The sequence below is a fragment of the Manis pentadactyla genome, chromosome 19 (assembly GCF_030020395.1).
Source record: "Manis pentadactyla isolate mManPen7 chromosome 19, mManPen7.hap1, whole genome shotgun sequence".
In the NCBI taxonomy this organism is placed as follows: domain Eukaryota; kingdom Metazoa; phylum Chordata; class Mammalia; order Pholidota; family Manidae; genus Manis; species Manis pentadactyla.
In genome coordinates, this window is record NC_080037.1 from 22,195,185 (window position 1) to 22,339,363 (window position 144,179).

Consider the following 144,179-nt stretch of genomic DNA (forward strand, 5'->3'; position numbering starts at 1 on the left):
GACAATAAATAAATAAAATCAAGAAGAATAAAACAGTAGAAAGAACCAATGAAAGCAAGAGGTGGTTCTTTGAGAAAATTAAAAAAGTAGATAAAATAGATAAACCCCTACCCAGACTCATCAAGAAAAGAAGAGAGTCTGCACACATGAACAGAATCAGAAACGAGTAAGGAAAAATCACTACAGATACCACAGAAATACAAAGAATTATGAGAGAATACTATAAAAATTACATGCTAAAAAACCAGAAACTGTAGAAGAAATGGACATCTTTCTAGAAAAATACAATCTTCCAAGGATGACTCAGGAAGAAACAAAAATCTGAATAGACCAATTAACAGCAAGGAAATTGAATTGTTGATAAAAAACAACCTAAGAACAAAATACCTGGTCTAGATGGTTTCAATGCTGAATTTTGTCAAACATTTAGTGAAGACCAATACCCAACCTCCTTAAAGTTTTCCAAAAAGTAGAAGAGAAGGGAATACTCCCAAACTCATTCTATGAGGCCAACATCACTCTAATACCAAAACCTGGCAAGAACACCACAAAAAAGAAAATTACAGATGAATATCCCTGATGAACATATAGCATAAATACTCCCCAAAACATTAGCAAACCAAATTCAAAAATACTTCAGAAACATCATCCATTATGATCAAGTAGGATTTATTCCAGGGATGCAAGAATAAGAATGGTACAACATTCGAAAATCCATCAACATCATTCACCACATCAACAAAAAGAAGGACAAAAACCACATATCATCTCCATAGATGCTGAAAAGGCATTGGACAAAATTCAACATCCATTCATGATAAAAACTCTCAATAAAATGGGTATAGAGGGAAAGTACCTCAACATAGTAAAGGCCGTATATGACAAACTCACAGCCAACATCATATGTAACAGAGAGAAGCTGAAAGCTTTTCCTTTAAGATCAGGATCAAGACAAGGGTGCTCACTCTCCCCACTTTTATTTAACATAGTTCTGGATGTCCTATCCATGGCAATCAGACAACACAAAGAAATAAAGGCATCCAGATTGGCAAGGAAGAAATTACACTGTCCCTGTTTGCAAATGACATAATATTGTACATAAAAAATCCTAAACAATCCACTCCAAAACTACTAGGTCTAATATCTGAAGTCAGTAAAGCTGAAGGATATAAAATTAATACACAGAAATCTGTTTTGTTCCTATAAACTACTGATTAACTAGTAGAAAGAGAAATCAGGAAAATAATTCCATTCACAATTGCATCAAAAAGAATAAAATAGCTAGGAATAAACCTAACCAGGGAAGTGAATGGCCTATACTCTGAGAACTACAAGACACTCATGAGAGAAATTAAAGACACCAATAAACAGAAACACATCCCATGCCCATTGATAGGAAGAATTAATATTGTCAAAATGGCCAACCTGCCTAAGGCAATCTACAGATTCAATAGAATCCAATAACTATCAAAATACCAAAAGCATTCTTCAATGAACTAGAGCAAATAGTTCTAAAATTCATATGGAACCACAAATGACCCTGAATAGCCAAAGCAATCCTGAGAAGGAAGAATAAAGCTGGGGGCATTATGCTCCCTGACTTCAATCTCTACTACAAAGCCATGGTAATCAAAATAATTTGGTATTGGCACAAGAACAGGCCCATAGACTAATGGAACAGACTATAGAGCCCAGATATAAACCCAAGCATATATGGTCAATTAATATATGATAAAGGAGCCATGGACATACAATGGGGAAATGGCAGCCTCTTCAACAACTGGTGTTGGCAAACTGGACAGCTACATGCAAGAGAATGAAACTCGATTATTCTTTAACCCTATACACAAAAGTAATCTCAAAATGGATCCAAGACCTGAATGTAAGTCATTAAACCATACAACTCTTAGAGGAAAACATAGGCAAAAATCTCTTGAATATAAACATGAACAACTTTTTCCTGAACGCATCACCTTGGTCAAGGGAAACAAAATAAAAAACGAACCAATGGGATTACATCATTCTACAAAACTTCTGTACAGCAAAGGACACCATCAGCAGAACAAAAAGGCATCCTACAGTATGGGAGAATATATTTGTAAATGACATATTCAACAAGGGGTTATCATCCAAAGTATATAAAGAACTTACACACCTCCACACCCTAAAAGCAAATAACCCTATTAAAAAATGGGTGGAGGATCTGAACAGACAGTTCTCCAAAGAAGAAATTCAGATGGCCAACAGGCACATAATAAGATGCTCCACATCACTAATTATCAGGGAAATGCAAATTAAAACCACAATGGGATATCGCCTCGCAGCATTAAGGATGGCCATCATAGAAAAGACTAAGAATAAAAAATGCTGGTGAGGATGCAGAGAAAGGGGAACCCTCCTGCACTGCTGGTATGAATGTAAACTAGTTCAACCATTGTGGAAGCACTATGGAGGTTCCTCAAAAAACTAAAAATAGAAATACCATTTGACCCAGGAATTCCAGTCCTTGGAATTTACCCAAAGAATACAACTTCTCCAATTCAAAAAGATATATGCACCCCTGTGTTTACCACAGCACTTTTTACAATAGCCAAGATATGGAAGCAACCTAAGTGTCCATCAGTAGATGAATGGATAAAGAAGAGGTGGTACATATCCACAAAGGAATACTATTTACCCATAAAAAGAAAAGAAATCCTACCATTTACAACAACATGGATGAAGCTAGAGGGTATTATGCTCAGTGAAATTAGTCAGGCAGAGAAAGACAAGTACCAAATGATTTCTCTCATCTGTGGAGCATAACAATGAAACAAAACTGAAGGAACAAAACAGCAACAGACTCACAGCCTCCAAGAAGGGACTAGTGGTTACCAAAGGGGAGGTTCGTGGATGGGTGGGTATGGAGGGAGAAGGGGATTGAGGGGTATCATGATTGGCACACATGGTGTGGAGGGATCATGCAGAAGATAGTGTAGCATAAAAAGGCAAATAGTGACCATGTGGCTTCTTAGTATACTGAAGGGCAGTGACTGCAATAGGGTATGGGAGGGACACTGTAATATGGGTGAATGTAATGTTGTGGGTAGTTGGATACTATGCAAATCACCACACCCAGTTCAGGTTGAAAGTTAACAAAATGGAATTTTTATTAGCCCTGGTAACTGCTCCTGAGAACAATTCTCTCAGAGCAGCCACGAGCTCTGTTATGCGTAGGTTTATAAAGCCTAAAACTGCATCCTGGTTGGCCTGGTTCTCATCCGTATTGGCTCCAGTTTAGATCTGTTTTTCAGTGCTTTAGAGAGTGGACATCCTGTGGGACTAGAACTCAAGATGAACAAGGGCAGGTGGGTTCTGTGAAGCAGTTACACAGAAGCTAAAATAGTGTAGTTAGGGTTGTTTTTCTCAAGAAGTTGGTGTGGCCTCCAGGATATGACGACCTAGTTAACAGCTTTACTCAATCTTGCCTTTGCACTTTTTAGCTTTTCTTGTTCAATTTGATTTCTTTGCTACCACAGTAGTAATCACTTTGTTTTTCATGTGAAACCTTCATAAGAGTGTATATCAATAATACTTTAATAAAAAAAATGTCAGATGTGCACCGAGTCTATTCATTTGTGTGATTATTTTATTTAAAGTGACAAATCCTTTACAGAGCTACTGTGATACTTGATAAGCATCTTGAAAAAACTTATTTTTGCCACTAAACTGTGTTTTAGGTTCATGTCTCATTTCTTGTCTATTTGGACCCATTTAAGAGAATATTCTTCCTTAAGGGGAATAGCTGTATTTCTGAAAATTATCCTGTATTAAATATCATGTTTTAGAATCAGATGAAAGTTTTATATCACTTGTGCATCTTTGTCGGTGTTTTCAATTTCTACCAACTACCAGGGTTGAGCTTAGGTTTGCACACTCGAAGTTCTATCCCTAAGGTCCCATAGAGTATATCATATATTACATGGAAATGTTCCTCCTCAACACTTTCACTGCGATTGATTTGAAATTCAAAAAAAACAATTTATTTCTAATTCTGCCTTAAATATTTCAATGAGTTCCATGAAAATATTTGTAGCCTAGGGCCATTTATAGGCCTGTTAACCTGATTAATGAGTTATTAAAATGTGTGTAATGACTAGACAGGACTTTCAAAAAAAACATCATTTATATGTGTTGAGCACACAATGTTTGGTTTTAGTTTCATACAATAAAGAGAAAGTTCTCCAGTTATAATCTCCTCCACAGCCACACCCAGCTCCTGAAACACATTCTAAGAAACTAAGAATGTCTCTCTTCCTTACCCACACAATGCTCTTTGATTCCCCTAAAACCGTTTATAATCTTATGTAGATCAATGATTTAGTAGTCATGGTAGTTAAAAGTTCATTATAATTAAATGAGCATCAGATAATATCTCTACAGAATAATAGGTACATATTTGCAGTATAATTAACTATATTTTCCTTAAGTTTACACATACATGTACATATATACATATACATATATACATATTTATTAAGTGCATAATTTTCCATTATATATCTTTTGGATAGAAAATGATGAACCCACTTTTCAAAAATTGTACAAAAATGTTATTAGAAATGCAGGAGGTTTATAATCATCTACTTAATTGATAAAGAAAGAACATTTCCTGTCCATTCTGGCAAATCTTCCCTCGGGGCAATCAGTTCCTGTGAGTGGACGGCTCTGCCTGACTGCTCGTCACCTGAATAAACGCTCTCATTACGGAAGTCTCACTGTCCAGTCCACCTGTTATTCATTAGAGCCTGTAGAGTAATCACCACAACACACTGTGCGACGGCCATTCCTTTGTCATCTGTGTGGGAGTTCCTGGAGTAAATGATGGGGGCACAAGTTATCACCCTCTTGTCCTCTCGCGCCTCGTGCTTTGGCTAACTCTTACCAATACAGACTTCTGAAATGTGCCTTTGTACTTGACATACTGTTTGGGAATGGGGTCCACTTTTTCTCTGTATCTAATCTGTTTTAAATTTAAAAGTTTTAAGATGTTTCAGTTTAAATTTTGAGATTTATGTAAGAAATCTGGACTTAAGATATGATGAGGAATATATATTTTAATTTTTTGCTCAATGCATTCAATAAACATTTCTTTTTATTCACCTAAAATGTGCCATGCACTCTTTGAGATCACTGTGACCATCAGGGAATTCATCTGACTTAATGGTGGAGGAAAAAGTAGGAGGCAATTATGACTCTGATGCTTGAAATGTACTGACAGTGTTGATACCACTGAGGAAAACAGCTTGTTTGGGGGGGTGAAACAAAGAAACTATGTTCAGTTTTGAGGTTTATCTTGAAATGGCGTAAGGTCACATATGTGGAAATGAACCGTAAGTAAATAATGAGTGGTAGTTATATGTATTTGTGGCTCATCACATAACATATGGAAGTACTCACATTTATTATTTTCCATATCCCAAACATCATTCACATCTCTTAACCTCTATTAAATATTTTAATGTTCACCAAAATCCTGTAGGGTTTTATTGTCATTTCAATTTTCCAGGTGTGGTGATTAAGGCACAAATTGTGCCAATTCCTCACATTTACAAAGTTAATGTATGTTGGACTAGATTTAAACTTAGAAAGTCCAGTTCCATGGTCCACAATTTTACCTAAACCTACACATAAACTCTTTAGCAAGAACAAGATGCTTTAGAATTCTATTCTTTATAGTTTAATTTTCTTGGAATAAACTACTGGAGCAGTTGTTTTCATAAATATTTTTAGTATTTGACTTCTGCTTAAAATCTTTTTCAAAACTAATAATTATATGGCAGAAAAATATCTGGATTGCAGAGTATTTTAGAATGAAGGCTTTGGGTATTTTGTTTGAGTTTCAAAGGAAACAGACCCAGGTTGCTTATCTATGGATGTTTTGATTTCTGGTGAAATATCCACCTAACCATATAACTGTTGGGCTTATCAGTGGACCAGGGGTTCATGCTGATCATGGCTGCCAAGCTATAGATGAGTGGTAGGGTAAAATAAGAACTGGACTGGTTATTTGAAAAAATACCCAAAAGTAAGAAATAGAGTTATTGAAGCTACTTAAATATTGAAACTACTCAGTTGTAGTACATAGCTAGTGGGTGGTCTAGCCAGGTCGTTTTTATGTCCACCTTTTTCATGGATGTCTCCATGTTAGCAGGGGTACACAGTACAGAAATAGATCTTGGAAGGCTAGGTAGCATAGTGTAATGTTAACCTCAAGATAACTAACCTACCAGGTCTAGGGTGTAGACTGTGCTAATTAGTGTTCTCTGCTTGGGAATTGTATTCTAGAAAGTTTAGCTTCAGACCAGCTGGTTTCTTGAATGGAAGAGAGGTAAATTCGTAAGATGTTCACAACCACTTTTCAACATGCATTGATGCTGGAGAGATCAATTTACAGCAAGAGAAAAAAAGTAATAAATATAATAAAAAGTATAAGCAAGAAATAAAAAACAAGTCATTCTTGGGTTTTTATTTTTCATTAATTTCTATCACTATCAGAATATCCACCTTAGCCGCACTGTTTCTTTCCCTTACATTATGTACACACACCTCTATACTTATATTCTTTTCTTTTTTTGAAAAACTTAGAATTGATTTCTGTTACTTCAAATGAAGATGCCCAACTCTTACATCAATACTGTTAGGAAGCAACAAGCTGTTCAAGATTGGATATATCAGAAATAAACCTTGAAATGTGTATTTTGAAGCTGTCAGAAAGGTCAAACTCCTATATTCTTTGGGAAATAATAAACAAAGCAGAACTATAAAGAGTAACATTTATGTAAAACATTTATAGAAATTAAAATTCTAAAAGAACTAGAGTCTATCCTGAAGTTAGTAAACATTGAATTATTAAAATTAAATTCTTCTCCTATGGGTTGAAAATCTCCTGAAACTGCATCCATTCTCTGTAGCAGGCAAGGGAATACATGATGGAATAACTCCTGTTAGCCAACAATCACTAAGCAGAATCTGAAAAAGTGTAAGCCAAGGGTTGGAGAGATGTCTTTTACACGTTGTTTTATATGCACACTGAGATATTATAGGACTAACATGCATTTGAAGCAAAGTAAAGGAGATTGATAGAAAATATCTGCTATTTTGACCCTTACCTGATAATATCTGAGACCATGATATAATGTCAGATTATTATCCATGGCCTCAAATTGTCAAATGGATTAGTATCTGTGATTGATGTTGGAGTGAATTTGTGAAATCAATCGAAAAATCTTAAATTGGGGTTTAGTGAATGGCAGAAACTTTGGGGTACAATTTTGACTTTGTATTAAAAAGAAGTTGTAAAACAATTGCAAAAACAATACAAAAGTTGCAATTAAATTTTTTTAAATAAAGGAAATTTGAATCCATTGATCAATTTATGTGTATGTGTGTTTGTGTGTATTATGTATATATGTAGGCATGCATATTGCTTGGAATAGTGACTCACAACAGTATTCCAATGGTCACAAATTTCAAAGAATCTATCTAGCAAAGAAGGGATACTGTTGAGTTGTAAGTAAAATATACTTGTAAGCAGAACCCTGATACTTAGTGAAACCAAAATGATAAATAGCCAATTTTCTTGGTATGATGAGAAGCTCAATTTGATTAGTCCAAGACTTACTTGGGTGGTTTTGAGAAAAAGGATGATGTCTGGATAATGAGCTGCTTGTTCCATTAACCAGGATAATTTTGCTTGAATAATTTTGCTTCTCAAAATGAGAGGGTAGAGAAGTCTGGAAGTTCTACATACGAAAAAATTTTGGCCCAGCTCCCAAACTCGACCTGCATTTGGTTGAGTAATTCCTGAAATACCCATCCGCTGAATGCCACAAGAATAATCATAATTAAGCAAATGGAAGGGAAAGTTCTCCAAAGAAGAGAGCAGCTATACCAATTTGCACCCATTTGGAGATTTCAATTTAGATTTAGACACTTAAGTGAGAAGGATTAGAGGCAAGTGCTAAGCTATGGATCACTTTCCCTTAGCTGAAACGTTAATTTCTGAAGCTGTTACTGTGTGTCACAGAAAACATCTCTTTCTTTTAGTTATGTAAGCATTTCTGAAGACTTCCCCTACCCAAGAGGAGCTCTGAAGAACACAGTGTTTCCTACACTGAATATTTTAGAGGTGGAGTAAAAGATATGGAAAGTGGGGCTATCACCAGGAATAGAAGAGTGAAGGAATTAGACTGATATACAGACCTACACATTTACTCCTGGGATGCTAGAGAGAGCATCCTTCATGCGTGTTATAGCTGATTCCAGTGTGAAAACCACTATGAGGGAAGAGTTTGAAGGATGTAATCAGATATTACAGCTAAATATGTTATTTCTCTAACATTCATTTTATCAAATAATTTGTGTATCACAGTGTTTGCTAAGACTAAGGCAAAAATTTTACTAGGAGACTGGAAAATAAGGTGTGGAAAAAAGTGAACTTAAGCAGGAAAAAAAAAACTGTTATTGCATGTATATCTGTACTGTCATTGCAGATTTTTACTTTAGGGATATAATTATGCTTTTGCTGTAACAATGCATATTAGATATCTAGATAGAAAAGAAAAAGTCCAGGAAAAATTTACATGTAAGAGACATAAGGAAAGAAAAGCAATACATCAAATAAATAAAATGATGGGAACTTTCCTTAGCTTTGGCTCTGAATGCCACTGAAATCAGTTAGGCTGTTGAAGGCCAATATTCTGCAGTAGAAAATAACTGAATGATGTGTGAGAAGATAGTAAAGAAGGGGAACTGTGGTGAGAGAGTTACAAGTATGAGTCACAGGGAGCCTAGTTTATGTGAATATTTAGCACTATACTTACCGCAAACAGCTAGAACCCTTGAGAATTTTGTTCTAATTAGAAAAATGATCAAAGCAGATTTGCAGAAGCTGGTGTCATACTAAGTCTCCACACCAGCTCTGCTTCACTCTCACACTGTACAGAAGATGAAAAAGCACAAGCAGAGGCCACAGTTTGGAAGAAAGGATGCTGACTGATCTTGGCTTTGGATTTCTTGAGGGGCTCTATGATCTGTGGGTGATGGAACCCAGCCTGTGTGATTGGCCATCGTGGCCAGGTGATGCTGATAGCACTTCATGACGCATCTGCATGTACCAAAATGTCATGTTCTGTTATTCTTTGATAATATTGAAATGACTCTGAATGATGAAATAAATGATCAGTTAAAGAAGAAATGTATGTTTCCAAAATGTAATTCATTCATGCATTGTGCCAGCAATACATTAGTAATAAATAGTGATCTTCATTTTAAATGGTAATCAGCCTTATTTTTAATTCATAAGGAAATAGATCATTCATTTATGTTCACTATATTATCAGGGCTTACAGGTCTACAAACATATTTGAGAGTATATAAAGGTTATTTAATGCGTGTGAGTAATTAAAAATAAAAAAGAATATAAAATCAAGGAAAATAATGTAAAGAAAAATTTTAGGTTGAAAAATGAGACCAAAAAAATAAATATGGAGAGAATAGTTAACTATATGCTATGTGAAAGTGAAGAATAAAAATTAAAATGTGTCCAAGAGCAGCTTTGAGAAAGGCACATAATTTCTATTGAGGAAAAGATTTGAAGAGACTCACATGAAAAGAAGAAATAAATCATGTCACTATTTCTTTTGTTTTCAAAACACTTTCTTCTTCAATCATTTTGGTTAATTCAAGATCACACTTAAAAAATTTTTCTTTTGTAGAAACATAAACCCCCTTGAAGTCAGTCTAAATATTTAGCTTGATCTATTCAAATGGATGATTTTGGTGATTTTTCTCAGGAAGTAGAAATGGATTTACTATACATTTCTATACAAAATTCACGTATTTTGTTTGAATTTTAATAGAAAAAGAAAGAGGTTTTAAAATTTTATGTAGAAATATAAAATCAGTATTGGAGAGATAATACTCAATATAATTTTATAAGTAACTTCAATTATAATTAAGATCTTGATTAAATCCATATTAAATTATTAATAGTCATCTTCAACAAGAAATTTCACATTTTCTAGCAATGACGGTAGTGATTTTTTCCAAAAGAAACTGGATCTAAAAGTATTTTCAATTTTATTTTGTAATGAGGAGGTATAAATTAGCTATATAGTAAAATTCTTCACAATATAATTATTTTTTCATAATAATATACAATGTTTCAGATTTTAGAACTATCTTTGTTTTTGTGGTAAAGAATAAGGCTGATTTAGTAATATCTTTCTGGATTTTCTGTAGAAGAAAATGAAAAGCATTATTGAATCAAAATTGTTTTTCAAAACTACTTTTTCCCACAAATAATGGGATTAAATCTTTGAAAACGACTTTACCTAAAATCACAACTATTCCAAAAATGTGAACTTAAAATATGATTGTTTGTTTAAGATTCTATGTTCTCCTGAATATAGGTAATCAAACTCATAAAATATTAATGTATGGTAGGATATTCAGATTCCAAAGTTCTGAATATTTCATAGAATCATTTATGAAATTCCCACATTTACATGAATAGAATGTGATCAAATTAATTTGATAATCTAGTTAAAATGTGATTGATGAAATGGTAATATGATGTGAAATTAGCATTTTCATACTGGTAATATTTTATATCAGTCATTATCCAATCTCCATACTTAATAACATTAAATTTTTGAAGTCTGAATTTTGGATCTGGATTGGAGTTCAGGTCATCTTTTAATATGGCACACAGGGAACAGACATCTTTTTAAAATATCACATAATATTTGAAGAAATGAAGGATAAGCCCTGGGATAGTAGTACGGCACCAAGAATACAGCAAATGGTCCGGTAACATCTTCCTGTGTTGACAGATAGTAGCTGTACTGTGCTAGTTGGGGTGAGGATTTAGTAATATGGGGAACTGTTGAACCGCTGTGTTGTATACTTGAAACTAATGTAAGACTATATATCAATTAAACCAAAGAAAACCAAACGTTCAGGAAAAAATAATGAAATGGACAAACTTTCACAGCCAAGAGGAGCTACAAAAAACATGACAAATATAATGTGGTATCCTTGATGGGTTCCTATAACAGAAAACATATTATTAAAATTAAGGAAATATGAGTAAAGTAATGGGGCTTTTGTTAATAATAATATACCAACATTGTTCATTTGTGAAAACACACCATACTAAAGTAAGATGTTAATAACTGGAAATATATGGAAACTCTACTATTCTTGCAACTTTTCCATAAGTTGAAATCTATTCTAAAAAGGATTTACTAAAAAATGTTTCCTAAAAAATAAAAATGTAATGGGCAGGTTAAGTAGAAGAACTACATAGTATAGCCCTAACTGAAGGATAATTAGCTAAAATATAACTAATAATTAATAATGAATCTGAAGACAGATCTAGGAGTTTTATAGCAAAGAGATTGAAAAATTGAAAACATTATATTGGTGGGTATAATTAACATTTTCTGAAATAATTTTTAACTAACTCATTCTTTCAATAAATTTTAATGTTTTCTGGATTTTTTCATAGGCGTAAAGGATATAAATTTGAAAAAGAAAATTCTCACTTCTACAAGTTCACTTTAAAAATTGTGATAGTAGAATATAAATAATACATTTCATAAGATATTTAATAGAAATAATAATACATATTTATGTGAAAGATTTGAACTAAAACATTAAAGAAAACACATTTGAAAATTTCCCATTTGAACTAATGGCCTTAATACATATAAGTGCCAAATCTTCTTATAGAGATCATTCATTTTTTAATAGATATATTGTCTTTGTCTTGTAACTTATTTTATAAAATGATTCTAATAGCTTGATTAACTTAATACAGTTCATTTTCAGATGTGAATAATTTATAGCTATGTCACCAACTGGGCAGAGTTCATTAAATTCTATTGATCTTGTGGTATAATTGTATATGTAATGATTAATACATGAAGTTCAATTATCAGTTTTTAAACAAAGAACACTGCCATACATGTATTTCATAATTAAGAGACTGCTTTAGTACTTGTGTAGATTTAAGTGATGAAAATAACCAGGTAATTGAGAAAAAGCTATTATTAGAAGCTGTTCAGTAATAAAAAGTTGATAATTCAATGAATGATGGTTGCCAACTATATTCTTATTTCTGTTTTGCTTCCAGAACAGAAAATTTTTGCCAAGCTGATCTAAGTTTGTGCTGATTAATTTGATAAAATGCTGTATTTGGAATCAGTTCCACAATATATTGTAAGAAAGAGAAACACAATCCTGCGGATTATTTATCCAAATGGAAACAATTAACACGGTCATGTAGATCACCTAACATATGGTGCTACCTAGTGAGAAATCATTTCTTTTTTCATATCTATTTCATTTATATGGATGTGTGCTTGGAAAAGAGAGAACAATGGGGAATTTGAAGATAAGCATTTCCCATAACAAAAAGGAATATGTTTTTTACTATTATGAAGAAAATTTTTATCAAGTAAACCATTGGTAATAAATTGTATAATATCCTAACAATTTTTTTGTTGTTCTTTTTGTATTTTCACATTCTAACTTTAAATTACTTAATGTAAGGCTGAAAAGTTATACTTATTTAGTATCTTTACAACTTAAGAAAAAAATGTCTTTCATGAAGTAAGTGATCAATAACAATCTGAGTGAATGAAGAAAATAGCAAAGGAAGAATGAATAAATATATGAATGTCATGCAAATGATGTATTTTAGCTTAAGTGAATAAATTGTAATAGGTTTAGAAACATGGAATGATTTATTCCACAAAGTAATTATCTTTCAAAATAAATTGAATATGAAAAAAAATATTTCAAACCTGAAACAATAACAACAATAATAGCTAACATTTATTGAATGCTTTCTATGTCCCACTTACTCTTCTAAAGACCATACACAATCAGATTTAATTCTGGGTATGAATCTGTATGTAAAATTCTAATTTAATTTTGACTTACGCTATTATTATAATTTGTAGGTTCTCCATACACACAACTACGTTTGTATATATCTTTCACTTCTAAGAGAATTTAGTTACTCTAATAATGATGTGTCACTATAGCCATCTAATACTCTGTCTCCTTCTTTGTTATTTTAGTGTATATTGTGAAAATATCAAAACAGAAAGAACAGCTACCATCTGCCAGGTATGCTTACCAAAAAAACATTTACTTTAAGCTGAAAGATTTAGATATACAAAATGTTTTGCTTTAGATATTAAGATACTGGTAAGCTCTTCTTGTATTTCTCTTTGTGTGTGTTAAAGTCAATACATAAGTGAAACTAAGATACACAGAGTTTTCCTACTTGAAAGATTTTCAAAGTAGTCTTCCATCTATTGGAACAGTTGTATGTTTGACCTGAAATCATTCAGAGCAATTTATTTTATTATGTAGACATTTCTTTCAGTTTGACCAGGACACTTTGTTCTTTGTTCGACACATTACTCTCCCAAGCCTTTCTTTCCAAAGTGATAGAACTGAGTAATTCTCTGTGTAGAGGGTCTGTATTGAAGGTGTCTTGTGCTTCTATAACTTTGGTTCAGCTCGTGAAAGGTAAAGCTAGTTTTAGTCTGTTTTGGAAATATTCTTTACAGAATATTGTTTCATCTCTTCTCCATTTACACTGAAAAAGTAAGCATGTGCCATAAAAGCATTCACTGTTCAGAAAGTAAATATGTAGTGGTGTAAAATTACAAAGAAAATGTTTACATCTGTACTGGACAGAATGATCTTTCAGAAAAAAGTACTGTATTTTCTGGTAATTCCAATTTTCCTCCCCTTTCTATTTATAAGACAAAATAGTTGTATGAAAAATATGCAATCTCCTACATTTGATGAAATGACTTAGGGGAATAATGCTAGAGGATATGTAGGGTGTGTGTGTGTTTGTGTATGTGTGTATGTGTGTGTGTTTGTATAATAAAAAAGAGCTGGGAGTGACACTCTTAAGAATGCTGATTACAATGCAATGTATGTGGAACTTCCATGCTTGTTTAGCTGTTTTGAGATACAACTTTAGGTCCTATTACATCTCATGTAATAAGATGCCTAAGAAGAAAAAATTCTGAGTCCAAGAGGAAACATCATCTACTTCTCAACAGTTATATTTATGCTGATGAAGGCTTATTAGGTTTTAAGGCCATTCTATCTTAGAATAAGAGAATGGATCTTGCTTCCATTTGTAAGTATCTGGCATAAATAAATACTTTATGTAATTGAACTTTATGAATGGAAAATGGAAAATGGAAATTGTCTGACATTAATTATTTAAGGAAATCCAAAATCTACTTACAATTTCTATGTATGTATATATGTATGTATGTGCCTGAATCTCTATCTGCATCTAAATAAACATTTAACCCTGTCTTTCTGCCTATTTATCTATCTCTACAACTTTTATATTGTAAAATCAAGTGGAAATTCTCTTAATCTTTTATCATTATAGTTAGATAAATGCATTTAATTGCCCTGGAAGATCCTGAAATAATTACATATCCAAATAAATGAAACTTAACCAGAGTGAAACTCAAAATTTTTGGTCAATGTTCTTTAATTATCAAATATCTACTACATGTTGGTAATTCTGTGTTTTAATGCTTTAGTTTTGATTAATATATTGAATGGATCTGTTAATCCATCAAAATGGCATTTGCTGAGCCTGATGAAGTAATATATCATTCCATTCATCCTTTGTCCCCTAGACAAATGTTCTTCCACTATGATTTTGAGTACACTGAAGATGGTTTTAAATATGATTTTTCAATAAAATAAATAAAGAAGTAATAGCACTGGGTACAGCATAGATCTTACCATCTCATTCAGCTTTTCTTCTCTTTGGTTTATTCAGCTTTTGTGGATTAAGGCTACCTCATGGGAATAGAAGCCTTAGGTTATATAAATAAATATCCACACAGGTTATGAAATTTAATTTGCTTTAGTGATTCCATCTTATGATATTTTCAGAAAGGAAGTTATGCTAACATGCGTTATTATTAGTTATAAATAATAACTAGCATAATGTTTAGCATATATTAGGATGACAAATCAGAATCTGTCAAGATGTACAAATACATCAGGCAATTTTTTAGTGATACTGAATAAAAATGCAGAGGCCTATATATGTTTTACAGGTGTTTTACATCTTTTTAAAAGATGCCTTATTTTGTTAGATGTTTCCTTAAATGCCAGTATTTGTTTTTGAGTTTTAAATTTCATCAATGTATACATCAAATAGAAGTGAGAGCTCCTGATTTTGTGACACAAGCCTCTGATCTCATCCTCCTTTATCATGTACATTCCTGGGGTTAGAAGACGCCTTGCAGAGCCAGCCCCCATATGTCTCTGTCTGTCTCTAAGAGAGACATACTGTATATTGCAGGAGTTTTAAATGACTACAGATTCCACTGTACATAAATACACACACATACATGCACAATTACAACCTCTCATATGTTTACACACTCACCAGGTAATCACATTAACTGTTTTACTTGTCCTTTCATTCTTTCAACCCTTCTCTCACTGTTGCATCATATTCTGTTCTTTTCCTTTAATAAGGGGCTAGATAATGTAGAATCTCAAGTCATTTTCCCAGTGGAAATGAACTTGTGACTGTCTTGCAATTTTCCAGGTAACTTTGGTTCTTATATTTTAAATTAAATTTAAAAGAGAATTTAGTTGGACACTTAACATACTCAAGGGATAGATTAAGTATAAATCTAATGTAACTTAATCGTCAAGCTTTCTAATGTTCAGGGCTTCCTTCCAAGACCCTGTGAATGGCCCTTAAAAAGTGTTCATATAGTCATATGTTTTTGTAAAATTTACAAAAGTAAGGCATTGTCATCTCAATCCATTATCTCTTTCCACTGTGAATTTCCTTCCTCACAATTTCCTTCCCATGGGTGAAGTTGAATTGGCCTTGAACATTTGGGAGAAGCTGCCAACAAAATTTGAGTTTACATTTATTTGGGTGAGATGCATATATTTATGCACGTGCGTGCTTTGCATTCTCCTTCACACGTGCAGTTGAGTTGCTACTTCTCCTAGTGTAGAATCTGCTTTGGGGAATATTTTAATTTCCCATGATTTGGCTCCTATTGATGCATAATAAACATAGAAGTGCTTTTGTTTCAGGAAAAGAGAGAGATAGATTGAGCGAAGATGGGGGTGGAGGGAGAACATAAAGAACAATTGAAACAAAACAAGCACCTGTGTTCCATTTTTTGATGAGTACTGTGGTAGCCATGAGGATGTGCCCCTTAGATTTCTAGTTGCAGGAGGTGTGATTGACTGAAGCGTTAGACGGTTGCGCTTTGAAATCCACACCACCATTTGAGCTGAAGCCTCACTTTCCCCAGACTGCTCCCAGCCAATGACTGAGTGTGACAGGGATATCAAGACATTTGTAGAAGACGCAGAACCATTCCGATAAGCAGCTTTGGCTTTGTGATTCCCTGGACAGCCTTGTGGAACTTTCTCTGCAACTACCATGCAGTCTAAGAGGCTCCTATCCCATCTTCCTCTCTTCTCCAGTTGGGATTGACTTGTATAATTGTCTGACACTAACCCTATTTTTTTCCTCACAAGTATTTCCATAATAACTTTCTTGCACATTTATCCTGACTTGGCATCTGCTTCTTAGAGCACCTGGGCCAAAACAGGGATCATATAAAATATAACTTAACAGAATGTTTTTAGTTTGAGGGCACCAACCTAGAGCAATATCACAAAAACATTAGGATGTCTAAAATAGCTCCTATAAAAATTAATTTTGTAGAAATTTATAGCACTTTTTCTAAGTTTGACAGTAGCCTTAGTATTTATGTTATCAATACAGTGTGATAATACTGAAAGAAATTTTTCTGAACATTTATAAATAAAAATAAACTGTGATCTACAATGCTAGAAGAAGAAAGTAGATCAGGTTTCTATTTTCCCTTTATAAAATCATTATCATGTGATATCATTTAAGGGATGTAGGTCCAAATTTTATTTATGTGTGGGGGTATATGACAAAGTCACGTCAGACATTCAATTAATAAAATTATTATATTGCTTTACTGTTTTTTTATTGTGGTATTTATTAGCTTTTACAATTTTGCAAGAATTATACTTTTCTGTTTCTAAAAAGTTTTATTAAAGCTAATATTTTATTCTTAAGTTTGTGTTCTGTTTCTCAAAAGGATCCCTCAAATTACGTAATTTTCAGATGCCACAATACTTGAGTATGTCCACCCCACCCCCTTCTGAACTGGGAAGGGGAAAAGAAAGTCCAAGGCAAGGGAAAATCACATCTTTAACTAATTATTGCCTTCCCCTAAATTAGATGGGTCTCTGCTTCACTTTGAGGAAGAATGGAAGGGAAGGGAAATGTTTCTGCTATTGTTTTTAATATGTGTTTAGTGGTCATGAGCAAGAGATCCTTTTTGTTGAAGTTCATGTCAATTTATTTCATCATGGAAAAATGTTTTACTTGGTTACTCAGGATGTAGTATTATATCTGAATTTCATCACTGTTCATATATACTCTTCTTTCTTAGCATTCTTATATTTTTATTCACAGATTTATTTAAGATAGTTATGAATTATAATAATCCTTTCCTAAATAAAATGCAGTGTGACATTGAAAAGTAACATTTTCCCAAAGACATGTCATAGTTTCATTAACATTTTGTTTGATGAGATTATTCATGTAGGTTGACTACTTTCATCTACATTTTGTAATGCTCACTGTGTCTTTACTTTGACTTTCTCCTTTTTTTCCCCCACATTTTCTCCATGAGTCCCTATTTGATTTTTTCCTTACTCTATTTACTTTTAAACAGTTCTCCCTCTGTTGCTCTTCCTATCTTATCTGTTCCTTTTGCTTCATTATTGATTTCTATGTCTATCATCTGAATCTATTTTCCTGTGAACTTGAGAATTCTCAGTATTCAAATCAAATCCTTAAAGTAGCATTTTATGCTAAGTCCACTTCTTTTATTATCATATTTCCATTTGGGAAATCTATACATGTTACCCTCTCACCTTAAATTCCTTATTGCTTAATGCCTCTACAATATGTCTATTCATATGCACAGGAGAGTGTTAGACAACTGTTCTCTGGTATTTATATCTATCTTTATCTGTCTTCTTTTATTTCTTCCATATAGAGGAAATGTAATTAACATTTTTGACCTGTTACTAACATTTTCCTTTATTTCCTCTTTTAGCTAAAGATATCAGCCTTTTCATCATTCTCAATGGAAGTCTAACCCCAATGCCAGAGAAAGGCAGTGTTTTCAACTTGACAATATTAAGAGGAACTATGTGAAAAGAGAGACAATGAAAGGCCGACAACCGATACTGGTCAAATGGAACACTCTTACAAGAACTGAACTCTGCCTACTTAGATGTCTTTTTTTTTAATTTTTTCAGCAGATCTTAAATAGTAGTTCTTTGTAACCATCACCTAAATAGTGCCATGATGTTTTTGCTTTGGCCACGGGAAAGAAACAAGTCTGACAAAATAAATATGAATGTATATTTTGCAAAGAGAACAAAACTGACTTGCAGCCTGAGTTTTTTGAAATGCTTTTTCTATTGATCAGTGGTTTTCAGTTGTCACCATGCAAAACTGTCATAAAATCCACTACAATACCCTTAAAACATACTGTCATATAAGTTTGTATTTTTAATATTAACACCTAAACACATTTACAGGGTCATTTATATACACTATTAAACAAGATGTTACACTAAGCTACAGAAATACAGTTAATGAAACAGGATTTATATTCTCCAGAAGAAAAGAAAATAAAAAACAGAAGAGAAAATTAGATTTGCAATTAAATATTTAATTTTTTGGTGCTATTGTAAATGGTATTGCTTTTTAAGTTTTGAATGCAAGTATTCATTGTTAACATATAGAAATACATTGATTTTGTATGTTGACTGCATCCCGCAATCTTGATAAACTCATTTGTTAAATCTAGGAAAATTTTTACATAACATTTTTAGAATTTCCTACATAAACTATTATGCTATCTGTGAATAGAGATACTTTTATTTCTCTTCCCCATTATATATATATATATATGTGTGTTCTTAATTTGTCTTGTTGAACTGGTCGGACTTCCAGAACTACACTAGAAGGAGTAACCAGAGCGAGTATCTTCGCCTTGTTCTCAGTCATACAGGAAATCACCTAGTTTTTTTATGTCAGTGTGGTGTTACGTAGCTGTTGTTTATTAGGTTAAGAAGGATCTCTTTTACCCTAGTTATCTTTCTGAAAAAGGGACCTTCTTTACTGTTGGGTAATGTTCTTCTCTACCCATGATTATATTCTTTCAATCTGTTTTTTCTTTTTGTGATATTGATTCAGCTATTCTTTCTTTGGTTGGTGTTTACATGTGATCTCTTTCTCCCTCCTTTTCCTACTAATCCATCAATATCTTTGTGTTTAAAGTCATTTTCTTATACATAGTATATTGCTGAGTCTTTTTTTTATTCCAATATCATAACTATTAACTGTTGTGTTGAGAACATTGGTATTCAATGTGATTATTAAGATTTGATTAAAATCTACTGTCTTGCTAGCTATTTCTAATTTTTTTCAATCTACATTTTCACCCCTTTTCAGCTTTTCCTTGTGTTCAGTGAATATTTTTAAATGAAAATATTTTATCTCCTCTATTGAATTATATTTGTAGTACTCAAAAAATGTTTTAATGCTTTCCTTCAGATTAAAAATATGCATATATTCTTAATCAGATTACCCTCAAATAACATTATATAATTTCACTTGTGGTAAAAGATTTCTGCAACATTATATCCTCAATTCCTCTGTCTCATCTATTCCAAAGTTCTTATTTTCTATTTTCACTTGTTGTATAGTATGAACACAAATACATTGTAGTTTATAGATTCTGTTATTTTTAGAGCAACTAAAAAATAACAAAAATATTATTATTTTTACATTCAATTATTCTCTTTCAAGAACTCTTCATTTCTTTGTATGGATCCAATTTTCAGTAAGATAAATCAGATTGTTCTCAGAACAACTTCTATAGTGTTTATGGCACTGTATTCCCATGAATTTTATTTTCTAAGAATGTTCTTATCGCTACATCATTTTTGAAAGATATTTTTATTAAGTAAAGTATACTTTGGCAGGTTTTTCTTTACCTGTGTTTTGTTGCTGTTCTTTTAAATGTCTGTTACCACTTTCAAGTCTCAATCCATTATCTTTGGCTTGTATGCTTTCCAAAGAGAAATTGGCCTAATTTTTGTTGCTGTTCCTCTTTGTATGTTTCTTCCTTTTTCAGTGTCACCACAAATATCTCTTTTTTTTGTTTTGTTTTCAGTAGTTTGAATGTAATTTACCTCGATGTGTGTTTATGTTTATCTTGCATGATGTTTTATCTCTGTACTGTGGCATCTTGTTGCTGATTTTGGAATATTATAGGCCATAATTACTTTTGCTAATTCTTTCTCTCTTTTCATTCAGCAATTGCCATAATGCATTTGCTAGAATGTCCGCTGTTATTCCACTGCTCTCAGATGTTCTATTCCTGTGAGGAACTTAAGCTACTACAAAATTACAAGGAATAGAGGCTTCGCGCATCTCAGATATGAAGTTTAAGTGTAGAGGTGTGAGTAAAATTGCATTATTTCTGGAATCTCTTGCTTGGCTTTAGTGCATCTCCATATCAATAGGTAATTAAATGGATGAGTGAGGGCTTATCTGGACAAGAGAGGTTGGGTTGAGCTCTCTCTTCTGCTTCAGTCGGGTGGAGAGAGATGCGGGACGACTGCTTGTAAGAAATAAATGGGTTTCTCCCACTTTATTTCTCCCTTTGACTGATTTTGGTTTCAAAGGTATTTTGCTCTGGGATTTTCACCGTGGAGTTCAAGGGGATTCCAAAAAACCACCTTTATTTTCAATAATTTTCTGTAATAAATAAAAATACTCACCAAAAGCTATTATATACACAGTTACAGTGTATTACAGAGAAAGAATGCAGATTAAAATCATCCAAGGAAAGAAGCAAATAAGTATCATATATGGAACTTCTCCGTGAGCTGGGAAATGTTACTTTCCTGAAATCAATGTATGACAATCGGCACAGAGTACTGCTGACCAGGGAAGCTCCCTGAGTACCAGTACGCAGAATTTGTATCTGGGCTCCATTACATAAGCAGGACTAATTGATTGATCATCCACATCATTGATCTCAGTCTCCAGATCACTAATACTGTGTAATCCATAGTCTTTAGGCAAATAAAGACAGGACATCTGGCAGGACCTTCCAAGGACCTAGAGACTATCTCTGAGAAGCTAAGGGCAAAGGCTAGACTGCTCTTTAGAAAAGGTTACATTCCTTACTATACAATTCGGTTTGCTTCTTGTTGTTTTCCTCTTCTTTCTTTTTCTTTCTTTCTGTCTTTATTCTTCCTTCCTTCCTTCCTTCCTTCCTTCCTTCCTTCCTTTTTTCAGTTTCAAAATGGGTATTTCTATTAACTTCTCTTCAAATTCACTATTTTTTTCTCTAGGCTTTGTCAAGTCCACTATATATCTTTGAGGCATTCTCCAACTCTGTTATTGGGTTTTTCATTTCTAGCATTCTCTCTGATTGTTTAGGTGCCAATATCTGCTGAACTTGTTCATCTGATCTTGCAGCCTATCAGACCTTTAACACATCTCATAGTTATTTTGTGTCATTTATCACTTCTAACATCTATGTTTACCTGAGCACTGTTTTCTTCATCTCTTTTTAGTGTATTATTTTTCTTTTATATGTCTCATTATTATTTGTTGAGTGTATTTATTTAGGACAGTAGATGATGAGGTACATAACGTTTATGCAAGAAATAGGCATGTTTTCCTTTCTGTTATTAGTTTAGTGCAAAGGTTCTCATTTGTCTAGTTAGAAGTTGGACTAAGTTTGAGGTTTACTATTGCCTGACAGTATCACAGCCTCTGAATTTCATTAGAGATACTTTTTGTTTAGAGTGGAATTTTTGTTTACCTCCAATTTGATTTTGAATTTTAGGCCTTCCCTTTGTGCTGTAAATCAGGGAGGGCTTCTTGAACCCTTTTTTTCTTGTCCTTCTACCAGAACTGTTCTGCTTTAATTTGCTATATGAATTTTCCTACTTTGGCCTGGGAGGTTAATGTTGGAAAGGTATGTTTTCTACTGTTCTAATTAATCCTTCATTTTAGGCATACACTCTTATCTCTGAGTCTGGAGTGTGCAGATATTTCAGTCCCTCTGTCACTCCCCTGGCTCTAGTTATAGGCTACTTAATCCTGCCTCTTTCCCAAGACTAGAGGTTATTTTCTTCCTGTTCCTTTGTTGAGCTGCACGTGGTTTCTGCTTTTTACCTCCAGTTCTCACACCACCACAATAATCTTCAGAGAACTCTTTCTGACCTTTTCTGTAAGTGTCCAAAGTGGATTATGGAAAAACAGCATGCAAGAGCATGGGAATATCTCTAATTCACCTGCCTTCCCTCCCAACCAGGGTTGTCCACTATTTTTCCACCTAAAACTTGGCCATCTCCAATTTGCCAACTATTTTAGCTATATACCTCTTATTGGTGCCCAACAGCTTCTACCTCAGAAGAACATATTGATTGCTTTATGGATTCCACTATCTGATTCGTCTGATGAAAAGTAATAAACTTACAGTCAGTCAGGATCATTTTCATTGAAAGAGCAGAAACAACACTCCTTGTAGCTCTTTATGTCCTGGAGTAGAACTCAGAGCAGAAATAATCTCTTAAACTATTAAAAATTGATATTGTGATCTAAAAATAGATGCAGAAAACTTAGCTAACATAAATAAAGGAACTACTTTCCCTGGTAAGAACAAGATAATATTTCTCATCATATCATACAGTCCTTTTTTGTCCCTGATATGAGTTTTGGAGACAGCACAGAAAGCAAAGATATACCAGGACACAAGGCTGGAACAAAGGCACATCCTGTTTGTGTTGGAAGATGTGCATGAGTCTCTTCTAGGGACTCAGGTACAAATTTTATCAATGCATGACAACAAGGTAAAAAAATGCGTTTTGCAAACAACTTGCCCAGTTTGGGGCAAAATAGAAGAGTAAGCCATGGTTTTCTTGTTGATTATTTTAGCCAAAAAGATTAATTTTAACATATTGATAGAAAAGTTGTTTGATTTCATTAGCTCTAAAAGAGTGAGGGAGGGAATTCAGTCATTACTAGGATTGGGTCTTACAGAGAAGTAAACACCAGCAGAGGCCATGGTCCCCTCGTGTGTGCACTGCTGAAAGCAGATATATGCAGTCAAACCATAGGCTAGGAAGAGTTCCATCAGGTTTCTGGGTTGCTATACCCTTACTGGAATAAGACATCAGATTAGCCTGGACTTTATTAGGTTCATCTACCATTTTCTCTTACTATCTTGACTTCTTATTCTAGACTCAATTTTGTGCCCTCAGAGTTAGGGTTCTATTGTAGTCTTCTTCTGGACAACTAATTTAAAGTTGATCTCAATATAGAAGCCATTTCTGAAAACTGTAAGAAACAAGACTTTAGAAATAAAATATCACTTAAGGAAAATCTGGTTCTACAAATTCAAATTAAATTTGATCAGGTTGAAAATTTATCTAAGAGAAAGATCCATTTCACAAGTGTGTGACTGATACAATTTTACGAACAAAACTGAAGGAGAAACACAAGCCTGAGGGATTCGTATGACAATAATCTGTAGCTGCTTTTGTCCTCAAGGAGATGAAATGAAAACAGGAGACTGTCCTCTTAATGAGAAGATTTTGAATCAAGGTCATACTTCCATGTGGAGGAAAAACATTTTTAAAACAGAGACATATTGTACTTCCCTGTTCCCTAACCACCATCCAGCACAGAATTGTGCCTCCTGATCCACTGTTGTTTCTCTGACCCAGAAGGAAATCTCCAGAAACTATATCACTCAGAATCTCTTGGTTTCTGATTTTCAGCTTTCTTTGACTGATGGGAGCCACTGGTGGGACATTAGGGGACAGTAGTGTGGCTATGCATCCCCCAAGTCTGTCCTGCTTGGTTGTCAATCTAGCAGTGGCGGTGTTTTTCCCCAGCCACAGCATCTTTTAGATGGTTTCCTGTGACCTCTCCAGACTCCACTGGGTTTCAGTAACTTCTAAATAGGATCCCCTACTTTTTCCATCAGGCTGAAGCTATGACTGCTTTCCATTGTTGCTTGCCCGAAGATGCCTTTGTTGGTTAACCTTACCTATACTTCTGAAAATAACCCTTTCTTTAAATTCCCATCAGTGAAACATTTTTGAGCATGCTTCTGATTTCTTCTAGGACCTGGACTGATACAATCATCAAATGTCAGAGCCTGAATCTGAACCCAAGCTGTGTGGATCAAGAGTTTGTTCTTTTAACAGTAGACTATGAAAGAAGAGGTAATAGCATTGTCACTTTAACTCGAGGCCCTTTTGACTCAGTGTCTAATTTATTTGCCTGAATTTTTTGTCTTTTTACTGTATCAGTTCGTTTCTCAGAGAATACCTCCTACTTACTATATTTTTTTAAATGTAAGTACCACTTGAGACCGCAGTTCTGTCTTTTCATCTCCTCCCTGAACTCTGCATCTGTGTTATGACCACAGCCAGCCCACTCTGGTGATGGGAGCGCTCCTTTCACATTCCTTTAAATGTAAGAATAAATTCCCTTGGAGGATAAATGAGAAAGGATGTCCTATTATACACCAGGTAACACCATTGTATATTCCCTGGAAGTAGCAACTGAGAGTTTTTAACCAGTAGGCGACAGTATCATGAAAAGCCTTCACAGTCATCTTTAAACAACATTTATTCTTTATCTAGCAGGTGTATTTTTAGCTCTCCACTCATAACTCAGAAATAGGAGTTACATTTCTACTTTAGAATTCCCAGTAGTAAATTTTAGCACACTAAACTTTCTCTGACACCTCTGATTTTTATGTCACTATTATTTTTATAGCCTGGATTTGAAGAGACTGGTAAGTCTAAGGGACTTTGGCCTCTCATGCCATAACATATGTTTAAAGAGATAACTTGTTCTTAAAAAATATAAATTATTTTAAGTGTAAGAGGACATTTATCATATGAACTATGCCAAAATTTTAAAACTTTAAAACCACATTAAAAATATAAATTTGCCATACATACACACACACACACACACACACACACACACATATATATATATATATCTATATATATATATATATATAACAGTTTTCTTCAAAATTAGCAAAATAACCAACCAATATAGTAAAGTTAAAAAAAGTATGTTTAGTATTTGAAATTATTGTAAATGGGCAAGTTTGAAGGTTAGATATTACTAAATGCTATTAATTCCATGAGACTAGGAGTAGGTGGATCATGTCTTAACCTTCACATCTACTACTGGCGGGTGAAAATATTAGATAACAAGAGGAGAGAAAGGTATATTACAAGTTCATTAATATCTGTTCCAATATTCTTGTCTAATTTAGCTTTCAAGACAAGGCCCTTTTTTACTTTGTCTTCAGTGCTGCCCCAGATGATCTCTGTTGCCCAGGTTTTGTGGTATGCCCACTTTGAGAAGGATGGCAGGGCCTTGAGAGGGCCTTTCAACATATAACCATTATTTTATTTCCCTTTTCAAAACCAGTCATGTCACTCAATTCTAAATGCAATCTGACAGATGCCTTAAGCTCCGACCATTCAGATTATTCTAGCACAGGGCATGTGCTAACAAGGAGTGGCTCCAGGTCTTATAAGAGAGATGAAAAGTTCTCCTCTTAATATATTCATTTAAACTGATACAGAACATTAAAAAAACAAATGTTACAGAGGAAACATTGGGTCATCCTTTAAATTGCAACAAAAGTGTTCCAATAAGCATGTCCCCATTGAAAAAAACAGTCCAGTTAAATTGGGGTTGGGCTCAGAAGTTTGCATTCTTGACATAGTGTAGTTTTAGTTGTTTCTGTTACATAATTTAGTTTATTGACAATAATTTGGGGAGTATTTTGAATTAGAGCTTAGTTTGAATAATTTCATATTGTTTTCTATGTTTTTTTTTGGAAATACAATTTTATATTTGCTTCAAAACCCAACTGAATTTGGATTAAATACAGTTTCTCCATAATTTAGACTATCTCATTTCATAAACATATTTCCCAATATTATTGACTGGAATTGGAAAATCTAAGGCACTTCTGGTTTTTATTTTTCCAGGCTAAAGATGGAGTAATCACAGAAACTACTTGTGGTTGCAAAATAGCACTTAACCATTATTGAGAAGTAAGATGTATTTATTTATCTTCCATTAAGCTGAATTTAAGCTCAGGAATTTTTTTTTTTCTCTGACGCACACCAAGTCTTACAATCATACACACAAAATAAACGTAACTGGAGTTTTGCGTGTGTGTGTGTATATGTGTGTGTGTGTGTGTGTGTGTGTGTGTGTGTGTGTGTGTGTGAAAGAGAAAAGGAGAAAGAGAGAAGGATGGGATTGAGAGAGAGAAGTTGATTCCTCAGGAAATGGTGGAAATAGTATGAAATGGTGGATCAAAATTGAGTGAACAATGGTTTCAGAAATCTCATCATATAACAAGAAAAAGAGGGTGTGCATAGCAGATAAAGAAGCTATGACATGCCATTGTCTCTATTATTTTAATATAGCACCTGTGAATAAAATGATTTGCCTGTGATTCATAAAAATAATTTTGTCCAAACGCAAATCACATTTAATGTAAAGTTTTATGATGCACAAAACAGGAAGCATTTTTAATAATAATCTCATAGGGGAAAAAAGATGGTGACATGAGAAGTGAGGCAGAAACCTCCTCCCAAAACACATATAACATGAAAATACAGCAAATACAACTAATCCTGAAAGAGTGACCTGAAGACTGCAGAACAGAGTGCCTACATTTGGAGAAAAAAGATGTCACAGCAAAAGGGTAAAGTAGCAAAGCCATGGTCAGGAGGGACCTGGGACCTCCTTCCACCCAAGTCCACAAGTGGGAGGAAGAGAAAGAGAGCTAGGAGAGAGTAGAAGCCCAGGACTGCTAAACACCCACCTCTGGAATCTGCTGCAGGAGCACAAACCAACACTGCATGGTGCTCTGGAGATTAGTAGGGTTGGAAATCAAAGACAGGCAGAACACTTGGAGAACCTGAGATTCCAGCCATTTGCAGAGAACAGGTACTCACATCTGGCCCCCCTAGGACAAAAGAAAGGTGGTCACTTTAAAAGATTTCCCAACAGTGAGAACAGTGCTAAAGGGGCCAAGATTACACAGAGCTTGCTGCTCAAGAGAAGGGACAGGTGGGCAAAATCATTCCAGCACACTCAGCCCAGTAGGTTGGGAACTCTCAGGAGCTTCAGATGCTTCAAACCCCTGGCTGGCAATGCAGCTCCAAGGTCCCCCACTGTGACAAGCAGTCTGCCACTGCTTGCTCCTGGCAGGCACCAGTTCTTTACACCAGCTGCCCCACTATCATGCCAGGCCAACTGGAGCATGGTACTGCCTATGGCAGCCACAGGGCCAAAGCACAGAGGCTCTTCCCTGCATGCTTGGCCCACTGGACCTGGAAGTGGAGGCAGATGCTGCAGGTGGGAAGAAAGGAGAGAGCTCTTTCCTCCTGATCACCTGCAACCCTCACCATTGCTCCAGGCAGTCAGCATCTCCAGAGACCAGAGCTTCTGGCACTAGAACTTCTGGGCACTTGAGAGCACCACGTATACAAAGTTATTATTCCATAGGAATCACTAAAAAATAAAATGGCAAAATTCTGTCCAAACAAAATACAGGAAAAGACACAAGAAAGATGGTAGTGAAACTGACATCACTGACCTACTTGATAAAGATTTCAAAATAAAAATTATAAACAATTTCATTGGGTACAGAAAAATATTCCGGATATCAAGGAAGACTACAAGAAAGATAGAAACTTTGAAAATGCAGTATCTGAAATGACACATACACAGAAGGGATTTAAAAGTTGATAGGATGAGGTACAGGAGAGGGTAAATGAAATAGAAATTAGAGAACAGGAAAACAAAGAAGCTGAGTCACAGAGAGTAAAAAGGATCTCTAGTAATGGGAGAATAATGAGAACTGTGCAAACAGTCCAAATGGAACAATATTCACATTATAGGGGCACAAGAAGAAGAAAAGATAGACAAAATAATAGAAAGTGTCTTTGAGGAAATAATTGCTGAAAACTTCCCCAATATAGGGAAGGAAATAGTCTCTTAACATGGAAGTGCAAAGATCTCCCAACACAAGAAACCCTAAGAGGGCAACACCAAGACATAAAATAATCAAAATGGAAAAGATCAAGAACAAGGAAAGAGTATTGAAAGCAGCCAGAGAGAGAAAAAAAATCACTTATAAAGGAAGCATCATCAGGCTATCAGCAGACTTCTCAGCAGACACCTTAGAGTCCAGAAGGGAGTGGCATGATATATTTAATGCAATGAAATAGAAGGGTCTCCAACCAAGAAAACTCTACCTGGTGAGATTATCACCTAAATTTGAAGTAGGGATTAAACAATAGGCAAAAGTTGAGAGAATTTACCTTCCACAAACCATCTGTACAGTGTATTTTAAAGGGACTGCTCTAGATGGAAGTGCTCCTAAGGCTAAATAGCTGTCACCAGAGAAAAAAAACCACAGAAAGGAAGTAGACCAATTAATTAAGTAAATGCAAAATTAAATCAATCACAAATTTTGTCAAGGGATACACAAAGAGTAAAGACTGTAACACCAAATATATAAAGAGTAGAAGAGGAATAAGAAGAAGGGGGTGGTAGAACCTTTAGATTTTGTTTGAAATAGCATAATAAGTGAGTTAACATAGACTGTTAGATAGTAAGGAAACTGCCCTTGAACCATTGGTAACACTGAATCTAAATTCTACAATGGCAATAAGTACATATCTATAATCACCCTAAGTATAAATGGACTAAATGCACCAATCAAAAGACATAGAGTCGAAGAATGGATAAAAACACAAGACCCATCTATAGGCTGCCTGCAAGAGACTCACTTCAAACCCAAAGACATACACAAACTAAAAGTGAAGGGAAGGAAAAAGATATTTCATGAAACTAACAGGGTAGAAAAAGCAGGAGCAGGATTACTTATCAGACAAAATAGATTTCAAAACAAAGAACATAACAACAGACAAAGAAGGACATTACATAATGATAAAGGGATCAGTCCAACAAGAGGATATAACCATTATAAATATCTATGCACCCAACACAGGATCACCTACATATGTGAAATTATACTAACAGAATTAAAAGGGGAAATAGATTGCAATGCATTCATTCCAGGAGACTTCAATACACTACCTACTCCAATGGACAGATCGACCAGACAGAAAATAAGTAAAAGACAGAGGCACTGAACAACACATTAGAACAGATGGACCTAACGGACATCTACAGAGCACTCCATCCAGAGCAGTGGGATATGTTGCTCTTCAGCAACAAGAAGGCGGGGGGACAAACAGGACCAGCCTGTTATCCCCGGGGCTGAGCGAGAGGACAAGTGTCGGCAGCTTGGATACCCTCCCCTGAGATCCGGGGAAAAACAAAACCACACCAAGCTGGGAGATGTGTCAGCCTCAAGGGCACAGCAAAACTCAGCTTTATTCCATCAGAGGCTTAGTTATATAGGGGAAGATAAGGAAGTAACGGAAACCAATGGGAATTGATTATCTCGTCTGTCACTAGGGTCTTAGGCAGGTTTTAGGTTAGGTGGGGAGGTGGAGTTTGGGCTAAAACCGCGCATGGGGGAAGCTAGTTAGGCTACGAATGCGGAAGTAATGAGGGAGGGTGGAAACCTTCAGCTTGCGGCCGCCTCCTAGTCACAAGCCCAAAAGAGGCAAAAGGTCCCAACCATTCCCCCTTTTTGTTTTATAAATGCTCTGGGATGTCCTGGCAGGCAAGGCCCCTGTCTTAGGTTGTTCCCCTCTGAAGATCTTACCCATCACTGGGTACCTTGCAGCTCTTCGGTTGTCCCAAGCTTACTCATCCTCCATGGCCTGTCTTAGGTTTTCTCCACCTTGGAGATCTTACCCGTCATGGGTGCGCGGGAAGATAGTTAGGGGGAATTAATTGACACAGCCTCATCATAAGGTTCACAGCGATTGTAGGGGTCACTGTCTTCCATGGCAACTCTCTGGTAATGTACCTGCATGCACATCAACTGAATTGATTCAATTCTTTTTTGGACAAACTGGATAATTTTGTTAATAATGCAGGGCCCAAAAGTGAAAAGTAGGAGCAAAAGAAGGATAGGACCAAGGAAGGGCAGAATATAGGGCAACCACCCATGTAACTCAGTCCAAAGAAAATTGGCTTGTAATTCTTTTCAGCATCTCTCGAGGTCTTCTTGAAGTTGCTTGACCTTATTTTGGACTATGCCTGAGCGGTTCTTATAAAAGCAGCACTCTTCCTGTAAAAAGAGACATAAGCCTCCCTTTTCAGCTGTGAGGAGATCAAGCCCCCTACGGTTCTGTAGGACTACTGTCGTGAGGGAATCCAATTGTGCTTGGAGGTCAAGAATTGTGCTGGCTACAGCTTGTATATCATCGACCATCTGTTGAGAAAGGGCTTTATAATAATTCAGAGAGGTCCCCAATCCTGCTGCCCCAGTGGCAGCTCCGGTGGCCACCCCAAGGCCTAAAAGCAGGGGGATAACCTGAATGGCCCTTTTGATCTACCTCCGATGTGGTCTAAAGCAGGAACAGGGAGGCTCTGATTATTAGGAACCACTCCAATGTCAGGGAAAATTACAGCTGGAGCACAAAGCCCCGTCCAGTCTGTAGGGAGATAGCCAAACGCGTCTTCCCCACAAATGAAGACTGTTCCATTAGGGGGACAGAGAAAGGTATTGTTCACAGTAATATTTTGTCGGCAAAAAGAATAGTGGATTTGACCTACATCTATCCTACTAGTATTATCAGTACGGGGGTCAGCTTTGAAGCATGGGCCTTTAGGGAAAAGAGGGTCTAGATAGACTCTAGAACTTGGGGGTAACAGCTGGCACTGGGGCTCAGCCTGTGACAGGTTAACAAGGAGAGCATTGGTTTGTAATGGTCCCGGCCTCAAGCACAGCCAGCAATCCTTAGCTAAATTGGGATTGGTTCTATTGAGTAAGGTGAAAGCAGCCTGTATGATTGACTGTGTTTCAGGATCAAGAAGCAACTCCCCCCTGATCTCCGGAAGGCTAAGAGGGTTGTAAATCAGGGGATTTTGGTCTTCAATCAGCCTGTCTACCAGTTTTTTAATTTTGGTACTGTCGAGCCTGATCTTGGACTCCGCCCCCATCAGAGGCACCTATAGGGGCAAATTTATTCCAGCAGACATTCTCTCCCCTATTCTTTTGACAGTCAGCATATTCATCCTTGCCTTTTATCAGAGTTGTGTACCAGTATGTTTTGTTCCGGTGAGTGCAGGGGATAACCTCCTGATGGCATTGAGCATGAACGGAGGCAAGAAAAGTGGTACAAGGACACTCAGAGGAGGATTTCCCTTGGGCAGGTGAAGATATTTTGGGGCCTGGCCAACAATGGTGAGAGAGAACTCTCCCAGGGCATCCATTTTCTGTCTCTTGCATAGGTGTAACTGCCCGTTGCCCATTAGGGCAGGTTTTGGTAGACGTATAACAGTGTGCGGGGGGAGGGGCCTTGGAGTGAGCGTAGGCTGTGCAGGGGTCTCCGATGGTTTTTCGTAGTATGGCTCTTGCTTGACCGGGATCTTCAAATCCTGTCCTAGCTAATGGGAAAATTATTGCTATTAACAGGAAGACCAGCATCATTGGGTTCATTGCAGACCCTGAAAGAGAGAAAGAAGAGAGATATCCTCAGGAGGCGGGGGGCCTTCTGGGTCATCATTGACATCAGTGAACACCCCCTCCTCAGGGGGGTAATACTTCAGATCACTTGCAGGGACCCAGATCGGCCTTTTTTCATTGGTCGGAAAGACACAGCGAATCTCCTTCCAGCTATAATGAGGGGGTCTGGGCCTCTCCATTTTCCAGTAAGGGGGTCCTTCCATCGGACTCTAACCATTCGATAAGGAACGGTTGTCCAGTGCTTTTGGAAGGGCAAGAAGTGTTCACCTTTAGCAAAATTCAAAATATTTAGAGTAAATAATGCCATCTTTAGTTGATCATTTGGGGGAGTGTTCCCCCTTTTTGTTTTATTAATTGACATTTGAGGATATGATTGTGTTTTTCTACGATTGCTTGTCTTTTAGGGTTATAAGGAATTCCAGTGGCATGAGAGATTTGCCATTTACTAAAGAATTCAGTAAAAGACCTACTGATAAAGCAGGGACCATTATCGGTTTTTATTTGGTCTGGCAAGCCAAGGATGGCAAAGCACTGGAGAAAATGGCTTATGGCATGTTTGGATTTTTCTCCCATAAGGGCTGTGGCCCAACAAGCATGGGAGAAGGTATCAACTGTTAGAAATATGTATTTAAGTTTCCTGAAAGGGACAAAATGTGTGACATCAGTCTGCCAAAGGTTATTGGGCCTCAGGCCTCGAGGGTTCACTCCACCCTTTTGAAGCAGAGGAACCTGTAGAAAGGGCTGGCATGATTTACATGTTCTAATGATCTTTTTTTAAGTCTCTGATGGGGACTTGAGGGAACCGATGGTGTAGTCCCCTCCAAATAGCATGTGTAAGTTGATGAAAAGAGGTGGCCTCCTGTACCTTGTAGGCTGAAGCTAGTCGGTCTGCAAGAGCATTGCCCCTCGACAAAAAGCTTGGCAAGTCTTGATGTCCCCTTAAATGTTGTACAAAAAGGGGAACTAGTCTCTGTTTTAACAAATTGCGAGCTTGAATCATCAAAGGAGTGATGGGATTATTGTCAAGTCTGATGTGTGGGCCCACAAGGTTGGGCAGTAGATTGACAAAGTAAAGGCTATCAGAAAACAGATTAAGAGGGCCTTGGATCTCAGATAGAGTTAAAACAACAGCATAAAGCTCTATAAACTGGGCAGAGCCCTGTACCTCATGAAAGAGGGTCACGGCTGGAGGGCACTCACTTGTGCCTGGGGGGAACATTACCATAGAGGCTCCCCACTTACCCCCATCGGTAAAAACAGAGGGGAAAGAGGGGTATGCCTCAGAGATGAACATGTTAGGCAGCTGCCACGCCAATTGGCCAAAAGAACTCATCCACTTATAGGGACCATAGTGACAGTCTACTATCCCCAGAAAGCCCTCCATGGCTACTGCCAATCTGGAATTATTTCTCTGTAGCCACGAGAAATCACTGACCTGAAAAGGGATGATCAAAGAGTGGGGTTCACTTCCAAAAAGATGGACAGAAAGACCTTGTCCCTTGACAATGCAGTCGGCCATTTGATCCACCATAGAGTACACCCGGGGTGCTCCTCCCACATATAGATGTATCCAATGTACGGGATCCCCCTTCTGAGCGAAAAGGGCAGTGAGGAGGGTCTCTCCCGCCATAATATAGAGGATCATTGGCAAGTTTGGATCATATCTTTTTAAAGCAGCGTTATCAATGGCATGTTGAACTTTTGTCAATGTCTCTCTATGTATACGGGTTCAAGTCACTGTTGAAGCTAGATCAAGGCCTTTTAATAGATTGAAAAGAGGGATAAGATAAGCTGTGGTTATAGGAATCCAGGGCCTCATCCAGTTGATTTCTCCCAGCAATTTCTGGAGCTGTGGTAGCGTATATGTGTCCTGAATATATAACTGGGGCTTAACAGGGGAGACAACATCTAATGTTAAAATAGTCCCCAAAATTTTAAAAGGGGCTATCTGTTGAACTTTATCTTGGGCAATTTGAAAGTTGTAGTTTTTTGAGCAGAGAAAGGCACCTTTTAAAGAGGTCATCTAATTTGCGGGAACAAGATAATATCATCCATATATATGTAAAAAAGTATGTCAGATTCCTCTCAGCTTGTTGCTGGCATTCCTCTTTATACAAAGCACACCACTTAATATAGAGGGGGCCAGGGAGAACCGCCCTGGCAAGAGCCCTCCAATCTGGGGCAGTGCATGGATGGTGAGCAAGTCCCTGGAGGATGGTCTCAGTCCAAGGACCATTGGGGCTGTCCTCAAGAATGGCCTTCTTTAATTCCTTAAGGTCACCTGGCTCCCAAGGGTACCAGGGGGCAGGGCGGTTACCTCTGGGATTAACATTGACCGGAAATAGCTGACATGGCCCTGGGTTAGGTTGTGGGTGGAACAATGGATTCGCTTGGGGTTGGCAGCCAATGGGAGAGCATGAGTCCTTATATGGGAAAGGAGCTGGAACCTCCGCCCATTGGCAGCCAATAGGAGAGCATGAGTCCTTATATGGGAGAGGAGCCAAAACCCCTGCTCGTTGGTATGGAGGAGGGTGGACTGATGATGATTTGAAAGGGTTAGAAGAGGAACTAGTACCAGGAAGTGGTGGGTACAAAGGAACCATGGATTTGGGAGGCCAGGGGGCGGCATCAAAAGGGTCGAGGGTGCCATTGCCACGATTCTCATCTGGCTCTTTATGGCTTTCTTGTCCTGCCGGCATGAACTCAGCCTGAGGAAGAGGATCAGAATCTCCCCTGGAAGGGGCTCCCGACCCGGTGGTTTCCCTGTCTATTAAGTTCTTGGCAGCTGGCTTCAATGGTCTAGGAGGGAAACAACTCTTAAGGGCTGCTAAAGTGGGGAAGATCCCCAGAGGGGGGATATCACTCCGATTAACTTGGGCTTTGCGTACTAGTTGCTCCACCCTGTCCCAAGTTTCCCAGTCAAACAAATTACTTGCAGGCAGTCATGGGGCGACCTTAACTAAGGTCTCCCAGGTTTTGGTAGCTTGGTTGTCAGAGAGCTCTAGGCCTCTACTTCGGAGGAGGACTCTAAGGGATTCAAGAGAGGGATCAGGCTTGGAAGAAGAATGTCCCGTATTTTATGGAATTACACTTACCTCTAGTCCAATTAGCTCATCAGCGAAGTTCCTCGTTCTTCACATGGGGCACCAGTTGCTCTCCAGCAACAAGAAGGCGGGGGGACAAGCAGGACCAGCCTGTTATCCCCGGGACTGAGCGAGAGGGCAAGTGTCGGTGGCTTGGACACCCTCCCTGAGATCCAGGGAAAAACAAAACCACACCAAGCTGGGAGATGTGTCAGCCTCAAGGGCACAGCAAAACTCAGCTTTATTCCATCAGAGGCTTAGTTATATAGGGGAAGATAAGGAAGTAACAGAAACCAATGGGAATTGATTATCACATCTGTCACTAGGGTCTTAGGCAGGTTTCAGGTTAGGTGGGGAGGCGGAATTTGGGCTAAAACTGCGTGCGCGGGAAGCTACTTAGGCTACAAATGTGGAAGTAAAGAGGATGGAAACCTCCAGCCTGCAGCCGCCTCATGGTCAGAAGCCTAAAAGAGGCAAAAGGTCCCAACAGGGATATACATTCTTCTCAAGTACACATGGAACATTTTCCAGAATATATCACATACAAGACTACAGAAAGAGCCTTGTAAATTCAGAAGGATTGAAATTGTACCAACCAGCTTCTCAGACCACAAAGGTGTGAAATTAGAAATAAATTATGCAAAGAAAAAAAAAGCCCACAAACACACAGACACTTAACAACATGTTCTTAAATAGTCAATGGATCAATGATGAAATTAAAACAGAGATAATCAATATATGGAGACAAATGAAAATAATAACAACATCGCAAAAATCTGTGGGATGCAATGAAGGCCGTGCTATAAGGGTAGTATACTGCAATACAGGCCTACCCCAGAAAAGAAGAACAATCCTAAATTAACAGTCTTAACTCATAATTAATGAAACTAGAAAAGAAGAACAAGAGAGGCCCAAAGTCAGTAGAAGGAGGGACATAGTAAAGATCAGAGGAGAAATAAATAAAATTGGAAAAATAAAACAATAGAAAGAATACATGAAACTAGGAGCTGGTTCTTCAAGAAAATAAACAAAATAGATAAACCCCTAGCCAGACTTACCAGAATTACTATTGTCAGAATGGATATTCTGCCTAAAGCAATCTAAAGATTCAATGCAATCCCTTTCAAAATACTAACAACATCCTTCAACGATCTGGAACAAATAGTTTTAAAATTCAGATGGAACCACAAAAGACCCCGAATAACCAAACCAATCTGGAGAAGGAAGAACAAAGCTGGAGAGGTGATACTCCCCAACTTCAAGCTCTACTACAAAGCCACAGTAATCAAGACAAGCTGGTACTGGTGCAAGAACAGACCCATAGATAGATGGAGAACCCACATAGAAACCCACCAATATATGGCCAATTAATATAGATAAAGGAGCTATGGATATACAATGGGGGAGAGATAGCCTGTTTAACAAATGGTGTTGGCAAAACTGAACAGCTACCTGTAAGAGAATGAAATGGGATTGCTGTTTAACTCCATACACAAAAGTAAAGCTGAAATGGATCAAAGACCTGAGTTAAGTAGTAGAAGTAAATAAACTCATAGAAGAAAACATAGGCAACAATTTCTTGAATATAAACGTGAGCAACTTTTTCCTGAACACATCTCTTTGGGCAAGGGAAACAAAAGCAAAAATGAACAAATGAGACTACATTAAACCAAAAAGCTTCTGTACAGCAAAGGACACCATCAGCAGAACAAAAAGGCATCCTACAGTATGGGAGAATATATTCATAAATGACTTATGTAATGATGCATTAATATCCAAAATATATAAAGAACAGACATGCCTTAAAATCCAAAAGATAAATAACCTGATTAAAAAATGGGCAGAGGATTTAAACAAACACTTCTCCAAAGAAGAAATTCAGATGGTTAATAGGCACATACAAATATGCTCAACATCGCTAATCATCCAGGAAATGCAAATTAAAACCACAGTGATATATTAACTCACACCAGTTAAGACAGCCAATATCCAAAAGACAAAAGACAAGGAACAGCAAATGCCGGCGAGGATGCGGAGAAAGGGGAACCCTCCTACACTGTTGGTAGGAATGTACATTAGTTCAACTATTGTGGAAAGTAATATGGAGATTCCTCAAAAAACTAAAGATAGAAATACCATTTGACCCAGTATTTCTACTCTTAAGGATTTACCAGAAGAAAACAAGATCACAGATTCAAAAAGACATATGCAACCTATGTTTTCATAGCACTGTTTACAATAGCCAAGCTACGGAAGCAACCTAAGTGTCCATTAATAGAGAAATGGATAAAGAAGAGGTGGTACATACACACAATGGAATACTATTCAGCCATAAGAAAGAAACAAATCTTACCATTTGCAACAACATGGATGGAGCTAGAGGGTGTTATGCTCAGTGAAATAAGCCAGGAGAAGAAAGACAAGTACCAAAATGATTTCACTCATTTGTTGACTTTAATAACAAAGCAAAAATGAAGGAACAAAATAGCAGCAGACTCACAGACTCCAAGAAGGGACAGGTGGTTATCAAAGGGAAAGGGTTAGGTAGTGTGGGTGAGGAGGGAGGGAGAAAGGGATTGAGGGGTACTATATAGGTAGGTCATGGGGAAGGCATTACAGCACCTAGAAGTCAAGTGATGTTGTTATAGCACCTTACTTTGCTAATGAACAGTGACTGCAATGAAGTTGGGGATGACTTGATAATATGGGTGAATGTTGAAACCACAATGTTACTCATGTGAAACCTTCATAGAATTGTATATCACTGTATCTTAATTTAAAAATTACATTTTCATAGTACTTGAGAATGTTATGAGATTGTTGAAAGATGCTTGATGCTACTTGTATAATAAGATTTTCAGCTTCTTCTTCTTAAGTATATTTTGACTCTTTTTTATGCTTGGAGTCACTGGCTTTGAAATATGCCTATAAAATAAACTGCATTAATTAAAAATAATAATAATGATAATCTCAAAGGTTGTATTAAAACTATTTTCAACTATAAACCTTGACTATTTTAAGTACTTGTGTATTTTTTCTTCATAGCAGATGTATTGCTACTATAAGTTTTAAGGACAGCATATTTATCAAACTGCAAACTGGTATACTATGATATATACTGTGAAATTAATTGCTGATTGAGATATTTATAAACAACTGCAACTTATTAGTACTTTTTAATAATGTTTCACACTATAAAAAATGTACCATATATTGTTATGCATTCATCACAGCTACTTTGTTAGCTATTCAAAATAGAGAGGCAGTCTTTAAGAAGTTTACTGAGTGCTGTCATGGTCTCACAGCTCTGAGAAGATTAGACCATAGGCCTGGTCTTTATCACCTGATTAAATGGCCCTTGATACTATCTCACACAGAATGACTAAACATATATACTTAGTAATAGTATCACTAAGAAGATACCATTCAGAGTTTTGCAACATGAGAGAATTTATTGGCTAAAACCAAATTCAATAAATCTATATGGGAAAATGAATATTTTCAGGTAAAAATTATCATCATAATTCATTCAAAAAAGATTTATTAAGCAATTACGATGTGTTAGGTACCATTGTAGGTAATAAAAATACTATAGAAACAAATCAGATACACAGATCTCTGCTTTATAGTGTTTATAGCTAGCAGAAGAAACAGACACAAGAAAAATTAACATCTATTTATGGAGGATAGCGGTAAGTGATAAAAACTAATAATAATAATAATAAAGCAAACAGGGGGAAGCTGAACTAAAACCAATAATGTCCAGGATGTTACTAAAAGGTGTATTTTGAGTAAAAACTTTTAGCAGTTGCTACCTACAGAGATAACTGGTGAGTCAGTTTACCTGGAGAAAAGAACCAGAAGGAGCTATGCATTAAGACCCTTACTGAACGGCACTGGTTATGTCATTGAGAGGACTTGCTAGGGAAATCTGAAATCCTTAAGCCAGGCCAGCAGGAAGGGCAGTTGGAATTCCTTCTGCCTTTGGATTGTCTCACTCTGTTCTTAAGGTCTTTCAACTTGTTGAATTAGGTCCACTCAGATCATCTAGAATAACCTCTATTACTTAAAGACAGCTGATTATGAACTTTAATCACATCTACTAAATACATTCAGAGCATCTACCAGGGTTGTATTTTACTGACTAACGAGGCACTGTAGCCTCACTGACCCTCAGACTGGGGGTAGAAAGTTCCAGGCAGAGGGACAAGTCAGTGACAAGGTCCTAAAGGAGCATGCCCACCACATTTCCAGAATAGCAAGAGGCCCAACGTGTCTTGTGTGGAATGAAACAGAACTGCGGGAGATGAAGTCAGAGGGATAACTAGCAGCTGGGTGCCTGTTAGGTCTTGTGAGTTGAGCTTTTACTCTTGGGGAGATGGGCGGACATTGCAGGGTGTTGAGCATAATGGATATGCTCTGAGTTATATTTTATATCATCCCTTTGGTTACTCTGTTCTGTTCAGATTAGTCTAAAAGGAGCAAGGACAAAAGCAAACAGAGGTTAGACAATAATCCACAGTGGTTGAGAATAGCGTGGAGTTTTCAAATTATATGTTGAAAACAAGAACCATGAACATTTGCTTATGGGCTGGATGAGGAATAAGAGAAAAGTGCTTACAATATTCTGGCTAGAGCAATGGGAAGAATAGAGTTGACATTAACTGACAAGGGCTTTATGGAAAAAATATCAATAGTCTGCTTTGTTTTTGTTGCATTTCATATGTCTATTAGATATCCAAAATGAGATACTAAATTGGTGGTATGGAGTTAAAATTATGGATTCAAATTGAGATTTTTCATCTCATAGGTGGTACATCTTTTGACTTCTGATTTATTGTTAAAGATTTACACACAAGCAGTAATTTGAAATGTTGTATAATATATGAAGAAACAACAACAACAAAACATTCATAAGCCAGACTCAGACTCAGTAATGAATAATATTACATTTTTGGCATGCTTCCTTCCAAATTTTTTCTTCTTAATTATGTGAAATCACAGGATATATGAATTTTCTAACATTAATTAATTCCAAATTACATGTAAACATTTTTTTGATGAGTGCATAATATTCTGTTCCATATAATACATCCTCAGATAATGTTTTTCATTTATCTTTTTCTTCACTCTATGTTATAAATATTGCAGCAATGATCATCTTTGCATATTGTTTTACTCATAATTATATATTATCAAAAAGGCTGTCATATAAATTTAACCACAATTTTCACATACTCACTAACTGGCAGAAAAGTTTGAAAATATATTTTATGCTATTGTTTACCTGAAATGCTACTTCATATATAAAGATAAATACTTTAAAGAGTGCGTTAAGTAATAAAAGCCCAGAGAACAGAAATGATGTGCTGTAAATGAAAAGAAATAAACACTTTTCAGAAAACTTAACCAATCTGAGATGATTAAAATAGCCTGTTTACTGCTGCCAAAAAACAGAGTTATCTGTGTAATTTAGATGACCTACTTCCCAGAAGAAAGTGAAAAAGTCTGCTTAAATATGTGTGTCACCTAAGATAAGGAAAATGATGTTTAGAAACTTTTTAGCTTCCTATTTTATGAGAAGAAAAGTTCTCAGACATCCTCAAACTTATTCATACAAGACTTACATCAAAGGGGTACTTCTCAACACACGAATTTCTGAGCTTTAACTTACCAAAGATTCTTCTACCCTTAGTGAGCAATTTCTACTTTTGCAAAATGGCAGAAAATGTCACATTTGACAACTACTCACAGAAATCAGTTTCACTCAAAAAAGGCTATTTGTAAAAGAAATTCATACACACACTAAGTCCTGCTGAAATCTAAAATGAGATTGAAAACACACCTTCTCAAGTGGCTCTAGACCTTTTCACACTATTGCCCTTTTTCTAGATCATTAGTGTTCTGGTTTTGCTGAATAGTTTTCCTTACTCTCCTAGCCGCTGGTTACTGCCACTTTGATCCTTGCATTAAACTATCTTGCATTAAACTATCTAATCTGTAATGAGTCAGCTCAACTTAGTAGTTTATCTAGGGAATTCTTTTTTTTTCTCAAAATTAAAATTAATATTTTAGATCCTTATTAGTATAATGGCATTGGTGTTCTCTCATTAACCAGTGGAACTGCTTCAATGAGATTATTGCTAAATGAGCAGTGGATGAGCAAAGGATTGCTTCTAAAATAATTTGTTACCTACAGTCCACTGATATAAAAAGAGAGTCTTTCTTTGTAGATATTAATAGTACTAAATGAAAACAAATGCAAAATTTATTAATATTTAATTACACATAGAAATATACACATTGAAACTACAGCCTGGAAAGCTAGCTTACTGTAAGTATAACTAAAGTTGAAAATCAAACTCATACATTTAAATAAGCAGTCAGTTTAAATAGATATAAATTCGCTAGTAAAATTTTATTCTCAAGTAATAGTTATGTTAGATGCTACAGAAGTTGATCTCATTCATTGATGATATATCTGGCTTAAAATGAGAAAGATTCCTATCAAAATAAAAAAAATGCTATTCCTCAAAAACAGAGAGCATTCAAGATGTTTTATAGTAAATATTTCTATTTCATAGAGTTTGTGAAATGAGAGGAACCAGGAACACAAATGAAATACATTAAACAATAAAAACTTCTGAAGCTAATAAAAAAAAATGAGAAAGCTTCCAAAGTTGTAATTCAGTTAAATGTGTGTGCAAACAGTCTCAAAAAATAAGCTGAAATTGAACTAATTTTCAAAAGCTAAATCAATTGTTAAAACAGGAAAAAATAAGTACAATTACCCCAGCAACCAAGGTGGGCATACAGACTGATTGATACTTTCTTGGGCTTGGAAGATAGTCATGCATTAATTATTAGTGTATTTCAATTCCTCCAGCGGTTTACTCTATAGGATCCATACATTTATGGGACAAAACAATAATGTTATGTTTTTAGAAAAAATAGTCTTCTCAAAATGAAAACATTTAATTTAGTTACTAAAATAGGCTTGCCCCCTTTCTAGAGGCCAAATTTTCAACAGAAGAGACTCTAGAGTTTGTTAACAATGCTATGAAAAGCAAAGCAAGAAATAATTTTAATGAGAAAGAGAGCACATGCTAGAAAAAAGAGTACAGAAGAGTTGAGAATCTTTCAGTTTTTGAATCTCAATGAGTTGCTTACCTCAGCTGGTCAATTTTTCATCATCTGGAAATGAGAGAATTGGACTCAATACTTTCTAGGTCACTTTCCAGCATTTAGGTTTGGTAGTTCCATGAAAACTGTGATGCTCTGTCACTCAAACATTCAACAGTAATGGACTGAGATAGGAAAGCTGTGATGGAGATTGAAGAGGTGGGGATAAGCCCAGGAGCTGTGTCTTAACCGGGAATCTGTGCTTATTCACCAGGCTATGCTTGGGCTTGAGGGAGATAGTATGGCACCCGTTACACAAATATAAGTATTAACAGAGCACTCCATCATCTTTGGAATGTGGAGACATATTTTTATTGCTTTCAAGTGTGTTGCAACTACTCTTCCAGGGTTATTTAGCCATTCAGGATTGTAGCCCTTGAGAAGAAAGTTAAAAGTAGAAATGAGGAACCAAGCCAGGTAAAGATGAACAGAACAATTATAGTTCAAACACTGATTCAGGTGATTGTTAACCATAAAGTCTTGAGCAAATTACTTTCCCTTTTCAGACCTCAGTATGCTCACCCATAAAGTGAGTATAGTAAGATCTATGTTAAAGTGGTGCTGTGAAACTCATGAGAGAGAATGTATGTGAGAACATCTAGCATAAGTCTTACATATGGATGTTTCTTAAATTTTACTGAATTCTCAGCTTCTTTCTCAGTCTCACCACCTTGTCCATTTCTCATAGATGTCTGTAAAATGTAGTCCATAAATATCTCTCATATTTCCCCTTCTCATTCATTTCCACTGCCAATAGTTGAACATGAGCCTTCATCATCTATTTTATGAACTGAAGAAATGAACCCCAACATTTTGCCTTCTGTCTTTCTCTCTTGTGATATAGTCTCAATTCTGCAGTCAAAATTACCTCTCTAAACTGAATACATGATCATTACTCTCCTCTGCTTAAAAATTTTAGCTTAGGAAATAAATACCAATTCTCCCTTTTCAACCCTTTCTTCTCTCTTTAAATGAACTTTCACATAATTCACCTATGAGTCAAGTTCATCATCTTTAGCTGTGTTAGAATTTTTTATATTCGGTCTCTGATTTTCTTTCCAACATCCATATTGCTACTTAGCTTCCACACACTCCACCCAACCTGCACTTTATGAGTACCCTCTAGTCTTTTGTATAAACATTTGTCTACATCTGCCATTATTTCTGCTGTTTCCTCTGTAGTTCAATCCTTGTAATCTTCAAGATTATGTCTCCATTGTTGAGCCTTTGCTGAAACTCCAAGGAAAATTATATGCTTTATAAAAAGTGCTTAGATTACATTGCAATTTTTGATTTACATTTTCCTCTCCCAGAGGTTTCAGAGCTTCTGAGTCTAAGGGCAATTTGGTATGCCTCTTTATACTCTCAAACTCTCCTTGTGACCATTACTGCATTGTGTATTGTTAGGTTTGAAACTATTTTTTTAAATGATGTATTAATTATATGAAAATTTTTATTGATATAATTTCCTTATAATTTAAGAATTTGATTGGTAGGCTGCAAGGACGTTTTGCTTGCTTTTGCTTTTTCAAGTTAGGACTTTTAAGAGCCTCATGGAGGAGAGGCTAAGGCATTTCAAGTCTGATCAAGGAATTAGGCATCAGTTTTACGAGTTCAGGAAAGGCTATATACTAGAGAATTTGCAAAAGCATAGAATAATGTTTGTTTACCTTTACTAAACAAAACAATATAAAAAGCAAAACCAAAACATCTACAAACCTCACTAAAACCACCAGCCCCGACAGCTAAGACCTTATGATTCTGTTCCCTTCAGGCCTCCCCACTAGGTACTCAATGCTCCAGTATGGCTTTTACAATAAACTCATTTTACAGCAATAAATAATCCCTACATTTGTAAAAGCAAGACATTTCCTTCATCATTCTACACAGTGGAATGCTTTTACTATCTCAAATATCTCCTTTTCTTGCCTTCTCTGACATTAAGTTTCCCTGTATTTCTTTGCACCTCTCTGACCAATGCTTCAAAATTCTTTGCTGACTCCCCTTTGATGTGATTGCCTGAATAAGGGCTCAAACATGGCCCTTTTTTTCTTATTGATCTAAAGTGATTCTCAGTTCACACCTTTACTTATAATCTACAAGTAGATGATTGACAAATTCATATATTTTTCTATGATTTATTTTCTAAGTTATATTCTAGAATATTCTAGGATATCTTTTGTATATCTAAAAAATAGCATTTTTAAAAGGTGAATTATTGGTTTCTTCTCTCAAATCTCTCTCTCTATTACCTAACCTAATCCTCCACATCTTATTACTGGCATCACTACCTACTGTTTGCCAGAAGTGAAAAGTTATTTATGTTTCCCCTTTACCTCATCTTGCTTCCTTCAAAATTAAATAATGTTGATTCTAAATTGTATATTCTCTCTACCTTAACAGTTAATACTGGCATTTGCCATAGTAAGAGATTCTAACTAGATCCCAGAATTTCAATCTTTATCATTTTCCACAGAAGCCAGAGTGACAATCTTAAATAAATACCACTTAAATGTATCTCTAAGTGCTTAAACATCTTCAGAGAATTTCCATTTAATTAAGAATAAAACCAAAATGTCTTGCTGTAGTCTACAAGGTCCTCAAGGATCTTACACTTCCTCGGACTTTCTGAGGAACCTTTCCTTCCACTTTCTGTGGTCTCAGTTGTTTCCCCTTCCCTACCCTTAGTCACCTTTGAACTTTTCCTTGCTTCAGGGACTTCGCACACAGTCTTGCTTCCCCACAGTTGATACTCCACAGTTTCATCTGTTTAGAAGAAAAGGAGTTGGATTTTCTAACCCCAAACCTGTCAGTGTTTGGCTACAGCCACTCTGGAGGAATACAGGTGGGTAAAAAATTCCCAAGCACTTCTGGCTTTTCATACACAGGCAGTTCCAGTGCTCAAGGGCATTCGCGTGAAGAAACCTACTAAGTGCAAGCTCTTAGCCACAAGGCCCTCAGAGCCTGGTGGAGGAGCTCGGACCTGGGGGAATGGTCCAAGGGGACGGAGGTTAGGGAAGAGGGCACCAACAAGGTCAACTGTACCAATGTCCTATTAAAATAATAACTTTTCATTGTTTCCTATAACACCCACTGTTAACTGTAGGATGTAGTTTAATACGTGACAGATCTGAATTAGAAGTGCGTTTTAAAATACTGCACTAAGAGAAAAAAATAATACTTAACCTACACAAAGTCAAGTCAAAATGTCCTATATTATACATAATTTAGACCAAGCATTTTATTTGTACATGAGAATTGTAATGCGAATGAAAGTGTAATGAGACTGAGATGTACATAATTTACATATCTGAAGACCAAATTCTGTCAGTGAAGTGCCTGGATATTGTGCAACATGGATTAATTTATACAACTGCCAGAAAATCATTGGAGACACAGTTAATTTGTAGAGGATATATGTGTCACTTCTAACAAGACCATTTAGAATATTCTCTGAGGCACTCCAAGTTAACGAGGATACTTTATGTTGGTGTTGTTTTGAGAAATTATTCTGGACACCATAACAGGAGGCTTATCTGCATTTTAATAAAATGATGTCTTTTAGGGAAAAAAATAAACATTTTAAACATTTTTATTTATAAACATACTGAATATGCTAATTAGGTCTTTTCTAAAAAATGTAACATTAAAGCAGTTTGAAGTCCCAATCCATGATCTTCAGGAATAGCAGATGAATTATTAAAAAATCATTAAGTAATTTATTTATCCAACAAGTAATTAATAAATGCTAGCTGTGTGTTAGGCAATGTACTAGGTCTTGGAAACACGGAGATTAACAAGTATATTCTGTCCTCATGGGATTCACAGTTCTTGTGTCTTATCCCATTCTGTATTTACCATCGCAGTGAAATATGCAATCAAACGACTGGTAGGCACTGGTTTTATAGACAGCCATATGCTGAATTACTTAGAAAATTTCCCTTGAAGTTTTTTACAAAATACATTCACGTTGCTTTTTAATGCTAGGTTTCAGCATTTTATTCCAGTAAGGTACATTATGTCACATTCAGGCAGGAATTCATCATTTTAAAGAAAATATTATTAGAAAAAGGACTTCTTACACTGGGAACCGTAATTTTTATCACAATTGTCAATCTTCCCAATGTGTGAAACATTTATCTATAGTAGCAATAATGGAGGAATTGTTTAACCAAGGAATTTATAATAGAGTGAAGAGATGTAAAAATTTATAATGTAAGAATATAAGGTGTAAGAATGTTAAAAGTGATGAGATATCATAAAATGAAGAAAAAAAGTTATTTACTATAGAATTTATTTTAGTGCATGGAAATTGGCCCCACTATGTGAAACAAATTAGAAAAAACATAAATATAAAGAAAAAAGGTGAAATAAATGATGAAAATTTATCACCAGAGGAAAATAAGCTTAGACTTCTGTTGAAAGATCGTTTTATACGTCTCTCTATATGTGCATCTATTTTTTTCCAGAAAAAATGGGATTATACTATGTCCATAGTTTACTAGAATGTAGTTTTAATTAGAAACATAATGTGAAAATACTGTTTTCTTTAAATGTAGTCTACATAACTATTTTCAAAGGCAGTCTATGATTCCATTTCAGGAGAAAATAGTAATCTTTACAGGCAGTTAGCCCTATTGAGTTCTAAAGGATTTTTGTATATTTAGGTCATATAACATATTGCCAAAATTCTCTGTAGAAAGTTCATTATCACTGACCTCGTCTCAGTATTACTGACTAAGAGTTATTTCCTCACATTCTGCTAGTTCTATGTTTCATTAATATTTTCAATCTTAGCTTTATGTGTATGAGTATGTATTTTTGAATTACTTATAACTTTAACTTGGGCATCTTCCTGTTCCTTATTGATCTTTATGACATGTTATTAAGAGTGTTGACAATCAAATATGCTCCAGATAATGTGCTTTTGGACATCATTTGTATTGTATATGCCAAACAATTTTAATATATAACTGAAATTATCAATTTTATTGTTTTTTAGTTTATGCTTTCACTGTTATTCTCAGAAGATCATTTACTAGCTCAAGATTATGTAAACATTAATCTATATATTTTTATTAAACTATATGATTTTATAGTTCATATTTTTGTATAATCATGTGTATCAACATCTTTTACAAAAATATACATTCTTTCTACTCAATGAAATAATTTATTGTACCTGCATCACAGTGCTTTGAAGATGGTAGCTTACCTGTTTTACATAAAGTGGATTAATTTTTCCCCTTTATACAAATTACAAATTTTGTAAATCTCCTTAAATACATTCATTTTATGGATTAAGTTTAACATAATTTCATTAAGTACCCAGAAAATACCATGGGGGTTTTGATTGAGATTAAACTACATTTATAGAATAGAAATACTGACTCCTTTAAAAGGGACATGGCATAAATAGCCATCACTAGAGTTTTAGAGCTTTCTTTACATGTTTAATAAGCATTTCTTTAACGTTTATGCAAAAAACTATACATTTAGTGATGCTCTTCAGAGTGGATGAGGTCTTCTTTTTATTTTTCTACCTGGACATTCTTTGAATATGTGAAATTTTATTTTTAAAACTTGCAATTAATTATTTTATTCTATTCACCTATTATATTCTTTGCTCACTTTCCAGATATTTTTGTGTTTTGTTTATTTTAAATAAATAATTACATGGTCTACAAATAGGGTTAGTTAGTTATTTTCTTTCTGATATGCACCTCTCTCATCCCTTTGCATTATTTATTTCAGGCTTAATAATTTATTTAAAAATGTTAAATAGCAATTATATTAATAAACATTTTAATAGTTATCCTGATTTAAGGGAAATACTTCAATCATTTCACCATTAATTAATGTGATTTCTGTTAATTTCAGATTATTATGCAATTAACTAAAGCATGATTAAATATACAGTTAACTATAAGTACTACAACTAGGGTTCTGATATAGATTTTCAGTTTTCTATTTTAAGTAACAGCAAACATAGCTAACATTTATTGAACACTTATTATGTTATAGGTATAGTCATGAACACTTACATACATTTATATTTAATATTCACAATAAAGTTTTTAAATAGATAAAACATACACTAAAAGACATGGGAGCTGGGATTTGAATTCACGGTTCAGAGTCCTTCTTATAAAAGTGATATGCTAAGTGTTAGTGTGTAGAGTAACTAATTCATCTGTAGTTAAGTGGAAGAACCTCCCCCAGGTTTTGACCAATATTCCTAAAGAGGGCATTAATGGGAAAGTGAATTCAATTTCAGATGTGCCAATTTGAACATCTCTGGGATATGGATGTTGTGGATAAAGGTAAGTTTTCAACCAGAATTCCTGCCTGGCCTTGACAGTGACATGGACATAAGGGCCTGTTTGTACATCAGTGTGATGTTTACCCACCAGAGCCACAGATCCACCACAGGATTGCCAGTCAGGAGTAAGAAGTGGAGAGTAGCCATTCTCTCTTCCCCTCAATTCCTGATATCTGATTGGTCAGCTGCCTGCCAGTCACCAGGGACCCACCCACGGAGTGACTCCTGGAAGAGGGGTGGAGAAGAGCAGGGGTAGGAGAGAGAGCACGGCAGGAAAGACAGACTGAGCCACAAGAAATAAACCTTTAATTCCCAGCCTACCTGTTCCCTTGCCTTCCTTTGGTCTCATCAGATTCATAGAGAACTTGCCCTGGGTGGGAAACAACCTTCCTTCTGGAGCCAGAGATGTGAAGAATTCTAGTGAACAATGATATATATTGATTTGATGGTCAGGAGAAATATCCCAGATGTATTAGGGCTCAGTCAGTTTAGCTGGGCGGGCATTTCCCATGTTGAGTCATGCTGCAGTTTGACCCAGCTTATAGGTCTGCTGGCCTGCAGGGAACATGGAGGCAAATACTGAGGAAACAAGCAACGTCTTACAAGGCACCTGTTTTGTTTGAATATTTTTCAGGCTTCAAGGAAGACAGAGGGATTTTTATTCAACAAATGAGGAAAGTACTGAAGGCTGAACCACTTTTTCAAGCACAGAAACTTCAAGGAAATCTGCACCTTCAAAATTCTCATGTGGATACTTCAATCCTAAGTGTCAAAGCGTCCCTCATTCCTCACATGTTCCATGATTTTGATGAGGAATGACAGCCTTCTCCAAAGTTCACCATTCTTACAATTCAGTGTACTGTACTTTTCAGCTTTATCTGTCCTCCAGCTTTAGGAAGAGAGTCACTTACCACCCTTGAAATTTGGGGTACTTAAAGAGTTGTTTTTAAACTCCAACAGTCAAAGCTTTTTATTAAAGGCTATGGTTTCTTTTGAAACACATTTCTTGCAAAAATTTTTGAAGCTATTAATATTTATTTTGGGTCAGTTCCATGTGTCAATAACTGCTTTGATGACATACCTCTCTACAACTTTATTTTTCTGCTCTCTTAAGCCTATACTTCTTTTTCTCAATTTAAAAACAACTACCTTTCGACTGTCTAGAACAATAGAGGGGTACAGCTACACCCTTAATCTTAACATTGACAAGAGAGATTTTACTGTGCCTTTATTGATCCAAGTCTTTTTTAAACCCCATTTCTTACTGTTGGAATCTAGCAGTACTCTGCTTTTACAACTCTGTAAGGTCACTTTCATTTCTGCCTTGGAACTCAGCCAACTTTTCTTCTGTCAACTCTTTCTTGTAATAATGTGGTAAGAACAAGTGTTCTAAATCAGCACATTCTATGATACACACACACACACATATACATACATATATATTATATATGTAAACACTTCTTCAACTGGAGCTACAAATTTAGCAGGCAGAACTTTGCCTTCAGACTTATCATAGGGTGTGCTTTAATAAATGACTTGCTGTGGCAGACACAAGATTACCATTTGTCCAGCTCCAGATATCTATCCTTAGTAAACATTACCGGTTACGAAGCCAATACCACAGATATTAGGGCTGGTTTTTTTTCTACTTTTTAGTAATCGCCCATTGCAGGTACTGTAGTTGTTTTTCTGTATTTGTTATAATAAAATAGGCTATGCTATGTTAGCATTAAATCCCAAATTATGAGCAGCTTAATAAGATAATACTTTATAAGATAATGCTCATGGAGTTATCTATCATCTGAAACTGTGAAATTTGGTACACAACTTCTCTGAGAATGTTGTGGCAGAGAAAGAGGAGGCATACTTGGTCCATTAATCAGAATTAGTCAGATTGCATCAGGCTAAACTTGAAGTTCTGAGAGAAAAGAGAACATAAACATTTGGTGAGAGTTACCTATCTATACCTCATCTCTTTCTTTCTCTTCTCTCTCTCTGTTTTTTTTTTTTTTTTAGTGTCCTGTGATTAGCAACAGTTCAAAGAAAGAGAATAAAGTTTTCAGAAAAGTCCAAATGTTTTCCTTTCCCAGTGCACAGTCTCTTAGGTAAATTCTAGTAACTCTTCTTGGAGTTAAGCTGAAAAGGAGATACACAATATACAATTTTAGGAGTGTCATAGAGTCTTTACTTAGGAATCTGGGCTCCCTCTATTTTCGAGGTCTCTGGGAATGAAAAAAAGCTTATATTGGGGCCTTGTTGATAGGCTCAGAATCTTCACTATGATTATACAGTGCAAGGTTCTGTTTATAAGACATAGATATAGGTTTAGATGCAAATACCATTGACCCTTGACCAACACAGGTTTGAAGTGTATGGAACAATTTATATATGGATTTCTTTCAATAAATTTACTGCAAAACTTTTTGGAAATCTGCAATAATTTGAAAAAATATTTTATTTTCTCTAGCTTACTTTATTGTGAGAATATAGTATATAATACATATAGCATACAAAATATGTGTCAATCAACTATTTATGGTATCCATATGGCTTCCAGTTAACAGTAGGCTATTAATATTTAATATCTGGGGGAGTCAAAAGTTATAGGAGGATTTCTGATGGGGCAGGAGTTGATTCCTCTAACCCTTTCACTTTTCAGGGGTCAACTGTATTAGAGTTTCGGTAAGCTGTTAATCTATTTAAAATGAAGGTCAATCGCAGTCAACATGAGAGCATTGAAAGGTCTTCAAACAAGAGAAAGTTAACTTACACAAACTGAAGGGAGATGCTTCTGCTTGCCAAAGACTACGTTCTTATTATCAATCTTTTTCTCAATTATTCACCTAATTTTTATATAAGTGATTGGATAATGATAATTCAATTTAGATTATAATCTGAATATAATCTACATACACATAATATTTTAATTTACAGGATCAAAATGTGCATCACATATTTTGTTATATCAGGTTTATAAGGTAATAATAGATAAAAACTAGTCTCAAATTCCCATGATTAAAGGTATATTTCCTAGAACCATTTTTGGTAAGAAAATATTGCACAATTAGTTTAGAGTTAGAGAAGAGAAACCATTCTATGTATTTCCTTCAGAAAGGAATACAATAGAGGGAATGACGCACTTACTAAATTTCTGGAGGGGCTGAAAGAGCAGAAGTTGGATAAGGCTGCCAGTAGACCTTTAAGTAATAGGACAGAAATCTACATGCAAGATACGAGGAAGTTGCCTTTGACACTCAGAATTTAGAAAGCTGCAGAAAACATCTACTGCAGTCACAGCTGCTGCATGATCCTAAAACTGCTTCCTAGCAGAGGAAAATGGAGTCTGGCTGGCCTCTGCCAATACCATGTTTGCCAAAAAAACCTTGCCTGTATTGCTGCCACTGCCAGAGGCAGAAACTCATCTTGCTTCTTCTGTTTAAATTCATGTAAATACATCTTACTGACAAACTGTAAGTAACATCCAAAACCCAAGAGGTAACATAGAATGGAATAAATCCAGATTGCAAGTAAGCACCAAACTGCAAAGTGTCAACATATTTTAGAGAAGTCAATGAGTCTGAGGATTTGTTTGTATGCTATGGATTTAGTACCTAGGCCATTGGTGACACCAGCCAGAGCAATTTCAGCGGATGGATGAGTGGAAAAACCAAGGTGCAGCAGAAAGCTGGAGATCAGAGAGGACTCAGTGACAAGAGATGATCATTTCAAGAGACTGTGATGACATGAATGACAGAAGATATTTAATAGTTCAAATGGGGCATGAAATTTAGTTAAATACTTTTTTGCCCCTCCCCCCTACTTTGTTTATCCTTATTTTTTACCTTCCCTTCTCTATCCAAAAGATAGGAAGCGCATTTGAAAACATTTATTATGAGGTAAAAAAGCTAGTGAGCTAGTGGGAAAAGAGAGATGTTCAAGATTATCTGGAGGGAAGAAAGAATTCATAGAGCATTTTTTCTGAGGAATTTAGAAGTTAAAAATTTAACAGTGAAGTTAGAAGAGAAAACTTAACTTTTGCTTTTTTTTAACTAGTACTGTTAGTCTCTCACCTCTTGTTTTTTTCTGTAAGTATTGCTTACATTATCTTGAGCCCTGTAAGCAGGAAGAATCCTGGATCACTCTGCCTTTAGGCAGTACACAACTCTTTTCAGGTTGAGTTTCCTAAAAAAAAATCATGATTGTGTAGAATTCAGTGTATTATGCGAGAGTCCTGTGTTTAATTATTTATCATCCCACTTGTTTCCATTCCTTCTGTCACATGGATCTCTCCAATACTGATGATTTTCATTTGCATTTTTTAAATTGTTTTCCTATTTTGTGTCTACTCTTCCTACAGATTGGAATAATATTCTAGTTCTAGGCAATTGTTACTATGAAGGTCATAATATTTCATAAATATAATACTTTATTTCAAATAATACCTAGATTCTAATCCCTTTATTTTAGCTTTTTCTTGTCGATTCCCTGCACCTACTAAAAACTGATGAATTCGAGAATTTAGAAGTTTGATTTTATATCTAAAACAGTATCTGAAACCAGTCTTTCTCTTAACCTTCTAAAAAAACTTTAAGTAGCAGTATAGCTACCAGAAATGGTTTGTTTTCTAATATATTTTTTATGAACTCTGTATTTTTATTTCTACATAAAAGTTTTACAGTGTCGTGATTCTCAGAAATGTATTTGTGGCTATAATTTCCTAAAAATCTCAGTTTGAAGGTATGAAAGGCCATCTGGGTAGTGTCAAAGACTTTTTGTCTGCATGTGTAACTACCTCTGTGATCCCAAGTATATAATTTAATTTCTCCAGAATTCAGTTTTCCGGTGTTTAAATGAAAATAATATATACTTGATCTTCCTTAAAGGTAAGTTATCAGTGTGGGCATTAAAATGAGTTTGTGATCTCATTCTCTAGACAAAACTCACTGTCATTTCTACCCATGTAAAAGAAAATTAAACCAGCATCAGGTCATGAGCTAAAAGAAAATGTCATTCTGGGTTACTGGAAAGATGAAGACAGAGATATTGTCTTGTGACACCTGGGGACTGACTGTTGTCTCTCTTTGGATGAGAATGTGGCCTTGTTGATATTACATTGGTTTCAGATAAAAGGAAAACCTGATATTTGTAAATCCTTAAGTGAAAAGTAACATACATTGTGAATGTCATTTCTTCTGATACAATGTTCTCAGCCCTGATGAACAGCATATAACAAAAGCTATGTTGCTTTGTCGACTCTGGCAAGTTCTCTCAGTGGAGAAGATCAGTAGCAGCTGTGCACATAGTTAGGCAATGTGGCTGCCAGGGAGAAGCGGCCTCAATTATTAGTATATTTTCTTTGTTGTCACTGCACAATCTTTATTTACTTTTTAATCCTTAGCCAAATGAATTGGCTATGGCTATGTTTGCTTTTTCTGCCAAAACATAACTTATTTAAAATGCTGCAGTCAGAAGAGATATAGTTTGACATAATAGAAGTAGATCTTGAAAAATTGAGAAGTGTGTATGTTCAAGACAAACCATAGACTATTAGGGCTGAATGATATTCAAGAAGAATCAAGAGGCTGTTTCTTTAGTAAGTTTGCATGACATTTCTTTTTAGATTTATTTGGGTACATTATATTTTGAAAAAGTATTTATGGTCCTAATAGTGAAAAAATAATATTGTAAGGAAAGATATTTTTATATGAGATTTCACCCCAAATAGAAAAGTTCCATGATATTGTAAGGAAAGGTGTGTATTTTAGACTGCTTTCTGATCATTATGAAACACGGCTTCTTGCCTTTTGGTTGAATGCCTTGAGAAACATGGTCCAGCATGTCTCTTTTAGATGTGTATCTTGAAATATTTCTATTGAGAAGATTTCAAGAGTCAGTCTTGGAGGCCCTAAGATGCATCCATTCTCAGGGATGTAATGCATGACCTTATGGTCTGGAGAATCTCCTTTTCAAATTTTCACCTCTATTCTTGGGACATCACAAAAATTTCAGGGTCCTGGACAAGTCAGCATGTTCCACTGCTACCTCAAACTCAGTCACTGGAGAAGATTTAGGAATCGACAGGCTACTGTGTGAATAGATATACATAGGTCCCCTCATGGAAGTCACCAAAGCAGGACTTGTCATAATAGGGATCCATCTGCAACAGAACTTTTAGGTTTCTAGGAGAGTCAAGATTTTTGTGACAGATTTGAAAACATGGGAACTTCTGAACTAATAATAGAATGCCAAACTGACATTAACTCCACCCACTATTGTTACAAATGCTTCTTGCAGGAGATCGTTCAAGCTAATTTGATAATAATTTAAACATGTCCACCAGTCCACACACACCAATGGTTCAGTTATAATTTGGATTATAACTTCTGTGTGAATGAAGACACATAATTTGAAGGTAATATGTCTTTATTTTTCCTTCACTTCTGCAAAAATGTTGTTATTATGGGATGCTACTTTGTCCCCTGAGGGTGTCAACATTCAATAGAGTGCTTTATGTGTTATGTTTTTTTCTTATGATAAATTATAAAACTACGTTATTGAATTCACTAGCAAGTTTGCCTAGTTATAGAATAGAAAATGCATCTTTATGTTGAAAATCAATATTAAATCAATATATTTTTGGCAATGATATACATTAATACTGCTATGAATTTATGAAATTAGAATAAATCAAGGTATACTTTATGCAGACTAGATGCTGTAATAGTTTTTTGTTACTTGTATTTCCTTTTAATAGATGAATAACACAACGAAAAGATATTAGGTGAATTTTAAAAGGAACATCATACCAATTTTTGATTAGGGAATTAAACTGTTCTGGAATTTTTAGTAGTGGTTTCAGATTGAATTATTGGAAAACATTTTTCTTGCCTTTCTCAAAATAGTTTCATCAGTTTTTCTAAGCATATTGCTATTTTAAATTTATTTTCATAGTTGACATTAGTTAAAAGTACTTGAAAAATCAGACAATACTTAGTTACAGACAGACTAGTATTTACAAGAATGTATGCTCTATGAATTTAGAGTGCATGAGTTTAAATCATATCTTTGATCCTGGACATATTACTTAAAACTTTCTATATCAGTTTTCTCCTCCATAAATTCAGGATAATCATACCTACCTCACTTTATTTTTGTGAAGATTAAACTAATTCCTAAGAATGTTTTTGCACAGATGTAACATATAATAAGATTTAAAGAAATGTCATTTAAAATCAGTAAGAGTTTGTGGCATGCAGTTCTTATTTGATATTTATTTGTTGAAGAATAATGAACAAAATATGATTACATTGAATTTTAAGCTATTTCACATTGGTATTTCACAGAATAGGTAAATAAAGTCTAATTTTATTTGGTAAACATTACATTTCATGGAAAATTCAACTTTATCGTGTTTTAATTTCTTATTAGGAATGTACAAGTAAGGATTATCAAACATTTTCATTATATATAACTGGCATCTGTTCACCTGTCCCTTCATCACACTGTTGGGTGTTTGACAATTTTACTGTCTTTATTTTTTTCTACCTTTATTGATACATAATTGACACATAACATTTGTGTATCATGTTGACTTGATAAACTTATATGCTGTAAATGATTATTACCGTAACATTTGCTCATACCTGCATCACTTTATAAAAGTACCATTTCTTTTTTGTCATGGGAACATTTAAGATCTACTCTCATAACAACTTTCAAGTATATAATACAGCATGCTATACCATTAGGCCTCTATAACATATTCATTTTCATCCTATAACTGCAAGTCTATACCCTTTGCCCAACATCTTCCCATTCTCCCCACTTCCCTTTTCACCTTTGGTGAGCACCATTCTGCTCTGTGTTTCTAACAGTTCTGCTTTATTTTAGGTTCCACCTTTAAGTGATATCATACAGTATTTGTCATGTTTTTTCTTATTTCATTTAGTGTAATACCCAACAGTTCCATCCATTTTGTCACAAATGTCAGGATGTGCTTCTTTCTCATGGCTGAATAGTATTCCATTGTACGCATACACCACATCTCCTGATCCCCCGTGCACGGAGGGACTCTTAGTTTGCTTCCATACCTTGGCAATTGCCTGCATCCACATCTCTGTTATGGCTTCATAATGGATGTATCCTCACCACCACCTCGATAGAGGATTTGGCCATGTGGGTTGCTTTGGAGATGGTATGTGGCTGAATGAGCACAGGCCTTAAGTTTAAACTTTCCATGAAATAAAACGAGAAAAATAGACATGGGAAGCCTGGCAGACCCACCTCCCCCTCTGACCTAGAATGAATGGGAGGGCCACACCAGCCTGTGCGAACTCAAGCAGAGTTGCTGTAGAGTTCAGGTTTTTCCAGCAGAGCCCCAGCTAATTCACATGTACATTAGAAGAAGCCATTTTATTTTCTTAATCTACTAAGTTCTGAGGTGGTTTCTTACTTGGCATTTATAACAAATATTTCCTAAAGTTTATGTGCATAAGAATGCCTTGTGTTTTCATATCTTTAAATTGACTGGCAAACTAAAAAAGTCAAAATAAGTCACAGAAAAACAATGTCATAATAATCTTATGCAAACACAATTAAAAGAAATGACTTGCAATTGCAAATAGACTTATTTATAATGAATGAATGATGTTTTCCTCTAACCAATATTTAGCAGAAAAGAACTTTCAAGTCATAACCATGTATGAAATATCTAGATGGAATTAATGACATATTTAGTGGAACAAGAGCTGCTTTATAATATGGTGAAAGCTCAGTAATTCGCTGAAAGACTGTTGAAAGTATCAGGTAGAAAATATGGGACTTGGAAAAGGTAAGCGAGGATTAGCTTTTCAGAGCTAATTGTCCACTTCAGAGGACTATTGTGAGGATCAGAGAAGATCATGTATGTGAAATTTCATTGCAACCTGTAATGTGTTGTTTGATGTAAGCTGTGAAACATTGAGAAAGTCACATCTGACAACTTTACAAAGGTGGTTCTTGAGTTTGTGTGACACGGTTATATGTTATGGAGTTTAAACTATGTATTTTAAGAAAACTAAATACTCAGAAAAATTATTTATGCATGCAAGTATCTTGGTTTTTTCTTGAAAAAAGAACCTAGATGTTTTTATAGTTTTTAAAAATTATTCATTTTATAAAATTATTTTTAATAACTATTGACCAGAATCAAGGGCAGCTCAGGTTTTTCTGAGCCAGAATCATTAATATATATGCTATATATATTTGAATACAAATTTAGGTAAGTCCTATGTGAGTTGTATATTATAGATAATCATGTATAGCAGGAATTCCCTGTAATTTATCTAATACATACTGGAATGGCTATAAAATTACTACATTTTTAAAAATTGGCAGCACTATTAATGACATTAATGATAATAATTTACATTTTCATACCAATTTTTTTCAGGAAAGCTTATTCAGAATATGTCATATAAATACTTCTGCCTCAATATTACATAAAGGCACTTAAATGAAGGAAGATGATTTCTTCAATTAGATAAGTATTTGCATCAAAATGTAGTAATTATTTTATTTTGAAAACAATTTCAGGTATGAAAGACCAATATTATAGTTAAAGCCATGTTAATCAAAACAATTTGCTGAACTATTTTATGTCAATGTATACTACATAGCTGCATATATTTTTTCAGTTTTATTAAGTTATGTCAAGGTGTTTACTAAAATTATCACACTGAAATTTACAAATTTCTTTTCTTAAAAAGTGAGTCATTTATACAATTTCTTAGTACATAATGTGTAGAGAGTGATCTGCCCCAGAAAGGAGGCCATGTGAGCCCTGGTGCAGGGCAGAGCTGGGGTCATGTTCCTGGTTATTTCTGTGACCCTGGTACAGTAACTGAGGACTCTTTATTTTAAAGGGCAAAATAATGTAATTACCTTACATGGATATGAGAACTAGGTGAGGTGATTAAAGTTTAACAGTACTTAACAAATGTTATTTGCATTTTTCAGAATAAAAATACCAATATAAGATCAAAATGTTTGAAAGCCTTTGGAAATACAGAAAGCAGAAATTCTTTGAGGCCTCAGCATTTAGTGTTCCCCTCTATCCTGAAAATTATTTCCCCAGATGATCATATGGCTTCCTACTTTTTATCAGTGAAGTTTCTGTTTAAATAGTACTGTTTTGTAGAATTCTTTCCTGACCAGCCTTCAAGGAATCTCCCCTTCTTCAAAGCCTTTCTCTAGTTTACCATCTTCTTTCACTTCCTTCCTAGAGTTTATCACCATGTAGATCAATTTGCTTGGTTAGTGTTCATCAGACAATGAGATATTTCAGGGGTAAGTAGCTATTCTTATTTCTATACTTCATCTTCAGGCTTATGATGTGGACAAGCATATAGGACCTCAACATTTGAGAATGATTACAGATAAGTCTATCAGAAACTACACAAATATACTGATATAACTAATTTTCCATGAAAAAACCTTTTGGAAATTGCTTGTGCATCAAAATGGTTAAAGAAGATCAAAATATTACATGAAATTGTTATTTTAATCTAAAGTAAAATATTTTCATAAAGTTTTTGTATATGATTGTGTTAATCAGCTCAGGCTGACAACAAAATACCACAGACTAGGTGGCTTAAACAAGATATTTTTTATCCAGTTTTGGAGGCTGGGAAGTCCAAGAACAAGGTACAGCTGATTTGGTTCCTGGTGAGGGCTCTCTTCCTGGCTGGACAGAAACTCCTCTTTCTGTGCTCACATCCTCATGTGCCCTTTTTTCAATACACTCTTCCATTTCTTGAGACCAATAAACTTGTCATGAGGACCCATTTTTCCCAGTTACCTTCCTAAATTACCTTAAAACCCTAATTACATTCCCACAGCCAGATCTCCGTATACCATCTCATTGGGCAATAGTGCTTCAGCCTATGAATTTGGTGCAGGGGGTAGAGGTCACCTGAAGGGACAGCATACAAGCATTCAGTGTGTAACAAAGATCAAAGTGTTTTCACAAGATTTTTGTATAAAGTCAAATACCTTCCTGAGATTTTTGTGTAAAACCTGAGTAACCTGCATATGCTATAAATTATTGCTTTAATTTCACCAATATATATTACGTATTTTTCAATGCCAACTATTAATTCTTAGGTTTTAATTGAAGGTACATTTAAAACGTTAAAATAATTAAAATTTTATTTTTATTGCATTGGCATTTCCTGGATGGTAATAATTTTATGTTTTAAAATTTGGGAGGAACTATTTATTATAGAGCTGACAGTCCACAGGTGGGTAATTCACAGGAATTATAAAAGACTAGACTATCTACTTGATTTATTTTATTCTTAAACACTTAATCAGACATTCATAACCAGAATAAACTGCTAAGGAAAATTAAACTCCATACTTTCAAGGCCAAATTAGTGGTCACTTCTACCAAAAAATTATCTAAGGAACATATGAAAAATTCAGATAAGTTTAATTCAAATTTTCTATTAAGATGATCTCCAGAGATCACCATCTTACAAAATAAAAAATATAATGTATATACTGAATGTATAAAATGAAATTCTATACACTATCAATAAAAAACCCATTTATTTGAATGAAGAAATAAGACACTTTCACAATATTCTGTTAGACTGAAATTCCATTTGTTCCTATCATTCCATATTTTAGCAAGAAACTAAGTTGCAATTTTAAATATCTTACCAATTTAATGACAAAATTGTACAATAGGAAATGTACTTAAAATAATGGAGAACATGACTGTAACTCCAGGGGGAAAATATTTTCCTAGCCTGGGGCAAAATACCTTTGAAACCAAAATCAATCAAAGGAAAAAATAAAGTGGGAGAAACCTGTTAATTGCTTACAAGCAGTCATACACTTCTGCTCACCCTCCAATCCAGCTGCAAAAAGGGACCCCACCCCACGTTTCCAGTTCAGATTTGCCCTTGCTCCCCTTGTAATTATCTACTGATATGGCAATGGACTACTTCTCTCCACCCATTGGCAATGCCTATTTATATGGAGATGCACTAAAGCCAGGAGGTTCTAGAAATATTGCAATTTTACCCACATGACACATCCTAACTATATCAAATAAATGAGATTCAGTATCATTTTCAAGACATTATCTTCAACAGAGTAAATTTTAGCTCTCATTTAAAATATAAATAAGCAGACAACAGTTTAGTTTGTATTCAAAATCATTACAAGCACAAATTTGTTACATACACAGAATTGTTGAATAAATGGGAGAAAAACAAGTGAATCCTGAATTTCATTTCTCTTAAAGGTACTTGAGTTATAATCAAGTCTAACACCTTCATTTGGAGAGAATTTAAAATATCAAGAAAGTCTCATAATCCCTCTATAAGCAATAGCTAATGCCAATCTTTTACATTAAGTTTAGGTAAATCCCAAGTGAGCTATGGAAAAGTAATTTGGTTTCTCACGACTTAATTTCCTGTTCAGTAAAATTAGACAGTTGTTTTAGATCCCTTTTACCTTTAACATTCCGCAGTTCAAAATATAATAAAGCAAAATTCAAATAAAGTATTCAAATTCAAATTAATTGGGGACATAGAGAATTAAGAAAGAAATAGACTGGTTATAAGGGGAGGAGAGGCCCAAAAACCTTATGCTTTCAACTTCTCTTAAAATTCTTGAATAATATAAGCAATGTTTAAATATGTACCCTGGATCAATTTTATATTCTTTATGATCACTAAAAGGCCTTATTTTCTCAACATCCCATGTCTCATACACTTAAACAAAATTTTAAAAGTATTATTTGGAAATAATTTCAATTGTACAGAAAATGCCAGGAAGAAAATGTGTACCTTTTATACTTAATATAAAATATTTACCTTTTATTCCTTATCCCTTGTACACCCTTTACTCAGATTTATCAACTGTTAACATTTACCTCCCTTTGTTAATGTATATTTGTGCTCATTCACTCTATCTTTCTGCAATAGTATGTATCTTTTTCCTTTTTTCCAAAATGTACTTCTGAGAATAAGCTGCATATATCATGGCCCTGTGTTTCTATATACCTTTCTGTACATTTCCTAGAAACAAGAACATTCTCTTACATAATCACAATATAGTTAATCAACTTCAAAGTATTGAACTTTGTAATTTTGTTGACACATTGATATTCTTTTCTCCCCTCCAGCATAGATCACATATCCCATTAAAGTGTCACTTATCTCTGTTGCCCTTTAACCTGAAATATTTGCACAGCCTTTTTTCTTATTTTTTTTTGACATTGATGTTTTAAACAGGGTAGTTTTCCCAAGCCCCCTCTCACTTTTTAAGAAAAAAATATTCTTCATTTTTATTTTTATTTTGTTTGATGTTTCCTCATGAAACAAAATTATATATTCACCACCAGAATACTGCTGTGTCTTCTTAGGGCTTCACTTCGTGAAGCACACAATGACTGTCTACAACTTACCTCTTATTTTTAATTTTGATTTTAATGACATGGTCATGCATCCACTGTCTGTTTATACTATACTCACTGTTTTTTCCCTTACAATCTGCAGAAACAAAATTTAAGATCATGCAGATATCTCAATTCATGTTAAATAACACCATCTCTGTTTTCAACCACTGACTACTGTTCTTCCCTGAGCCAAGCCAATCTTTACTGCGATGTTTACAAAAAGGACATTTCAACTAATTCCTCCATTTTTAAGAAGAACCACTCAGCATTCCACTCTAAGACAGAATCCTCCCTCATCTCCATTCATACATTTATGTATTTATTATTAATATTGATTCTTTATTATTCAATTGTTAATAATTGATTATTTTCATGTTCAAATTGGCCTGTATCTGGCACTTTTGGACTAGCTATATTTTTCTTATGATATGTACCATCATTTTCTTTTTTTGAACACTTTTTTCCTTTTTTGGCATAAAAAACTCTTTCAGGTGTATCTTGTTTCTAACAGACTCTGCAAGCAGCCAGTTCTCTCCTGATTTCTTCTTAAAGAATAGTATTAGAAAACAATACCTGGGTGTAAGGTGTGTTCATTTTGACTGCTATGCCTCTGTTTCTGGGCTATTAACAGAAAAAGACAATCTATGCACATAAATGCATACATGTACAAATATATAAAAACATATTTTAGAAATCACAAGTTCATACATATGCCACCAATTTCTGTTCTAGTCTCAAGATTCATTTTTGCTTTTCCCCATTTCATATGTGTATGTCTCTTCTTATTCAGTAAAAACCTGACTCCTGACTATATCAACACATTTACTCACTGAATCAATCCTATAAAATGCTTAAAATGTTTTCAGAGTTGCTTCATCTACAAAAACACATTTACTAAAACAAGCTGAGGATGTGTTTGTGGCCTCCCATCCTATTTTATTCATAGGTAACTTAGAAGATTTCTTTCTTAAGTAAAAAGACTCTCTTCCCATCTTTTTCTTCCTCCTCCTCCTCTTGTTTCTTCTCTCTCTCTCTCTCTGTTTCTTCCTTTTTTCTATGTGATTATGTTATTTATTTGAAATATAATTAGGATCCCTTGTTACAGTTGTTTTCTTTGTCCTTTTCTCATTTTTTTTGTTTTGAATATGTAGAACATAATTATGCTTGCAAAAATCAAAACTACACAAAAAGTTGTACATACCTAAGAGTAAGAAGTCTTACTCTTTTCCATATACCTTCCACCCTTTGTAGGAATCAACTCCATTGTTTACTTGTTTATCCTTCTTGTGATTCTTTTGGTAAGAGTCAGCATACGTGTTTATGTGTGTGTATATCTATATATAAATATACTATATTATAGTACAGTGTATAGAAGGTCTTTCCCCTACACCCAGATGATAGAAGGATTAGCTAATAATTTATTTTAGGAAATACTTTCTATTTTACTTTATAAATGTCCCTTTTGGATCTCTGTAAAAGACATTTGAAGCATATGTATGGAATGAATCTGATTTTGTTCTTAGACAAAAGTTAGTATGCAGTGTGTTCTTTTGCATTTTGCATATTGTATTAACAATATCACCTAAAACTCGCTCTGTATCATTCACTTACTGTTTTTTGTAACCACATTGAACTCCACTGTTTATCTATCATATTTTATTCTAGTATCTCCTATGCCTGTACATTTAAATAGTTTAAAATATTTTGTAATTACTTATAAATAATAATACAATGACTAGCACTGTGCATATACAATTTTTTTTAATTTTAGGAGTGTTTTCAGGGTAAATTACCAGAAGCAGGAGAGTTGGATTGAAGAGTATCTGCCTGTTATAAGATAACTTATGCTTCCTCCGCAGTTCATATGTTGAAGCACAACCCCTACTACCTCAGAATGTGATTATATTTACAGATATAGCTTGTAAAAAATGATTAAGCCACTAGACCCTAATCCAATATGATGGGTCCTTATTAGGGGAAGAAATCTGGACAAAGAGACATAAGTATGTAGGCAAACAGGAAAGACCACATGAGGACACCATGAGAAGATGGCCATCGGCAAGCCAAGGAGGGAGACATCAGGCAGCCCAAACTTGTGTGCCCCTTCCTCTTGGACCTCTAGCCTCCAGAACTGTGAGAATAAAGTTCTGTTGTTTAAAACACCCAATCTGTGGTATTTTGTCGTGTTAACCCTAACAAACTAATGTATTGCTTATGTACTTTTGTTAAATATTAAAACAGTACCATCCAAGGAAGTCTTATTATTTTGCATTTGCACAATGTATAAGCTTGGCTCTTTTCCTCCAAACTCACTGAGGAGTAGATGTTGAAGTTTTTCACTTTTGTCAATTGAATGGGTAAGAAGTGATATCCCAGGAGTTTTAATTTTCATGTCTTATGATGGGTAAAGTTGAACATTTTTTCATGTTTTAGTTTTATATTTGTTTCAGTTGTGTATATCTTCAGTCAAAATTTCTACATGAAATTTTATTTTTTCCCTTTGATTTTAGAATGTTCTTCCTATGTTAGTGACATTGATCTTTACCTGTGCTAAAAGCACAAATATTTTTTCCTACTTTTTCACTTGTCCTCGAATTCATTTATGCTGTTTTTGCTTTGCAAGTTATTTATATAACTAAATATAATTTATATAATCAATTTTATCAATATCTATTTCATTGAATTTGAACTTATCATAATTAGAAGGCCTTTCCCCTATACCCAGATTATAGAAGGATTAGCTACTAATTCACTTTAGTAAATATTTTGTATATTACTTTATAAATGTCCCTTTAAGATCTCTGTAAAAAACAGTTAAAGGATATGTACGGCTTGAGTGTGATTTCATCTTTTACTACATGTTTATATATTTATCCCAACACTGTTCATGAAAAAGACTATCTTTGCTGCAATGATTTGGTATTTATTACCTTAATAATATATATATTATTTGCACATATAATGTAGAGACAGTTCTATACATTGTCCTGGAATTTCTTTTTGAACTTTCACTATCTATCAATCCTACGCTTTTTTAATTATAAAGGTTTAATAGAATGCTGTGAGGACTTACTGAAATTTTTCTTTCTGCTATTTTCCAAGCTAGTTTTGTGTGTTTATTTTCCTTATGAATTTCAGTTTTTACTTGTTAGCCTTTATAAAAAAGCTCCTAGTGATCATATTTAACTTATACATTAATTGACATCAGGAACTGACATTATGATGTGGCAATGATTTCTTAAATAAAATCAAAGCACGGTTTTTCGTTTGTTCAAGCTTTGTTGTGACTTCCAAAGTGTTTTATAATTTTCTTCGTATTGGGTTTAACATTTCCTTTAGAACATATTACTTTTCTATTTCCTCTTTTTTGTTGTTAAACTATTTGGAATTTTTCCATTATAGCTTCCAAATGATTTTCATTTGTGTATATGAATTCCTCTATATTTTCAATAAGAATTTCATATTCTGCTACCTTGTTGAATTTTTTAACTCATTTTAGTTAATTTTACCACTAAATCTCTAGGGATTCTCATGTATACTCTCACATCATATACAAATAGAGAGTTTTATTTTGTTCCTATTTCACGCTTCTAGTTGTTTCCTCTTGTCTAAATTCTATTGGCAACACCTATTTATTAAATATTGGTGAAGATAGTGGGCATCTTTACTTTGTTCTTAATCTTAGTGGAAAGAAAATATATTTTCTCATTCTAATATAGTAGGTAAAATAATTTTATAATAAACCTTGGTAATAACCCCCTGAAAAAAAAGTACCCTATATACAAATATTACCCTGTTATTACCTTTGCTTTAGGGCATATTTTATGTGTTGTTTGCAAAAGGAAACTAACACTCAAAAACTTGTCTAAGGTCCAAAAATAAGTAAATATTAGAGATGAATACATTAGTTGCTGTCCTTCCATATTTCATAATGCTCTCACAATTACTATCACATTTTTGGTTGAATTCCCATATTTCTTTTGTCTTCAGCTTTTTCTTATTTTTTCCTTACCCTACTGCTCTTTGAGTAAACTGTCTTATGCTTATATATCTAGAAATTTAGAAAAGTGAAGTTATACTCAATTGTTCTTTTTTTCCTCCTGCTTGAGGAATATAAATTAGCCTAAGGACTGACAAAAATTTTAAACTGGGGGATGAAGGAAGTGTTGCATATAAATGCACAAAGAAAGAAGTGAACTCAATATTGATACAAAATATTGTTTTTGTTTTTGTTCACTTTAGGAATTAAATATTATCTAAATTCTTATTTCCCCCCTAAGACCCAGTGTTGTCCAAGACTTTCAGGTTTGTTCTCTAATACTTTCTTAGAGAAAAATTCATAGATTTGTTATGGTATATTAAACTGATTTTCTATAGTGTTTATGATGCAATAAAATATGAATCTATATCCCTTATAGCCAGCAAACCTAACTTTAAAATTAAGATGGGATAATAGAAATGAAATATGATTTGAATTAGTCAATAACATAGGCAAACTAATTTGGTAATCTGGAGTAACTGACAGATTGATTTAGTAAAATCAATGAATTAGTTGAAATTTTCAAATGATTGGTGTACAGCACCTTTAAAATAACATGAACCAAGAAAAGTAAAAAAAAAGAGAGTTTAATATTTCTTACTTCATTTATAATTTTAACACAATTGTTGATATTGCAGAAAGCAAATATTAAGCTTTACTACTCTAAAAATAACCATTATCTTCTTGCAAAGCAGAAAAAAGTATTGCATACATTGTCTTTATTCATTATTTTAAAATTTTAAATCTTGTTTCACTTTTGATGTTATTTTTATTTCCATATCAAGGTAATGCTAGAAGTGCAAAAATGCATTAAAACTTTTCCATCTTTGTATCTGTCTGGAAGAGATAAAATAGCAAATAGATGTAGAAAATAATTTATCTGAGTCCCCAACACCCCACATTTTGATGTTTTCTCTTTAATGTGTAACGTGAATTTGGGATAACCTTTGTTGAGACCTGCTAATTGGGTGTCATTTGAAATGCATTAAATTCCTTTACATAACTAAATGAAAATATTTTATGGGCTACATTTAGCAAATTTTGTGGCATGTAAAATGTTTTGTCTTTTAGGCTATTATAAGTCATTTATGAAATGGAATAAAGAGTAATTTTAGTTGAATATATGATCATAATTAGAAAACATTAAGTGATTTACATTTATTTTGCTTTTAAAATATTCATTTTACACATGTTTAGCAAGAACAGAAAATTTTCTTATACACAGAAGCATGGCAAAGAATATGTCAAAACATCTGAATAACTCCATCCACTTTCCATTTCTGCAGATCCAAATGTAAAATACTCCAAACAGAAAGTCAACCTTTTTTTCAATATATTGGCTTGAAATTTGTGATAAAATATGAATCATCTTTCAACAGTTTTGATTAATATTTCTATTTATTATATCATGAACTATATATTTGCAGGCAATAACCATTTCAAACTCAATTTAATCATCATATGCGTTAATTCCAATAGGCAATAGCCATTTTGATATTTTATTGTTACAATACTGTCAGTTACAAAATCAACTCCCAAAATGACTATTTGGAAATAACATAACTATAAAAGTGCTAAAACATCATTAATGATGTTAATTATTTTATACCACTAGTGTGTGATTCCGCTTTTCATGAATACAGTGTGACATTTTCTTGAAGTTAAGCTCTACGTTCTGTAATGTTTATAGATGGCTGGTCTATCTGTGGAGTTTCTCTTCTGATCAAATAGTTGAAGGCCAGTACAGTATTAAGTCCAGGTTTAATGGTTTCTTTCTGATGTGGTTTTCCCCACAAAATGAAGAATAGCTCTACTAAAATTCAATTTGGCCTGTAAACCAATTTCAACCCCTTAAACATTCCCCAAATATCTGCTAAAAATATTTCTGTTGGACTCCAAAAAAATATGGCAGGGTAGGAAGGCAAGACAAAAACCTCCTGTGCAAGTGCAAAACTATGCAAGTTTGGCACAGTATTCAAAAATCAATCAAGATCATGTGCCACATCAACAAAATGAAGGACAAAAATTACCAAATCATCTCAATAGATGCAAAAAACATTTGGCAAAATTCAATATCCATTCATTATAAAAACTCAGCAAAATGGCTATAGAGGGTAAGATACGAACACATTAAAGGCCATATATGACAAACCCACAGCCAGCATCATCCTTGACAGTGAAAAGCTGAAAGCTTTTACTCTAAGATTAGGAACAAGACAAAGATGCCCACTCTCACCACTTTCATTCAATATATTACTGGAGATCCTAGCCATAGCAATCAGGCAACCAAAAAAAATAAATGGCATCCAGATTAGTTAGAAGAAGTTAAAAACTGTTATTGTTTACATATGACATGATATTATACATAGAAAATCTTAAAGACTACACCAAAATACTAATAACTGAATTCAGCAAAGTTGCAGGATACAAAATTAAAACAAAAATCTGTTGCATTCCTATGTACTAACAACAAAATAGCAAAAAGAAAAATCAGGAAAGCAACACCATTTACAGTTGCATCAAAAAGAATACAATACCTAGGAATAAACCTAACAAAGAAGTTAAAGAGCTTTACTCTAAAAACTATAAGAGACTCATGAGAGAAATTAAATAAAACACCAAAAAATGGAAATACATCTCGTGTTCATGGATAGGAAAATTAATATTGTCAAAATGGCCATCCTGCCTAAAATAATCTACAGATTCAATACAATCCCTATCAAAATACTAACAGTATTATTTAACAAACTAGAACAAATAGTTTTAAAATTCATATGGAACCACAAAAGAACCTGACTAGCCAAAGCAATCCTGAGAAAGAACAATAAAGGTGGGGGGATTATGCTCCCCAAATTCAAGCTCTACTACAAAGCCACAGTATAATACAATTTGGTACTGGCACAATAGCAGATGACAGATCAATGGGACAGAATCATGATCCCAGATATGAATCCACACATATATGGTCAATTAATATATAATAAAGGAGCCAGGAATACATAGTGAGGAAAAGACAGCCTCTTTAACAATTGGTGCTGGCAAAACTGGACAGCTCCATGTAAGGGAGTGAAGCTGGATCGTTGTCTAATTCCACACAAAAAAGTAAACTTGAAATGGATCAAAGACCTGAATGTAAGTTATGAAACCATAAAACTCATAATGAAAACATAGGCAAAAATCTCTTGAATATAGACATTAACAACTTTTTCCTGAACACATCTCATTGGCAAGGGAAACAAAAGCAAAAATGAACAAGTGAGACTACATGAAACTAAAAAGCTTCTGTACAGCAAAGGATACCATCAGCCAAACTAAAAGGCATTCTACAGTATGGGAGAATATATTCATAAATGACTTATTCAATAAGGGGTTAACATGCAAAAAATATAAGAGCTCATATGCCTCAACACCCAAAAAACAAGTAACCCCATTAAAAAAATGAGTGGAGGATCTGAACAGACACTTCTCCAAAGAAGAAATTCTGATGGTCAACAGGCATGTTAAAAGATGCTCCACATTGCTAATTATCAGGGAAATGCAAATTAAAACCATAATGAGATGTTACCTTATACCAATTAGGATAGGCAACATCCAAAACACAAGAAACAATAAATACTGGCAAGTATGTGGAGAAAGGAGAACTCTCTTACTCTGTTGGTGAGAATGTAAAGTAGTTGAACTGTTGTTGAAAGCAATATGGAAGTTTCATAAAGAAACTAAAAATAGAAATACCATTTGACCTGGGAATTCCACCCCTAGGAATTTACCCAAAGGAAACAAAATCTCTGATTCAAAAAGACACATGCACCCTAATGTTTCTCACAGCACTGTTTACAAAAGCCAAGATATGGAAGCAACCTAAGTGTTCATCAATAGATGAATGGGTAAAGAAGAGGTGGTGCATATACACAATGGAATATGGTTTAGCCACATAAAGAAAAAATATCCTACCATTTGCAACAACGTGGATGGAGCTGGAGGGTGTTATGCTCAGTGAAATAAGCCAGGTGGAGAAAGACAAGTACCAGATGACTTCACTCATTTGTGGAACATGAAAATAAAGTAAAACTTAAGGAACAAAATAATGGCCAACTCACAGAAAGAACTGGTGGTTACCAAAGGGGAGAGGTTGGGGAGGGAGAATGGAATTAAGGGTCACTATAATTCAGAGACACAATAAAGGCAAAGGGAAGGCAGTACAGCACGGAAAAGGCAAGGAATGTCTGTGTAACATTCTAGTATGCTGACAGACAGTGACTTCAGTGGTGGGAAGGTGAGGACTTGATAATATTGGTGAATGTTGAAAGCACAATATTCATGTTGAAACCTTCATAAGATTATATATCAATGATACTTTAAGTAAAAAATAATATATCTTGTGGGGTTTTTTTGTTACTTTGAATTCTTCCAAAACAGAGTTAATATTTTTCCCTTTCTGTCTTTTTTTCATATCAATAACATCTTTTAAAAAATTTAAGTAGCAACCTTCTTTGAAATGGCTTCACTTCAAAGCAGTTTCACATAACATGTAAATTCATGTGATTAAAAGATGAACTATAGTTCATTATGTACATGTGGGATTTATCATTATTCATATTAGTTGATAATGAAACATGCTGAAAGTTAGCATTTCCCTTTGAAAAATTTGCTTAATAAAAATTTTTGTTCATGTTTAACCTTAATAAATTGAAATAGGCTGAAAATTCTTTAACAGTTATGTTTAATTGGGTATTTTGTTGGTCAATATTCAGTACTTGACAGTAAAATAGTCCCACTATAGACTTTTGTTATTTTGCATAGCTTATAAGGGGTGTTATTGAAAGAAAAGCTATTACATATATGCAGCCATTCAAAATATTACCCTCATCTTTCCTTTTATATAAAAGAATCAAACATTCATATTTTCTAAGAATCATAAATGAAGAGTTATGGAATGGAAATACTCAAGAAGCTTTGGTCTGAACATCTGGACTCTCATGTTTTTCATATTTGTCCAAAGACTTTCTAGAAATAATTTAAGTCATTATTTTATACCATTAAAAAAACATTTTAATATATTGTTATAAAGTGAGCAAAGATATGTTGATGGGCCCTTCATGCTATCACAGCTAACTTTAACCAATTAATATCTGTATTTATTTATATAATAATGTATGATTTTTCTCCAATGGGAATTTTAAATTCTTAAAAAAAATTCAAATAAGACCAACTTAACTCCTTTAGAAGGGAATAGGACTATAGTTGTTCTCAGGGGCAGGGTTTGGAAACTGTAAACTGTGACAATATTATTTCAGCTATAAATGAGCTTTCATCTCACCAAAATAAACGTTTCAAAGCTAAGCTGTTGCTAAATTATTTGGTTGTGTCAACTTTTTACATATTAGGAAACAGCTTACTTTGTCATTTTTTTATTTTTAGTAATTGAAACAATATGAAATGATTCCACATTGCAAGTGGAGTGTACATGCTTGATAGATACATTCACTAGATTCAATTTGTCAAATAGTTAATCATTAGTTATTAAAGAGAAATATTGTTTGTCTTTAGAGAGAGGGAAGATGAGCAAAAAGAAAATTAATAAGGCACCATTTCTACATTTCAGAATTATTCAAAAGTGGAAGTCTTTCTTTATGGGAGGGAACCTGATAAGTCTTCTTTAAGGATGTAGGATTTAACTGGCCCTTGAACTCTGGAGGAGTTTTAACAAATGTACATGGAAGGAAGAACACTCCAGGGAATGGAGGGTCTGGAAAGAATAAAAGGGTAAATGTAGAAGAAAAGTACAGGTTAAGGACAAGTGGGTTCATGTACCTGGATTTTGAGTCTGTGAGGAGTAGTAGAGTTGAGTAACTACCCATTTTGGAAAGACAGAGGTTAGATTGTGGATTAATTAAATGCCAGTCTAAAATGTTGGGAATAAATGATGGAAGAACTACATAATTTAATTAAAAGACAGGGAATTGTCACTGGTGAGCTTCATTTCTATTAATCCAACAGCAGCATATACAGTGAGCAAGAAAGAGAAAGTATTAAATTATGACATAAAGTTGCAATTATTATTAGAAGCAAACACTATGTGTTTGAAATTGAACTCTGGTGAATAACACATTTCCTCTCTGGCACTGCACAATTTTAAACTGTGCTTTAAAATAGAACGGGTTTCGAAGTACAAGTCTTCCTAGCTACATCTTGTGTGTTATTTATCACTCAAATGTCACTATATATCTAATTAGTCCCCAATAAAATAGTGATAGTTTAAATCTTTCTGAGTTACTGTAAAGACTGAATGAAATGGCAGTTGCCTTGTGTTTTAGATGCAGTTAGCACTTTATGCTACATTAACCTTGCCTTTCCTATGAAACTCAAGGTATGGAAGTTTTATCCATATTATGAAGGGGGATTTTACCACATAGGCCTTCTTTGGGAATTGTAATACACAGAAGGGGAAGGAAAGTAAATATGGGCTGAATCACATTTAGTTTTACATATGTTTAGTATTATTTTTCATGTTTATTGCTTATTATCTAATAACAGGTACACCAAGGGAAGAATACATATCCTTTGTCCTAGTTACATTTTTAGTGTGTGACTTCAGAGTAATGCAAAAGGGAACTTGCAAATGCAAAGGTAGTTTCAATTTGACTTTCTTCATTTAATCATATATTGTTCTTCCCCTGGATTTTATTTTCTTCATGATAACTCACTTTTCTTTTAACCTAATAAATAATTATTTTGCTGCTAGAGTTCACCAGCATTATACTAATACCATGAATACCAAAAAACAACGGAACGGCACACCTGCAGAGTGACAGGAAGTTGCTCAAGCAAACAAAATATTTAATTTAAAATAATCAAACATAATTTGCTACTAAATGTCACTGAAATGTAACTTTTACTGACTTTTTCATCTTTCTTTAACATATAGAAAAATAATTTGAGATCCCAAAAGAAATGTAGTCAACTAGAAAAGGACTCTGTTTTCATCTTAGGTGTAACTTTGTAAACTTGGTGAATCTGAGGAATACATCCAATTTATCTATTCTCCTTTTCCCTAATTTGTTATTCATTTTATGGCTAACATCAGGATCTGCTAGTCTTTCTTTCTTAATTGTGGTTACTTCTGGTTTTTTTTGTTTTTTTTTTAACTTACATGTAAGGAAATAAAAATGAAACCTCCTGGTACTTGACATTATATGTGCAAATATCTAAGGCCTTTGACTCTACAGCTGGTATATAATAAGAACCAAAAAGTCCCACACTCTCTCTATCATTTTTTCTTCCCCCAGTCCTAATAACTGAGAATATAATAAAATTACTGCTTATTAAGATCTGAAAGTAGCTCCTCTTCAAGTAAACAAGAGACAAAATAAATCAGGAGCTTAAACATGGAAGATATGTATGGGTATATAAGAAATCCTTTCAATCAAAACAAAATAACGTAACATCAAAAGTCAAACATTCACTTCCTTTCATTCTGTAAATCACAGTACCACAAAAGGTTTATCCTGCAATTTATATTCATAAGGTACAATAACTTAAAAGGTGCCATTTCATCATACTATTCTATAAGTTCCCAAATCATTAGTTGAGTTTTAGAACATATTTGTGTGTTCATTCTGATACTGCTATCATTTGCTGAGTTATACCCTCTTAGCCATGACTTAATAAAGGGAAACATCCACTTTGTGTGACAAGTATTCAGTCCCTATTCAGTGCTTCATTGCAATAAGAACCTGGTGCTTATACTTCGTAGCCAGGTGCATGCCTGAGTGTCCGTACTTCTCCCATGCCGTGACAGTGTCTATCAACAATGCCACGTTGCCTTCACAGATATTTGCTCCATATACTGCTTTAGGCTTCTAGATCACCTCCAAGGTCTACCTCAACTGTGCCAGCACTACTCCCATAACCATTGACTATTTCTGAGGTTAAAACAAAACTATTAGGTGACTTGTGGCCTCAATTAATAGATACTCTTATATACATCAATTATTCTTTTCTTATGGTGGTGAATCCAATATCACTGTTCGATGAACTAAAGTTGAGTATGTTAAAATATTTTCTAATCCTTGAAATTTATGAGGTGTCTATCCATCTTTATCTCTATTATCAACTAAATCTAACTTGTATATTATAAAGCCACTTATCAAAGGTTGTCCTAAGATCTTATGACTTGAACTAACGTCTTGATATGAGAACATACATTGTTAATTAGTTTTATATTTTATTGCAGTGATTAATATTTGCAAATAGAATAAAAATATTTAAAGATTTAAATACTAACCCAACTTGTTCTATAGCTATTTTCAATCTAGTGGTTGAATATTAACCTTGTATGTATGTAAGAAAAATGTGAAATGGATGGGGCGTGCAAGATTTCATAAGCAGAAAAGTGAAATGATAGGCAACTATTTTATGAGTAAATAAAGGTTTAAACAATTGGCTTCAAATCTAAGTCTGTGATAGGTAAAACTGTAAATCAGGTATGTTTACCAGATTTACTTATCCTTTGTACAAAAGGTAAGAAAAGTACATCACTCGTAAATGCTACATGATTGTTATATAATTTAGTAAAAAATCTAATTTAAAATATTGCATTTCATTTATCGAACAAATTGTGTTTACAGTATCCTTGTAGCCCTTTTCCCTTTTTTTTTTCAGAATCTGAAAATTACATATCTGAATCTGGTTAAATATATTCTTCTTTGGTATTAATTTGTTTCCCTCATTGGAATTCTTAATGCTAAATGTCCAGTTCTCAAATAAAACTCTGCCTAATGAACTACATAGTTAGAAGTAATTTAGCTACCTTTATTTTACATTCCAAATAATTTTCCTCCTGAACAGATGCAAGAGTTTTTAACTTGAATTAGGAGTTATAATTGAAAATATAGTTATTAATACACAGTCTATAAATGTCTGAGAAATTAATAATTGTTTTGATTAAACTATAGTCATGTAGATGAATAAATGAATAATTTCAGAGTTAATCAATCAACCCACACAAAACACTATTATAATAACACTAAAGCCACACATGCCACAGAAGATTTCTAGAAAAAAAAATCTATTCTCAAATGAAAGTATCAATGAAATCTCACTTAAAATACTTTGTCTATTATATAATAATATTCTGAGACTGGTTTGACAATGCATAATTAAATAAGGAACTCAATGTGATATTTTCCTTTGAAAATGGGAAAGTATATATTTCCTGTACACTTCCCAGGAATTCTTTTTAACAATACATTGACTAGATAATACACATGTAATAAAAAATAAATTACTTCTGGAATACCTGACTGAAATGTGATCTTTTATTCTTTTTTAATATAAATAATTCTTAGTTACTAGACAAGTAAAGACAATTTACAAAGCTGAAGACAAAAAAACAACTAAAAACAGAAGTGCGATACTTATCATTTGTATGAATCACATTGTGAAAGGAAGAATAGCAAAAAAATGTAAATTTTGGAGGATGATATTTTCATTAAAATTAATCATGACTCTTCCTGGTAGTTAGCTCACTCAGAGTGGTAAGTTTGACTGCATGGTCAACTTCACCACCTAATTGTATATGAAGAGGCTTACTCTAAATTGTAATACCATCGGTATATAATCTCATGTTATATTAATATACAGTTCACATGATACCACTCTGATTTATTCATTTATATCTCTGATTTAAGGATGAAAAATCTGTGGCTAGAGATAAAATACAATTTTCTCCATGGACACAAAGCTAGGAAATGCTGATAAGAGAATTCATATTCCAAATTAATATTGAAGTACATGAAGCATGTGGCATAAAGTTTTATTTTAATAAAATTGTAAATAATGTGAGAAAATACAAGGTAAAAATTGACTTTTTTAAATATTAGGTAGTCTGCTGACAATAAGATTACAAAAGGCATTTCAAATAAAATTAATTATGTAGTTAAGTTTGTATTTTTGTTAAAATATTAATAACTGAAATAGTGAAAAACAAATTCAATAATATATTTTTTCTGTGTGAACAAAGGGATTTTTCAGTAAATTTTGCATATAGTTTATTTTGAATAAAGAAATACAGAAGTTAGGATGCAGACCATGGACTCTCCCATGTTTATGGAATTTGCAAAAAATTTTTAAAATACAAATTTCTGGTTTCTACTGAAATTTGTCTCCTGTCTGTGAGGCTGTGTTGGTGAATCAAATGAGTGCCTAAGTTTAATGACCTCAATAAAATCTGCACTGCAACAAAGCACTTGAATCCTTCAGCAATATTTTAAATTTTTGCTGCTTTACAACTGCAGAAAAAAAAATGTTTAAAGACTATTCTGCTTTTGAAAAGCTATGTAGACAAATAGTTTCATTTGCAGTTCATTGAAATGATCATGTAGTTTTCGTGTACTTTTGTTCATCTGACTCTTGTGTCTTTGAGGACTAATTTTCCCTTTATGTGACTTAATTTAATGTATCTGAAAGATTTTATCATTGTTCCATAAATTCTCTTGATTTCAGGCCAATGCCTTCAGTTTTAACACTTGTTTTCATATAATAGTGTCTCTTCTTACCCCACAAGACACTTTCTTTTGATAAAGATAGTACTAGACCCAACTATCATTTCTTAAGCATTTACAATATGCCAACATCTGTTAAGGTTCATTTAAAAAAACAGGTCTTTTTTTTGTATTCAATTTCAAAAGAATGAAAAAAAAATGTTCAGAGTTTTTAACCATTAATATAGCATTGAGAAAATTTATGATTATATGATCAGTACTGTAATGGGTGAGATTTCCCCCATAACTCTTGATATTTAAAAACTAGACAATACATTCAAAAGATTTAGAATAAAAAACTAACAGATGACTAAATTACTCAGTAATTTGAGTTAACTATTATATTAAGATATAATTCAATTATGTAATAAAGGTTGCCAGAAAAATCAATGTCATTTGGTTAAATGAACCGGTTCATATTATTCAGGATGAAGTAAGTGATGCTATTTCTCTGTCTTATACATGTCAGAATAAACCCAGTTTAGTATGCTGTTTTCCTGATATCATATCTTAAGGAAATTTGAGAGTGTTTTAGAAAGGTTTTCAGGTTATTTCATGCCAAGAAAAATATGATTTCCACTTAGAATCAAAAATTATATCATTCAAGCACAAAAACCAGATTTAATCACAATTTTTTAAGGTATGTATATTGTGCTTATATGTGAAGACATGTATGTATGCATACATGCATATATCTAAACTATTTGATATTCTTTTACACATGTTTGTTTATTCATTCAGTATATACATAATACACTTCTTCAATGTGCCAGGCACAACATTAGGTATGGATTGTTAGAGTGATAAGCAAACTAGGCACAAATTTTACCATCACGTATCTTGTGGGGAAGATGGATGATTAAATAACACAATATTTGAGTCAATATTTGAAGGGATAAGCCTGAAAATGTTCTAGAATTGATAGGAAATATCAAGCCACTGATTCAAGAATTCCAGTAAATCCCAGGAAATACCAAAGAAATACATACCTAATTATATCAAAATTAAAACTGCAGAAAGCAAAAACAAGAGACTATCTTAAAATCTATGAAAGGAAAAGACAAATCACCTTCAAAGGTAGCATATTAAGAGCTGACTTATCAATAGCAGTCATGTGGTGAAAGACAATAATTGGCAGACTATAATTCTATACCCAGAAAAATGATCCATCAATAATGGATGTTTTGAAATAATGAAAATATATAAACAGTTTTTAGACAAATGAAAACTGAAATTGCTTATAGCAAACCAGCATTGTTGGAGATTGTATATTCTAAAGGATGTACTTTAGCCAGAAGAAAAATTACACCAGAGCAAGATCTCACAACCTCAGCTTCACTGACATTTTGGAATCTATGATTCTTTGTTGCAAGTTGCCTTGTACATTATAGTATGTTCAGCAACATCCCTGGTCTCTTCCGTAAGAGGCCAGAAGCACCAACGAGTCATGTCAATCAAAAAATGTCTTCAGATGTTTCCAAACAAATACCTTGTAGGCGATGGACACTCCCCTGCATAAAGTATTGCCTTAGAGGAAAAGTCAATGTACAGAAAGGAACAGAGAGCAAAGTGCTAAATGTCATGATAACCTTGACGAGATGCATGGCTATTTACTTAAGTGCCATCTACATATTTCATACCAAGATTCTGAGGGACAATAATGTTTATATTTTTTGCTGCTTCAAAATATGTAAAATATAATCATCCACATTTTCAAATTTGATTTCCTAATTATTCAGAACGTCCTATACATCAAGTATTTTGTTAATTTATATATATATATATACTAGAAAATGACATTCAATAGCTTACATATATGGTTACTGTGGGACATGACTCCGTGATTTTTCCTCTAGGTAGTCTATTGCATTACATTATGCCATCATATGTGGGTAATTGTCACTTATCATCTATCATGTTTTTTATGCTACCATATATTAACTGGTTTAAATAGATGCATAGATATATAAATACAAGATGGATATAGATAGATTGATGACTGGCAGAAAGGTAGACGATAAAAAGATAGACAAATACATATTTATACAAGGTAGATGAATAAAAGATAAGACAAATACATATCGATACAAGCCAGGGTTCTTCAGAGACACAACAGGTTGTGGAAATATATAAAACATATAAAAACATTTTATGTAAAAACCTGGCTCCTTACAAGATCATGGAGGTTTGACAAGTTCAAATAATGCTGGGGTGGAGTGGCCGCTGGACAATCGGGGAAGAGCTGCAGCTGCAACCCAAAGGGAGTCTTCTGGCAGAATCTCTTGCTCCGAGGAGCTCAGTCTCTGTTCTAATAAGGCCTTCAGCGGGTTGGATAAGTCTTATTCATGTTACGGAAGGTAATCTGCTTCACTCAGTCCACTGATTTTCTTTCTTTTTTATTTAAGCTTAGTTGATATAAAATATTATATTGGATTCAAGTATGCAACATAGTGATTCAACAGTTATATATCTTTAATGTAGTTAGTATCTGTCAACAAAGAAAGGTACTACAGAATTACTGACTATATTTACAAAGGTATACTTTCATCTTGTAATCAATATATATTATGATTAGGTTTTGTGCCTCTTTAACCCCTTCACCTATTTCACCCACTCATCCCAACCCCTTTCACATGGTAACCACCAGTTCCTTCTCAGTGTCTCTGTGTCTATTGCTATTTTGTTCATTTTGTTTTGTTTTGAGATTCCACATATAAGTCAAATCATATAATTGGTTGTTTTTCTCCATCTGGCTTATTTCACTTAGCATAATACCCTCTAAGTCCATCCATGTTGCTACAAATGGCAGGATTTCTTTCTTTTTTAGAGATGAATAATATTCCATTGTATATGTGTACCACAACTTCTTTATACATTTTTCTATTAATGGATACTTTGGTTGCTTCCATATCTTGGTTATTGTAAATAATGTGGCAATAAACATAGGGGTGCATATATCTTTTGTTTTCTTTGGATAGATTCTTAGATGTAGAATTACTGGGTCATATGATATTTCTATTTGTAGTTTTTTTGGGAACCTCCATGCTGCTTTCCATAGTGGTTGTACCAATTTAAATCCCACCAACAGTGTACAAAGGTTCCCATTTCTCCATATTCTTAGCAATACTTGTTAATTCTTGTCTTTTGGATAGTGGCCATTCTAACTGATATGAGGTGATATCTACTGCAGTTTTTACTTGCATTTCCCTGATGATTAGTGATGATTAGTGATGTGGAGCATCTTTTCATGGTCCTGTTGGCTATCTGCATGTCTCCTCTGGAAAAAGGTCTATTTAGTTCCTCTGCCCATATTTTAACCAGGTTATTTGGGGTTTTTATGGCATTGAAGCATATGAGTTCTTTACATGTTTTGGATGTTAACCCCTTATCAGGTATATCATTTATGAACATAACCATAATTTAGGTTGCCTTTTTGTTTTATTGATGACTTCATTTGTTATACAGAAGTCTTTAGTTTGATGTAGCCCCACTTGTTTATTTTTGCTTTTGTTTCCCTTGCCTGGGGAGATGTGTCCAGAAATAAATTACTCATGCTTATATTGATGAAGTTTTTGCCTATATTTTCTTCTAAGAGTTTTATGGCTTCATGTCTTATATTTAAGTTTTTAATATATTTTGAGTTTACTTTTGTTTATGGTGTTAGGAATAGTCCAGTTTCATTACCTTCCATGTAGCTATCCAATTTCCCAACACCATTTATTAAAGAGACCATCTTCTTCCATGATATATTCATAGTTCTTTTGTCATCTTTTAATTGATCATATATGCATGGATTAATGTTTGGGCTTTTGATTCTTTTCCATTGATCTATAGGTCTGTTATTGTGCCAACTGTGTAGTATAGCTTGAAGTCAGGGAGTGTAGTACTCCCAGCTTTGTTCTTCTTTATTAAGATTGCTTTGGCTATTTGGGGTCTTTTGTGGTCCTATGTAGGATTATTTGTTCTAGTTCACTAAAAAATCCCATTGCTATTTTGATAGGAATTACATTGAATCTATAAATTGCTTTGGGTAGGATGGCCATTTTGACATTAATTCTTATCCATGAACATGAGATAGATTTCCATTGATTAAGATTTGAACAAAAATTAGAAACTATCAGCAAACATTAGCCTCTAGAAGGGATGGACTCTGTCCTGAGTTGGGACTGAAAGAGATGACTCTGAGAACAAATAGGTAAGGATTGAGCATTAGAGGAAGTAAACAAAAGGACATTGGAAGTTCTTTGGCAACATTAGTGGCAGAATTCTTGTCACAAAAGCTTCATTAATGAATAAATTACCTGACACTGTAACAATAGATAAGGAACCCTTGAAAAGCGCCTCTTATTTGAACCTCCAACCAACAACATCCTTCTACTATAGATGGTCCATGAAAATGTAATTTTTCATAAATGATTTCATCAAAACAATCTAAGAATAAGTATGGGGGAAAATTATAGTATCAGAAGAAACTGACCAGGAAGAAAAAGAAAAAATAAAAGAATTGAAAATATGACAAGGTATTATGTACAAAATACATTGTTTTTTCAAAAGACAGAAACATTAGGTGATTGCCTAATAGCAGGAAAATGTGAAATTTGCATAAAATATTTCAGTTACTGTGGCAGATTATATGCCTCAAGTATGGTTGCAACACTGTGTTCTGTCCCATATGCTCTTCTAGAACTTCGACAGCCCTCCACTGTGAAATAGAGTCTTTGCTTGTCCCTGCGGACCCTGGGAGGTTCTCCTGAGTGTGTCTGCTACTAGGGTGTCTCAGAGGTGAAAATATTTGACTTCCGAGGTATCATAAAAGGAAATATGGTTGCTGTCTCTAATTCAAAGTTTGTTTCTTGGGATGCTTGCTTTTGTAAACCAGACACCTTGCTGCAAACCCAGTTCACGTGGAGGTGAACTGAGGCCCTATCTGAACTCACAGGTTTCAGTCCTGTGAGTGAGCCTTCTTTAAAGGGATCTTTCAGCACCAGGCACACCACTCCAGTTGATGCCAGGTAGAGCAGAGAGGAAGGTGTCCCTCCAAGTCCTGCCAAAACAATGGATTTGGAACAAAATGAATGATTAGTGTTTTTCCAAGATTTCAAGGTTTAGGGTAGTTTCTTATGTATTTATTGATAACTAAAAATTTGAAGAATGGAAGAAAAAGAAATTATTTCAGAAAAAGAATTACAAAGATGACAAGGAACAAGAGGAACCATTGAAAGAATATTAAGGGACATAGCATACAGAAATAAAAGGCATGAAAATGAAAATGAGGTAAAGCAATTAGTAGGAGTAAAGAGAAAATAATAGATACAGAAGAAAAGCAAAGGGACAACATATGTATGATTGGAATACATATGCAATGAAAAAAATGGATCAAAACAAAGTTCCATACTATATACCTGTGAATATCAATAAAGAAAAGTCAGAACTAAGACGTATCATCATAGAATTATTGAACTCTAAAGATAAAAAGAGACTTTTTCTTACATTATACAAATGGATCAACTTATTAAAAGGGAAAGAAAATCAAGTTAGCATTAGAGTTTAAACTTCAATAAGAAGCAAGCAAAAAGATCTATAAGAAATTAAAAGAAAAATGAGCCAAGGAGAATTTCAATCACTATGACAACCTACATAATTTTGAATGTTTAAGATCTTGGGGAATTTTGTTCCCACAAGCTCTTCTTTGAAAGCCTTGCAGAATGAAAGCTTCAAATTATTGGAGAAGCTATGGCACAGTTATAGAATATATTTAAATGTTGAACTAACTCTAAAAACAAAAGTGGAAATAGGAATGATAGGCAAATAACCAAGGAGTGTAACAGTGTCATGTCATGTCAAGGGACCTGCTATCAGGGTTTATAGACGAGGCACATTGAGAGGATTCCACAAGGCTTGCATCCACAACTTCAGAGAGGATAAAAAGAAAAAGCTAATTATAATAAGATTTGCTTCCAAGCCTCCTCTAGCAACAAGGGACTTTCTGATATTTTGTTTGGAAGAAAAACTCACACAAATTCTGCAGAGCTTCCTATCTTAGAGAGCATTATTTATAGATTCATTGGAAGTTGTATTCTAGCATAATTTGATAGAGCAGGCCAGGAAGTCATGAAGAGACTGGAGCAGGGTAGTGTCCTTAGGAGACATCAGAATGGCTACCCTCTCTCTCCCTGCCATAGCCATTACCAGATAGCAGATTCAGCTTTGAGACAAGTGAGTGGAGAAGGCTGAGAGATGCACCAAAAATGTGTGGTGCTCTGAGAGATAATCCTCTCATAATGCCACCTAGAAAATCCTGAGGTTTTAGATAATGGGTTCTGGTCAAGAAAGGCAGCAAAAGAGATGTGTATGAAAGGGACATTAAGCTCAAGTCCCTGTACTCTGAAGCAGCATTTCAGGGCCTGATCCATTGTTCAATTCCTGGATCCTGAACAGATGACTGAAATAGCTATTAGGGAGACAGATGGTTTTAGGAAACATATACCATTAGGTCTCAGCCCAACCTGTGAACTGGTGGTTAGTGCTAGTCTGGTATAATTTATCTTTGAGGCAGTTATGCCTGCTCTCTAAAGGTCATGGTCTGTGCCACCAATTAGCACACAAACAAGTACACAAGACCAGGAAACACAAAAACCAGGGGCAGTTTTTTTTGGGGGGGAAACTTACAGAGAAACAATGCAGGTTTAAATTCACCACATTACGGGGAGGTAGTGCTCAGCAACATAACAGTCATATGTCAGACCTTGAGATTAGAACCTCTGTGCATAAACTCTAGGACTCACACATTGGAAGGCTGATGAAACATCACCTCATTCCTCAGCACGATCACAAAAAAGTGCAAACCTTGAAGCACAAACCTGAATAATGGAGTAGAACTGTGACCTCCCATTCTGTTCTTCCGCTTCATCATTCATGGTAAAAGAAACACCACAACCCTATCCCGTGTCCACAGATTGGGGTTCAAGTATTGTGGTTGCAGCTGTGTGACACAATGATTCTGGGGCAAGCTTTGATCTATCAGCAATCATGGCTTCAGCGCTTGGCAAAGTTAGATTGCATGAGGCAGTTTTTGGTCCCCAAATTTGCTTTTCCACTATGAATCATCTCAGCTTTCTCTTTGGAAAGGCATCCTGAAGAATATTAGTCTTTGATCAGTTAATTTTTATCCCTTAAAACAGCAAAGGTGAAGTTATGGTAGCTAAAATGGAGGACACATTCTCTCAGCAGGACAGTTTTTAAATTTCTTGCTTAGACTTAGTCATAAGGTGGGATCTGCTCATTGTAGCTCAGTGACTCAGACTGATGGTAATTCAGTGGAGAGTTTTCATGGCAAGATGAATCAAATAAAGACTTGCAAACTTTGTGCCAGAAAGTTATACATATCATTTATGTACATATTTCATTTAAAAAATCAAGTCACACCAATAAGCCAAACTTAAATAAAAACAAACAAAAAAAGAATTATGATGGTATCTCAGAGAAGTTTTAATTTCCTGATTTCTAAAGAGGTTGGGTATATTTCCACACATTTTATTGGCCAGTTGAATTTGTTCTTTGTGAGGTAACTTTTAAATTCTTGTCCATTTATCTATTAACTTCTCTGTAATTAAATGGTCTGTCATTTTCCAATTGATTTGCAGGATCAATCATCTATCTATCATCTATTATCATGTACCTATCTAGATAGAGATATTGTAACACCTTTGTTGATTAAAAGTCCTACGAACATATTCTGTAGGTCTGTGGCTTGCCTAAATACTGTTTATTATTGGAGAAGAGTCCTTAAAGTACAACTTAACAATTATATTTTCATGTTTCTTATTGGTTAGTACTTATTTGCTTCTCTGACAAATTAAGAAGCAGAAATTAAGCACATATACAAATCTACAAAATATACTGAACAGTACTATTAATTTATATTGGAAAAATTTGAAGTAAAGGGAGAAGAAAAATTTATAAGCCATATTTTGTTGCTAATAATAGGGAACCAAGAGACATTGTTAAGAAAAGGATGGGACACATGGTTTTATATTAAACTATATGCATACAGTTTATCACAAGAATAAAAATACTTTTCTAAATATCAGAAATGCTACATAGAAAAGAATGTGTGTATATTTATACTTAAATGTTCTACAGTAAAAGACTACTATATAAAAAGAGTAAAGGTAAATTAATATGGCAGAAAGGATTTCAAATATGTCATTTGTGCAATAAAAATAATTTAGGTTACCTCCCTTATAAGAGGAAATTATTTTCAGATTGGCTTATGGGTCAAAAACTTACTGAACATGCCATACCAGAGATACACCTAAATTAACTTATCAAGGAGGCTTGGGAAAAAATAGATGAAGTTACGTTCAGGCAAAAACTAAATGTAAAAAGAATGAGGAGCAAAATACATTAAACAAAACAAATAGGATTCACTGTTAAAAACTATATTTCACTATGAAGGTGTCATCACCTTTTCTAAAGAATTCCACAGCAGAAAATTTATTCTAACATAAATGATAAGAAATGCAATGATAAATAGATGGAAACACACTGTTAACAGGTGACTTTACTATAATTTACTTAGTCCAAGCAGACAAAATATCAAAAATTAAATAGGCAATCAAATACCTATATAATTAACAAAGTGAAGTTTCAAGGTTTATAATAAATTCTCTGTCACAATAAAATTTTTCTATTTAAGTATTTTTAGAGAATTCACAAAAGCAGTCCAATATTATTAAGTCACAAATAAATGTATGACACTTATAATGTGCAAGATGATTTCTTATGACTTAAATGTTCTCTTATCTACTCTGGTCCTGGTAGCAGAGAAGATCTCAGAAACTCCCTTTTGATAAATGATTTAGTTTCTAAACTTTCATTATTAAAAACTTATCACAATTTAAATAATAAAAATTATTTACATTCTAAATAACTCTAATTCTAAACAACTCTAAATAATTCTGAAGACAGCAAAGCAATGTACAATGTATCTCTTTAATGAAATATTAGAGGGTTTTGATAGAACAACAGGTGTGAATTAATGACTGATACATAAAAAAAGAAACAATTTGGTTTTTAGGGAGGAAATCATTTAGAAGTATTTATATAATATTATTAAAGGTTTCATGTTTGAATTAAAAACAGGATTGAAAAATTTTATATAAAAGGTCCTTAGTAAAAAAATATTAGTACAAGTTGATGAAAAGTTTTGGATATCTGTTGTACATAAATAAATAAATAAAGTTCTTAAAGACAGTTCTATTTAATTTCCCCAAGTGAGTTGAAGGAAGACGTGTTTTAAATATATTGCATTGGTAAAGTAGGAAATTAAACTAATATCTGTCATACCTCTGTTTATGATGATTTCATTTACTAAAACTAAGGAATATGGCCTCATATTGAATAGTAAGATAATGATATCTTGCTCCTTATGGGCTGAGTTTCTGTAATTATAATGAATATCACTGAATATTTCAAGCTCATCTACTTCCTTATTACTTTAAATTATTTTGGAACCACTTAACTGTCTTCAAGAAGCAGAAGTATGGTGTAATAGTGCTTTGAGTACAGTGAATTCTGTCATTGTTTCCAGGAACTTTCTGGTTGCCTGCCAGATGTTCCTGCAACCAACCGTGTAGAACTGTGAGGAGTCTGAGACTTTTTACCTTATTAGCAGTTTCTATGCCCCAGAAGGAAATGCCATTTCTATCTTCTAAGAATGCTCACTGGACAAACATCCTTGCAAAGTTTGTCTGGAACACAGTCAGTGCCTCTGCTTGAATGACATGAAGAAATACAGTAGACCCATGGAGAACTTTCTCCCAATACGAATACTGCATGCCCCTTTTACCCACAGCTATGCATTAGGTCAGTATCACTGTTAAGCATTAAATACCTTTTGTATTCTACAATTGTACTAGAACTATAGAGACCATTCTCCTATACAATTGAATTTTCCACTAATTATATTTCTGTGTATTATTTCCAAAATAATGTACTTTGTGTTTTTAAAGATCTAAAGGCAAATAAAGCACAGTATTGCTTCATGTGGCTTACAGTTGAAAATGGAGAATATGACACATCACAAATAATAAACCTGGAAATATTTACGTGAATAAAATAAATTGAATAAAAAAGGAAAGAAAAAAGAAGCAGAGAGGAAAGCTTGCTACTGTTTGAAGTGATCAAGAAGTTCTTCATGGTAAGACTAACCTTGCTGAGGTGAATGATGAATACAATTTCGATTGAGAGAGCAAGTGAGCCAGCTTTCACGTAGAGGCAACAGTATAAGAAAAATCCCTTTATCATATTTCATTATTTATATTATCTTTTTTTGTGTGGAAGAGTTAAATGTATGTGTTTTTAAATATCAGTGTAATATTATGTTGTGATATTATAATATCAATCACTAGAAATGCATATTGTTCCAATATAGAAATATCATTGTGTAGGGCAGCTGACTCTGCACTTCTGATGTGGTTGAAAACACGAATTATTTTTACCATTTATTCTTCAGTTTTCCCAGTGTTTCTACTTCAGTCATAGAGTCCACAGTTTGTAGATGGAAGATGAATGCTCTTCACTTGAATTAATTTCCTAATTAATAAATACTTCTTTATTTACATTATTTTTACCCTCTGTAAATACAATAAGTCCATGGTAATTTCATTCATTATTTGTTAATTTTTCATTTGTATGAGAAATTGGCTTGAAACTGTAGTCTGAGGAATCTTTTTCTTTCTCTAGTACTTGTGTCTTCAAATGTGGATTAGTATACCTTTACTACAGTTATGTTCACAGGGACACAAAGTGTAGCCTTTTGCAGTGAAAACAGATTCTATGAACAGCAATTTTGATACAATAATTTGTGTTAAATTGACTTAATTTTAAAATAATAATTGTGCATGAAGGAGGCAGTGAATAATAAATGCTTTTCTCTGACTATAGATAAAAATGTAAGTAAAGACATAACTTAGGTATATAAAAATAAAACTGTAAGAAAAAAACAAGTAAAAACTTAAAATAACAGTGCATTTGGAACTTACTGGTAATGTATGAGTTTCCACCTTATACTTGTCTAGTTTCTTAATTCATATTTGTACCAACAATAACCCATATGTAATGATAACTGTTAAAACATGTTAATAATTAAGAATTAAATATTACACAAGATATTTCATTTCTTTTTGTGCAGGGTTTTCAAATATCACATACAATAGCTTGCTGTAGAAAAGAAATATGGATCTAAAAATACCAATAATTTAATATATTTTCAGAGAAAATATATGATCTAGTAGAAAGGCTATAGGATTTAGATTTTGATTAAGCTAAATTCCATTTCACTTTTACATTTGCTAATATGACAATAGAAATATGTTTCATTATTATCTCATTTATATATTCACCACAATTGCTTAATAAATAGGGAATATAGCACATTACATTTTATGCAAGGACAACAAATCCTCTCAGTATTGGGGAAGAAAGATAATTGGTATGCAATGCACTAAAGCCTAGTAAGCCCTCCATTTGAGAATAGAAGGTATTCCTTAGATAAAATGAAGACTTTTACCTTAACTAGTAAATCTTCCTAGAAACAGCAGTAGCTAGACTGTGATCTGAGGGATGCAGAGATACTAGTCATATGTACGTTGAAATGAGAGAGCATGAAGCTGTCAGAATAGTTCACAGAACATTTCCTTACAATCTGTGACAAGGAGACTCTAGACAGGCCTTATCAAAGGACTTAAACTTTTAGTTGGGAGCTGCTGAAGGATTTCACACAAAGCAGAACAAATGAAATATCTCACTCTAAATGCAGGGTGAAGAATGATAAGGAAGGATATGTCCAGAGATGTGGACCAATGAATTAAATTAATATCAGTAAGGAAAGAAAATACATTAATTGGAGAAACGTAAAGAAACTCACATAGTTTACTTCTCACTTCTTCCAGGTCTTGCAAAAGTTTGCCTTTACTATTCAAGCTGAAGTTGTAGCACACACACACATACACACCCCACTTTATCCTTTTACAATAATTCATTGCTTTCTTCATACCAGCTTCACCTAATGTGACATTATATATGTGTTATATATATATATATATACACACACACACACATACACACACCTAGATAGATAGATAATAATGTCATATATATTAGTTTATTGCATGCCATTCATAAATAGAGGGTAAACATATATCCTTTTTAATCACTAATTAATCTTTTTCCTAGATTGGTACCTGGAGCAAAACAGTCACATGATAAATAATTGTTCCATAATTATATTAAGAATGAGAATTGGCAGAATTCAGTAATAGATAAGTTTCAGATTTTCTCATAGTCAAACTAGATGAATGAGCAGGTAACATGGGAGAAAATGCATATTCAGATAGATGGTGATGATGAGTTCATTTTAAATGATATACCATTTAAACTCTATTTCCTTGATGTGAAATGTTAATAATAATAATATCTACCTTTAGAGTTATTATAAGGGCTAAATGAGATAACACATATAAAGCTGTATATCATAATCCTAAGAATATATGGTCTCTATTTAGATTTCTGATATAAATCACAAATTCCAGTCCCATTATTTCAGATACAAGTCATCTAAAATTTGTGAGTATCTCTTTAAATCATCTGTGAAATACGAGTTTCTCAGAATTGTTGCTATAGCTAAATAAATTAATCTATGATAGGTGCACTCTATGTGTTTTTACAGATTGGCAATGTACAGAACCCAAAGTTCCCTGGCACATAACAGGCCTATAAAAATGTGTTTGCTTTCCTTCTTCCCTTAGGATAAAATTCATCAGAGGAAAAACTAGGACTCATTGGTTACATTTCTGAGTCCTCATATCATGCTTTATTAATCCATAAAATATACAACTTTGTTTTTATTTTATCAAAAGGGAAAAGTAATTCCAATTTAGAAAAGTCAGTGTTGGAAAGTTACACAAAGAAATAGGCAATGAGTCATACCCCCATAACATGATTCTGAAGAAAACTATTGGTGAAAAGAAGCATCTTCAATCAAAAATTGCCAAAATGGAGAATAACATAACTCAACTCCATAGATGTGAATTCCATATGGTTTGAAATAGCATTCCTAGTTAAAGAATTTTACACCAGCTGACACTTCATTCATACATGTGAGGCATCCAGCAAAAGCTAAAATTGCAGCAGTCTAAATAGAAAGACCCCGAAGACCTCATCAGTAGCAAGGTAGGAAGGAGGGACCTCTTGGGGAAAAAACGTCTCCACTGTCACAGCTAGCACACGATGTGAAAAGAGATACTATTTCATGATTCGTTCTTGAATTCCTTTGCATTACTGCAGAGTGAGCCAAAAATAATAAGCTGGTAAAAAAAAAAAGCAGGCAAAAGATGAAGGTGATTGAAGTATATCTCAAGTAGATACTCTTTTTCTTCCACTTCAGTTTTAAGAATGTTTAATACAGGAAAAACCAAGGAGGGTAAAGTAAACTTGGCAAAGCAAGGATAAAGACTCAGATGAGGAGGAACAGTTTTTCGAATGTGCCATTGTTGCATTCCATCAGCATATCACAAATTATTCAATGATTACTTATGATGAGTAAAATAATCTTACCTATTTTCTCCTCTGAGGTATACATCAGTGATGAGCACCTGGATCTGGAAGGTTTTAAGCAAATTTTGCTGCAGTCTACAAGATATATATATATATATATATATGGCATGAATTAAATATGAAAAATGAAACATGCAATCTTGACAATTTTATATGGCACTCATTAAATTAATAACTGCATAGGGATAATTGATTGAGATCTTTTACAAATAGATTCAAACTGTATGCTCCAAACTGTGATTTGACTGAGATGTTGGTGGCTTTATAGCACTGCAACAACAGTATAGCAAGATCATTTAATTATTTAAATAAAATCAAATGTGTTCTTGCCAAATAGAAAATTTTAGGAATACTAAAAACAGCAGAGACAAAGAAAATACATTTATGTACAATAAAGCAAGGACTCTTTGATTGCATTTTTTGTGTGATGTTTTGATGCACATGTATTTCCTCAAAAAAACACAATTGTAAGACATTAGTGACAATATGATTCAAATTCTACCAACAGACAGGCAGTTTTTATAAAACACTGAATAACAGATTTAATAATCAATAAACTAATAACAAAATGACCAGGTTGATGCCATGGTGCTTATTTGCGTTTATTCCACTTTGAGAAAATTCATCAATTAGCGCACCTTTCTTTCTGTATGTTATGCATCAATAAAAATGTTTCCTTTTGGAATCACATTTGGTGACCAGCATCATTCCCCGAGCCCATCACAGAACCTGCCATACAGCTGAACCCTGCCTCTTCTTTCCCACTCATTGTTATTTATTGTTTGTGAGACTTTTCTTACAAACTTTCAAGTTCAACCCTCTATCTAAATATTTAAAGTGTGTTTCTGATATTTTACTAAAAATTGCCAGGACTTTCACAGCATTTGGGTTGGCAGGTTACTGGGGTGGCTATGTTTCAAGAAATAGAATTACCCAGAATGTGCCTGGTTTGGTTTTCTTATTTTTTTTTTTCAATCTTAATTTCACTTAAATTTGCATACTTGGAGCTCTTTTCAGCCCAGTAAAATTTCCTTCAATTTTGAGTGTGATTTTAGCTTGTATCCCAATTACTCCTTTGAAATACCGATAATTTCCAGATGGCTCTTTGTTCCTTCGTCTCTTCTCTCATAATTTTCAGCTCTTTGGCTCATTCCTCTACACTCCTGAAGAGACTCTCAGTATGCTCTTAAAATCAGTCAGTAAAATTTCCATAGGCTTATTTTATTCTTTACTGCTTCCAATTTCTATTACACTTCTGTGTCTTTAGTTTGATTTCAATCCTTCCGTCTCATCCAGATTTCTTGTGCTCAGAGACTGTTCTTTTCACATGACATTGTCTTGCCCCATTTCCAATTTTTCTGGCAAGTTAAACAAAGTATTTACATAAAAATTTAAATTCCTAACATATATGACTATTAGGACTATTTTTTAAATCTCTGTTCACAACTACATCTTATTTGAAAGTGTCATCTTATTTGAAACCTTCAAGGAACTAATATAAGTCCGCGAGTCAAGTCACATTTCTGCTTCTGACAAGTCTGAGATCTTTATATGAGTGTCGAAATATGTTGATTCATATATAAACATTGGTCCCTGGTCTTGGGCAAAAAGTGGCAGGTTGATTGGAATTTTCCAAACTTCTCAGAGCAGAAATGATTGTCTCATAATCCAAAATATTGTTTGCTTGCATTCTTTCCTTACATATGTATAAACACCAGATTCACGCAATTAGCTTATTTCTTGCAATTAACTTTTAAAACTGACTTAGGTTTTCATCTTTTATGTATATTATTTTAAGGTTCTTCAAGGATAAATTTAGAATGTAATTAGTTCAGCCTAAAATTTTCTAACCAAAAACTGGTTTTTACTCAAAATGATTATTTTTTATTCAATCCCGTAAGTCAAGGTTCTCTATAAGCTGCCTGCACTTATGCATTTGATTCCTTAGGAAAGACACTTCCCTCCAATAAAGATAAAATTATTGTTTTCCTTCGCATTTCACCTGAACATGTTCAAGTCTGTATTTACAATTTACTTGGATGTCATCCCATTTGCATTGCAAAAGTCAAGATTTTATCTTTTCTCAAGGTAATGTTGAATATGGATAACTTTCTGTAATAAATCTAATGTATAATGAATGTTATTTCTCCTCTCTGAATTCCTAAGGTCTTTTGTGTATACTACACAATCTTGCCTTGCTTTATATTGTAGTCATTACACATTTTTTCTCTATAGATGATAAAAAGGTCAATAACAACAGGTATTTTTTATTTGCACATTTTAAGCTCATCATATATGAAATGTATACATTTTGTATACACATGTATATATATTTATGTATACACACATATATCACATAGATAAGTCTAGATAGGTAGCAATTATGCATAGGTAATAATGCTTTATTTATCACACTATACATTACATAATATAATTATTTCCATAGGTTGAGTTAGTACTTTTGTAGAATGAGTTTTCTCCCTATTAGAGAAATAGATAATATTAAAAAGCTATTAAATTTAAAGATAAATTTCCTGTATCTTTATAAAATTTAAACTTGTTATATGTCATTATCTCTATTTCTTTCAAAAAATTCTATGTGGTTTATGCCTCTCAACTGCTCAAAATGGGGCTTCACTTTTAATCTGAACTGGAGTAGGGTGATGAAGTCACCCTGGTGTTGTGGCAGAACTGTTAGGACACAGCTATTTATATAAATCCAAGGATATACCCAGTTCATTTCTGAAAGAACCTAAAATCAAACCATTAAATTACCAAAAACGCAAATATGTACTTATTTAATATTTGGTTCTCAGTATATCACTAGGGAAAGAAACAGGGATAAAGCAGAGTGATGGACGGAGTAAATCTCCTGTGTGTTTGCTAATCTCAGAAAGAACAACAAAGTATCTTCTCATTCTCTGTGAATTCATTTTATTTCAAAAAAAGAAAATTCTAAGTACTCCTTGATGCTCACTGATATAAACTATTATATAAATAAGGCTGCTTAATTATATATTTGTTCTGTTTTTACTCAAGATTTGGGAACATGAACCTAACTATAATTTCTGGGCTTTTTTATTCTATTATATTCATAGGAATGGACATATTTTAGACATTATTGAATAATTAAGAAAGATTTACTCTGTAGTCCACAACTTAACTCCTTTATTCAGTTTCAGACTAAATAAAATATTTTCCTTAAATTCCTATTTTTTTCTAAATAATTAGGATATGCATACACATGTTTATATATTTAAATTCATTCCTAAGTAAAGATAATTGTACTAGAATGACAGTATTTTACCTTTAGTGGCTAACTCAGGTCTGATTTTTTTTCTAATCCCTTTATTTCTTTCATAGAATTACAAAAGTCTCATGTACCTGGAAAAAATTGACTAGGATGGACATTAATGATATCAAAAATTAGAAGTTTGATGTAATATAGCTGGGCATTAGGAATGGTGAATCAGGGATATTTGCAGGATGAACTACATAGAAAAAAAAGTGGTATCACATTCAGCATTTGGCAATGTCAAAATTGACTCAGCCCTTCTCCACTTCTATTACAAAGCAGAACAGTGTCCATGTAATTTTGGGAAATGATGGTATAGAGGAATGAACGGGAACCCAATCTGGGTTAAAAGCTTGGTAATTTCAGCTCAGTGACATTTTACAAATTACTTCTCATTTTAAAGCCTAATTGTTTTATGGTCTAAAAATGGATATAGCAAAACTGTCTATCAAAAACTTAAATATATAATGTTTTAGAGTACATAAGTGCTGCTAAATGAAAGTTAGTTCCATTTCCTTTTTTTTTTTTTTTTTTGCCTTTATACAACATGACTTATTAAATTCTGCCGTTTTGGTTCTCATAAAGAAAACCCAGGGAGTGGAAGAACAAAACAAGAGAAGGGAAGGTGTTTGGGACACATGTTAAAAAATTACTGATATGTACTACTCTCTGGAAAGTAGTAAAAATATGCTCTTTACTTCGAAAACATTCTTATTTTTTTATACTGTGATGAGAAGAATTATGTTATGTAAAATAATTTTAATGGAACATCTAAAGAAGAAGCATTACTAAATTTACCCCTAAAATTCACACGGCCACTTTTATGAGCTCTCCTTCCATCTACTTGAGTAGTCGCCGCCCCACATCTGTTATTCTCAGCATAAATTGTGGTATTTAATATATGAGCGATTGTATCACCATAATAGTAATAGTGGAATCATCCATTCAGAGCAGACATAAGGAAAGCCATGAAGTACAATGGCATGTTTAATAAGAAGTTTTGCAATTTAAAGATAATGATCTCTCCATACTTTTGTTAAACAGATTGAACCCAAGGCTGGTTGGCTTTGGTCTTTTTGCATTATAAAGAAAGCAAGATTTATCTTTCATGCCCCTTCAAGGAGCATCTTCATTTATAATAATTTGGAAGAGAGGATTTCTGTGTACCCTCCAAACTCAGTTTCCCTGAAGTACTTCATAGCATTACTCGCCAGCACCACTTGGGCATCTGCTTACCTTCTTGAAAGTCCACCACAGCTGGTTTCTTGGGATAGGTTGCAAAGGTTGTCTCAGGCCTCAGAGAGGATGGACGGGGTATGAGAAATAAGCATTTCTTTCTTAATCACCCCATCCCGAACTTTTTGATGCCCATTTGTTTTTACCTTCAAATCATCACTACATAAGGCTATCATATGTGAAATGTTCTTATAAACCATTGGGAGAGATAGAGGAGGTTTACAACATATTTTATTAGAGAACAAAAGTACTTATATTTGTATATTTTTAGTTCTATTTTTCTTGGCCATCTATGCCATGAGATCCATTCTCACATTTCTAGAGTAGTTTCTCTTTGTCAAGTTCTTTCTCCAAGTTTCAAGGTCAGCTGTTCTTTCTTTTCTTTTCTTTTCTTAGATTTACAGTAAGAAGAGACTTCAGAAAGTGTAATACTGAAAAAAAAAAAACCCAGCAATATCACCTTATCTGTGTTCTGTGACTCACAATCAGGTGAGAGGGATTTAATTTTCAAAAGCAAAGGCTTATGAAGATGTTTTCCTAAGTGGCAGAGGTTCAAATTCAATGTTATATGTGATAAAAGGTAAGTTATTTGAATTCTCAAAACCACAGTTTCTCAACTATAAAGTGGAAATAATGACTCACCTCAGAGTGTAGTGTTGAGAATTAAGTGAACTGATGCATGTTAAGCACTTAGGATGGTCTATGTTGCATAGTAAGTCTTCATCTTAGTCATTACTTTGTTACTGGTGCTCACTCTGTCATTCACTCATTTGACAAACATTTATTGAGTCTTAGCTATGTGTCAAAAACTATTTAGGAAGCTATACAATAAGTGAGAAAAGATAAAGCCCCTACTCCAGTGGAGGTGGAGAGAAAGAAAAAAAAAGAAACAAAAACAACATTTCAGTTAGTGATATTACTTTGAAGAAAGATGAAATGCAGGCAGGGTCATTTTCATACTCAGTGAGGGCACCTCAAAAATGTCATTTGGGTAAAGATCTGAATGAGAAAAAGTAAATACAATGTAACGATCAATGTGGAAAATAATTCAGGTAGAAGGGACTGGAAGGGTGAACATTTTGAAGCTGTTTAAGAGCAAAACGTTTCAGTAGCCTAGACCAGAATGAACAAGAGCTGATCTTCGGAGATGAGGTCATAGAGCATCTGTTTGCTGAATATGATAGCAATAAATACACATTTTTTGTCATTGTCATGAGACTGACCAAAAGGTTTTGAATACAGAGTTACTGAGCTATTTTAGATTGTTGGAGTGTCTGTGGTAGTCTGAGTTTAACAGATTTTAGAATATAGCAGTAGAGAAGCAGCTTTGTGGATTAGGTTAATTCTACTCTCTCAGGGAAACAAAATACCAAATTATCAGTTAGAGGTGAAGAGAAATATTTGAATATTTAAGTAGAGAAGAAAGATTTTGAAATAATTGTCTTAAAGACAATTGACAGGGAAATGTACTAAGTATTCTGGATATTTATATTTGATCAGCACGGTTATGAAGTTTCCTCATAACTCGGGTTTATGAACAAACTAGGAGGTAGAGGGTAAGGTTAAACCAGATTTAGTGTTTTTCCACGTGATTTTGAGGGAAGGAGGAAGGGCCAAGCAAGTTAAGGCTGAATGCAATCAAGATAGTATAATTTTATGCTTTGGTAAGGAGAAAAGAAACCTCAGTAAAAAGAAATAATAATTTGGTGAAATTAGTAGATTAAAATGTGCTGATACAGTGAAAGATTGTTGGAAAGACATTACTAGATTATGTCTATCCAAAATTTTGGATGTACTGGTCAATGTATAAGGTCTTGAAATGAGGATTTTTTTTTTTAACATGGTGCAATTATTGAAAATGACTAGATACAGGGACTGAAAATTTAATGGATATCCATCTGCCTAAGTGCTGAAACTATTACTAAAATAATGGCTTGATTTTAGTCATTTACTATTATATCTCGTCATTTTCCTCTCAACCATTCTATCATAAATATATGATCTACCTAAGGACCCACTTATAAGACAGATTTTTAGAGGCAACTGAGTCTTTAGATATCTTCTAGTTCAACTCTTTCTTTCTTAACACAAGAAGAATCTGAAATAAATTATGCCAAAGAATGGTGTCCAATAATATTTCTCAACTTTTCCCCTAAACAGAACTGTAAGTGTGTCTGGGATAACAATATCTACTGGTTAAAATACTCAGATTTTCCTCTTCCCTATTAAGTAGGACAGCAATGTGAGGGATCTCTAACATATAAGATACAAGCGAAAATAAGGAATGAGAATCAAACATTATAGACCCACCTGGCATATGTCCTTTGGGCTCTTTCATTCCTCACTATTTTCCTACCTGGCATTCTAAATAAATATGAGATTTTGCAACTAAAAGTACTATATTCATATATTAAGAAGCTCAGTTCATCAAGATGGAAAGTCTCTGAATCCCTGATGGGTTTCACAGAGCATCTCTACAAACTGCAAATTTCTTTTTATGTATTAAAAGTATAACCTGTCTGATAGTTAAAGAAGGAAGAGGAAAAATGTTTCCCCTATCCAATTAGATTGTAGGACAAAGGTTACAAATCTTTCCATATAGATGTATTCTTTTCTATCTTTTTGTTACAGACTGATCAACTCTGTTATCAGTTAATCCATCTTCTGTGGGAGTCTAATGAAAAGAAAACTCACAAGAAATAATCAGCATACTGCTTTTCAATTTTTTTCCCCATTTTTTTTAAATCCATGAGCCACGAAACAGCAACCTTATAACCACGATTTTTGTGCAGCATAAAATGGGGTTTAACCTTTTCAACCTGCACTATTTGGGTCTCCCTTGACTAAAGCTCCCTTTCGTTTTCATTGTAGCTTCTGTTAACTACAGCAGACTACTAAATTCTAATAAATTTACAGAGTTACAAAATTTCTCTAACGTAATCACTCAACTGTGAAAACAAATGGATTAGTTTTTCACATATATCAAGAAAATCTTGAGGGAGAATAGGGAAAAAATAAAACATATTGCACACTCATTTGCAATGAATAGTAAGGATTATGTGAGGAAATTATTCAAAATAACAGTTTGCTTCTTCAAAGCAATAGGATAACCTGTTTTGCTCCACTCTGCCAAGACTGAGTCTTATATAATATAATATGGTAGGACTAAAAATTCCATCACCTTTGCCAGATAACTTAAACAAGGGGATGTCATTCCATCACCTTTATTCTATTGGTCAGAAAAAAGTTATTGGTTCCTCTGACAGCCAAGGGCAGAGAATTATACAAAAACACCACTCATTGCAGGTTATTTTATAGTACGTGCCTTATATTCTGTTTTCTAAAAAATCAAAAAAGATCTTCAATTTTCAAAGTACATAGAAAAACTATAGATTCTGTGTTCGTCATTTATACTTATTTAGATACTTAATTCTTAAAGAATTTAAACTAATTTCTGTATGTTTAATTTGATACTCAGATTATTTTTAGAACTTTGACTTTTGTATTATCTCACTTGGTTCAATTGTCCATATTCTACTCATAAGAATAGAGCATGTTTTTAATGTTAGAAACAGAAATTTTATGGGTTGATAATTAAAGTAAAAGATTAAGTACATGCATTTGCCTTCTTTTCATACCAAGTCACATGAAATGTCATAAACAAATTTGAAGAAAAAGCATACTGATATTGGCTAATAATAAAAGAAGTCCTTGAAGATAGCAGAGAAGATTGATTTAAATTGACACAGAACCAAAACAAAAACATAAGTGATGAACATGCATGAGAAGTTCATCTTCTTTACTATCATTTTCTCCTTCATGTGTGAAGAGGAAACAATGTTACAGGTTGAGTTTGTTCTGGTCCCACCCCAATAAAGAATTGAAAGGCAGAGACACAGTAAAGAAGCAGAGTGAAAGTTTTATTTAAATACACCCCTAGGAAGAAATGGTCCACAGTCAAGGCAGACAAAGGCAGGCTGCTTATTGTGAAGCTTCTTTCATGAGATTTTGGGCAAGGCAGAGAAATCCTTGGCTGACATTCTTTGGCCCTGGGGGCTTGATCTGACTGGGGGAATTGAAGATATGGCTGCAGTCTGAAATTTTTATCTCAGAAAGTATTTTCATCTAGGGAGTGCCTGTACTTTGAGGTGTTTTTTTTTTTTTTTTTAATCTGGTGAGTGTCTGTGCCCTTCAAGTCACTTTCAGTCCCTGTGGCTTTATTTTATTGATTTTCTGAGTTATCTCTGGTTCTCTGGCTTTATCTGAGTAACTACATGAGTTCTTGTGGCGCCCCACCCTCTTTTAATCCTGCTCATATCTGTCTTTCCACCTAACATAAAGAATCCTCAAATTCACATGCAGTGTGTGTGGTATCAACTACCAAACAATAGTGAACAAGTCGTAGACATTTGGCAGCCCAACCCACATGCACTAACCAGCAGTTGGTTTCCCCTTGTCAACCCCACACCTATTCCCAATCCACAGGCTAACTCCTCACATTTGTTTTATAAATAAAAGTCCATCTATGAGGAAATTGAAAACCCAACACTTAGAGAGGGAAGAGCAGAGCCTGAAGTAATCCTGGATCTCAACAAAACAATAGTGACAACACTCAACTACATACATAAAAAGAAAAGGAAATCCTTAATATTTGCATACTGATGACAAGTGTGCTGCTTTAGGACATAGGAAACACTAGACACTTCCCTTGGGGCAGGGAAACAGGAGAGAACTCTGGGTAGCTAATGGTTGCTAGAAAGAAATGACAGCTTCCATCGACTACACAGCTAACTTGCCTGCACTTCTAGAACCTCACATCACCCACAATCATGAATGCAAATGACTGTCTTTAAAGTTTTTATTCTCTGCCAGACAAATGGAGATTATCACATGGGTGGTTCATTTTACCTTCAGGGATTAACACAAAGTCCAACTCATAAAAGAGACTCAAAAATATTTAAGAAATATCAATATTTAAGGAAAACTAACACCGTAAACTTAAAAAAAGATCCAAAATCATTACAATTTACTACTAATGAAACAATAAGGAATCAAAAGGATACTTTTTAAAAAGTATGATAAATCTTTCAAAAAAGGTTATTTTAATTTAACGAAAAGAGTCAAGATTCAGGCATTAAATATATAATAAAAAATTTAAAACTCAAAACCCAATTTTTTAAGGAATGAGGAGTCACATCTAAAATTGAATGATAGAAAAATTGAAAATATAAATGAAAAATATTGAAAGGGTATCTCTCTGTGACCCTCCTTACCCAGAACGACTCAGGAGACACGGGCCCATGCAAGAGATTTTATTATCTGAAAGAGAGAGTGGCTGCCCCCAGAGAGAGGGAGCAGCAGCTCGTGGGAGAGGAAGTACGTTTATAAGGAGCAGGGGTAGGGTGTGTTCTGCATTGGTGATTGGATCTTAAGGGGTGGGGATTTTAGCGCACCAGAATTTGCCTTCATTTCCATCTTTTTCTTTTCTTAATTGGGCCTCTGGGGAACCGGGTATAGAATCTCATTTTCTAGCTACTTCCTGCTGGAAGGGAGCACAGATTCTTGGGTTAGTGAGGCCATTGCTGTAGAGTTGGGGAAGCGTGGGAAGCCTGAGATGATTCATGATGTCATCTAGCTGGTTTTTTTATTCTTCATGAAAAGGCCTTGATAGCCCTGGAGGAGTAACTGGTTGATAGTATGGTTAGAAATTTTCAAAATTTGATTTTGAATGAATTTTTGCAATAGGTTAATGAAGCAGGGAAGGAAAAGGAGAATAATAATAATAAAGGTAATAAGAGCTAGGAGGGGCAGGAGCCAATTGAAGGGGTAAGGGAACGGATTGTTAGGGAATTATTTTATTATCTGAAAGAGAAAATGGCTGATCTTATCCAAAACACTTTTGCCCGTGATTAGGGAGTTTTCTAGAAGTTTGAAGGCTTGCTCACGGAGGTGTTTTGTACCATCCTGAGCGAGACCAGATTTGCTGGTGTAGAAGCAGCATTGTTGTTGGAGTAGGACACATATGCCACCTTATGCAGCTGTAAGGAGGTCCTGTTTGGGTTGTAGAGTAGATTACTGGAGGATTTGTAGTCTGTGGAGTTGAAGGTGTAAGTGGTCCCATTGGGATGGAGGAGAATTGTGAAGAATGCATTTTTGAGGTCAAGGATGGAGAAGTAAGTAGAAGAGGTGGGGACAGCGGATAATAAAGTATAGGGGTTAGGGACTACTGGATGGATTGGAATAACAGCTTCAGTGATAATTCTTAAATCTTGAACTAGCCTATAAGAGCCATTATTAGGTTTTTTGATAACCAGTATCAGGGTGTTGTAAGGGAAATTGGCTGGTCATAGTAGCCATTTGTATAAAAGTTCCTGGATAATTGGCTGCAGGCCAAGTAAACTCTTGAAGGGCAGCAGGTACTGAGGTTGAGAGGGAAAAGAGGCGGGGTCTTTAAGTCTGATAATTACTGGGGGGGCCAGATGGCGATAGGGGGGGTGAGGGTGTCCCAGACTACAGGGTTGACCAGATGGGGTGGCAGAGGAAAAGGAGAGGGAGGTGAGTCTGGAGTGGTTTGGAGGGCGAGTAGAAAAGGGATTGAAGGCAAGTCAGGGTTGAGGTGTGGGCCAAAGGTAAAGGAGATAAGAGTCCTTAGTTTGGATCAAAGGTCTCTTCCCATAAGGGGAACTGGACAATGGGGAATCACTTAAAAGGAATGAGAGAGAATAATGTCTCTGAAGATGCAGTGAAGCATGGGAGTTTGTAAAGGTTGATGAGGTGTGCCCTGTACCCTGACTACAGAGGACTGTGAGAGGGAGGGAGGTCCCCAAAACTCCTTCAGGACTGAGTAGGGGGCCCCGGTGTCCAAAAGGAAAGAGATGGGCTTACCTACTACCACAGTGGTTACCCTGGGCTCCTGTACAGTGATGGTAGTGGTCGGGTGGAGGAGTCCCGGGCCCCCTAAATCATCAGTTGCCAGACCCAGAAGGTCTATGTGTGGAGTGTTAGAGCTGGATGGCCTGGCACCTCTCAGTGTGTGAGGACAGTCAACAGCCCAGTGTCCCTCCTGATGGCACTTAGGTCATGGACCCAGGGACTTCTGGGGGTTTGGGCAGGCTCTGGCCCAGTGACCCATTTGACCACATTTGAAGCATGGACCAGAAAGTCTTCCTGGCTGCTTCCTAGGAGGTGAGGATACCGGAGCACCAGTGGTTGGGGTAGGTTGAAAAGCCTTAGCCAGCAATTGGTATTTTTTTTATGGGCCTTTTCATCTCTTCCATTATATACTCTGAAGGCCACCGCCAGGACTTCTGTCTGGGGAGTTAAGGGTCCCTTCTCCAGATGTTTAAGTTTAGCCTTAATGTTGGGGAAATTCTGGGTGAAGAAGTAGGTCATTAATAATTGGCTCCCATCTGGGGTCTCAGGGTCTAGGTTTGTATTTTGCAAAAGAGCTTTGGTGAGGTGGTCTCGAAAAGCAGAGAGATTCTTATTTTTATCCAGAATAACCTCTTGGAATTTTTCATAGTTAATGGCTTTAATGGCTGACTTCCTGAGACCCGCCATGAGGCAGGTGATGAATTGATCTCGACTGGTGACTCCCCCTGATGTATTATAGCCCCAATTAGGGTCCCGGTCAGGAACCTCCTCAGCACCAATTGGATGAACTGGAGTAGTTTGGTGCACCTCATCGGCATGAGTTCTAGCCATTCCCAGACTTGCCTATGCTCCTCGGGCAAAAGTATGTTGGATAAGATCATGTGAACATCATGAAAGGTAAGATCATATGACTGAGTGAGGTACTGGAATTCTTTTATGTAAGTAGCTGGGTTGGAGGTGAAAGAACCTAATCTTTTCTCAATTTGAGATAGGTCAGAAAGAGAGAAAGGACATGGACCCGGACGACTCCCTCTGCACTGGCTACTTCCCGTAGTGGGGCTAGGATCTGTGTTCGAGAGTGAGTGACTGGAGGGCTTGGCACAAGACTAGGTGAGGGAAGGGGAACTGGTTGTGGAGGAGGAGGGGGTGCTGCGGCTCCTGCAACAGCACTAGGGGAGCTGGGAGAGATGGGATTTTGATCTTGCAGAGGAGGAGGTTGGGGCAGGAGATGAACTGGTGGTTGAGGGGGAGCTGTTAGGGGTTTAAGATAAGTAGGGAGGAGATTCATCAGCAGGGTCAAAGTCAGAGGACATGGTGGGAATTGGTGGGTGGTGGGGTGAAGTTTTTAGAGGGAACAGAAGATGTTTAGGATTGCAAGGGAGACAGAGAGTGGGCTTGGTTTGGAGGTAGGAGAAAGCCTGGATATATGGGATCTCTTTCCATTTGCCCATGTGCTCAAAGAAGTTGTATAATTCATGGAGAATTTTAGGATCTAAAGAGCAATTGGGAGGCGATTTAGACTGATTGTCCAAGGAATATTGTGGCCAGATCTCATTACAGTAGCAGATAAGCTTAAAAGGTTTGAGATCTGGAGTGAGGTGGAGGTGTTTTAGATTATTGAGTAAGCACCCTAGCAGTGAATCTACAGGAATGGAGGGGCCAGATCCCATGGTGAGAATAAGACCATTCACAAGTCACTGAGGTGTTCCAGAGTGATTGAGAAGGTCGCGGAGAAGACCAGACACAATTAGGGGGTCGTTGCCACCTCTAACTGAGCGGTGGATGCAAAAACGCTGAGGAGGTTTGATACCTGGTACCAGGATTTTGTTAGATGAGAAGGATATCAAACCCCAAGGGGTAGAGATTCTCACTGTGTGAAAAGGCGAAAGCTGAGGTCAGGTCAACTAAGGGGATCAACCATGACTCTGAAACTCATGGTTTGGGTGCCCCTGTCCCGGAGGAGCCCTTAGGGGTGCCGGACACTCAACAGTCACTTCCCAGGTTCCAAAGGGACATTTAAGTCAACCATGAAAGGGAGACTCACCAAATCAAAGGCCAGTGTTGGGCAAGAAGATGAGCGACCTGGGAAATGGATGGTGAGCCCGTGGAGGAGGATCAGACAGTGAGGGTTCCCAGAGCAGCTCAGGTTCCCAGAGGAAGAGCAAAGTCAATGGGAGAGCCTCATCTGAAGTCACGGAACCAATGAAAGGGTATCTCACCATGACCCTCCTTACCCCAGAATGACTCAGGAGACACGGGCCCAAGCAAGACATATTATTATAGATTTTATTATCTGAAAGAGAAAATGGCTGTCCCCAGAGAGAGGGAGCATCAGCTTGTGGGTGAGGAAGCACGTTTTTAAGGAGTACGGGTAGGGTGTGTTCTGCGTTGGTGATTGGATCTTAGTGGGTAGGTGACCATGTGGTTGGTAGTGATTGGATCTTAAGGGGTGGGGGTCTTAGCGCACCAGAATTTGCTTTCAAATATGTATAACATTAAATTGATAGCAAAAAGGAAGTGTTAATGACAATATTAACAATAAAAGCTCAAAATTATGTTTATAGTTAAAAAGCCACCAATAATATAACAATTGTGCATTTTGATGCATTAAAATCTACTAAAATACTTAAACCAAAACTTCCAGAAATACGTGAATAAATGGATAAATTTACCTTATAAAACTTTCATACATTCACAGAGAATAGTTAAAATATAAGGAAGACTACAGAGAATTAGGACAACACAATAAACACACTTAGTTTAATAGTTACATATAGATATGATATTTACTGAAAAAAATTAATATAATTTTTTAACAGCTGTGAAAAAAATTATTTTTTTAATGCCCGAATACTAAATAAAAGAATAAAAGACACTCCAAAAGAGCATCTGAAACATAGGCAGATACACATTTCTGCTAATAGACTATCAGATTGAATACTGTGTTTTTTGCTCCTTATATTACTGTATAATTTTATTTTATTTTCGTTATTATAAATGTGTGTCACTCTATTACTTGTGTATTGATGTTTAAATGAAAATAAAAAGAATGAAACTCTTGGGAGTGGGGGAAAAAAAAACAGAACACCTTGTCCCAGAAGTATATTACCTTTCTCAATTTGATTGCTCTCTTTTGAGGCATAAAAGGTACCATTGTGGGTGTGGGTAAAATTTTAATATTTCCAGAATCTCTCACCTGGCTTTAGAGCATCTGCTTATCAAGGGGTATTTCAAGGGGTGGAGAGAATTAGTCCATTTACATATCAATAGATAACCACAAGGTGTGCAAGGGTTTATCTGGATGGGAGAGGTTGGGTGGAGCTCTCTTCTGCTGCAGCCTGGTCAAGAGAGAGACAGGATGACTGCTTGTAAGAAATAAATGGGTTCTTAAACTTAATTTCTCCCTTTGACTGACTTCGGCTTCAAAGATATTTTTGCCCTGGGATTTTCCCCTGTAGTTACAATGGGCTTTATGAAGAGAATATTATTTAGATATACCAATTCAGTTTTGTTATTTCAATAACAAAAAAGTATTTTGGGACTTCAATAGAATTTGGTGCTGGTAGATAATTGATTATAAAGAAGATGAATTTTTAAATTTCAAGTATAATTTTTCAATTGAATTCATGATCTTTAAAGCAATAGCATGACATGAACCTGAACATTTTGGAAACCTGGTTCCCCTGTACAATATTTTGTACAGGCTCATTTTTTTTTTCTTTTGTTATCATTAATCTACAATTACAGGAAGAACGTTATGTTTACTAGGTTCTTCCCTTCACCAAATCTCCCCCACAAACGCCATTACAGTCACCGTCCATCAGCATAGTAAGATGTTATAGAATCATTACTTGTCTTCTCTGTGTTGCACAGCTCTCCCCTTTCCCCATCCCCCACATTATACATGCTAATCATAATATCCCCTTTCTTCTTCCCTGCCCTTATCCTTCCGTACCCTCCCATTCTCCCCAGTCCCTTTCCCTTTGGTAACTGTTAGTCCATTCTTGGGTTCTGTGATTCTGCTGCTGTTTTGTTCCTTTAGTTTTTTTTTTTCTTATACTCCATGTATGAGTGAAATCATTTGGTATTTGTCTTTCTCTGCTTGGCTTATTTCACTGAGCATAATACTCTCTAGCTCCATCCAACTGAAACAAATAGTTCAAAAATTCATATGGAAACACCAAAGACACCGAATAGCCAAAGCAATCCTGAGAAAGAAGAATAAAGTTGGGGGGGGATCTCACTCCCCAACTTCAAGCTCTACTACAAAGCCATAGAAATCAAGATAATTTGGTACTGGCACAAGAACAGAGCCACAGACCAATGGAACAGATTAGAGACTCCAGACATTAACCCCAACATATGTGGTCAATTAATATATGATAAAGAAGCCAGGGACATACAATGGGGAAATGACAGTCTCTTCAAAAGATGGAGCTGGCAAAACTGGACAGCTACATGTAAGAGAATGAAACTGGATCACTGTCTAACCCCATACACAAAAGTAAATTTGAAATGGATCGAAGACCTGAATGTAAGTCATGAAACCATAAAACTCTTAGAAGAAAACATAGGCAAAAATGTCTTGGACATAAACATGAGTGACTTCTTCATGAACATATCTCCCTGGGCAAGGAAAACAAAAGCAAAAATGAACAAGTGGGACTACATCAAGATGAAAAGCTTCTGTAAAGCAAAGGACACCATCAATAGAACAAAAAGGTACCCTACAGTATGGGAGAATATATTTGTAAATGACAGATCCGATAAAGGCTTGACATCCAAAATATATAAAGAGCTCACGCACCTCAACAAACAAAAAGCAAATAATCCAATTAAAAAATGGGCAGACTCATATTTGAACACAGAACTGCCTTTCAGTTCTTTTTGTAACATCATGATTAACAATTTGATTTAAAGGAGCTCTTCTTAAATGTAGATATAAGACTCCAGATAACAATATGAACTAAAATAGAAAATGAGTTTCAGTAAAAAGTGACTTGCCTAGCAAAATCATTAGGCTCTGAGCATAGCAAATTAGGTTTCCCTAGACATTGATAAATTGGAGCTTATTGGTTTGTTTATCATTTTCTTTTTTGCCAAATTATTTATAAGGTGTTTATTTCTGCAGACTTTTGAAGATGTAAATGCAATGTTACCCTTCTTTCTCGATAGAAATATGAGTATGTAGAAATGTTTAGTCTCATCCTTTAAAGAAAGATTAAAATATTTGAGAGTCTTAGTAGAGTAATGAACCACAAAGTTGGTAAAATAATTGCTTAACTAACATTTGGAAAAGACCAGTAACTTTCATGTGGTATAAATATTAATTAAAATATTTTTTATCATTTTATGTTACACAAACTATGAATTTCTTAACAATATATAAATTTTGAAGTACATATTATCTGTTAGATACTATACATGATTTCTTTGAAGCTCCAAATACATTTGAAATTGTCATTGTCATCTGCATTTTGTTGACTGAGTTAAGTGTCCTGTTCCATGATACCTTTAGCACATATAAACACAACTTATAAAGATTTGGTGGGATTTTTAGATTTTCATGGTGGTTTGAAACAATATACATTCAGTAGAAACTGTACTTGGAATTTTGAATTTTGATATTTTCCCAGGTGTGGCTTTGTGGGGATAATGTGTTACCAGCCCAGGGATAATAAACCAGTGTGACCAAAATCAGTCAAGGGAAAAGCTAGATTTGGAGAAACCCTTTCATTGCTCATGAGAGGCCTGGATCCATTCATCGCCTCTACCTGCTGCCCTCACTCCTCCATCCTATGCACGTGGGCTTCTCCAAACCTGCGTCTTCTGGGAGAAACTCCCCAGGGGGATCCCCAGTGATTGACAGGCACCAGACCAATTCTCTACAAGGAGGAGAGAACAGCCTCTCTCCACCCCTTTTCCCAAAGGCTGGGGAAGAAACACCTATTAATATGTAAATGGACTAAGGCCAGGCAAGAGATTCTGGGAATATTGTAATTTCACCCCACACCAGGCTAGTAATAAGTGGTATGATCCTCTAAAGATTCTGTACAGTGACAAAGAGATACAGTTCTCAGTCATCCATGTGCTCATAAGTATAAACAACTGACACATTTACAGCCATTCTGTACCCATACAACCATACTGTTTTTCACTTTTAGTACAGTACTCAATAAATTACTTGAGATATTCAATACTTTATTAAAAAATAGGCTTTGTGTTAGATTATTTTGTCCCATTGTAGCCTATGCAAGTGTTCTAAGTGTGTTTAAAGTAGGGTAAACTAAGCTATGATGTTTCATAGGTTAAGTGTATTCCATGCCTTTTGACTTACAATGTCTTCAATTTACAATGTTTTTTGTGATATAATTCCATCGTAAGTCAAGGAAATCTGTATATAGTCTAGTTATGTTTTTACCTTTCCACTATTAGAGTCCATGTTTTTACCATTCCACTATTGCTTTCTTCTGTTCCTACTTAACTTCCTGGGGTGGTTCAAACAACTTTTGATAGTATTAGGCAGGCACAGCAATGTGTTGATTTTTGTGGTCCAAGCCTGCTTGCATGGCTACTATGACAATGTCCTTTGCCATTTAATAATAGAATTTCCTTCCTTTTAGTTAGAAGTGTTTGCTAGAATAACAGGAGAAACAATGTGATATGGAGACACTTATTATATATTATTAGATATAACAGCATTGCTTATAAGCACATCAACTTCAGATACATTTAAAAAGTGGGAAAATGTGTATTGAGAGTTGAGTAAACACAGCATCATCTATATTCACTTTGACTAAATTAAGTGAAGGAGACTTATGTTGTATTATAAGAACATGTGTGCGAACACATTTTTATTTTCATATTCTTTTTTCATATCATTTTATTTATCTGCTGTACAAACCCCTTTCCTTTTTCTCTATGAAAAGGTTCTGCTCAGAGCGCTATGTTACTCTTCAAGATTAGAAATAGGTAACAGCTTGGAATATGGCCATAGTGAAGATATAAAGGGTTGAAATAATCTGAAATCCATTTATGAAATGAGATTAATAGAAACTGATTAGAGATAAGTTGTAGTTTTAATTATTTCAAAGATGAAAGTGACTATAGATGAAAGCCTTACTATGTTATCCTAATTAAGAGAAAAGTAGTAGCCATTTGTTTCCATATATTTTATACAGAAGCATGGAAAAACTATTGATTTTCATTTGATATTTCTCTTCATTTATGATACCAAAACTAGGTTATGAACATTGACTTTTTGAAGATTATTAATACCTACCTTTTGCTTACTTTTTTGCCTTTCTTTAAGTGTGTCTAATTATGAAATGTATGCATAAAATTAATTCTCTAGTACCACGCTCCCTGTCTTGGTGTGCTCTAAATGGTATATCTCCATTCCTACTTCAAATTATAATTATTCTTTATGTTCTGTTTTTCTTATGATAATCAATAAAAACCCCTTATAAGCATACAGTTGATGTTCTCCACTGAGTTCTCAAAAATATATTTTTGACTAACACAAAAGAGAAAAAATATTAGATTTCTTATTATTAGTAGCTATTACCTACATGTACTTAAAAACTTTTTTTTAATGCAGAAGGAATTTGAAACCACATTGTGCTGTGGCTTTTAAATTATATATACTTTGACATTAGCAATTAAACAAAAGCTCCAAGTAGTGTGTAATTATATGAAACTTAACAAATGATATACTTAATACTTCAAGAGGAAAAAAATTAAAAATAATACTGCATGGGATTTTATGTTTAACTCTTTACTTTCTCTATGGGATTTTATGTTTAACTCTTTACTTTCTCTGCCTAGTTTAAATAGGACATTTCCCTTATCAGTGTGTGTTTAAAAAACTTACTTGTACCACATTTCATGTTTTACATTTTAGAGAAAAAATAATGAAATATGTTACATAAAATATTCTCAATCGATTCTCTCACTAGTATCTCAAAGTTTTTGGCTTTTAATATTTAATAAGTATTTGCTATTTAAACTGAATTGTATGCTTATATGTTAGTGTCCTAGAGATACTATCTTCATTGGAAAAAGAAAATATCTCAAGGCTATGAACAATATTTCCATAATTATACTAATGAAACTGAGTTTCCTAATGCAGTCAATCATAAAATCAGTTTCTAATTACTATCTGCCTTCAAATGAGAACTGGTTTTCATAGCTACAGGGCTGTTCAGACAAAAATCAAAAAAATATTATAGAAGCTGGCCAAAATTTAAATTGAATGTGAAATTTCTTAAATTTGTATATTTCCTATTGCTCTCTATGAAATCCCTGTCCACATGCAATACTGAATAAGCATAAAGGGAAAAGTTGGGGATTCTGTCCACTAGAACAGATTAGAAAAAGATAATGCCTTTTTTTTCCTATGTACTTTGAAAAATGTTAATTTTGTGATTATGTTCAGCATTGTTCTTTGTCATGCTTTTCTTTTTGCAGCTATGCAAGTTAAATTCAAGTGACACTGCCACAGTGAGAAACACAATAGGAGTAAACACAACAGACCTCCTGTGCCCTTCCAAGCAGCCAGGGCCTCGTATATAATATGATTAGGCAGGAGAGTTCACAGCACAGTTCACAGACAAGAAGGAGCAAGACATCAACGTTTATTCTCTTTCAACATTTAGTGGACACTTTACACAAGCCAAACACTGAGCTTGGTTTTGGGACTATAAGTTGATTAACATACACTCTCTGCTTAAAGTATTTATTATCTACCAAATACTTGCAACTCCTCTAGGTGCAGGTAAGCAAGAAGGTTATAGAAGTTTCGGAAAAAACAAATTTAACTAATGTGAAACAATTGTGACTTTTCATGTCAAGGCAAAAGTGCTCTTGCCTCTGCACGTTTTCCTACCAGCTGATGTGGCCTTCCTAGGAGTCACAGAGGGAGTTCAGATCTGAAGGCACCTCTGAAATAAAGCTGTAGATCTATTTTTAAAAACTTTGAGTCTATCCTAGGAAATTTAAAATAAAAGGAAAAAATATAATATTTTAGCCAAATGAATATTATCACAATATCAGCAGTAAAATGGTTCACATTAATGATACACATTGATGTATGGCTAGTATGAGAATACTGAATATGGGGAGAGTAGTGCAAAAGAGTGAACATTTCCCTTTTAGGTTTTCTTGCATAAGCTGAAAGTTTATTTTGCCCAGTGCAGTGGAGAAAAGTATTTGGAATCAGAAAATTTGAGTTGATGTACTGGGATTGCCTTTGCTAAGTGTTGGGATTTTAGCAAGAACTTTTGAGCCTAAATTTCTTAATCCACAAAATGTGAATAATGATACATAACTCATTGGGAGTGTTGTAAAAATTTAGAAAGAGAATGAGTGATAGCAAATACCAATCCATTGTGCTGATGTCTGAAATCACTAGTAAAGCTCTGGGCCTAAGGACACTGAGATGTGTATTAAGAGGGGAGCATAGCCCTTCCAGTAAGACCTGGGTCACAGACCTCTATTAGTTATCTGTTCCTATTGTAAATAGACTAAATCAAGATGTTTTCTTTTCTGGAGGTTCTAAGGAAAAACTGTTATCCTGTCCTTTCCCAGCTTCTAGAAAATTTCCACATTCCTTGGTGAATGGCCCCATTCCTCTGTCCTCAAAGCCAGCAAAATTGGGCAAGTGCTCACACTTCCATCTATCTTACTCTCCTTCTTCTGCTCTCTTTCACTTGCAAAGACCCTTACCATTACATTGAACCCACCCAGGTAATACAGTATCATCTCCATACATATAGATCAGTTAATTAGCAATCTGAATTACATCTGCAAATTTAATTCTTCTTTGCTATGCAACATGACGTATTTACAGGTTCCAGAAATTAGAGTATGGACCTGTCTGGAAGCCATTATTCTGTTCATCACACCATCCATTGGTTCAGTGATTACATCTATACCACTTCTGGTAATAATACAGCTGAGAAGGTGCTCCAAAGTTCCTCCTGAACTTGAGTGAAATTATACCCAAATACATTAATTAACCTGCTAAACACAGAAGCTTCAAAACACAAATAACTCTTCTAAGGAAAAAAGTACATTTGTTTTTAAGAAAACCAGCAAAATATAGATGAATACATGAGGTCACATTTAAGGATGTTCAAATAGATGCAAAGGGACACAATATTGACTAAAAATAGAAAATATTAACAAAAACTAAAATGAAAAGGGCAAAAATGAAACAAAATTTTAGGAAAAGGATCCCAGAAATTTTGGAAATGAAAACTGCAGATATTAAAATTAAAAATAAAAGGAATTAGAAGGTGGAATCAATTCAGACCAGCATAGTCAAAGAAAAACGTAATGAATGAGATGGTGACACTGGTAAATTCTCCCAGAATTCAGTGCAGAAAAAAATGGAAAGTGATTACTAATTAATACATATAGATTGGTATGAAAATTAAGTTGTCAACTGGAAAGTAAAGTCAATAAGGTGACATTTGGGAAGTAACAGAAGTGAGGACAAAATCACAGATGCCCTGATATGGGAAGACTTGACATACACACAACCGGGAGGAGATACATGGCTGCAGCAGAATGTTCAGGGGAGAGACTTGCTGGGAGATGAGACTAGAGAGATGACAAGGCCTAGATTACACAGATTTCAGCACACATTGTAAGTTCATTGGATTTTAATTAAAGATAGAATAACAAATATTGGAAGGTTTGAGCATAGGTGCAATAGTTTGGGCATCATTATGAATCAAAATCTGATACAAAAAAGTAAAAGATCTACTGACAAATTAGAAATGCCATATGCTATTGGTAAAACATATATATCTGCACAATTTTTGTTGGATAATTTTGATTTTATGTGATAGTGTATATGTGTGTGTGTGTGTGTGTGTGTGTGTGTGTGTGCATCTTTCCCCAATACTCATTTCTCATTATTTCATAAATTCACAAAGAAAATAATGATGTCTGGAAGGGTCAAAATCAAACTATTAAAAATGGATATTTCATATTTATCAAAGTACAGTGAAAATACTGTTTTCAGTCTATCGAAGCTATATTATGCTGCACTAACAGCCAACCAAAAAAGTTAGTGGCTTAAAAGAGCAAATGCATTTATCTTTTCACACTGCCTCTGACATGTCTAACACAGAGGTTCTGTTCCAAATGATCACTCCAGCACTGTGTATTATGGACTAATCATTATGTGGAATGTGGCCAGTTATTCATAGCAGGGTGAGACGAAGAAAGGCCTTAACCATACAATATTTTAAGTTTTGCTCAAAAATGATATTCATCGTTTTCATTACATAAATTACACAAATCAACTCATAAGTTCTCAAGTAATACCAAGGTTAGAAGAATCTTATCACTTACGAGAGGGAGAATAAAAACTGTTAAAAAATTGCATTAATCATTATCACAATTACAAAACAAGCAATTTAATATGACTGATTTATATGCACCAATATAAAAAGTTAATATGTACTGTTAAAAGATTTACGTGAGTAAATTACAGGAAACACAAACATAATTGAATAAATAAAAACATATCTAAGTAAAATATGGATAGATGAATGCAAGATTTGTAGAATAAACTGACAACATCTTGAAGTATTCATATGAAAGTAGCATTGTTTTCTTTTTCTTTATTATAATGTGTCTATAGTAAGAATGCAATGACATTTCTAACATCTATCATCACTCTCACAAGTATTTTCTTTCATGAATTGTGCTTTTGATGCACTTAAAAATTAGCACCAAACTCAAGATCCCATAGATTTTCTCCCATTGTTTCTTCTACAAGCTTTATAATCTTTCATTTTATATTTAAGTTTATGGTGCATTTTTGGTTAATTTTTGTGTAAGATGAAATGTGTGTCCAGATTTTTTTTTTTTGCATGTGCAAGTCCAGTTGATCTGTCCCAGCACTATTTGCTGAGAGACTTTCTTTCCTCCATCAAATCTCCTAAACACTTTTGTCAAACATCAATTGACTGTATTTGAGTTGGTCTAATTCTGGATGATTTATTGTGTTCTATTGACCATTGTGTGAATTCTTTTGCCAATAGTACACTGTCTTAATTATTTTAGTTTTATAGTAAGTCTGGAAATTGCTAAGTATGAGTGCTCAACCTGGTTCTTATACAGTATTATGTTGGCTATTATAATAGCCTTTGCATTTCTTTATAAATTTGAGAATCAGTTGTTGATACTGACAAAATAGTTGGCTGAAATTTTAATTGGGATTGTGTTGAGTCTAAATGAAACTGAAAAGTATTGCTAGCTTAAAAATATTGAGACAACAATTAATTACATGGATTACTATTCCATTATAGGTTTCCTTTAATTTCTTTCATCCTTTTTAGTTTCCACATACATACCTGCACAGTTTTTAAATTTATACTATGAACTTTGTTTGATTTTAATGTAAATGGCATTGTCATTGTTAATTTGAGATTCCATTTTTCATTGTTGGTATATAGAAAAACAGATGAATTTGTATATTGACATTTTACTCTGTGAACTTGCTAACTTGCTTACATTTAGCATGAAGAATTTTTTAAAAGATTCTTTGGAATTTTAAAAATAAACAACCATGTTATCTGCATATCAAAGAAGTTTAATATCCTACTTTTCAGTCTCTATACAGTGTACTATTTCTCTTCTTATTGCATTAGCTAGGACTGTGAGTACAATATTGAATAAGGAGGGATAAAAAAATAAAATACCTTTCTGCTTTGGTGCTCTTCCTTCTTAATATTGATTCAAGTTTCTGATTTATATCATTTTATTCTGCCTGAATAATTTATTTCATAATTCCTGGTAGGTCAGACCTGCTGGCTATGAGTTCTCTACCTCTTTTCTTACTTGTTTGTTTGAGAAAGACTTTGTTTCTCCTTCACTGTAAAAGGATAATTTCCTTGGGTGTAGAATTCCAGTGTGGTGGTGTTTTCCTCTGTCAACATTTGAAATATTTGGCTCCACATTCTTCTTCTTCACATGGTTTCTGAGAAGCCATCTGTGATTCTTAACCTTGTTCATCTGTAGGTATGGTGCCTTCCCTACCCAAAACTACGTTCAAGATACTCAATTGTTTTAGGTTTTCTACATTTGTATACTATATACCCAGGTGAGCGTTTACTATTTATTGTTCACAGTGTTCTCTGATCTTTTGGATGTGTGCTTTGCTTTGTCATTAATTTTGGAAAGTTCTCAACCATTATTACATCAAATATTTGTTCTGTTCCATTTTCTCTTTCATCTCCTTCTGGTATTCCAGTTATTCATGTGACATTTTCTAATATTGTTTCTTGACTGTTCGTGGATGTTCTGTTTTGGTTTTTTTTAACCTATCTGCAAATTCACTAATTATTCCCTGGCCATGTTGAATTACAAATAAGCTTGGAAAAGACATTCTTCATTTTTGCTACTATGTTTTCTTTTACTTATAACATTTTGACTCTTTTTAGGACTTTTTAACTATTGACTCTTTCTTGTAGTTTCAGTTTCTCTACTTGCCTTTCTCCTTAGTTCTTACATTATCTATTTTTCCTGTCAATGCCTTTAATATATATTAATCAGTTATTTGAAATACCCTACCTGATATTTCCAACATCTGTCACATCCTGAGTCTCATTTTAGTAATTGTTTTGTCTTTATAAAGAGCATTTTTTTCTTCCCTTTTGGCATATCTTGTAGTTTTTTTGTTGGAAGTTGGTTGTGTTTTGGGAAGCAAGAGCTGAGGTTAAGAAAGTATCTAAGGTGAATATTTATGTTAATCTGGTCAATAGCAGATTGTTTAAATTTTGTTATGGTTATAGATCCCAAATTCACTTAGTGTACTTTTTTTTCTCCCTTCTTAACTTTGGGTCATTCCTTGTTCTCCTCATCATATAGAGTCTGTTTCTGAGAGATCTTTCACCTTGAAATTTTCATTATTTTTCTGGAGCCCTTTAAGTGTAATGGCAAATTGTGAAGTAGGATGAAAACTTTATAGTCTTATGATTAAATCTCAATTTTTGTGGACTTGTTTCTTGATGCTGTATTTCTGTCATTCCTCCAGGAGCATAGCTTTTCCTTTTATCCCTGTTCCTGGCTATACTTTTCCAAATCTGTTACCTTTAAGTCCTTTTCCATGTTGATATTGTTTCCCTCCTTAACTTAGAGAGGAAGAATAGGGAGACTCGAGTAGGGAATAGTCCTTTCTTCTAGCTGGAGTAAGGTTTCAGAACTGCACTCAGGCAAAGTCATTTTCTCTGGCAAGTAGGTCTTTGTTATTGAGAAGCTCTAGCTATGTTTCACAATGTCCAGATCCAGAAGAAGATAATTTTTGGACTCAACTATGAGAACCTCCTGGAGCAAAATTGTAAACAAGTGTCCCAACCTCTATGGCTGGGGCCTCCAACAGTGTTGTATTCTAATGTGAGTCTACACTTGCCTCCAGCTGTTCATCACTATTGTCATGTAATAATTCATACCAGTTTATAGCTCTAGAGTGTTTTGCTCCTGGTAAGCAGATTTTGACTGTGATTTTCTGAATTCATCTATCTCTCTATAGATTGTGGTAAGATTCTTACTGAAACTTCAATTCTCTAATGGGTCCAAAAGAAGTCTCCAATTTTAAATTTGTGAAGAATTTTCATGTTGAAAGTACAGAAACTATGTTATTCACACTCTTTATATGTCAGAGTTGAAAAGAAAGCACACTTGTTTTTTCTTTTTATCAAAGTCAAGCTTATGGCAAAGCTGATTTTAACATGCTAGACTACCCAAAATACAGTATTAGAGAGTATAGTGGAGACTGGTATTGAAGACAAATTATATTCAAGATTTTGAAATGAAAAAAAAACCCTAACTTCTTTAGAAAATTGGAAAGTATAAGATACATTTAAAATAAAAGAGTAAAGGATATTTGTTCTTTTGAAAGACTATAGAAAAATGGTAATCTATCCCCATGCTAGTTGTTATATTACTTCAATATTATAATATTAAAAATATTTTATTCTATCTATGAATCAAATAAGATGTCAGTTAAAGCCCTACAGCCTAGAGCCTTCAATATAACATTATTCCAGATTCTTTTCATTTTAATTACCTTAAGTAACCTTTTCTCAAATATATTACAACCATAACAACTGCTTCCTAATACAGGGTTCAAGAATTCTCTTTAACCATTCCTTGGTAACTGAAAATATTATCAATATTAATTTGTATATAATAGTTGGTGTCTTCACAGTATATTAAGACATATTGCAATTTGTACAAACATTGACTACTTTCAGATTGTTTTTTTTTTGCTGCTGTCTCTGTTTTTATTTTCTACTTTATCATTATTTATTGAGAAGCATTTATTAAATACTTGCTTATAACTAATGTATTTCAGGTGATTTATAGTGGTTTCTGGAAATACAAATGTAAATTAAATGTAAATTCTGTTTTTATTTATCTATGTGTATCTATCTATCTACTATCTATCCATCTATCATCTCTCTATCTATCTGTCTATTATCATCATCTATCATCTATGTATGGTCCAGAGCTCTCCCTCCCTGACTAAATATTGAGAAACTTTAGGGCACTACTGTTAGGACAATTGTTCTTGGTTATCTATTATCTATTTTATTTATTCAGAGGCAGTTTTACTGGTCCCATGCTCTTGATTCCTTTCTAGGTAACAGGCTAGAAGTTTGACTTTTAAATAGCAAAATACCACTCTATTACAGAAAGTGAATGAATTTGTAAAGCTTATGGAGTGGCACATTGGTGGGATATGACATTATATTCTGCAATCCTTAACTTAAGGAAAGCAGTATTTTTAGTAAAACAAATAATTAAATCACAATTTATAATCATTTGAAAATAGAAATATGAAAAATGCCATGAGATAATTATGTTAAAAGTCACATCACTATTTGGTCATAAAATAAACATGTATTAAGCAATTCACTACATACCTCCAGATGCACTGAATTTCTGTGCCTTATCTAATTTAAACCCATTAATTATCCAGTGACTTGGAGGAGACTTTCATTGTCATTTTATAAAAGGAATCTAAGATTCAAAGATACGATTAAATTACTCAAAAAATAAAGCAAATATGTAGCTGAACCATGAATCAAACTCAAAAATTATGATTCAAGAACCCACATTACTTGCTACCACTTTTCAATACTTCTATTATAATGTCTCTTGGGAAACATATATGAGAATATCTTACACCATGTTTTTTTTCTGGTAATTTTTATGGCAAACTTTGTGCCTTGTGCCATGTTTTAATACAGTGACACTCTCAGGAGCTATTAAGACTCCTAGGGCCACTTGCCCCTATATTAAATGACTTCTACCCTCTGCAGAATATGAGACCAATCCTTGATCTATATTTTTTAGAACTTTGTAAAACTTTGTTGGAATAAATCACTTGCTTCATATTTCCTAATGTAACGAATGGAGTACTTATTCTGAACAAATGTTCTGTCATAAATATGTAAATAAATAATACATCACAATCATAAAATAATAAGTATAGATTTTAGCATACATTTTATGATATATTTAAAGATTCTTAAACTTCCTTGTATTTTGCAAAATTGTTTAAATTTTTCTAATTTTTAAAGAAAATTTAAAATGAATCCTACATGCAGTCAGCCAGGTATATTCATCTTCCAATACTTAGCATCTGTTCACACCTCTCGTTGAATTCAGCCCTTCATTTGAATCAGTAGTATCCACTTTACAGAGTTTGGTTTTTATAATTTACACTTATTTCTCATATATTTTACGCATATATTCTTCAAAAGTATGTACCATTGTTTTTCATGTCCTATATACGATGTTAGTGAAATAATGCTGAATGTATTATTCTACAACTTACTCATGTCATCTCATGTCATTGTATAACATTTATGAGATCCATACAATTGAATGAATATATGGCATGTTTGTTCACATATTTCCACAGATAGATAGTATTCCCTTAGGTAGATATGTCAAGCACATTTATCTATTTTCAAGTTAATGCATATATATATTTCATTCCATTTTATGTTAACAACAGTGCTGCTCTAAACATTCTTTTACAATTTCTTTGTGGATCTGGGAAAAATTTTCTCTAATTTTACTTCTAAGAGTTAGATTGCACATCAAGTGCTTTATTACTAACGGCAAAAATGTCTCCTCAAAATGTTTGTACCAATATAAGGGAACTTCATTTTTCCCCTTTGGCCACTCTTCATACCTTTTTCTCGTCTTTTTTGGAATCTACCCATCCACAGAGAACACATTCACTGGTTTGATTACGGCCACAGGGTACATTGGTATTAAAGAATTCCATGACTCAGAGAGACATCTTTTTACTTTGGGAGTTCATTATTACTGCACACATAAGTCACATCTTTCAATATGGTCTATATTACCCTAATACTGGTATTTTGATCCCCACTTAATACAATCCTTTAATTATTTTTCACAGCTTTATTGATAAAAAATTGACATATATCACTGTAAAAGTTTAAGATGTATTACAAAATGATTCATTTACATATATTGTGAAATGATTATCACAATAGGTTCAATTTATCCCTCAGTTCATATAGGTACAATAGAAAGAAAAAGAAAGAAAAACACATCTCCTTATGATAAGAATTCTTAGTATTTTCTCTCTTATCAACTTCCCGATATATCATATGGCAGTGTTCATATAGTCAAGATGTTGTACGTTAAATACCCAGTACTCATTTATCTTATATCATATAAATGGAAATTTGTACCTTTTGATCCCCTTCCTCCAGTTTCTCCTCCCACTCATCTCTGCCTCTGGTAACTACATATCTGATCTTCTTTTCTATGAGTTTTTTTTTTAAGATTCCACATAAAAGTGAGATCAAACAGTCTTTGTCTTTCTCTATTTCACCTGACATAATGCCTTCAAACTCCATCTATGTTGTCACAAATGGTAGAATTTCTTTGTTTTTTTATGGATAAGTAATATTCCATCATTTACATAGAACATATACATACTTCAGCTTCCTCATCTATTTATTAACCAACACACAGACTGTCTCTATGTCTCGGCTATTGTAAATAATGTTGCTATGAACATGGAGCCTAAGATGTCTTTCTGAGTTATTGTTTCCATCCCCTTTGGATACATTCCCAGGAGTAGAAATGCTGGATCATATGGTAGTTCTATGTTCAATTTTGGGGGGATCTTCCATACTGTTTTCCAAAGAGGCTATATCAACTTACAACCCTACTAGCCAAGCATAAGGGTTTTTTTTTTTCCACATCCATCCCAGCATTTGTTATCTCTTGTCTCTTGTCTGTTTGGTGATGGTCATTTTAACATAATACCTCTTCGGTCTTAGTTTTCTTTTTTGCTAGGAATTATTGTTATTTCTTCAGTAGTCACAACTGCACTGCCTTTGTATCAGCACAGAAACGTCATGTAATCCTGATGGAATTGCCTTTTTTCAAGGTTTGAAATCCATTCAGTTATTCTCTTTTGGTCATTTTATGCTACTTTCATATAGCTGTGTTTTATATTTTGTCCAGGGTATGGCCAAATAAGAAGCAAAAACTTGTCTATGGAAGATTAGTCAAAAATTGAATATTTTGTATATTATATATATATATATTCTTTTAATTTATTTATTTTAATTTTTTTGAAGAACATTATGTGTAATAGGCTCCCCACTACCCCAAGTCCCCCCCACCAACTCCATTACAATCACTGTCCATCAGCATAGCAAGATGCTGTAGAATCACTACTTGTCTTCCCTGTGTTGTAAAGCCCTCCCCTTTCCCCCACCCCCATATTATACATGCTAATCATAATACACCTTTTCTTCTTCCCCGCCCTTATGCCTCCCTACCCTCCCATTCTCCCCAGTCTCTTTCCCTTTGGTAACTGTCAGTCCATTCTTGGGTGTTGTAATTCTGCTGCTTCGGTTTTTCTTGTGTTCTTATACTCCACAGATGAGTGAAATCATTTGGTATTTCTCTTTCTCCGCTTGGCTTATTTCACTGAGCTTGATACCCTCTAGCTCTATCCATGTTGTTGCAAATGGTAGGATTTGTTTTCTTCTTATGGCTGAATAATATTCCATTGTGTATATATACCACATCTTCTTTATCCATTCATCTACTGATGTAAACTTAGTTTGCTTCCATTTCTTGGCTATTGTAAATAGTGCTCCGATAAACATAGGGGTGCATCTGTCTTTTTCAAACTGGACTGCTGCATCCTTAGGGTAAATTCCTAGGAGTGGAATTCCTGGGTCAAATGGTAAGTCTATTTTGAGCATTTTGAGGAACCTCCATATTGCTTTCCACAATGGTTGAAGTAATTTACATTCCAACCAGCAGTGTAGGAGGGTTCCCCTTTCTCCGCAACCTCGCCAACATTTGTTGTTCTTTGTCTTTTCAATGGTGGCCATCCTTACTGGTGTGAGGTGATATCTCATTGTGGTTTCAATTTGCATTTCTCTGATAACTAGCGATGTGGAGCATCTTTTCATGTGTCTGTTGGCCATCTGAATTTCTTCTTTGGAGAATTGTCTGTTCAGCTCCTCTGCCCACATTTAATTGGATTATTTGCTTTTTGTTTATTGAGGAGCGTGTGCTCTTTAGATATTTTGGATGTCAAGCCTTCATTGGACCTGTCATTTACGAATATATTCTCCCATACTGTAGGGTACCTTTTTGTTCTGTTGATGGTGTCCTTTGTTGTACAGAAGCTTTTCAGCTTGATATAGTCCCACTTGTTCATTTTTGCTTTTGTTTTTGTTGCCCAGGGAGATATATTCATAAAGAAGTTGCTAATGTTCACACACAAGAGATTTTTGCATATGTTTTTATGTTTTTCTCTACGAGTTTTATGGTTTCATAACTTACATTCAGGTCTTTGATCCATTTTGAATTGACTTCTGTGTATGGAGTTACACAGTGATCCAGTTTCATTCTCTTACATGTAGCTGTCCAGTTCTGCCAGCACCATCTGTTGAAGAGACTGTCATTTCTCCATTATATGTCCATAGCTTCTTTATCGAATATTAATTGACCATATATGTTTGGGTTAATGTCTGGAGTCTCTAGTCTGTTCCACTGGTCTGTGGCTCTGTTCTTGTGCCAGTACCAAATTGTCTTGATTACTATGGCTTTGTAGTAGAGCTTGAAGTTGGGGAGTGAAATCACCCCCACTTTATACTTCTTTCTCAGGATTGCTTTGGCTATTTAGTGTCTTTGGTGTTTCCATATGAATTTTTGAACTATTTGTTCCAGTTCATTGAAGAATGTTGCTGGTAATTTGATAGGGATTGCATCAAAACTGTATATTGCTTTGGGCAGGATGGCCATTTTGATGATATTAATTCTTCCTAGCCAAAAGCATGGGATGAGTTCCCATTTGCTAGTGTCCTCTTTAACTTCTCTTAAGAGTGTCTTATAGTTTTCAGGGTATAGGTCTTTCACTTCCTTGGTTAGGTTTATTCCTAGGTATTTTATTCTTTTTTGATGCTATTGCGAATGGAATTGTTTTCCTGATTTCTCTTTCTATTGGCTCATTGTTAGTGTATAGGAAAGCCACAGATTTCTGTGTCTTAATTTTGTATCCTGCAACTTTTCTGTATTCCGATATTAGTTCTAGTAGTTTTGGGGTGGAGTCTTTAGGATTTTTTATGTACAATATCATGTCATCTGCAAATAGAGACAGTTTAACTTCTTCTTTATCAATCTGGATTTCTTGTATTTCTTTGTTTTGTCTAATTGCCATGGCTAGGACCTCCAGTACTATGTTAAATAACAGTGGGGAGAGTGGGCATCCCTGTCTAGTTCCCGATCTCAGAGGAAAAGCTTTCAGCTTCTCACTGTTCAGTATGATGTTGGCTGTGGGTTTTTCAGTTATGGCCTTTATTATGTTGAGGTACTTGCCCTCCAGACCCATTTTGCTGGGAGTTTTTATCATGAATGGATGTTGAATTTTGTCGAATGATTTTTCACATCTGTGGAGATGATCATGTGGTTTTATCTTTCCTTTTGTTGATGTGGTGGATGATGCTGAGGGATTTTTGAATGTTGTACCATCCTTCCATCCCTGGGATGAATCCCACTTGGTCATGGTGTATGATCCTTATGATATAGTTTTGAATTCGGTTTGCTAATATTTTATTGAGTATCTTTGTATCACATTCATCCGGGATATTGGTCTGTAGTTTTCTTTTTTGGTGGCGGCCTTTGCCTGGTTTTTGTATTAGGGTGATGTTGGCTTCATAGAATGAGTTGGGAATATTCCCTCCTCTTCTATTTTTTGGAAAACTTTAAGGAGAATGGGTATTATGTCTTCCCTGTATGTCTGATAAAATTCCGAGGTAAATCCATCTGGCCTGGGGTTTTTTTCCTTGGATAGTTTTTTGATTACTGCTTTAATTTCTTTGCTGGTAATTGATTTGTTTAGATTCTGTGTTTCTTCCTTGGTCAGTCTTGGAAGGTTGTATTTTTCTAGGAAGTTGTCCATTTCTCCTAGGTTTTCCAGCTTGTTGGCATATAGGTTTTCATAGTACTCTCTAATAATTCTTTGTATTTCTGTTGGGTCCATCGTGATGTTTCCTTTCTCATTTATGATTCTGTTGATGTGTGTTATTTCTTTTTTTCTCTTAATAAGTATGGCTTATCTGCTTATCTAGTTGGTTATTTTCTTGAAGAACCAGCTCTTGGTTTCATTGATTTTTTCTATTGTTTTATTCTTCTCAATTTTGTTTATTTCTTCTCTGATCTTTGTTATGTCCCTCTTTCTGCTGACTTTATGCCTCATTTGTTCTTCTTTTACAATTTTGATAACTGTGACATTAGACTATTCATTTGGGATTTTTCTTCCTTCTTTAAATATGCCTGGATTGCTATATACTTTCCTCTTAAGACTGCTTTCGCTGCGTCCCACAGAAGTTGGGGCTTTGTGTTGTTGCTGTCATTTATTTCTATATATTGCTGGATCTCCATTTTAATTTGGTCGTTGATCCATTGACTATTTAGAAGCATGTTGTTAAGCCTTCATGTATTTGTGAGCCTTTTTGCTTTCTTAGTACAATTTATTTCTAGTTTTATACCTTTGTGGTCTGAAAAGTTGGTTGGTAGGATTTCAATGTTTTGGAATTTACTGAGGCTCTTTTTGTGCCCTAGTATGTTGTCTATTCTGGAGAATGTTCCATGTGCACTTGAGAAGAATGTGTATCCTGTTGCTTTTGGTTGTAGAGTTCTGTAGATGTCTATTAGGTCCATCTGTTCTAGTGTGTTGTTCAGTGCCTCTGTGTCCTTACTTCTTTTCTGTCTGGTGGATCTGTCTTTTGAAGTGAATGGTGTGTTGAAGTCTCCTCTAATGAATGCATTACAGCCTATATCCTCTTTTAGTTCTGTTAGTATTTGTTTCAGGTATGTTAGAGCTCCTGCATATATATTTAGAATGTTTATATCCTCTTGTTGGACTGAGCCCTTTATCATTATGTAATGTCCTTCTTTATATCTTGTTTCATTCTTTGTTTTGAAGTCTATTTTGTCTGACACTAGTACTGCAACACCTGCTTTTTTCTCCCTATTGTTTGCATGAAATATCTTTTTCCATCTCTTGACGTTTAGTCTGTGCATGTCTTTGGGTTTGAGGTGAGTCTCTTGAAAGCAGCATATAGATGGGTCTTGATTTTTTAATCTATTCAGTGACTCTATGTCTTTTGATTGGTGCATTCAGTACATTTACATTTAGGGTGATTATCAATATGTATGTACTTATTGCCATCGCAGGCTTTAGATTCATGGTTACCAAAGGTTCCAGATTACTTACCTTACTTTCTAAGAGTCTAACTTAACTCACTTAGTATGCTGTTACAAACACAATCTAAAGGTTCTTTTCTATTTCTCCTCCTTTTTCTTCTTACTTCATTCTTTATATATTAGGTATCATATTCTGTACGTTTTGTCTATCCCTTGATTGACTTTGGGGATAGTTAATTTAATTTTGCATTTGCTTAGTAATTAGATGTTCTACTTTTTTTTTTTTTTTTTTTATTGAAGGGTAGTTGACAACAGTATTACATTACATTAGTTTCAGGTGTACAACACAGTGATTCAACATTTATACACATGATAATTCTAGGTACCAGCTATCACCATACCAAGTTGTTACAATATTTTGACTATATTCCTTATGCTATACATTACATCCCGGTTACTTATTTATTTTACAATTGGAAGTGTGTTTATATATATATATATATATATATTTTGTGAGGGCATCTCTCATATTTATTGATCAAATAGTTGTTAACAAAAATAAATTTCTGTATAGGGGGGTCAATACTCAATGCACAATCATTAATCCACCCCAAGCCTAATTTTCATCAGTCTCCAATCTTCTGATGCATAACGAACAAATTCTTACATGGAGTACAAATTCTTACATAGTGAATAAGTTACATGGTGAACAGTGCAAGGGCAGTCATCACAGAAGCTTTCAGTTTTGTTCATGCATTATGAACTATACACAGTCAGTTCAAATATGAATATTCATTTGATTTTTAAACTTGATTTATATGTGGATACCACATTTCTCTATTATTATTATTTTTAATAAAATGCTGAAGTGGTAGGTAGATACGAGATAAAGGTAGCAAACAGAGTTTAGTGTTGTAAGAGAGCAAATGTAGATGATCAGGTGTGTGCCTGTAGACTATGTGTTAATCCGAGCTAGACGAGGGCAATAAACATCCATGTATGCAGAAGATTTCTCTCAGAACATGAGGGGGAAGGTTCTAAGTCTCACCTCTGCTGCTCCCCATTTTCTCACCAGATGGCCCCCTGCAACTGTGCCTGTCTTAGGTTGTTCCTCCCTTGAGGAATCTTACCCGTCTCTGGCTAACCAGTCATCTTCCGGGGCCATACAGGGAAATGTTAAGTTGGTAAGTGAGAGAGAAGCCTTATTGTTGGAAAAGGTTAGCTTTTTACTTCTTTGCATATTTATGCCCTGTGGCTTCTATGCCCAGCATTTGTCTTGAGGTGTCTTTACCACTTGGAAGAATTATGATACTCGGTAAATTCGACATGTGGCACGAGTTCTATTTAAAGGTTGTGATTAGGTAGGAAGAAGAAAAGCTATAGAAGTAGCAGGTAGACGAAAACCTGGGAAGATTGATTATTTCTTTGACTATCTTCTTGTAGAGTAACTTCAGCATGGATATGTTTTAAACTACTTATTAAATTGTGCACACACACTAACATAATAGGAATATAGTTACCTAACCAAAGCATACCTGTAATTACCAGCCATCTCCAGTGAAACCAAGAAAACCAGTTAGGCAGTTTAGGCATTTGTGAAAACTTATTTATGATGTGGTGGACATTGTCCAACTGAACTTGAACAGTCTGAGAGAATTCAGATAAATTAGAACAACACATTCCTGGGGACTGTTCACATCCCATATGTTCTTTTAACAATAAATAGTCTGTGGTTGTAAGATTTTGGAGCACTACAATTTGCACTTCTCCTAATTCTTGGTTGAGTTCCAACAGTATAGATCCAGTCCAATTTGTTGTTTTACTGTATGCACAGGCCAGCTTAGATATCTCCTACATCATTCCCATGGCAAGTCCAGGAACTGGTGGGATGAGTGCATCTACACCTGTGACAGTGCGTGGATCTTTGTTGGGTTTTTTTTTTTTTTGCTGATCATCTTCTGTCATGAGTCTTCCCGAGAGTGCTGATGTGGGAAGTTCTATTTCATATCATATCTTAGTTCATTTTCGGGGTAGCCAAATTAGGCTTTGATCCTCTGTATAAACACAAACAGACCCTTTGCCTACACTTTTATATGCCCTTTATATCATTGGGTAGAACTCACTGGAGGTCACCACACAGGAACTGCTTATTTTTTTTTTTTAATCATTAATCTACACTTACATGATAAATACTTTGTTTACTAGGCTCTCCCCTATACCAGGTCCCCCCTATATAATCCTTTACCGTCACTGTCCATCAGCGTAGCAAACTGTTGTAGAATCACTACTTGTCTTCTCTGTGTTGTACAGCCCTCCCCTTTCTCCCACCCCGCTATGGATGCAAATCTTAATACCCATCTTTTTCTGTCCCCCCTTATCCCTCCCTACCCACCCATCCTCCCCAGTCTCTTTCCCTTTGGTACTTGTTAGTCCATTCTGGAGTTCTATGATTCTGCTGCTGTTTTGTACCTTCAGTTTTTCCTTTGTTCTTATATTCCACAGATGAGTGAAATCATTTGGTATTTCTCTTTCTCTGCTTGGCTTGTTTCACTGAGCATAATACCCTCCAGCTCCATCCATGTTGCTGCAAATGATTGGATTTGCCCTTTTCTTATGGCTGAGTAGTATTCCATTGTGTATATGAACCACTTCTTCTTTATCCATTCATCTATCGATGGACATTTAGGTTGCTTCCAATTCTTGGCTATTGTAAATAGTGCTGCGATAAACATAGGGGTGCACTGATCTTTCTCAAACTTGATTGCTGCATTCTTAGGGTAAATTCCTAGGAGTGCAATTCCTGGGTCAAATGGTATGTCTGTTTTGAGCATTTTGATGTACCTCCATACTGCTTTCCACAATGGTTGAACAAGTTTACATTCCCACCAGCAGTGTAGGAGGGTTCCCCTTTCTCCACAGCCTCATGAACATTTGTTGTTGTTTGTCTTTTGGATGGCAGCCATCCTTACTTGTGTGAGGTGATATCTCATTGTAGTTTTAATTTGCATTTCTCTGATAATTAGCGATGTGGAGCATCTTTTCATGTGTCTGTTGGCCATCTGTATTCCTTTCTTGGAGAACCGTCTGTTCAGTTCCTTTGCCCATTTTTTAATTGGGTTATTTGTTTTTTGTTTGTTGAGGCATGTGAGCTCTTTATATATTCTGGACGTCAAGCCTTTATCGGATGTGTCATTTTCAAATATGTTCTCCCATACTGTAGGATTCCTTTTTGTTCTATTGATGGTGTCTTTTGCTGTACAGAAGCTTTTCAACTTAATATAGTCCCACTTGTTCATTTTTGCTGTTGTTTTCCTTGCCTGGGGAGATATGTTCAAGAAGAGGTCACTCATGTTTATGTCTAAGAGGTTTTTGCCTATGTTTTCTTCCAAGAGTTTAATGGTTTCGTGACTTACATTCAAGTCTTTGATCCATTTTGAGTTTACTTTTGTATATGGGGTTAGACAATGGTCCAGTTTTATTCTCCTACATGTAGCTGTCCAGTTTTGCCAGCACTATCTGTTGAAGAGACTGTCATTTCGCCATTGTACATCCATGGCTCCTTTATCAAATATTAATTGACCATATATGTCTGGGTTAATGTCTGGATTGTCTAGTCTGTTCCATTGGTCTGTGGCTCTGTTCTTGTGCCAGTACCAAATTGTCTTGATTACTATGGCTTTATAATAGAGCTTGAAGTTGGGGAGTGAGATTCCCCCCTACTTTATTCTTCTTTCTCCGGATTGCTTTGGCTATTTGGGGTCTTTGGTGTTTCCATATGAATTTTTGAATTATTTGTTCCAGTTCATTGAAGAATGTTGCTGGTAGTTTCATAGGAATTGCATCAAATCTGTATATTGCTTTGGGCAGGATGGCCATTTTGACGATATTAATTCTTCCTAGCCATGAGCATGGGATGCGTTTCCATCTGTTAGTGTCCCCTTTAATTTCTTTTAAGAGTGACTTGTAGTTTTCAGAATATAAGTCTTTCACTTCTTTGGTTAGATTTATTCCTAGGTATTTTATTTTTTTTTAATGCAATTGTGAATGGAGTTGTTTTCCTGATTTCTCTTTCTGTTGGTTCATTGTTGGTATATAGGAAAGCCACAGATTTCTGTGTGTTGAGTTTGTATCCTGCAACTTTGCTGTATTCCGATATCAGTTCTACTAGTTCTGAGGTGAAGTCTTTAGGGTTTTTTATGTACAGTACCATGCCATCTGCAAATAGTGACAGTTTAACTTCTTCTTTACCAATCTGGATTCCTTGTATTTTTTTGTTTTGTCTGATTGCCGTGGCTAGGACCTCCAGTAATATGTTAAATAACAGTGGGGTGAGTGGGCATCCCTGTCTAGTTCCCGATCTCAGAGGAAATGCTTTCAGCTTCTCGCTGTTCAATATAATGTTGGCTGTGGGTTTTTCATAGATGGCCTTTATTATGTTGAGGTACTTGCCCTCTATTCCCATTTTGCTGAGAGTTTTTATCATGAATGGATGTTGAACTTTGTCAAATGCTTTTTCAGCATCTATGGAGATTATCATGTGGTTTTTGTCTTTCTTTTTGTTGATGTGGTGGATGATATTGATGGACTTTCGAATGTTGTACCATCCTTGCATCCCTGGGATGAATCCCACTTGGTCATGGTGTATGATGGTTTTGATGTATTTTTGAATTCGGTTTGCTAAAATTTTGTTGAGTATTTTTGCGTCTATTTCATCAGGGATATTGGTCTGTAGTTTTCTTTTTTGGTGGTGTCGTTGCCTGGTTTTGGTATTAGGGTGATGTTAGCTTCATAGAATGAGTTTGGGAGTATCCAGTCCTCTTCTATTTCTTGGAAAACTTTAAGGAGAATGGGTATTATGTCTTCCCTGTATGTCTGATAAAATTCCGAGGTAAATCCATCTGGCCCGGGGGTTTTGTTCTTTGGTAATTTTTTGATTAATGCTTCAATTTCGTTGCTGGTAATTGGTCTGTTTAGATTTTCTGTTTCTTTTTTGGGTCAGTCTTGGAAGGTTGTATTTTTCTAGGAAGTTGTCCATTTCTCCTAGGTTTCTCAGCTTGTTAGCATATAGGTTTTCATAGTAGTCTCTAATAATTCTTTGTATTTCTGCTGGGTCCGTCGTCATTTTTCCTTTCTCGTTTCTGATACTGTGGATTTGTGTTGACTCTCTTTTCCTCTTAATAAGTCTGGCTAGAGGCTTATCTACTTTGTTTATTTTCTCGAAGAACCAGCTCTTGGTTTCATTGATTTTTGCTATTGTTTTATTCTTCTCAATTTTATTTATTTCTTCTCTGATCTTTATTATGTCCCTCCTTCTGCTGACCTTAGGCCTCATTTGTTCTTCTTTTTCCAATTTCGATAATTCTGACATTAGACCGTTCATTTGGGATTGCTCTTCATTTTTAAAATATGCTTGGATTGCTATATACTTTCCTCTTAAGACTGCTTTTTCTGTGTCCCACAGAAGTTGGGGCTTAGTGTTGTTGTTGTCATTTGTTTCCATATATTGCTGGATCTCCATTTTGATTTGGTCATTGATCCATTGATTATTTAGGAGCGTGTTGTTTAGCCTCCATGTGTTTGTGAGCCTTTTTGCTTTCTTTGAACAGTTTATTTCTAGTTTAATGCCTTTGTGGTCTGAAAAGTTGATTGGTAAGGTTTCAGTCTTTTGGAATTTACTGAGGCTCTTCTTGTGTCCTAGTATGTGGTCTATTCTGGAGAATGTTCCATGTGCACTTGAGAAGAATGTGTATCCTGTTGCTTTTGGATGTAGGGTTCTGTAGATGTCTATTAGGTCCATCTTTTCTAGTGTGTTGTTCAGTGCCTCTGTGTCCTTACTTATTTTCTGTCTGGTGGATCTGTCCTTTGGAGTCAGTGGTGTGTTGAAGTCTCCTAGAATGAGTGTATTGCATTCTATTTCCTCCTTTAGTTCTGTTAATATTTGTTTCAGGTATCTTGGTGCTCCTGTATTGGGTGCATATATATTTATAATGGTTATATACTCTTGATGGACTGAGCCCTTTATCATTATGTAATGTCCTTCTTTGTCTTTTGTTACTTTCTTTATTTTGAAGTCTGTTTTGTCTGATACCAGAATTGCAACACCTGCTTTCTTCTCTCTGTTGTTTGCTTGAAATATCCTTTTCCATCCCTTGACTTTAAGTCTGTGCGCGTCTTTGGCTTTGAGGTGAGTCTCTTGTAAGCAGCATATGGATGGATCTTGCTTTTTTATCCATTCTATTACTCTGTGTCTTTTGATTGGTGCATTCAGTCCATTTACATTTAGGGTGATTTTTGAAAGGTATGAATTTATTGCCATTGCAGGCTTTAAGTTTGTGGTTACCAAAGGCTTAGGGTTAGCTTCTTTGCTATCTTACTGTCTAACTTAACTCGCTTGTTGAGCTATTATAAACACAGTCTGATGATTCTTTATTTCTCTCCCTTCTTATTCCTCCTCCTCCCTTCTTCATATGTTGGGTGTTTTGTTGTGTGCTCTTTTTAGGAGTGCTCCCATCTAGAGCAGTCCCTGTAGGATGCCCTGAAGAGGTGGTTTGTGGGAGGCAAATTCCCTCAACTTTTGCTTGTCTGGGAATTGTTTAATCCCTCCTTCATATTTAATTGATATTCGTGCTGGATACAGTAGTCTTGGTTCGAGGCCCTTCTGTTTCATTGCATTATGTATATCATGCCATTCTCTTCTAGCCTGTAGGGTTTCTGTTGAGAAGTCTGATGATAGCCTGATGGGTTTTCCTTTGTAGGTGACCTTTTTTTTCTCTCTGGCTGCCTGTAATACTTTGTTCTTGTCTTTGATCTTTGCCATTTTAATTATTATGTGTCTTGGTGTTGCCCTCCTTGGATCCCTTGTCATGGGAGTTCTGTGAACCTCTGTGGTCTGAGAGGCCATTTCCTCTCCTAGTTTGGGGAAGTTTTAATCAATTATTTCTTCAAAGACACTTTCTATCCCCTTTTCTCTCTCTATTTCTTCTGGAATACCTATAATTCTTATATTGTTCCTTTCCATTTGGTCACTCAGCTCTCTTAAAATTCTTCCATTCCTGGAGATCCTTTTATCTCTCTCTGCATCAGCTTCTCTGCGTTCCTGTTCTCTGTTTTCTAGTCCATTAATTGTCTCTTGCATCTCGTCCATTCTGTTTTGAAGTCCTTCCAGAGCTTGTTTTATTTCTGAATTCTCCTTCCTTAGTTCTTGCATATTTCTCTGCAAGTCCATCAGCATGGTTATGACTTTTGTTTTGAATTCTTTTTCAGGAAGACTGGCTAAATCTATCTCCCCAGATTCCTTCTCAGGGGAAGATGTAGCAGATGCCGAAGCTGTCTGGGTTAGTCTTGTCTGGATCATATTTTTTTGCCTTTTCATGTTGACAGGTGCTATTGACTGTCAGCTGGGAGGGCCAAAATTTTCACTTGCTACTGGCCTTTCTTTACTGGGACAACTGCGACCCCTCGTGGCTTGTGTTGGGTAATTGCGTGTAGACTGGGTCTTTGTGTCTTGCCTGGCTGGAAGGGAGAAATTTCCCTTTCTGTGGGCGGAGTTTGTCTCAGGCTGCTTCTCTGTTTTCGCAGCGCCCGGTGGGGTAATGGATGGGGGGGCTGCTTGACTGTTTACCACTGTGAGGGGTCTCAGAGCTGTTGCCCAAGGAGTTAGTGGGCCATTTTTTCCCTGTAACTTCCAGCTGCTGGACTATGACCTGTGTTGTTTCCGTCAAGCTGTTAAGTCCCTGTCCCTTTAAGACTTTCAAAAAGCCCACGCTTTTCTTTGTCACAGGGGCATCAGCTTCGGCACCCGCTCAGAGGTCTTACTCCCTGTTTCCCTAGCATCCAGGTCCCCCTGGGCACGTACTGTGTCTGCACTCTGGCCCCGATGGCTGGGGCTGGGTGTTCGGCAGTCCTGGGCTCCGTCTCCCTCCCGCTCTGCCTATTCTTCTCCCAACGGGAGCTGGGGGGAGGGGCGCTCGGGTCCCGCCGGGCCGGGGCTTGTATCTCAGCCCTTTCACCAGTCGCTGGGTTCTCGCTGGTGTAGCTGCAGTCTGGCCACTGTCCTGCGTCTTCTGGTCTCTCTTTTAGGGCTAGTTGTGTTTGTTGTATTTTCAAAAGTATATATGTTTTTGGGAGGAGATTCCCACTGTCCTACTCACGCCGCCATGTTGGCTCCGCCTCTCTCAGATGTTCTACTTTCTTTACTGTGGTTTTATTACCTCTGGTGACAGCTCTCCACCCCTAGGAACACTTCCATCTGTAGCATTCCCTCCAAAATAGACTGCAGAGATGGTTTGTGGGAGGTAAACTCTCAGCTTTTGCTTCTCTGTAAATTGTTTAATCCCTCCTTCAAATTTAAATGATAATCTCGCCGGATAAAGTAATCTTGGTTCCAGGCCCTTCTGCTTCATGGCATTTAATACATCATGCCACTCCCTTCTGGCCTGTAAGGTTTCTGCTGAGAAGTCTGATGTTAGCCTGATGGGCTTTCCTTTGTATGTGATCTTATTTCTGCCTCTGGCTGCTTTTAACAGTCTGTCCTTATCCTTGATCTTTCCCATTTTAATTACTATGTGTCTTGGTGTCATCTTCCTTGGGTCCCTTGTGTAGGGGCATCTGTGGATCTCCATGGCCTGACAGACTATCTCCTTCCCCAGATTGGGGAAGTTTTCAGCAATTACCTCCTCAAAGACACTTTCTATCCCTTTCTCTCTCTCTCCTTCTTCTGGTATCCCTATAATGCGAATATTATTCCGCTCAGATTGGTCACACAGTTCTCTCAATATTCTTTCATTTTTAGAGATCCTTTTTTCTCTCTGTGCCTCAGCTTCTTTGTATTCCTCTTCTCTAGTTTCTATTTCATTTATTGTCTCCTCCACTGTATCCAACCTGCTTTTAATACCCTCCATCATGTTCTTTAACTATTGAATCTCTGACCTGAATTCATTCCTGAGTTCTTGGATGTCTTTCCATACCTGCATTAGGATGTTGATGATTTTTATTTTGAACTCCCTTTCAGGAAGAGTCACTAGGTCCATATCATTTAAATCTTTCTTGGGAGTTGTATTAATAATTTTACTCTGGCCAAGGTTCCTTTGGCGTTTCATGTTTGTATATGGCGCCCTCTAGTGTCCAGAAGCTCTATTCTGGAGCTGCTGAGCCCCTGAAGCAATGTCAGGGGTGGCAGGGGAGCGGTATTGGTGCCTGGGGGTAGGAAAGAGCTGTTCCCCGCCTCCCGGCTGCTGTGCCTGTCTCCACTGCCTGAGCCAGTGGGCCGGTCACACAGGTATAAGTTTTTGTCCCAGAGCAGCTGGATATGGATCCCTGCTTTCCACAAGCAGCTGGAATCCCAGTCTCCCCAGGCACTCTGCCTGTATTAACTTTCCAACCCGTTAGTCATGCGAGTCTCATGAAAGCACCATGAAATGTAGGTTTGTGCTCCCAGAGCAGATCTCCGGAGCTAGGTATTCAGCAGTTCCAAGCCTTCCACTCCCTCCCTGCTCTGTTTCTCTTCCTCCTGCCAGTGAGCTGGGGTGGGAGAGGGGCTCGGGTCCTTCGGAGCCCCAGCTCTAGTTCATTACCCTGTTCACTGAGGTCTGCTCTTTTCTCCAGATGTGTGCAGTCTGACGCCATCCTCTTTCCGGATTAGTTGCACAAATTAAATTTTCTAGTTTTACCCAGTTTTAAGAGGAACCCCCTGCCCCTCCTCTCACACCGACATCTTTAATCCTTCCAATGCTATTGTATATTATACTTTTAAGTGCAAGTTCTTATGTCTTTCTTTTCATTTGTTTGCCTGTTTTGCTGGATAGAATTAAAAACAATTCTGTTGCATTATTTCTGTTACAATTTTTTCAAAATGACTGGCTTTGTTATCTCTATTGTTAATATGAAATTTTTCATAGAGAAAGATTCATGTGTTTGATATTTGGCATAGGTAGAATAATTTTTACTTGGAATTTTCTTTGTTAAATTATTTCAACCTTTTCAATAACATCATACTACTTAGGTCCTTGTGTTTAATAGAAATGATTGAAAACACAAGTCACATAAAGCACCACAAAAGTTTTGTGATGGCTAATGTATTCAGCCATTTTTAGAAATCATTTTTTTCTGTTTAGTTTGGCAATTTATTGTTCCTGAACTCCTATTTTCACTAGTTTGTAATTCTGAAGACAGTAACAAGGACTCTCCAGAGTAATTGCCACATATGGATTACTTGAATGGTTGTCATTTAAGTAATCTTTTTGTTTTCTTTAATAGACAAAAGCTTAATATAGTCTTTGCTCTATTCTTCAAAGTTTTTAATGTTACCTATGAGATGTCAAGGGTAGGACTAGGGAATTATTCTCAATTAGAAAAAGCAAAGAAAATATTCATATCAGAGAGCATGATCTAGCCCTATGCAAAGATCACCAATGCGGTGGCCTTGAAGAGTTGTTGACACGATCTGAAGCAGACTGGGAGGCACTCACCCAGGAGAGGAAGTCTTTGTGACTCCTGCAGCCCTAATGTTAAGAAAGGCCTGGTGTATCCTCTTTTGTTAAGATTCACAAGATATTACTTGTTTTATTAATTTGAATCTTGAGCATTATCAGTTTGCTCCCTAGTTTAACCAGTGGAGCCTGTACCTTATGTGATTTCATTGAAAAAATAGTCTAAGCTGTACTTTAGCAACAAACATGATTACCTTTTTGTTTTTAAGCTCACTCTGCACTTCCATCTCTGAATGCTTGGGACGTGGTCCTACATGGCTTCTGTCAGGGAAGCTCCGTTTCCATGGTCCACAATCCCTGACTGATCAGAAAAGGGGAAGGCACCAAATTATACACCAGCTTTTACAAGGTTTTCCCAGAAGTCACACAAATTTTTAGCTAAAGAAGGTCAGTGGGAGGAGGCTGGAAGGGATATCCACCCTGCCCAAAGGCCAAGTAAATTCAATAGTGGTGAACTGCCCTAGTCACTGCAACATTGAATGGAATGTCTTAACCTATTTTATCAATACATTCTGATACTACCATTTGTAAAGTTGGAGTGACTAGCATAAGCCTTTAACTTTTGAACGAGAACATTTGGGGTCTGAAATACTATTAAGTTCCTCTCTGAGAATATAACATAAGTCTTTTTATAGGATGGAAAAATAAGTATTAATAAATACTAACAAACTTTTATATTCCTCATAAAATCAATCTGAATACAGTACAATGAAAATAGGGGGTTTTTTTTTCTTTTTCTGTTGAGTATTACTTAGGACACATGGCTTTTACTTTGCTTTGTTTTAATTTTGGTAGGTTTAACTAATTTTCAATTCTATATGCAGTATATTTTAAGTGAAATTTATAAGAATCTGACCAGGGGGTTTAAGTAGTTGTGTGTTAATTTTTAAAATAATTTTATTAAAGAATTGTTGATATATAATATCATATTGGTTTCAAGCACACAGCAAAGTTATATACATTGTGAAATGCTGAATCTAGCAGCTGTGTCCTTTAGATGCCAAAATATTTAGTAAAGTTTTATATGATCTTGATTACTGACAATAAGTTTGACCTGTCCATATTGTACTCTCCCTATGTCTAGACAGGAATCAATGATTACCTGAGGAACTCAGGTTCTTTTTGGAGGGAAATATTCCAAATAAAACTCAAAGTGTTAGAAATAAGTATTGTGTAGGTAGGGTGGCAATACTTAACAAACCACTATAATGAATAAAGGTAGAAGGATATAATAAATAATTATATTTTCTTGTTTTTCTCTACCATTAGATTTTAACACTTAATTTTAATTTCTAATAGATTATGTAACTTCTAACCTAACTGAAAGTTTTGATCTTAACAAAACTATTGGGGTAGTTTGCTCTTCTCAGTTCTTGTTCCCACCACAACAAAGAAGTGAAGGGCAGAGACACAGGAGTGAAGTGGATCAAAAGTTTTATTTGAATACACTCTAAGGGAGGAACTAGTTCAAGCAAAACTAGTTGAATACTCTATACATCTATTACAGCCTCAAGAGTCAAGGTAGACAAAGGTAGGTTTACTTGAATAAAGCCGAGAGGTAGGAAAAATAGAGGGAGGAAAGGGAAGCTCATTGAACTCCTGCTCATCACAGGGCAGATCCCTCGCCAGCTCCTCAAAGCAGTGTCACGTGGTGTCCAGTGTCTGCTTGAATCTGCACAGTGTGGGAACTGAGTCCCTACCACCACAGGATTTAGGGGTGTTGCAGAGCACTGGATGTAGTGAGATTATGATCTGAGAACTTTCTGAAGGCAAAGAAAAGAAATTTTCAGGCAGGTTATTAGGGAGCATAATTGTACAGCTGCAGTTCCATCAAGGTCACCCAGGTAATGGGAACCTGCAAGTCGAAACCACGCTCTCAGCAGCCCCTCCCTACTTATCTGGAGTAGGACAGAGAGAGTGACACACTAGAAGAAAGGTGAGTGTGGGCAACCTCAGAATGGAAGTGCACTAAGGCCTTAGGATTCTGTCTTTTCAGGAGTTTCAAAAATGGTATACAGGTAAAGGGCTGGGGGGCATATGCTTGTCAGGTGGTCCCGTGATGTCTCTCTCTAGTGAGAGACAGTATGTTATTGTCTATAGCCAGTCCTCTAGGTGATTCTGTAGAATTAACTTTTTATTCCTCTCCAAGATAGTGGCCACTCCCAAGCACTGGAAACACATCAGTTAAAACTGCTTGCCCTGCTCTAGGATAAGTCCTTGGCTGTTTACCAAAGAATATATTAGGAATCTAACCTTCCAACTCTCTGTTCTTAGCCTCAAGAGTAGTTCTCTTGTTCCCACTATACTATTCACATCTCAGCATTTTTAGGAAAATTAATCATAATGCTTGTCTCATGTCTCTGCCCTATTTCACCTGTATTAGCTAGGGCAAGTTTCAAGGTCTGCCCAGATTCAGAGCATGTGGAATGAACTCACATTGCAAAGGGTGTTAACCCTGTGAGTCCTCTCTGGCTCTCTGGCTTTATCTGCATAACTCCCTGAGTTCTTGGTGGGCCCCACCTCTTTTCATCCTACTCATGTCTGTCCTTCTGCCTAACAAAACTAGCTGAATACTCTATACATCTAATAAGTATAAATTAATAATTCTATTTAATAAATAAAATATAGTACTGTATATAATTCTTCGCTGTAGTGGAACACAATTATCTGTTTTGTATTAAAGGCTCCCATACTTGCAGAACTCTTAAATATAACTTTTATAAGATCTGAAGTGAAGTTTTTACCATCCTTTTATCTTTGCTGAGCAACTAGATATCATATCTTCTTCATGCCCTTCTTATTACTAATTTAACTAGATATATTAATTCATAAAAAATGTGCTTAATGTACAAAATTGTGAAGCTTTTAAACCTTGCAATAATCAATTGTGTATGTTATAAGCAACTATGAGAATTAACTACACACTTTACTAACTCGATTTATGAAGAGTCAAGATGTTTACAAACAGAAAGTATTTAGTTTGAACACTCATGCTATAACAATGTGGCTTCAAACTTTCTCTTTTAGACTCCAAATTTTTAAATTTGGCTCAGAGCATATACAGGTCTAGGAAATGTTTCATCTAATAAAAGTTATCCAAAAATGATTTTGTTTACTTCTTGAACCATAGAAAAGATCTAATATTTCAATGAAATAATGGAAACATATAAATACATGTGTTTAAATAATACTTTATTTTTTATCTTCTAGGAACCAAGATTTCAGGTATACACAACCTACTAAAGTTTTGTACATATTGTACAATATATATATTCACAGCTAGTACTTACAATTATTTAAATGAATCTTTTAACAGTAAGAGAGTTTTCAGCTTTTTTTGTTCCTAACAGAGACATCTTAAAAAAAAAAATGGTAATCTTAAAGAAAAAAATGGTTTGTCTCCATTGTCTAGCATTTTAAAGACGATTAATAATTGGCTTGATGTCACTTGAGTGTCTTGCATTTATTTCTTTGTTATGCATGTAATTCAACAGGAACATTAAGGTTGCTTTAACTTTTTAGCTACCTCCCCACTATTCACAACCGGAAACTAATAAAGAGAGAAACTATTATGCTATTAAAACTATTAAAGCAGTTTTAATTAAAACCATAGTTTAAATACAAAAATTAAGTTTTTCATACAGACATAATTGTATGCATTTATTATTTCCTGGTTAGAAATTTCAAAGCTCAATAAAAAATGTTTTAATTTTCTGCATACAAATGACCTTTTCCAATAATATTTTAAGGTATAGTGCTCTAAGCACTAATATCTTTAATTCTCTTAAAATCTCTACTAATTACAGATTTTAAATTTACAAATTTCTCAAAATATTAGCTCTCTTTTAAAAGATCATAAAAATCATATCATTGCTGCTGTTAGACAGGATCTGAATGGTTACTAGGTTATTTTTCCACTGAAAAGTCTAGAAATAAGCCTAAGAGCTTTCCCATGTTGATCATAACTACAAAATTCATTTTCATTTTAAGGATTGCAACCTTAAACTAAAATTCTTTGCCTATTTTTAAATAAATAGTCTTTATGAGAAAAAAGACAAACTGAGAAAATTTAATTTAAATTTTTAACAAGTTGCATGCAAATATTCTAACTCCTTAACCCTTTTGGATGAATTCCTTGTTTTTCTATTTCAAGCTTTAGTGAAATATAATGGACAGTGTTGTATAAATATAAGATGTGCATGTTTTGGTATGTGTATATATTGTGATATGATTTCAACAAATAAGGCAACATCCATCCATCACCTCATCTCACAATTTTCTTTTCTTTCCTTCCTCCCTCCCTCCCTCTCTCTCTCTTTCTCTTTCTTTCTTTCTTTCTTTCTTTCTTTCTTTCTTTCTTTCTTTCTTTCTTTCTTTCTTTCTTTCTTTCTTTCTTTCTTTCTTTCTTTCTTTCTTTTTCTTTCTTTCTTTCTTTCTTTCTTTCTTTCTTTCTTTCTTTCTTTCTTTCTTTCTTTCTTTCTTTTTTCCTTCCTTCCTTCCTTCCTTCCTTCCTTCCTTCCTTCCTTCCTTCCTTCCTTCCTTCCTTCCTTCCTTCCTTCCTTCCTTCCTTCCTTCCTTCCTTCCTTCCTTCCTTCCTTCCTTCCTTCCTTCCTTCCTTCCCTCCTTCCTTCCTTCCTTCCCTCCTTCCTTCCCTCCTTCCTTCATTTTCCCTTTGTTTCTGGTAGTAACATCTAAGATCTACCATCAGCAAATTTCAAATATGAGTTATCATTTTTATTGAAAAATTTTAATTGCCTTAAATTAAGCATTGCTGAAAATGTGCTTCACATCTCACTCCCGTCAAAATTATATTTCACAGCCACAAAAAAATACTATTTCTTGGCCCAATTCCAACTCATTGAAGCAGGAAGAAACTAGAGATGTGACTCTTGAAACTCGCATGTTCCCTAAGCTTTCTGTCCTATTACAACAACATAAAAATTCACCTGGAAAACACTAAATATTTCAGCAAGATATATTTCAAAGCTCTGTGATCTTAGCTGCAAATACCAGATGATTCTTTTTGGAAAAGTTAAGAGTAAAATGATAATGCTTTGCCTACATGAAAAGCATGACATTGTTTTTAGTGCTAATTAGTTTTGCCTAAAATAAGGTTATGTTACTTAAAATCCATATGTAAGATACAGGATTTTATCATAGTACATTTGCTTCATTAAAAAACTGTTGAAAATATGCACATTTCTTGTTGAAAAATATTGTTTCCTGTTTCCCTTTTCATCCATCGTTATTTTTTAGTATGTATGTATGTATGTATGTTGCAGAAACACCTGTGGGTGGTTTAATAGCATGGATTCTAAGCTTACACATTTTGACAAGAAACTTTGCCTTAATTTGTAGTTATAAAATCTAGAATTTTTTTGTTGCTATCTATGGTACAGTCACCTAAATTTTAAAATGTTATTAAATGCTGCATAAATACAAAAGAATATCTATAATAGAAATGTGATCAAGTACTTTAATTTTTTATTTCATTACTTTTTAAAGTTCCCTGTATATCCTTTGCTATTTTAACTACATCTTTCCCTTTGCACACAAAACTACCATGCTGAATTTTGTATTTATTATTCTCTCCCTTATTTCAAATGCTTGCTACATGTTTGTATCATTATACATTATATATTGTTCAGCTTTTTAAAATATTTTCTCTTTTTAGCATCTAAAGAGAATTATACTTTCTGTATTCTTCTGTGACTTTATTATTTCCACATAACATTTGAGACACTTAAATGTGACAACCACTGTTATTCATTCATCTTTAATTGTGCATTGCAAGTGACATATAGTATGTAGCATTAAACATACAGTAATGATATACCACAATATATTCTTCTACCCTATTTTTTTATATTTATTTGTGTTACATAGTCCTAGACAAACTACTAGGAATTTGTGCTTATATTTCGCAGTGCTCATTTATAGGAGTTTTCTAAGTTTTATACCCAGGTATGAAATTTCTACCGCATCTGCACATCTTTATGTTTGATAGGTAATGCTATTTTTTTCCCAGTAGTTTAGAGATATTATGGTTGCCCTATACCTTACTGGTATTTTAAATATTTTTTTAACAATTTGGAGAAATTGTGAAATTTTATTCTACTCTCTCTATGTAGTTCAATTTCAATATCTCTCTAGGTACATGCTATTATGAATTTCATTTTCTTTATATTTTATTTTCTTGTTTGCTTATTGCTGGTGAGTATAAAAGTGATTGATTTTGAACACTGATTTTAAATTCAGAAAATTTGAAAACCTTAATTTTCAATCCCAAGAATATAAATATGTACATATAATTCATATAATTTGTAAATAATAAAAAATTTACTTCTTTCTTTTTTTTTCTATTCATCTACCTTTAAATATTACTTATCTTATTGTACTGGCAAGTATTCCCAGTACAATGTAAAATAAAACTATTGATATTAGGCCCTCTTATATAGTTATAGACATTAAAAATGCATTTATTTTTTAACAGCCAAGTATGGAATTTGTTGTGTAATTTTAAAGGTGCATATGATGTATTTAAGGTTGTTTCTTTCAATTTCCACTTTGTTAAGCAATGTTTTAACAAATGATTGTTAATATATTTATTATTTTGTTTCTATTAAATTTATATTTTTTCTTCTTTGTCCTTTTTAAGTGTAAATGATAGCTTCATTAATTGATTTGCAACTTTAACCAACTGCTTTGCACACTGTAATAAAACAAAATTCTCTCACAGTGTTACCCATTTTTAACACAGTATTATATTTAATTTGTTATTAATTCATTTAAGGACTTTGCAATTCTAAATATGAAAAAATTGCTTATAAATATTGCTTCCCTATGTTGATATAGATAGGTTTTATATCTAGCTTATACTTGCTTTATAAAATAAGTTTGGGGAGTTTTCTCTTATTTTGTCAACTCTAAAATTGTTATGCTGAATAACAGCCCTTAAAGATATTCAGGTCCTGATCTCAGAAAACTGTTATTACTTTATAGAGCAAAAGGGATTTAGCAGATGTGATGAAATTAAGGATTTTGAGATAGAAAGGTTATCCTGTTGAAACACTTGATTTAATACAAGCAACTGTAAGACTCACTGTAAATTTCTGTGGTACGGAATGTTAAGAAAATAAACATCTGTTACTTTAAGCTATTATGCTTGTAATTTATTACAGGAAATAAGCTAATCTTTCTCTTTACATATAAAATGTAGTTTTAGAACTACTTTTACATTCATTATATACATATAGTGTGTGTATGCATGCACATATGTGTGTGAGTGTTTCTGACTTGAGGATTTCAGGGAATTCGTGAAAAGATTGTGATATTTTTTGGAAACTTTTGGTTTACACATTCAATTTCTTTGATATTTGAAAAATATTCATTCATATTATTCAATGTGCTCAGTTTCTAGTGGATGTTGTATCTAAATTTTTAAATAAAGTATATTCCATGGTTGTTGACTATAGTCTTCTAGCCATAATAATTAGATTAAGATTTTTTTTGTGTATGTGTGTGTGTGCCTAAATGTGCTCTATCAAAAGTAATTTTTCTCCTGTAGTGTTTCATTTGCACTGTAATTTCAGCTTCTGTTTTGGTCAATTTTTGTATCATATATTTTAAGGTTTACTGTTAAGTGAATAAAAAATAAAAATTACATATCTTTCTCAGTTGTATAATTTTGTTACGGGTATCAAATACTGCTAACTGATCGCCAAATTCATGTTTTCTCTTTCCTATGCACAAGGCTAAATTACATTTATCAAATCCTTTTGAAGTTAGACATTGCTATGTGATGTGATTGCATGCAATTAACTGTAGGCAGGAAGTTGATGGGTGTCACATCCATCCTGACCCATAAACTTAACAATTTGTATTCATCTCTTGCCTTCCCCATATAACAACTAGACATTAAGTTTCAGGATGATACTAATAGTCAAGTTCTTAAGATGAAAAAGACTGGGTAAACCAAGACTCCCGAACGCATGTGTGAAGCAAAACACCCTGAGTTTTCAATTTAACTGCCAAGTAGAAAATCCTACCCTGAAATACTGTGTGAACAACAAATAAACATTCATTGGGTTAAACTAATGATATAAAAGGGCTTGTCAGAAATACACTTTATATTAGTTTTCATGTCCCTTCTTAATTTGTAGCAATATTTTTCACCTTCAAATCTATTCCTTATTTATGCATTTAAATAAGTACATATTATTATTTTATATTTTGTATATTTGATTTCCATTTGGTATGATTCTGCTGTTACTATGTTTGCTAGCTCTGATTAATGATACAATGTTTCCTTTCCTATTTTGTTATTTTTTAATGTAACCTCAACTTTCCTGGAAATTCATTAGATAGAAATTAAGTCCTGAAATGAAGGGAAGTTCATTTTGAAAGAATTTCCTTTCATGTCTATAAAATATCTAAGGGAATTAATGGTAGGAAACAATGTTTCATGAATACTTTTGTGTTTCTTCACATCTAGGACTTTTTGAGCAAAAATTACTGGCAATTTGGTTTAATGTATATGATGGTAAAAAAAACTTGAAAACAAAAGACAGTAACTTCAGAAGAGATTTAGAAACATCTGTGGAACAATTTATTTATATTACAAATGGTAATTGACTTTGGGACCTTCAGTTCTCTCTCCCATTTCTTAAAGATAAGGACTCTCCTTGTCCTTCTTGGGAGGAGAGATGGGCATCTCCATAAACTCCAAGATTAATTATTTAAGGATATTCCTCCTCTGTGTGCACAAGCTACAGCTGACTCTCACTGTGTTACCAGTGAGTAAGCAATGCATGCCCGTCCAACTTAAGAGGTTCTGTGAGTCATTAAATCTGTGCTGATTCAGAAACTGTGTTGATACCAGGATAAAATAAAAATATATAGATATAAAACAACAATTACCATTACTGGACTATTTTTAACTACATTCTTTGCTTGGAGTAGTATAAACTCATTCTGCAAATACATGTGAGGGCTAGCTTCTGGCTGTTCATTTTCAGAGGCTAAATTTTTCCTACTCCCCTAGGTGCCATATTGAGACAGGCAGTTATCCTAGAGATCTGGAGCATGGCTTATTCTAAATTCACCTTCACACTGAATATTCAGAAATCCGAATCCCAGTTTAATAAGTACTCCCTTTTCTACTATTCAACTTTAGTGAAAATACTTGTTTATACCCAACCCCCTCTGTCCCTGTCCCTGGAATCTGTGATGACTAAAACTCACTTTGATTTGGTTGCCAAATGCCCTCCTTGTTAATTCCTTTCATTCATGTTCTCTTGAACATTCTAGGTTCCTCCCTTCATTTAGTTTCAGTTCCATGTATAACATAATTTCTCCCAGAAATTTAGTTCTTTTAAGAAGTTTTATTTTCCAGAAACCAA